The following is a 144,179-nucleotide window of genomic DNA, read 5'->3' on the forward strand; positions in this document are numbered from 1 at the left end:
TACTTTTCTGCCTTGCTAAATTAACTTCTTCTTATCTTTTTTATTGGCTGCACAAAATTCATTTGAAGAAATGTACTGTAATTTAGCTTTTTCCTATTATTGGACATTTATGTATGTCATATTTCTCTGCTATGTAGCTAGAACTACAACGGACTTTTCGTTTCTAAAGCTTTTTTTCTTCCTCCTTTCGAATTAGTTCCTAAGGATAAATTTCCAGGAATGATATTACTTTATCAAGAGATATAAACATAAAATAGTTAATTATTTTAAATGCATGTACATAACTTACAGAGGTTTTAGACAACTGTTAATGAAGGGATAAGAATTATTACATTCCATTCTTTCAACATCCCGCATGAGTTTTCGCTACATGCTGGGCACTGAACTAAACAGTAGGTATACAAACACACTGGAAGATCAGAATCCTGCCTTCCTGGTACTTAATCCTACTATGGTAGAAAATTACATATTTATTTTAAAAATACATTTTCTTCATAAGTTATATGATGACAAAATTCAGATTCTTCTAAGTTATTAGAAATAAAGAAGGCTAAAATAGTAGAGTTTTACATATTTTTCATTTTTAGGTATCCAGGACAATCCTAGCTCCCACACTTAGGACACATCCTTGGGCAATTTCCTTACTCTTCCAATTTCCACATGTGTGGAATGGAAATAAGGTACTGTGGGATTATCTGATATAGTACCTCTGAGCATGTGGAGTGGTGCACACCACCTAGTGAGCGCTCAGTAACTGTTAGCTAATTCAGTGACGTCCTGAAACTAGCTCAGATGACCTTGTGATTGCTAATTTTTTAGGAATTTTGAAAGACAGTCCTTAGACACAGGCATTAGTAAACACTCTTCATGGTGGGACTATTTACACCACAGAAACTGGCACAAACTTGATTAGTAATCAAGACTTTTATTCAGACAGCTGTTAATACACATTCACCAGCACACCACTATTACCATTCACGTACGTATTACCCTTTCCCTGGAGAAGGTTGTTACAGATGGTGAACTATACCCACAAGTTAAGTGAGTAGTTAAAGAAATAAGTGGTCAGCGGGGTTTCTTTCTGTATTGCTGACTAGTAAAGAATGCTTTAGGTTGGTTAAGAAGCTACAGACTGTATATTCAGTGTGTAGCTACATTTTAAATAACTCATACACAGATGACTCACTAGTAAATCACGTGGAAGTAAAATTTAAGTAAGCAATTTGTTATTTAGTTAATAAATATGGTTGTGAGGGGAAAAAGAGGAGAACTTGGAATGGGCTAATGAAGGTAGCATCCATGGTTCTGCCATTGGATCAAGCCAGTTTACTAACTTAAAACATTAGTTAACTTAACCTCTGTGAGTCTTGGTTTTCTTATCTGAAAAATGAGGATAATAACAGTTAACTCAAAAAATTGTTATGAGGATTAAATGAGATAAGTAACCAACACATAATAGGCACTAAATACAAGTTTGTATTCCTTTTACTCTTAAGATGGGAGAGTCTTATACAGATGGCCATCAGGCACATAGAAAAATGCTCAACATTGCTAATTATTAGAGAAATGCAAATGAAAACTACAATGAGGTATCACCTCACTCCAGTCAGAATAGCCATCATTCAAAAGTCCACAAATAATAAATGCTGGAGTGGGTGTGGAGAAAAGGGAACCCTCTTACACTATTAGTGGGAATATAAATTGGTGCAGCCACTATGGAAAACAGTATGGATATTCCTTTAAAAACTAAAAATAGAGTTACCCTATGATCCAGCAATCCCACTCCTGGGCATATATCCAGAGAAAACTCCAATTCAAAAAGATACATGCACTCCAATGATCATAGAAGCACTATTTACAATAGCCAAGACATGGAAGCAACTTAAATGTCCACTATGGACAGAGGACTGGGTAAAGAAGTTGTGGTGTGTATATACAATGGAATACTACTCAGCCATAAAAAAGAATGAGATAATGCCATTTACAGCAACATGGATTGACCTAGAGATTATCATACTAAGTAAAATAAACCATAAAAAGAAAGACAAATATAATATGTCACTTACATGTGGAATCTAAAAAAGACACAAATGAAATTATTTACAAAACAGAAAGAGATTCACATACATAGAAAACAAACTTATGGTTACAAAAGGGGAAAGGCAGGGGGAGGGATAAATTGGGAGTTTGGGATTAGCAGATACAAACTACTATGTACAGAATAAACAACAAGGTCCTACTGTATAGCACAGGGAATTATACTCAATAACTTATAATAACCTATAATGAAAAGAATATGAAAAGGAATATATATCTATGTATATGTATAACTGAATAACTATACTGTACACCAGAAACTAACATGACATTGTAAATCAACTATACTTCAGTAAGAAAAGAACTGTTTTAAAGTCTTGAAGGAATGGTATGAGTCAAGGTACAACAACCAGGGAGGGATAGGGGTAGGAGAGAGTCAAGCCGGGCTGGGCTGTTGTCAGAAGCTGCAAGGCAGAGGCAAGGATTTCTTAGGTGTACTCCTCTGGGTAGTAACAACAGTTTGGGTCCAGCCCAGTGCTGATCAGAGTCAAGTCCTCTAAAGCAGAGCATGATATGGCTGACGAATAAGATTTGAGGTTATAGAGAAGATACAAGCCTAATTTTTCTGGGTGACTCAGGCTGTATCTGAAGGAATGACAAAGAAGAAAACAAGTCCCAAAGTTCTAATTCATTAGAGATGCCAATGAAATGAGTAAATATTTCTCCAAGAAAATACTTTTTGCTTCTTTAAAGGAGTTAACACGCACTTGGATATGTCAGCACGCGTACGTTTGTGTGAGAAATGAATCTTGATGTTTCACAGCCACATGGCGGCCAAAGAAAGACAATATATAAAACCCACATGAGAACTAGTGAGACTGCGGGAAAAAATGGAAGAATGAGGATGTTGTTCAAGATTCATTTATGAAAGGAAAACACTGGAAACTTGAGTATCAACAAAGTATAATCGTTAAGAGAATTGTGGAATATACCTATGATAGAATATTATCTGGTTGTTAAACTGATGGTTATTAAGACTACACAATAGCATGGGAAATGCAATAAGTAAAAATCAAATATAGGATTCAGATTATACAGGTATGTCATGATTCCAAATGTGTTAAAAACAAACAAGAAGAAGACTTAAACTTGCAGTGGTTTTTATGGAGATTTCCTTTTTCTATTTTCTAGAATTTTTTTTACAATATGGCTATGTTAAAATTTAAAATTATTAATGTTCAATTTCAGCTCCTTCCTGCTGCTTAGGAATCCTCTTGTTGGACATCTGTGGGCTTCCTGAAACGGCTCCCTTCTTCCAGGCTCAGTCCCACCTCCTCTGCCCAGTCGGTGACCTTGCCTTTGACCAGAGGGGCTAAATCTCTCCAGGGAAAACTACTTGCTTTCTGTCATCCCCTCTTTCTGTCTTTGCATTCAATTGTCTATAATATCAGACAGAGGGCTCCACCCCCTTCCCCAGGCTAACTCCCTCCTGTCTGGAGAAACAAGACCCTGCCTGTTCGTTACTCTACACCATTGCCTGCCTTTTTAAGGAAACTGACATCCCTTCTTCCTAACTCTCTTAACCCTGTTCCCCTGAGCCCAGGTGTAGTCATCCAGCTCCTGAGATGCTCCTGCCTCTACCGATCTTTCCTCCCAGAGAACTTTCCGGTACAGTACTTATTGCTATGTGGTATGTGCTCTAAAGCCAGACTTCCCAGGTTTAAATTCTTGCTCCTCCACCGAGTAGGCTGCTTACCCTTGCTGTGTCTCAGTTCACTCATCTTTAAAATGGGGACAGTAATAGAACTCACTTCACAAGCGCTCAATGAACACAAGTGGTTTATTACTTGTGTTCCTTGATTGATTGAGTTTCAACTTGTCTTCCTAGCCACAGTGAAAAATGCTGAAGGATATTTTACTCTTACTCGTTTTCCCTTCGTGTGAGAAGCACTGTCTCTGTTTGCCCAGGACTTAGGGGTTTCCCAGGTCATGAGATTTTCAGTGCTAGAACGGAAAATCCCAGGCAAACTGAGACGGTTGGTCACCCTGCCTTCATGTGTAAGAGAATGGCTCACATGTAGTAGGTATTTAAGGAATTCTTATTGAACGAGTCCATATGTAAAATACAGGCAAAATCATGATACACACAGACATTTCCTGCATAAACATAAATCTACAAATCTGCATTCAGTCTAAAACAGTGAATTCTCTTTTCCTGTGTTGATATGGCCGCTGGCATATTTAAACAAACCCTTTTTAACCCAGATAACATATCCCATACTAAAGGTAGCTTTTCCTTTTTACCATTTTAAAACACTGACATTAGCCTTCTAGAGTGGTTTATATCATCCTTTGGTGAGATGTAAACTTTTAAAAACTTTTGTTCAAAATTGGAATCTGTGTTAACAGCCAGATTTCCTTCTGCCCTTGGAATATAACTAGATGGTGGTGAATTCTCTCTGTAGGTTAAATTATTTCTGCAAGTTGAAGCACACTACTTCTCTAATTGCTTAGGGTTGAGGATTCCTCATTCCAGAAAATCCCAGCCAATAGAATGCGGGGTAGAAGCAACTTCCCATCTTGACACCCCAAGCTTCATTCTCCTCACCACCACCCCCCCAGCAGCCAACATGCAAGCATAGCAACAGCAGCTGGTGCAGCGGAACAGCACTGTTTAAAATAAACACTCTTCCCAGTCGGCATTTGCAAGTGATCTTTTTCTTTCCATCGTTTAAAATATAAGTGTGAACATAGCTTAAGAATTGTAAAACAAATGAAAATGAAAACTGCCTGGAAAGGTATGCAGAAGAAGAAAAATCATGAGAAAATGCTAACTGCCAAGAGGGATTTATGCTTCACCCTTTACCACCAGAAATTCCATTCCCGCGTATATTGAAAGCTCTTCCTAAGGGTTCCCAAAATTTAGAATTCAAGGACCTCCTAGAAAACGTCATCCCCATATAATTCCATTTTGCAAGTGTTTGCAGGGTACCTACCACGTGCTAGGTGACGCAAGGATGCAAAGATGGAAGAACAAAGTCATAAGATAAGTACACAGATAAGTACAAACCATAAGGCGTATGAACAGTTACACAGAATAATGGTTTGGAACATGGTCTCTGAACCAGACTGACCAGGTTTGAAAGATGGCTTAGCCACTGAGCAGAGGTATGACTTCATAGATCACTTAGCATCTCTGGGTTGCGTTTCTTCATCCGTGAAATGAGGGGTACGAGCAGCACCTATTTTCAAAGGTTGATGTGAGGCTTAAGTGAATTAATTTACATAAAGTGCTTAGAGTAGGGCCTGACACATAGCAAGTGCTGTATTTGTGTTTATTATTATTACTTTTAAGATAAAATGTTACAGGGGACATAAGACAGGTTGAGAAGACATGCAATGGATATTTAAGAAAGAGCACATCTCAGGAGAGCAGGACAAACTTCAAAGGCGAAGTGAGATGGGTTTTACGTCAGGTGACAAGGACAATAAGAGATGTATAAAGCAAAAGGAGAGGTGACCCAGCAGAGGGAGAGGTGAGGCTTTAGGACCTGAGGAGGAAGACAGCAGAGGGGGCAGGGAGGGAGCGATGGGGGCCACATCCAGTCAGATGGCTCCTCACTGGCTCTCTGAGGATGAGGACCACTCGGTAAGGCCTGGAGGGGAGGACAGGCCAGGTGGGCAGTGCAAAAGCTGTGTGTTTGGAAAAATGTTGTGAGAGTTCAGTTTTGGCCAAATGCTCACTGTAGGGAATTGAGGGCTAGGTGAAGGGATGCAGGAGAAAAGCAGAAGCGGAAGATGAAGAAGCCAGTGGGGGGAGGCTGGGGAAGGCCAACAAGTACACGGACACCACGCTAAGGAACCAGCTTCATTGTGTTTGTGTGGCCTCCTTGGAGTATTTCCCTTAGACTCTATTATGGTGTTAGTTTAAAAGGCAGATTCTTAGGAGGGAGGGAGGATATTGAGAGGAAGTGAGAGGGCTGCAGAGAAAGGAGGCAGGAGGTGCTCAGGGAAGAGAAAACAACCTCAGAGTCATCATCTTCTTAAGTTCCTGCTTCTGACCCCACCTCCCTGAGATCCCCCTTCACTGTAAGCTACAGGGAATGAGGCAGCGAGATCAGGGAACTGATGGCTCTCCAGCCTTCCCCCAGGGGTTTGCAATAATCACATGCACACCTGAAGGTGCTTAAACCTTCTTTGTGGTCCACTGTATAGAAGCTCACTCCCTTAAACAGGAGCCATGGTCACACCAGAGAAGGAATCACCCTCAGGTCATTGGTTGGCATCAGAAGCATGTGTGGTGAGTCAGAAGTGACCTGCAGACAATCGCGGATCCGTGCAAGGACCCCTCAGCCCACATCTCTGAGATGATACCCTCCAGAGAGGGATCACTTGGGACAGGTCACACCATGTTATGTGGAAAATAATGCAGTGGCAACAGGAACACTGACAAAGGGGTTAAGGATATGAGTTGCAGAGCCAGGAAAACGAGAAACACACCTCTCTCTTTTGTTAAGCTCCGGTAAGCAGTCTCGGGAACCTCTCTTCTTGGTGCAGTAAATGCCTACGCCAGGCCATGGCTTGATGGGTGTTTCTTCAGGTTTTATTCTCTTGCCTTCATCTTTTGTTGTATTCAAAGAGCCATCTGTATCCTTCTCTTAATTTGCTAAATTCCTTACTCAAGGCAGAAGCAGCACCTGTTCAGGCTCCCAATTCACGTTCATGTGGGTGAAAGGGAAAAACAGTCCTAGCTGAAGCTCATACTATCAGATAAAAGGGGATCTGAGTCGCTGAAATGTAAGGGGTGTGTCTTCCTGTGCAAATTAATTTGATGGTTTTGAGAGCAAAGTCCACACACACACACACACACACCCTGCAGGCAGCCAAGTAATCTTGTTTGTAAAATCAATGAAGAATTCACTAAACCATGTGTTTTAAAATTAAATAATGATTTAATGCTCTCTCTGTTAGAAAGCTCGAAAAGTTTGATTCATTATAAATCTGCTAGAATTCGTATCCTGCGAAGATAGATAGTAGCATTTTCAACAAACAGGTGATAAGGATACTCATGCACTGAACGTGTGGAAAAAAAAGAGCTGCGGGAGAGAAGAGAAGACATTCAGATTTCCTCCTTACAACAATCCCATGAAACCAATAAAAAGCATCCCATATATAGTGGTTTGTATTCCAAAGGCTCCACAAAACAACATTTCTGATATCTAGCACCTGGAAACAAGGCAAAGATAATAATAACCATAGTAACAATTGTGTCCGTAAACCGTTTTTATAATGTCATTTAATTTTTTTCCTCAAAGAAATCCTATGACAAGGAAGGAGAGGAACTACTATCTCTGCTTTTCTAAATAAAAATAATAAAAAAACAATAAAAGCTCAGAGAAGTTTACTGACTCAATCAACCAATCCCAAATACTGAAATTTCCAGGCCCACATTCTTCTGAAAGTCTCTCCTCAACAGAAACTAGCGTTGGAGGAACCAGCAGCCACCCAAGCTGGAGCCACCTCGCGCCCTCTCTTGACCTTCCATCCCCCAAACTCCCACGTCACAGACATTAATGTGTGTCTTCCTGCTCCCACCACTCTTGGGAAGGCCTTCCAGGGACATGGAAAGCTGCTGCCCCCATCTTAGCACACAAACTTAAACATTCATGATATAAAACAACATATTGTTTAAAACACACACTTTGTACAGTGGACTACCAAGCACAAGGGTGTGTATGTGTGTATATATATCATTAAAATGGGTAAATATTTAAGATAAACTAAATGAAAATAAAGCAAGTTATAGGAAAATATGTGTGATTCTAGAGACCCATACATACACACACATGTGCACAGACATGCAGGTAATGTATACACACTAAATCTGACAGCAGTTACTTCCAAGGGCTTGGAAAGGGCACGACGCTCGCAGGTATAACGAAGGGGCTATGCCTTGTGTCGGGCACTCAGGCTCTGCAGCCACATACATGGTTTTGGGTCCAACTCACATAACAGCCATGTGAGCACAGGCAAGTCACTCAGCCTGCTGTGCCTCAGTTTCCTCATCTGTAATGTGAAGATGATTATTGGGCTGATATAAGGACTAAATGGAATAGTCACATGTAAATCAGTTAGCGTCTGGTACATTTTTAAAAACGCTTTCAATACATGCTAGGTATTAACTGTTCCAATTTTTATAAAGAGAATGCATTACTTGTATGTTTTCTTAGTTTAAGCAGAGTCTGAGATAATAACAGAAGAGGGCTGGTTTTGTTTTGTAAGGTGGCCATGACAGAGAACCACAGCGTAGGGGGCTTAAACAGCAGAAACGTGTGGTTTCACAGCTCTGGAGGCTGGAAGTCTGAGAGCAAGGTGTCAGCAGGGTTGGCTGCTCCTGAGGGCCGTGAGGAAGAATCTGCTTCATGCCCGTCTCCCAGCTTCTGGTGCGTTGCAGGCAACCCACAGGGGTCCCTTGGCCTGTAGGTTCATCGCCCTGATCTCTGCCTTCATCTCTGTGTGGCCTGTGTGTGTGTTTGTCTCTGAATCCAAAGTTCCCCATTAGGTAAGGACACCAGTCATACTGGATTTGGGCCCACTCTAATGACCTCATTTTAACTTGACCATCAGCAAAGACCCTATTTCCAAATCAGGTCACATTCACAGGTAGAGGGGTGTTAGGACTTCAACATGTTTTGAAGAAGACACAACACAACCTGCAACAATGGGAGAAGACCAAATTAGAGGTTACTGCAGTAGTCTAGGTTTTTTCCTAGAGTACTGGCCAGGTAGAGTTTTAAAAATGAAAAAACACAGTAAGATTTGGTAATTGAGTGTAATGGAGAGAAGCAGAGAGCCTGGGGTTTCTGGCTGAAGCATCTGGTAGATGCTGGCAGTGACATTCACTGAGACGCAGTGAGGACTGGAGTAGATGGCCTGGGGGTAAACTCAAAAAGGTCTTCAAAATTAACTTTAACAAAATGCCCATATAGCTTAATTCTAGTAATTCTGTGGCATGGGCCAACTAGGTTTATTTTAATAAGACTGATGTTTATTTTTTAGATTTTGTTTCCTTATGCTTTGAGTCTCCTTCACGATTTCTGACACTGGTCTTTCAATGTCATGGGTCCTTTATAAACACATCTATGTTGCTCTCCATGGAGGCTTCCGCACCCTTGGTTTTGAGTGTCAAGTGTTTCAGTGGCTTTGGGTGCAGACCGCGTCCACAAGAACAGGACTGGGGCTTTGCAAGCAGGGAGAGAGCGCCCATTTCTTTATTATTCTATCTGCATCTAACTTAAAGGGCCCCTAATAAATGTTCCCAGCATAAGCTATTAGAGTATAAAGTTATACAATGAGGAGAAAATTTTTCTTGACTCTCTAAATTGTGTGATGAATTGTATGCAGTAGTACCGTTAAGGCACTGGGGAGCCCATGGGTGACACATATGATTTGCAACAAGTATTCATGTCTCTAGGTCTCTATGGGTGACTTGTGATCAAAATTACCTGTGGCCAAAACAAGAGAGAAGGAGTTATGGGAAGTAGTAGGGGGAACAGACGCAAGAAACTTCTGGACTATAAGAAAGCAAATTGGAAAAAAAATTTCCCCAGTCATTGAGAAACTGTCAGTAGCACCGATTCTGAATCAGTTAAGCAAGCTGTAGAATTACCTCTTCTGTGTTTGTTGATCTATTCAAGAAATACGTACTGGGAGCCTGCCATGTGCATGTGCCCAGGACTCATCTGGATGCTGGGGAACATCAGTGAACAAACCAGGAGAGGGTCCCTGCCCTCATGCAGCTTACACTCCAGTGAGAAGACAGGCACTCAACAAGGAAACAAATGTATCACAGTGGGTCAGATGGGAATGAATGCTGAGGAAAGCTCTGTACCAGATAGAGTTTGGTGATGGGGAGGGGGTTGCTAATTTGCAAAAGGTGGTCAGGAGGGTATTTCTGACAAGGTGAGAGGCCCTAGAGTGACAATAAGTTGATTGGAAACAACAAGTCCCACCCTTTTTGAACTTACAGTGAATTTGCAATCTCTGGAATACAGCAGCAAAATTATAAAAGAAAAGTAGGTTCTCTTTGGCAGTGGCTGTCTGCACAGTTTCTTTTCTTTGTTTCTTTCTTTTTAAAAAAAAAACATTTTAAGGTCGTTGTTTATTAAAAAATATTTTAAGGTCGTTGTTTAGGAAATGAGTAAAGTGTGATGGGAGAGCCAGGCCTTTGGCACCTGACTTCCCTGAGTTCAGATTCTGGTTCCAGCCCTTACTGACTGTGCAGGGCTGAACAGATGGCTTAACCTCCCTTAAAAATGAGAAAGGAAATCTCTGTCCTAGAGCACCAAGTAGAGTCATTGCTCTTCTGGCTCCTATCTCAGGAAAGAAATTATTGATTATTGGAAATTGAGGTTTGAGACAATGAAACATAACGGTGCAACCTGGTATAAAAAGCAAACACTGATGATACCTAAAGTTTCTACCCTCTTCACATTTAAACCTCATTTTACTCACTGGTTTTTTCTTCCCGTCATTGACATGCACAGGGACAATATGCATTAAATATTAAGAAGGACTAAATACTAGTGAATTCAATTGCAAAAAGTTATAGGATATCTTTCTGTATAAATATCTTAAGAGAAATACAAAGGTCAAAAGCAACTACATCTGCCTCTAGAAAGAAAAACATAAGCACAGATGGTCATCCCTCAGTATCCATGGGCGACTGGTTACAGGACCCCTGTGGATACCAAAATCTGGGGATGTTCAAGTTCCTTATATAAAATGGCATAGGATCTGCAAATAATCTATGTATACCCTCCAGTGTACTTTAAATCATCTCTAAATTATGTATATACCTAATACAATGAAATGCTATTAAATAGTTGCCTATGCTTTTTGGAACTTTCTACAATCTTTTTTCCTAATATTTTCAATCCACGGTTGGTTGAATCCATGGATGCAGAACCACGGATACAGAGGGCTGGCTGTATAGCTGACACAAGGCAGTGGCAACACAGCAATAGATGTGTGCAAAGCAAATGCCATAAGGGCGGGGGGGGGGTAGGGAAGGGGCTTACGTGCTACTTCTCAGAGGCTGAGAGGTGGGGACCTGAAGTGGACCTTGCCTGAGGAGAGGAAGGGCTCTCCAGGTGAATATGTCAGCAGGGATGGGAGAGGATCTCTGCTGGAGGCAGAAGGAACCAAAGGAAAAACATGAAGTGGGGCAGGTATTGAATGTGCTATTCTGAAATCCGGAATGAAACCGAATGGGAACAGGCTGGAGGCAGCTGTAAACTTCCCTATGGGACACTTCTTTTATGTGGGGCGTGACTTCTACCTTGCATCATTGAAGGTAATAGAAAGAAACTAGCTGAGGACATATGCCATTTCCAGCCCCAAAGCCTGAATTCAGGTTGCCTGGCAAAGGACTTTCTGATAAGGTAATTAAGGAGGAGAAGACTACCTTTTTCCCTCCAGGAATGGTTTGGTTCTGATCCATTCTACGATGCTTAATAAGAGAAGCCTAATTCTTATGCCCCTGCAGGACAGGGGCATGAAATACCTTTGGAGACTGGACAATTCAAGTTGCTAAACAGATTTGTTGCCACCCTAGATTCCATTAGTTTAAGATTCTAAAATCTACTTTAGGCTTCTCTGGGTAAAGACAAAAACTTGGTCTCTCTCATTCTATCTCTCATTCTCTCTCTCTCATTTTTTTTTTTCTGTGAAAAGTCCAATCCTGATTCTCTCTGAAGACTTCAAAATGTTTTGAAGGTGGTAGTCTCAGCAGCAGAAAAAATACTGTAAATACATTTTGGCAGGACTTGAATAAGTTTTCAACTTCCTGTAGCATATGCAGACAATAACCAAATAAAATGATAGATCACGGTGTGCCACTTGAGAGTTTTGTTGAAGAAAAATATCATCTCAAACCTCAGCCAAAAGGTAGGCTATAAATAAATACCTATGCATTCTCAAGTTACAACTTCCAAGGTGGTCTCACCATACAAAGGGGGATGTTTTAAAAGCATGTCATTAGCAGTGCCAGCTCGTGAGAGCTCACTGAACACTCCAAGTCAAACTGATGATACCAACGTTTGCCAGGTACTGCTGATGCAGAGATGGAAATGCACAGACATTCTGCTGCTGGTCAGATAAAAGTAATCCACGTTTATTGTGTGTCTGTGGGTTTGGGAAGCGTGCTGCTTGCCCTAGTACATGAAGCCATCAGAGCAGTACTTCCCAAAGATCCTAATGAGCAACCTCCTCATCCTGCAGACGTGGGAACCGAGTCCTAGAGTGTTCCGGTACTCGTCCACGCTGTCCAGCACCAGGTGGCCCATTCAAGATGGATGATCACACAGCCCCACAGACAGGCCATCTACAGGGTACTCTCTTTGGCATTAGGGCGAAACCAAGAACATCTTGCCCCGTAGTTTCTGACCTTGATTTCTTAGCATGTATCTAACTCTAATCTTTGTGCCATTTGGTTCTTGGAAGTCCCCTGTGTTACTTTAATTTTCCTCTAAAGAAAATAATTATCTGAAAGACATTTCTCTCTGTTTCCCTTTTACCTCTCTCCCTCTGAGAGAGAGAGAGAAGGAGACAGAGAAAAAGAATTATTTTCCATCCAATAACTACTGAGTCAAATTGTCCAAATGACATCCTGAGAATAATAGGCTTTCAAGAAAGCTCAGCAGCTAATTTGATATCCCAGACAACAGAGAAAAGGAGGTCTGGAGGGAGAAAAGACACATGCCACCTATTTGTTTGAGTTTTTTTTGCATTAACCACCTGCTCTTTGCCTCATTTATAATTCTTCCAGACAGATTCTACTTGGCATTGTCAACAATGGCCTGTCAGAACTGCAGCGTAGTTTCATATCACAAATTGGAATAGGCAAAGGCCAGAGCAAGAAACAAAACTGTGACTTCAGCAACACCTTCCCACCTCTATACCACCTTCTGGCTTCCACACAAACACTGGCATCCAACAAGGTGAACGAAGGAACAGATTTGGTTGCACAGATAAGTTCACAAAGGCCTCAGGATGCTCCTGCATGATCTCACCAGCCTTTTTTTCAGAATAGCTGTTTTCCCTTCTGACCTAGTACCCATCTACACATGGGGAGCATGGCTGGGCAGTGGATCTGAGGTCATTCTTTCTATTAAAGAGGTCATAGAAAATGGTCAAACAAGGAAGGAACTTCAAAGGTAATGCTAGGATTTGTTTTAGTTTATCTGCAAAGTGCAGCCATTCAACACAGGCCATATCTACAAAATATCAAAGCAATCAACTAAATAAGAAAAGTTATTTTAATTGTTGGCTATCATGTAGCCCTTATGAAAGACTGCTTAACAGCTATTGTTACCAATTCATACAAAGGGCTACTGATTACAAACATCATCATATAGTACTGAGAGTACCATCAGATGAGATGGTTATTGAGCGAATGCCCTTTATTGGCAATCAACTCCAGAAAGGGAAGCTACAGGAAGGATGAGAAAGTTGCACAGCCCAAGAAAGGCTGGTGCTCTTGGAACAGAGACCTTGTCTACATCCCATGATTAACCTAAAACAAAGCCAAACTGAAATAGGAGGCCAATACCCAGAAATCCCTGCACACTGTGTAATATACCACTAAGCAAATAAAAATATATTGAAAAAAGAAAACAGAAAATATGTATAATGCTTTAGAGTTAACCAAGAACATATTGAAAGATTGTCTTAGTTATTCAGCTAGCACTTATACATGTGCCAGGCTTTGCTAAAAACACTTGACAAACAGTAACCCATCAGTCCTCGTAACATTCCTACAACAAATGTACTACAGCCAATGCTGAGCTCTACCCTCTGGGTTTCCACCTTCTCTTAGATTTTGTCAAACAAATTCCTCCCTCTCTTGATAGTTATTTGATGCCCCTTTAAAAGCACTAAAGTCCTAATGTCTTTGTACTGAATGACTGGCAAACACAAAGGAGACATATTACTTATAATAAGGGCTAAGTTATTTGTCTTGGTTGACTAGCCAACTAACCAAGACTCTGTTTAACTTATCAGGTTACAAATGTACTATTATTGCCTATTTTACGAAAAATATGAACATAAAAAAGTAAAGAATATAGCAAGAAACCCCTATTATTCATCCTTAGATTTAACAAAGATCAAATATCCAGATTTCCTATACTTCATCTCTCTCTCTCCCTCCCTCCTCTCTTCCTTTACCTTTCTTCCTTTCCTTCTCCTCCCACCTCAGTTATTTTAAGGAGAATCCCAGAAATCAGCTCATTTCACCCCTAGAATTTCAATATGGGTCTCTAAAATAACATGGAGGTTTTTCTAAAATAATTATGCTCTAACTATAATGTCATCATTGCACATAAGAAAAGTAATAATTATACTTTGGTATCATCTAATACCTACCTATGCTCAAATGTTCCTGACTGTCTCAGTTAGTGTGTTCAAATCAGTGGGGTAAGAAGAGATCCTGCCACCATCCAGTGAAGCCACACTGAACAGCTGCTTCCTACCACCGAATACGAGTATGGAGCTGTGCTTCCCAAACAAATGCTTTTCCTAAAGACCCAGAAAGAAGACAGCTGACTTTGGCAATGGGGACTAAGTCATCTGGAATACTCCTCCCACTGAAGACAACTGAAAAACATGGATAACACAGTATGAAATACTATAACATCTGTAAAAAAAAAAAAAAAAAAAGAATGCAGAAGGTTTTAACTTACTTATGTGAAGTATCTCTGGGGTATAATGCTAACAAAACAAAAGAAAGGGGCAGAAAAGTATATATATATAATGTATATAATACTACTTTTTGTGTAAGAATAGCAGGAGGAGGTGGTAAAAAATAAATAAATATCTGAACTAAAATTTTTATTTACCAATGCTTGGAAACTCCAAAAGAATCAGCTAAAAAATTCTAAGTAATAATAAGAGATTTCAATAATGTGAACAAATAGAAATCAACATGAAAAAAGTCACTGCTTTCTGTATTCTAGTGACATCCATTTAGACATGGAGGAAAGAAGGAAGGAACTGATTTGCAATAAGAATAATCATAATAAGAAAAGCAGGAAATGTATATAATGAAATTTCTAACTTTTCCTGATATTTATTTCCATATCCATATCCATGCTATGCTCCTAGAGAGGAAAAAGAAATCTGTAAACATATCAACTCTTGTGATATCAGTGTATACTCTGATAAAATTCCAATTAAAGTCACCAAAGATTTCTTTTGGAAGTTTACACAATGTTAAAGTTTATATGGAATGAGTATGCCTAACAAAGAACATAAAAAGAAATGAAGTAAAGAATTTCTCTACCAAACATTAAAATCTATAATCAAAATGTAATATTTAAGACAGTCTGAATCAGGTCCTAGAATTGGTAGATGTAACCAGGAAAATAGTGCAGAAAGAGATTCTAATAGATAGATTTTAACATGTGATAAAGATCATGTCACAAACCAGTGGAGAACAAAGAACTGATCAGTAAATGGTGCTCAGGCAGTGGCTTAACTACTGGGAATAAAATAAGACTACTGTGTCTCTTCCTAGCACATGCCAAAATTCCAAGTGAACTTACAATGAAATCATAAAAAAGCTGGAAATGATATAAATAGAAAGAGACACTAAAAAGATTTCATTTTATAGAAGTAATTAAGAAAAATAATGAAACATCAATAAAACAGTAGGCAAAAACATAGCCACAAAACATGTGAAAATGTCAAATCACAATGGTTAAAAAAGAAATTTGCCTGACTTATTTCACTAAGTATAGTATTCTCTAGGTCCATCCATGTTGCTGCAAATGGCAGTATCTCATTCTTTTTTATGGCTGAGCAATATTCCATTGCAAATACGTACCACATCTTCTTAAGCCAATCATTTGTTGATGGGACTTGGGTTGTTTCCATGTTTTGACTATTGTAAATAGTGCTGCTATGAACATTGGGGTGAATATATCTTTTTGAATTAGAGTTTCTGTTTTTTCTAGAAATATACCCAGAAGTGGGACTGCTGGTCAGACAGCATAAGACAAATAAGACAGAGAAAGACAAATACTATACGATATCACTTATATTTGGAATCTAAAAAATATAATACAAATGAACCTCTATACAAAAAAAAACAGACTCACAAATGTAGAAAACAAACTTACAGTTACTGAAGGGGAGAAATGGGGGGGCAAGTTAGGAGTATGGGGTTAACAGATACAAACTATGATACATAAAATAGACAAGCAACAAGGATTTACAGTATACCACAGGGAATTATATCCAGTATCTTGTAATAATCTACAATGGAATATGCTCTGCAAAAAGAAAAAACTGAATCACTATGCTGTACACCTGAACCTCATGCAATATTGTAAATTAACTAAACTTCAATAAAAATAAAGATAAAAATACTGTGGGAAACAGAAGGTCCCAGTCATCCTAAATGGTGAAGAATCATGTATCAAATCTTTGTGGACTGAGACTCAGTGAGCTATCTGGGATACAGAAGGGAAGAATATGCATTTGAAAGACAAATTTTTGCAGAATTAAATTTTATCTGACAACTGCAATTATCTAGACATTTAGTTGACGGCAAAAATATTTATATAATGTCCACATTTAACTTTAGAGACATTAAAAAATAAAATCCATAAAATCACTTAAAAAAATAAATTTGATTTAAAACACATGCTATTTTTCAATCTATCAAATTAATACTATTGGCAGAACAGTCCCAGAAATGTGATATGTATCAAGACACTTAAACAAAACTTTATACAAATTTTTGTTCTACTTATGATAATCTCCTGGAAGGAAATAGAAATGTAAAAATATATAAACGCCCCAATGTTGATACTATTGATACTATAAATGGTATGATTCAATGAATTACAGCTCATACATCTATATGATTTAATATTATGCAAATATTCACATTAAACTATTAGACTTTGGGGAATTCTAATGACAAATTAAAACACTGAGCTTAAAAAGCAAAGTTCAAAATACTGGAAATATTTCTTAAGAGATAAATATATATATATATCATATATATATCATATAATCATATATGTATATAATTCTAAGGAAATTCACCAAAATATTAAAATTGGTGGTCTCTGAATATTGGAGTAAAGGTGAGAAATATTTTTTAAACTTTCTCTATATTTTCTAAAATGAGCATAGATACATATTATAGAAGCAAATAAATATTGCTATAAAATGAACAGCCAATTTTATATTGTATCTTAAAAACATCATTCAAAATATATTGATTTAAAAAAATAGTAACTTGCCATTATTGGTACATTTCATTTATGCAGAACCTCATTTCCTAACAGTTTTAGATGAACTAGTGGTCACTGTACATTGTCTTAAAATGCAAGTAGCTTCCTTCTGTCACTGAATAAGCCCAGGTCTGTTGGTCTTACGAAGATGCAAGACATATTTACTAAGAGTAAACAGGTTCAAAAACTGTACTTTTTAGCTCTTGGCACTGAACAATTTCAATTAACACCTTTTATTCTAATATATGGATGGCATATAATTACTTTTAAAATATACATAAATATGTATTTCAGACCCATATGTGGAAGCCCATGTATTTGTTTTTTTAAATATATATTTTTATTGAAGTATAATCAGTTTACAATGCTGTGTCAATTTCTGGTGTACAGCACAATACTTCAGTCACATAGGAACATACATATATTCATTTTCATATTCTTTTTCACCATATATTCGGAAATGATTCTGAGCCAAATAAAGGAAACCATGTAAAACCTCTCCATGTAATCATGATCAGGAAGCTTAAACTTCAGTCACATGAACAAATGTGTCCCCGGATCCCGAAAAGTTTCCTTGCCTTTCTCTTCCTTCCAAAATCATAAAAATGAAGTTCTAAAAGTATGTACTTCTCTGTACTTCTAAGTAGCCCACTTTTCAGTTTAGTTGGCAAATGTGACATTTGCATAACCAATAGCCCTCTTTCAAAGACAACTGTGATGTGGGTGATTTTGAAAAGTCTTAAAAAGGTTCTGGGACCTCCAATAGGATCCATCTGACCACTCAAATAGAAGCTGCCCAGACACAAACGACCCGCGTGTCAGACAGGGAGCGTCCATCACACACGCATGCGTGGATCACGCCTCTCCCATCCCTTCTCTGCCAGCACAGGTCAGAGGTGCTGTTCCAAGTGTGAAATGGGGGTATGAGCAGCAATGTACAGAGTGTTTATTGCTTTTTTGTGTCTGTTGGGGGCACACTGGAAAATGGGTCTGGCACAGCTCATCCCTCACAAATGCGTAATGCCATCCCCGGGGACAGGAATATCACGAGTCCGGAAAAACAGAGCTTTTAGCTGCTTGGTACTGAAAATTTAAAGCAAAATTCCAAAAGCCCTCAAAGCTAATGTCGAAATGACAAAGTGCCAAAAATCTCTCTGGCATTAAATTTCCACTCTTTATTTTCTCCCTTCAGGTGAACAGCTTGTGAAAATAATAATGTGATAATGCCACCCTGTGTTCCAAATATCTTGAAGCACCATCTTGTTAAGCCTCTAGGCGTCCCTTTGAGACTAATGGGAATTGAGCCGACTTATTCATTTTACAGATGAGAAAACCCCACAGGAGATGGGTCAAATGTCTGGGCGACAGCCATGCAGACTTAGCACATAGGTCACAGATCTGAATTTAGTTCTCAAAACAATGCCAAGCGCTGTAGGAGAGGACCTGAAAAGCTAGCTCCAAAAGGGCAAAAGCAAGTTTCACACAGGATGCTAAGTGGGCTTGGGTAGTAAACTGGTAAAAGCAATCAAAACACATCCCAGGAGGGACAACGAGGTCTAGTCTAGGCACAGCAATAAGGCACAGCCTAGGCACGTGGCCAGCTGGAATCAGTGAGAACTGGCGTGGGTCATCAGTAGATCTAACGTGGCACTAGGGGCATCTTACAACAGCAAGCACAGTAGATTTTTCGTCGTTTTTTGTTTTTTTTTTTTAGTGCAACTGAGCCACCTATTATGGGAATTACAGCAACGAACAGGGCTCTACCCACTGCTACACAAGAAACTTCCCTTCTCCGCATCCTAGCAATCTGGCTTTGAACTCATGATCTAAACCAGTCAATAGGATGGCCCCGTTAAGGACTCTGAATCTGGAGGAAGTGTGTCAGAGAAGCAAGGCACATTTTAGAGCTCCTTATGACCACTGCATCCAGTGGCCTGTGAGGCCAGCAGCACTCCAAAAATGTTGTCCCTCAGGTGCGCAATTTCCCTTAGTGCCTTTGTTTCCTGAGCCTGATTCTCTAATCTTCCTGTTAATTCAAGGAGATAGCTGATATCTTTCTAATAAATTCATTTTTAGCTGAAATTAACTAGGGTCAGATTCTGTAGTTTGCAACCTGGAAGACCGAAATAGGCGATGGCCAAGGCTGTGGAGAAATTAACATTAAGCAGATCTGGAGGTGTATGTTAACTTTGCAGCAGCAGGAACTATAGGTTCAGAGGAAGAATTCCTCCCAGGTATGGCAGGCAATGCTAAGTTATCTAAAATCCATTTTCTTGTCTTATTTTTATGTATCCTATAGGACTGTATTTCCCAGTCTCCCTTGAAGTTAGGTACGTCATGTGACTGAGTTTAATAAAAATAATACGAGTTGAGTGACGTGTGTCTCTTTAGGCCTGGCCCATTAAATGCTTCGTTCTATGTGTGCTGCTCCATTTCCTTTTCCCTCTCTGGCTTGCTTTAAGTTTTGACTCTAGTGTGGCTTTGGACCCCACACATTGAAGATGGCAGAGCCTACACCATCCTGAGTTCTCTGAAAGACTGTGTGAAGAAGGGCCACCCCACTGACCTGCTCAACTATCCAGTACTGAAACCTAATCAAGAAATAAACTTCTGTTGTGTTTGAGCTGTTATACTAATGGGGATCTACTTATAACAAGAGAGCCTAAATATACAATGTGTAGTATAAACCCAGTTACTGAAGGACAGATTCAAATTCAGAGCAGGGCCAGCAGCAAGGCTGACTTGATGTTGATCCCCTGAACTGATGGTCTGCAGCTTTGGAATTCCTCCCAATAGGTAGAGGACAGATAACAACCAGGATAGAATCTCTAAGGGTCGATTATGCAGCTACAGCTACACAGGTTGAAAGGATGAAGGCCAAAAAGGCTCTTACAGATTTGGCAATCCTGAACAGAATCGTGGCATTTATTAGAGATCAATAAACCCTAAATTTTTGTTCCTTCTTCATGCATTGAAGTATCTCCATGCTAGAGATAATGAAGAGATAAGGTATAATTCTGGTTCTGTTTTTACCCCTTTAACCTAGTTTTTTCCTTCTCAAATAGATTCAAGTGATGCATCTTACTCTCCCTCCTGGGTCTTTTTGTCCCCATCCTTTTAATTTTAATTCATTTCCCAATATCCCCCCTTCTCACGCCTTCTCAAATGGGTGGTTTCCTGGTGGCTCAGTCCGACTTGGGTAATCAGTTCTTAGAATTGCACAGTACCTTGCACATGAACCTAATGTTTGCTGAACAAAGAAATCATTATTGTTTCCTCTTTATAATGGGACAATACTGCACAGTCTCCTCTTGATGTTCAAGTTGAAAGGGACTTTGGAGGTCATCTAGTCCAATCACCACACATACACACACTCACACTCACCCTCCCACAACACAGAATTCCCTTTACAGCATCTCTGATTTGGCCCATCCAGTCTGTGCATGCATACTTCTGGTGACGAGAAGCTTACTGATTTACAAGAAAGCCTATGTCACTGAATGACAGCTCCAAAATTTAAAAAGTTGGTCTTATTTTAAATTTTAAACAAATTTCTCCATAAAACTTTCATTTATTGCTAAGTGTTGGGTTGGATACTACATATTCCAATAGAAATTTCCTTGCTTGGGAGTTAGAAAAATATGGCTTCCAGCTCCACTTTTGCAGCTGACCAGCTAGCTGACCTTAGGCAAATTGTTTCCCCTCTCCTGCATGAAATGTCCTCAACTATGAAGTAAGAGGTAGGAAAAATATTATATTTAAGATCACTGATTAAAATAATGCTTATAACAGAAACCTGCTTATCACACACCACTAGACACTTCCCACCAGGCTAGCTCTGATTCATTAGTTAACACAATTTTGGTAAGGTTATTTAACCAGTCAAGAAAATCACCAATTTGTATTATTATTCCACCCACAATTTTTTATCTTCTCCACAGAGATATCAGAAAATATCTTCATAGTTGTGCTGAAGTCCATATACAATGCCTGTATTTATATTCTTCATAGTCCCAACAAAAGTTAAATATGGGTAAATGTGTATGACTTGCTTTAAGGCATTGATACTTGACATTCTTATCTAACTATCCTCAAATCATTAGGCCGAGTCTATCTTTAACCAGTTCTAAAAATATGAAGATACTTAATCACGGATAGTCAAAGGACATGATTTCTGTGCCAATACCATGATCTGCCCAGTACAGTTCCATCAGTTCCAGTGCACCCAAGATGAAACTCCAGGTGCAGAGATGTTTCTTTCCTGCCATTGTGGTGCACAATGCATCAAGCACCAAAACAGCATCCTGGAGAAGTGTGCTTCGGGGATAACAACCGAATGTTGAATTCAAACTGGGTTTTCCATCAAGGTGGGTCTTATTAATGGACTCAGGTGCTGTGTAATGTACTGTGTCAAGTGCCTAAGTGCAGATTAGATGGTGAAAAAGACATAAGTAAGATGAGAATTAGGAGCACAGGATAAATCAGGCAAGATGGAAATGGTCTGAATCCATCCCAATGACTGGCTGCCTGGATGTGTTTTACAAGCTCTGGCTTGAGTTTGCTTACAGGAAGGAGCCAGATTCATATACAGGGACTGGAATTTGAAAGATTATGTTAAAATGAGAAAAGCATGGTACGGATTTACTTCTATTTGGAGGATATTTCTGATCTTTCAGCTTTCCTTGGAAAGTCTCTAAGCTCTGTTTAGTTTTCTGAAACAGTTCAGATTACTCCACAGTCTCTAGTAACATTTAATATAAATCTCAAATTGGTCAGGTCATATCTACTTAGGCCCACCATGTACTATAAAGTAGGAACATCCCTTGTGAGTACAAGGGGAGGAAAGGAACACTAACAATAAAGCAAAATAATGAGGACAAAAATCGTGTGATGGAAATCTCTATGCAGAAGCATCAGCCCAAGATGATGCTCTAGGAAGCTGGAGATCCGCCCTTGGGCACCTGATGTCATCTGAGCCCTACACATAATGCTAGAAACATACTGAAACAAGCCTGGAGTCCACTGGGAGCCAGTCGGGGTCCTGCTTGACTGAAATAACCCCAGGAACACCCATTTTCCTCTAAGAAGCTACCGTTTGGGAACTCCCTGTAACACATTCCACTTTCAGCTCTCCCCTACTGAAACTGGTCCCTGTTGGGACTGTAGCTAAAGAGCTGCTTCTGGTCGAAAGCCGTGATGGAGACATGCAACAGAGTGGGTCTGTGAGTACCCTGGACATAAGAACTATTTCACAAAACCAGCTTCTCTCTCTTGGTGACAAAAAAGGTTGAAATCAGCAGTAAGAACCACACCTGTCAGTCAGCTCCCTCTATGTTCAGCCACCCTGCAAAGCATCCTAACTAGGGTGGTTTTCCTTAAGTAAATACACCCTTAAATCCTTCGTAACCAAAGGTTACAAAGCCTTTGCAAGGGTGGGTGGACCACAGAAAAGAGATAACACGAGCATATTTTTACATTGGCAAGAAAAGCAAAATGTCACTCAACTAAATTTAAGATTGTTCACACACATCTGCTACCACCAGAATGTTATATTAAAAAAAGACGAAGAAGCAGCAGAAAGAAAGAAAAAGAAAGAAATGTGAATTAGCTCACAGTCTAAATAGTTCTGGACATTTTTCTGTTGTTCAGATGAGTTACGCTATTTCAACAATGATTGAAAGGCTATCAAGGCAGAAGCCAAAACACATTTGTGGTCTGTCATATAGCAACAATTTTTGGTTAAAGAAATACATAGACAACCATATCTCAACAAGAAAATGTATATGTTAGATAGCTGTTGTTATAAATACATCACTGAAATGTGTGCAAAAGAGCAAGAAATATAAAATGTCACACTTCAGAAAATATCATAAGTAAATCACATTCCTTAAAGATAGAGACAAAGATTGCTAGAAAATACATTTCTGAATCAGGTAGATTTCCTCCCATTTCAGAATATAAAGCAAATGCATCTTACGACATGAACCTCAAATCCTCTAAATTAGGATGTTACAATCTAATCAACCAGAGTGATTTGTCCAAAGTCTACCACCAGCAAAAAATGGATACAGTTTATTATAAAGGAACAATCATAGTTTTAAAATCACAGAAATGTGCTCAACAGTGTGTCAAAGGCCCTACTTATTCATCTCTAAAAATCAAAGCATAATTACCAAATTTGTGGAAATTAAATTAAAAGAATCATAAATCTACCTTTAATTCTTTTCAAAAACAGAGTTCTTTTAAATATTGACATCAATTAAAGAACTCATCAGTAGATCTATCAAGCAAGGCTGACAAAAATATATAATAAGATCTCCTTAATATAAAATTTAGTCACAGCCTCCAAAATTTTGCACAAAATATACTGTCAAAACCTAAGTGCCATTTATCCAAAAATCAAATATCCCAAAACTAAAGAGTTAAGAAGCAACATCAAATTCACTTGAAATTATATATAACGGAAAGAATTAGTTATATTTGAATTAGAAGATTAGCTAAGTAAACTGCATTTACAGTGGTTTCTACATATGAGGAGAACTACTGAGGGAAATAAATTCTGTATTAGAATAATATAAAAAGATAGTTTTATTAGACTTTAAAATAAATGGTTCAACATAAATAAATGTTCCTTAACTGGCTTGAGAAAAGATAATTATTTGTTAAATTATTTTTTTTATGACACTGTTCTCTTGGACAAATTTGAATAGTTAATCAAAATATCTGTGGAGGTCATTCTTCATAGCAATTCAAAGTATCATTTCTCCACTGGCTGTGTGATATAATATCATAGAACTACATTACACCTTTGACGATTTTAAGGAGGTGTTAAGATTTTTTTTTAAATAAACCATTTTTAAAATTTCTGGTTTGAACAGTTAAGATTGGACTACTTAGAAACTAAGTATTTCCGATGATGCCTCAAAGTATCTCTTCAGTGGCCCATATCAAATCATTTTATAAAAGGATCTGCCCTTTCAACTTGCTATAGGCTTTTATTGTATATATTTTATACCAGTAAATTTAAAATATCATAAGTCATCAAATATCCCCTATGTGTATCAACATTAGAATACCGAGACATTTGCTCATTTGTAAGTGAAGAATAATTTGCAGTTAAAAAGTTTAAAACTGTCCTTTCAATGTGCACAAATCAGAAACTACTTTCCAAAGAGAGCCCTGTTTTCACAAAAGGCAACAAACTGTACATTTGGAACTATTTAAATGAGTATATAAAAATGCTATCCAAAGCATTTTGTCTAACAGCAATGCAATTATTCTGTGGCAAATTAAAACAAAAACTTAGATGATCAACATTCAAAGCACCAAACATTCACATACCAACCGATGCAATGAGAAAATAATTTTTCAAATCAACATATTAACACTTTCTAGTATTTTTAAATGACTAATCCTTTATTTGAAATGAAGACCATATTTTTTATAGCTTAAATTTAAACTGCCTCGGTTAGAGTTTGGAGTTTCCTCTCCCGTATGTAAAAATATGATAGACCTAAAATAGATGACAGGCATTTGTAAAACTTACACTGTCAGGTTGCTTGCCCTGGTCACAGTCCCATGCCGTTGCTCGCTGCCCAGACCTCTCCATGGTGCTGAAGAGTTACTTTTGCCCATTTGAGAGGAAAGAGTTGTTTATTTGAACTGGTTTTGCAAGAAATCCATAGAGTTGTCTCTGTTAGCAAGTGAAGTTATCTGAAGAATTTCTGTAACACATACTACAAAGGAGATTCTTTGCCCTTCAGTTATCAACTACGAAGCTCACGCAGCTCAAAGAAGATTTTGGAGCAGAAATCTTCAAGTATTGACAAAAAAGAGAGAGAGCTCTTTGGAAGATGAAGTTTGCTGATTTTTTGTCGGTTTATTCAAATTCAAAAAAAGACACAGAATACAAGGCTACTCAGAGAACAGAGGATTCCAGAAAAGTTCTTGATCTTAATGCAAAAAGCAAGCTCCCATTAGTCGGAAGAAGCCAATTCACCTCATTCTATCATTGCATCTATTTTTTGATAAAAAAAAATAATAAAAAGAAATATAGCTCAGAATTCCACAAGGCACCGCACACACTGTGTAAACAGGTATGCCTCGCTTTAGCCCCAGCCCCTGTCTACTGAAGATTATCACAGCAGAAATCAGGCTCTTGTGGCTTTCACAGATTATCTCTTTCTGAGGCTGAAACGTATAAAGAGCCACATGACACCCAGTGATGTCATCTCTAAAGCAGGTCACAGTTGCTGCTGTATGTAGATGAAGTCCTTCTAGTGAAGTGTTTGGCAAAGGGATTTCCTTGAAAATCTACTTGCAATAAATAGTGTGGTCTTCTATCAATATACTTAACCCTATCAATACAGTGCAATGAAGAGGAAATCAATGTAATCCTCACATGAGAAGCAGAATTTCTCTTTAAGATCAGCTTCTGGTGCTGCTTTAGGAAATGAATAGTTGTCATTAACTCGTAGTAAATATAGTGAAGATGGGCTGTGAGGGGAACTAGAGGAATGACAGAGACATGGAATCTACGTCTAAAATGTCTCTCAGAATTTTTAGCAAGTTAAAAACATTATTGTTTAACATCAATCCATGAAGTTTACAAAATACAAATAAAGGCAACTGTCAACTGGAGACATTTTATTTAATAGAACTGAAGAATGTTTTATAGACAAAAAAATTTTACTAACACTATCTCTGAAAGATTTTGAGTATGTTTTCAAATACTGGTAGGAAACTTCTTTTACTCATTATTTCTAGATGTTTTTCAGCTCTGAATAAAGAAACAAAGTTTTAACTATAACTAATTTCTATATGTAACTGGTAATAAATAGTATACACAGATATTATTTTAAAGAATGTATAATAATAAATAGCCATTTCCATTCTGTACAATGTATTTTGCCTTTTCTCAACTATGCAGTCATATATCATAATTTAGGATTTTCAGTCATAGCTGACAGTCTCGTCAGCTAACTTTTAAATCATCTAATCTCTTTTCACACCAACTAAAAATCCTCACAGTCAAAGTGAAGAATAAGTTGAAGCTAATCTAATCAGTGCCTATTGAATATATCCTCTTTTAATAAATACCTCAATGGATCCAACAACAGAAACCTTCCTTGATGAGTACAGTATTTATATTTTTGAGAAAGAAAAGAACAATAAATCTTAAAATGAGAAAACAGCATTTTCTACACAACCAGTGCCACTGGGAAAATTCTATTAAAACAATAGTAGACATTTGATATCAGACCAGGAAAATTTTGCTTAGCCACCTTCTCAAGGCACATCATTACAACGCTAATACATAGAAGTGAAAAATCAGAAAAAATATTTATCACCTGGAGGATCATGTAAGTTTCTTAAATAAAATTGATTTTTTTTTTTACAATTTCCTTAACTCGGTGTTTTCTATACTTTAGCCATAATGAGGATTACTTGAGATATTTTTTAAAAATACAGAATCCCAGGCCTCTTCCCAGATATTCTGATTTAAAAGATCTACTGTGGTTCTAAAATCTGTATTTTTTTTTAAAAAGCTGCCCAAGTGATGCTTATTTAGAAAAAACTGCAATAATTAATATATTACAAAGTATATAATCATATAAAAATCAAAATAAGTTTAAAATATTTATGATAGCTATAATGAAAGCCCAAAAACTGTTGCTACATGAAATGTCCAATGTTGAGGGCTCCCTTCTTCCCAACTCTTCAGATTTCCATTAGGAAGCACTTTCTGAAATACTCCCAGTCTCTGATTTCCACCCTTTAATCCAGTCCATGAAGGTGGAAGGAGTTACCCTAAGTGAGGAATTAGGAAAAGGAACTAGGCATCCCAGGCTCATTCTCCCTCCAGTTTTAATGGGATCCACCTCTCTGCAAGATCCATTGGGCAAGGCCAGCAGTATTCGGTGCTTCTCATGATTGGTAAGTCCCTAAATCCAAAGTTCACTAGTAGAAAGCCCAATGGCCACAAGTCCAATTTACACCCTCAAATACAGCTTTGACAGGAAATAAGGCTGAGATTTTGATATCCCTCTGCCTAAATCTTCTGCCTTTCAAAATAAGTTTCCAAATCAAGAACAGAAAAGGAGTTATTTATTGACTCCCTAAAACACCATCTTGCAACACTGTTACGTTGTTGACTAGACAACCCTACTAGCCAGTTAATGTAACAAGTTTTATATGTAAACTCCATCAGCCAGTTAATATAACAAGTTTTATATGTGAACTAACTTAGTAAAATTTGCTTAATACAGCTGTAAATAGAGACCTATAAAAAGGAGATGTCATGTGTAAAAATTTCATTGGAAGTTTTCAAAATGCAATGTTCAAATCATATTAATTTTATTACTGAGCCACTTAGAGACTCCAGCTCTTGGGACCTTTCTTCAACAACTAACGCTAAAATAGCTAGCACTTCCCAAAGTGTTCTATGCATTAGTAAGGAGTCCAATAAGATGTGATTCTTAATGAGTCTCATGGTCAAAGAAGTCTGGGAAACAAGAAAACAGTGACCCCCGACTCCGGCAAATTCAAAATGTGCGTTATCTTAGTAAGGCTCTAAGAAGTTCTATAGTAAACAGACCGGTTTATTTCACTCTTCCCCTAATTAGCATCAATACCCTATGAGACTAGTACTCTAGGGTCCACGTTTTGGGAAATTTTGCTCTAGGAGATGTCTCAGCAGCCAGATTTTTGTTAGTAATAACACCTAAACCTTTTATATGATTAATCAGTGAAATGTTATTGAGTATCCCCTCTAAGTTGCCAGTACATCTGTTACAAGAATTGCCAACCATGACCAGGGAATTATGAAAATTCTGTAAGGACAGAGGTTACATGTATTGGGGTGATCATTTTATCTCCAAAGGCCCAGCACCAAGTAGACGCTCAGATATTTGTTGAATGAGTGAAAGAATGATGTAGATCTAATCCATGGGTGTGAATAACTCCCCTTCCCTCCAAAGATGTGTTGTTTACAAAAAGAACGTCCTAAACAGGCTGAGGCCAATGAAATTTCCAGAAACAAAAGGAGTACAATAGTAGACCTCACGCCAGTTCCGCCACATCCAATTTCTTCTCAGATCCTAAAGCATCTTTCATACTCATCCAAAGAGTGAAATGCTGATTAGCTATGGTGAAACTGGATTTTGTAGGAGAGGGTGCACTCTGGGTCTAAACTAGGGATTCAGCGCTGTATCTCACCCAAGCTGCAGAATAAGGACAGGACCTCCGTGAGGACAAATGCTGAGACTGGACTCAAGGTAAACTGCAAAGAGAACAAATTCTTTCTCTGCTCTCCTTGTGCAGAGTGAGGTGCTTCATATCTAGATCTTTGCATCTGTGCTCATAGGTCAATGACTGCGACTGCTTAGGAGGATTTAGTATATTGCTGTGGATGAATGAGTCAGTTATCAAACAAGGAACTGTCAATGTTGCATATCATTCTGAACCCAGGAAATGTTCGATGTTAGCAGTCCTTAAAAAAAATTTTTTAATTCCCAAACTGAAACAACATGCTCATTTTTTAAACCTATCAAGAAAAATGTCCTCAAATCATTATGTTAAAAGGATGATTTGGGAAGAGGAATCTTTATGATCAATCAATGTTCAAAGATGTAAAAAGGAAAATGTTTGTGGTATACAGATATTTTTATACAATTCCATTTTATTCATTTAAACTGGTTATAATTATATGGCTATATAATATACGGTAATATATTATACAATTTCTAAAACTTTGTAACAGAAAACATTTGTTCTCTAAGACCGTGGTTAGAAGAAAAGAGAAATGTATTTACTTCTATGCAAACACCAAGAAGCTTTCTCTTTTGACATATGACTATTGGTATTCTCTGAACCAAAATCTGAGACAAATAGAATGATTAAAAAAAAAAAGTGCTATTTCGAGGTCTGAAAGGCTAGATGTTAGATAGAGCCTGGGTGCTGAAACATTAGAACTCACGGGACCTAAATTTGTAACAGCTGGGCATAATACTGTAACTTGTCCCTGACCTGGAAAATCTAGGTTATTAAATTATTAAGTAGCACAAAGCTTACATTCTCTATAATTTTGCAGCTCTCAAGAGAGTATTGGAAGGGGTCCCAGAAAATCCTTTTTCAGAGCCTGAATTTCCTCCCAACACAAGTGCAACTTTACAGGAAGACTTTCTCTCTTTAGTCACTAGATTTTTCCTGATATATTGGAGGTATTAAATCTCAAAAAAGGGCAATAAAACTTGAGGATGATTAAGCATTTTGAATACCGGTGCACCTGCCGTGTTTGGCAGGCAGGCACAGTACTTGGGAAGGTCTGGGTGCTGCTGGGTGCTGACTACCCAGATACTCTTGCTAAAAGCCAGGACCACTCAAGCCAGCCTAGAAATATGAGACTCTACGGCTTTGCTCCAGGACAACTGAGGTAACAGGGTCTTCAGGGGCCCAGATCACTGCTTGGGAATCTGCTCAAGATTTTTAAGAATTACAAAAACTGCTCAAGAATTACAAGGACTGTAATTCCTCCTGACCAGGAGTGAAGAAAGGACTTGTGGCCGGGGTTGTGCAGCTGCTGGAACGGTGCTTTCTGCACTCACTCGCCTGAGAGGTGAGGCCACGGATCCCTGTTCTCCCCGACACGCTGCAGAACCTCCCATTTATTCTTTCTCAGGTAGAAGTGAGAGGACAATCTAGGCTTTCTTTCACTCTGTATGTGGGTGTGGGCTCTTAGAAGAGGGCTACTCATTTAGAGGCAAAAGTATTTGCACCTGGCTTAAACTTTGGACCTTGAAAATTAGCTTTAAAAGGAAAGACAAACACTAAAATAAATGTTTAATTTATTACTCTTGTACAGCTCCAATCTCAGAACATGTGTATGTGCACATATATACTATGAATACATGTATATATGAATACAGGTATTCTAGGACACAATCTGATTCTCATGGATTCATTTGGTGAATTGGAAACAGGCTCTGTGCCTGCACCCCTCACCCCAGTGGGAACCTAGGTAAAAATTTCACCTCTGCTCTTCACAAGTCGCCCACAGTGTTTTAAACGCATGGAGTATTTTCAAGAGCAGATTCAGAACTGACGATTTATTGAGAGCCTTCAGGGTCCAGGCTCTGTGCTGTTTTACATATGGAGTGCCATTCAGTCTTCACCGCAATAACAATCCATCTCTGAGGTGGGTGTTGTTTCCAGTTTGCAGATGAAGAAGGGCCTCTCAAGTGATTTATAACTTGGACTCACAAAAACAGTGGCAGAGCTGCTATTTTACGTCAGGTCCTCTCACCAAGCCAGGGCCTCATTCCATGAGCCACGCTGCCCCCTACAGGCCAGATCACAATAGTGTGGGAACCAATGGGAGAAAGTGGGTGTGGCCAGGAAGGCAGGCCCAGGCAGACAGAATCAATTCAAACCAAACCGGGCTGAGAATGTTCCCAAACAATCCAAAGATTTTTCTGGATTTATCTGCATGGATATGCTAATTATTTGTAAAAAAGGTATTAACCTAGTAGTTTACAATGTCCTGGTCTGTAATTTCTTTCCATGATATGCTATTAGACAAGTTACAGATTTCTTGAAGCTGGGAACTAAAAGAGTAAGTATTTGGTCACATGAAATTGATTAATAAAAAATAAACAAAGCATTTTCCAGTGTTTCCCTCTGTGCAATAACTAATATTCTTATGGTTTTTTAAAAAGAGTTATTCTCAATTGGTTATATCTCAATTTGATACCAACAAGCACCATTTCCTAATAACAGTTGCTATTCAAAATTGCTATTTCCAAAACAAATTTTTCTGTTACCACATGATACACTGCGGTATAAGGGCACTTAATATGCAAATTGCTAACATAACTTAATATCATCTTCCCTCCTGTTGCTCTTTTATTTGGTACTGAGCAGCTGAGGTTTGAGGTTTTAATCAAAGAGCATTGAATGAGGCAGTTTATAAAATCAAATGAGTATTCTTTCATTCACTGTTTGTACCTACTAAATTGTAAAATAGTCTTAGAAAGGCACTAATGCACTGATTATCTCTTTCACAGCTTGACCACATCTAAATGCAGGCTTACTTTCAAGTGTTACGATACAGCAGAATAGTGAAGCCTGCAGGCTCCAGCCCAGTGAGTAACCCAGGGCAAGTCAGTTCTCTCTTTAAGTTTCATTTTCATCATCTGTAAAATGGAGATAATAACAGTACCTCTTTCATATGGTCACAGAGAGGATTAAATGAAATAATCCACGGAAAGCATTAGCGAAGTCCCCGCCACGTAACAAGTGCTCAGCTCCTATTAAGACGATGAATTTAAGAGCTCACACTGAAACACTGCTGTTGCTATTTATTTTAGAGAAATATTCTAAGGACTTTATTAACCACCATGCTTAGCCTAAAGAGAGCAGGAGCACGCAGAAGCATCATTCTCAGCTCAGCACAGGGCTCCTCCCCCACCTCCTCCCATCAGGTTGCTGGCTTCCCGTGCGTCGCGTGCCTGGGGCAGACAGCTAGCATAGGCAGTAATTGCAGTTATTATGCGCACAGGGTTCGTGAAGCAGCTGGCAAGGCCCATGGGTTAGGCAAGGGCAGACTGGCCTCCAACTGCGGCTGCATTAGAGGTTAGTAGAGGGTTAGTACTTGGGATGAGACAGGCAGCTGATCAGATGAGAGAAGACAGACCATGGTCTAGGCAGCAACAGTGATAGATGAAGCCCAGAGAAAGAGGGCTGAGGTTCAGCAAGCTGGAGGGGATCTAGTGGGAGCCAGAGGCCCAGAGAACCCCCTAGGGAGACACCATATTGAGAACATTTGACATGGACTGAAAGCTTTTAACCCTGAAGTTCCAAATGCACTCACTGATTATTAGAGAAAGCTCATCTCTTTGTGACAGGCTTAGCCAAGGGAGACCAGGGGTCTTCCTTATCCCCTCCACAAACTTGAGGTCTACTTCACAGAGGGGTAAAAGCAAGTCTTCTATCTGGGGTTCCTTGAGAATATACATGAACCCAGTGCATCTGGCAGGCTCGTCAAGGTGGAGTAGAGTCAGTTTCCTTTCACGGGGCTGCGACCAACAAAAGATGTAAGAATGGATCTTCATCAAAGAAGTCTCAGCGAACAGATAATCATGGGAGATTAAACTAACTTAGCTAGTTACCCCAACTCCAAACAGTTAGGCATAAAGTTTTAAACAATGATGGCCTGGGTATTTTACCTGCCTGACAAACAAAAGACTTGGGAATGCCCCAACATCTTATATTTTCATATTTTATTCTGTACATTTAGTGTCACACCCACTGACATCATCAATATCAAAGTTGTCCTTATAATCAATAACCTTATTAGAATTCTGAGCAGGGTCTGCTTTCTTTCTGAAGCTAATTCCAATAATGATTTTGGAAAGTCTGTTTTGATTCTCACTGTGTGTAGACAATCAAGAGTGAGCCAAACTTTCACACACGGAATAGAGTCGCCTTTGTCCCACAAGCACAGAGACAAGACACGACGATGCGGTGGTGGAACAGGTACCACCCCCAATTCAGTTGGACGGACACACCTTATGGGAAACCAAATTGCCAGGGACACTTGAGGGAGGAAATCTCCTTACCTAAGAAACATTGGGGGACCTGGAGGCTCAGCTTAATTAAATAAGGTAAAACTATTAGCAAAGCTGAGCAAAACTATACATAAACATGAGGACCCACAAGGGGGAACTATGTGCATTTACACAGAAACACTTGAGGTGTCAGAATCCAAGTGGTGTGGCAGCATAAATATAAAGCAAAGATAGATTCATCCTGAATTCCAATAAGCCAAAAGGTTAACCACCCAAAGCAACACTGAAGCCATTAGACATCCCAGGACGGTTGACGTGGTCCACAATGGGAACTGTGAGAAGACACAAAAGCAGGAAGGAAACCCAAATCTTTCACTCACTGGCAGAGTGATTTGATATTCAGTTTCCATTATTCAAATTGAGTCTTCAAAGCCATTTAATTCGCACCTTGTATTGGCATTCACAGCGAAGGCAACCCAAACACACCATTTTCACATTCTTTTCCACTCACAAGTCATGAGTTAAATACACTTGACTAAACAAACGCAGACATTTTCCAAACTGGTTCATGAGCGTCCTCTAGTGACAGTGAGGCCACTTAAGACAATTCATTCCCCCACAAAACTGTCTTTGACAAGTGCAGATTCACTAAAGTATTCAATTTCTGCTGTCAGCTAAAAATAGATCTTCTGCCACAATTATTTGCACAGCCATAACCTTAACTTACTGCCCTCTCCTTAGAATCCGTAGCTAGATGAAGCCATTTCCTAAAGACTAGGCAACGCTATCATCTGAAAACATTTCAAAACAACCTTTGCTTGATCCCAACATGAATATGTTATTTCGGCTGTTGGGAAGCCTTTTCACCACTGAACAAACATGATTACAAAGTATTCAAGGAAGATTTTTTTGGAAATAATATACCTGTGTAGTTACTTCATTTCCTAACTTCTTTCAGTACTGCAGTGACTATGGTAAGTAATCCCAGGGGCTAAATCCACACAACTCTGCAGTACAATTGCCTCATCATTTATTTCCCATCACAGTTGCTGCGTATTGTTTTTCAAATAAAGGCTTTCAACAGGTTCTTTCATCATTCAGCCTTATACTCGAGTTCTTAAACTGGTGGCCCCCAGGACAACTGCGGTCCATGGGCATGGTCTATTTACATTTAAATTTTTCTTACTGGTTGCCAACATTTAAAAATCTGGATTTCTGGCATTATCTGAAGAAAGAAAATGACCTTTGGCAACATTTTTTCTGCTTTACCACCTGGCAACATACTTCCAGGAGGCAAGGTGGGCTGCCTCTTTAGACGACGCCTTCATTCAGTGAGCCAGTCACAACTCAGCTAGCATCAGTCACATAGATTACTTACCTGGTCTTGTAGGCATCTGAGATGCAACCCCTGAATTTGTAACCCCTTTCAATTCTTCCTATGAAAGTTCTCTTTAAAATCCTTGTAACCAAGCTAATCTTCTATCCTATTTGCACCTCAAAATGCTACCAACGACACAGACTAAAAGAAGCATACTCTATAAAGAAAGGCAGAAAGATATTCTCAGTAATAGAAGAATGCCAACACACAAATGAGTAGTTTAGGTTGATTTCAAACACAATCAATTCCCTCAGATTTGATAAAGTTCACTTTGTGTTTTTGAATTGTGTCTTGGTTTTGAGAGGACAAAACCCTCACCATGGGTTCACATATAGCAAACAAGCACCTGCAGATCCATCACAAACCACCTGCTCACATCCCAAGGTCATGAAAAGGAAACGGGCACTCACGGGTGTGCTGCTGTCTGAGAAGGTGTTCATGCTGACGGAGCTGCTCAGCTTGTCTGAGGTCACGGAGGGCGGGGACGGGCTCCTCTTCTCCAGGGGCTCCTGTCGCTGCAGGTACTCGCGCCATGCTCGCTGGATGCTGCCAAAAAAAACAAAACAAAACAAAAAACAGGGAACAGTGCATCCACTGTCATTCCCTGGTCATAGACTCAGAAAAGCACAAGGAGTCTGGGAAGCTGGATTTGGGGACAGGGAAACTGTAACACATAGAATGTGACACGGGAAATCGGAAGACTTGGACTTTCTATTTCATTAATGTGACTTTCATAGACTTGCCCAAGCTAAATCAGTCTACAAGAGTCAACTTAGTCAGAAAGAGTCATCAAAGTGAAACTAGTTTGCACCCAGGAATGTACGTACTTTGATTCATGAGACACAAAATCTTTCCATTTCTCATCCTTTTTTCAAGTGAGAATAATAAACAGGCTGATGTACAACTTATTCATTCACTCAATACATCACTGTTGGGGGACCATCCTGTGCCAAGGTCAGCCCTTGGCAATGCAGCTCTATGGGAGCCATTCACACAGACTTCAAGGGCGTCCCATGATGTCTGATAGCGCAGTCTACATGGTCAAGTGCAGGGGTCCTGCTCTGGGGACAAGACAGGCAAGAGCCCTGTGGTCACAAATTTTACACCCTGTGGAAGGAAACTGGGGTAATGTATGATAAATAAACAAAGAAGTGGATGGAGAAGACAAAATATTTGGAAGTGTTACGTGCTATTCAGAACTTTAAAGTAACCCACGATGAGGTGGCTGCTTGAGACTTCATCCAAGGAAGTTTTTTATTTCCTGTGATTAGTACCCCCCAAAAAAGCCATGTTCTGATTTGGATACAGAAACCCCTTCTTTGTGAAAGCCAAGTGACTTTTTTTTCCATTTGGACTGGCTTCTAATCTTTGAGATTAACATCTAGATTTTCACATGTGATCAGGGAACACACTCCCTTTTCTCCTGGGGGTTAGCTGGAAATGAAAACCGATTGTCAGGATTCAGCCTTTGAAAATAGTTTTAAATGACTGCACTGATTCCATCACTCTCTCCTCGACTCCTGGAAGCCTCTAATCTTCTATAATTCTTCCACATACAACCAAAGTCACTAAAGATGTTTCTGTGTAAATGAACTGATTTATTTTCATTTGGCTAGAATGGTTCAAAGACCATCAATTCTCAGCGGTCAGAGGATATAAAGAATACATAAATGCTATCACATTCTTGAATTTGTATATATTTCCTAATTCATCAAGGCGCTGTGAGTTATAATGCTCAAGGAAAAGTCCAGAAGCTGCAGTGAAATAATACCTTGGTGATGTCAGAGGCCAATTTCCCTGAATCTATGACACTGAAGCTTCTGGGGCCCTTACTTAGAGGCCAAGAGCTTCCAGACTCTTCGAGGAGCTCCTCTGGTGGCTTGTATAAAATTGCAAAAGGATGTATTTTTTAGGTTTTTCTTTAAGGGCTCTCCAAATTATATGCACACTGCAGGCCCCATTAAAGCAGGACCTGACCTTGCTTTGGGTCATATGTGGTCACTGTTTTCTTATGCAATGTCTACTCAAAACGCATCCATATTTATTTATTTTCCTTGGATTTAAAGATTTTAAACAGAACCTCAGAGAAGGTCCTGTAAGATTATGGGCCTGAGTTTGGTAATCCTGTTGTTTCCTCTGGGATCCATTTTATTAAGAAAGTATCAAACTTTTGGAGGCTGATTTCCATGTCATCTGAAGTGCCTGAAGTACCGGGCATCTCCCAGAGCCCTGCTGACAAGTCCCGGCAACTTGAGGGCACCTAAAGCCTGCAAACCTGCCCATCAAGGGCTTAGAAACATGTGACGTTTTAAATGTGATTTTAAAAACAGAAAATACTGACAACATATGGAATATGCACAAGATTACAGGACGAGGTATTTCTCCCCCCAACGCCACCTTTTTGAATCTCCTTGATTATTCAGAAAACATGAAAAGCATAGCCCCCATTTGAGATGTTACATTTTAGCTTGTTGAACACCAGGGGGCAGCATGACACCTTTAAAAAACAAAAGGATGAGCAAGTGAAAGCTTGCAAAGCCTTTAAAGCATCACCTTCCCCTTCTAGTTCTATGGGATCTTTACAGTGACATGTCAGTTTCCTTAAGTCAGAGATTAAGAAGACAATATCCTTTTCTTCCAAGTGAATGGATATCCTCTACTTTTGTTAACTGACAAGAAAATGTGAAAATATTAAATACCTTTAAAATGTGTATTAAAGCCATCTATAAGCCATTCACTTCCCTAAAGTCATTTTAATTTTTGAATAGTTATCTCACTATCCTTGCCTACACATATGAAAACAGTTTTACTTAGTTGAAAGTATATTACATTGTATTTTATTCTTTTTTTTTTAATTTAAGGGTTAAAAATGAGAGGACAGTCACGTCATATTAGGCTATTACTCTAAATTGCTACACTGTTTTCCTTAAACAGTGGAGCTGTGCTATTATTTATGACTCTCTGAATCGTAGAAAAGTGTTTATATCATATACTTACTCCCCTTTAACTACACTGATGTGACGTTCACAGATTAAATGATTCTAATATTAGCTCTCAGAATACCATCTCCACATACTATTTACTGTATGACAGAATTAAAATGTAGAAGCACCTCATCCCTCAATCAAAGGGAATCACGTGTCATCTTTTCACCCCAGCTTTACTGCAATTCCTACTCACAAGGCACCTTCACGGACGCAGGGTAAACCCTAAACACCAACAACCTTGACATTTTCACTTCTGAAACCGAGCAATGGCATCAATATAATTCTTTAAAAGCTGGTTGCAGTAAGAAGGCACATTGTGTGTGTTCCTATATTTTGAATTATAAATACGGTATTGAGGTTTATTTCAAAAGAAATGATATAAAATACTTTTCTTGATTTCTTTGCCAGGTCAATTCCAATTTATCTTCTCTCATCTCAGGGATGGCATACTCGCCTGCCTCTGCCCTTTCTAGAAGCCCTTGTCAGTTTTATGGTGCAGGTGGCTCCCTCCTGCATTCGCAGCTACTTGGGGACTCAGCCTGTGCAGTTCTGGCTGTCAGCAGACGTCCTTACACAGAGGAGCAGAAGGGAGAGCTCTCTGAGGGCTGGGATGCTTAGAGGAGGCTTGAGGGAGTCCAGGTACTTTAATTAGCTTTCAAGGATGGATGGGGTTTAGATTGCTAGGGAGGAAGAGGGAAGACCTTTGGGCAAAGGCATGAAAGTGAGGGTACCAGGCAGGATGAGGCTGTGGAGACAGGAGAAGAATCCCGATGTCGCCTGGGGCCCGGGTGGGGGAAGACTGGGCAGTACCTGCCCCTGTGAGGGGGAACCCCATCCTGGCACAACTGATGGGTGCCAGACCTTTCAGCTTTTCAAGAGTAGTCAGACATCTGGATTGTTTGTGTGAAAGTTCCTAATTCTTAAATGTTACTAAATAATTTTTTAAATTTCAAAATACATTATTTCCCAAGTAAGCTGAATTTGAGGATGGGAAAAAGAGGATGCCATCAAAGAAGACACAAGTCTGAGTATGTTGGGAAACAATAGCTAATTACATGTAGCTCCTTCTGTCTGTCTTCTCCCACTCAGTCCTGCCCACAAGTGGTCTGAGGGAAGGCACTGGTATTGTCACAGTGGTAGGCTTTGCCTGGCCAACATTAATTACTCCTTCTTTTGGTTCCAGTGCCCATTTTCCCTTGGGGACCCACCAACCCTCAACCCAGGAGCTTTGGATGGAGCAGATCCTACCCCTCCACTGTAGACAGCAGTCCGTGTGCTGGGGCTGACCAACCAGCAGGCAGTGATTGGTTCATGGATGCACACTTGGCTCAAGCCAGGCCAATGAGAAGCTACTGAGAAAGCAGCCCCCTCCTGCACCTGGAGACCTCCAATTGGTAGGTTGTAAGCCTGGACTGTTCGTGGTCACTTTGCCACAATGCTGGGAGAGAAAGAAGCAATAATGCAGAGAGCAGAGCTTACAGAAGACAAGAGACAGAGATGCCTTATGACCTTGTCTGAAGCACATTAGCCCCTGGGGGTTTCTGTTGGGTGATCTAATATCATCTCTTTTTATATGTAAGTTAGTTTGAGTTGAATTTCTGTTACTTGCAATAAAGAGTCCTGGCCAAGTTTGGTGGAACAATATGGGAACTGACCTACCCAACCCTTGGACCAGATTCCCTGTCTCCCCTATTACACTGCACTCCTTCCTCATGGTTTGGCAAATGGGAGAGATGGAGAAGGGAGCAAGATGGTGGGTTTGGCTTGAGTGATAAGTAGAACCCCTATTTGTTTAAGCCTCTGTTAGTTACATTTTCTACAAGCAACTAAAAGGTACCCTAACAGATTTGTCATGTTTGTATGATTTGGTGTCGGCTGCAACCCTGGATCTTCATACAGACCTTCCCAAATGCCAGGAAAGGGCCACTGCACGCAACAGACGGGTTTTCCATAGCAGTTGCCCGTATCTCTAGCCCGCCATCCCAGACTGAAGTTTCTGCTCAGTTTGTAACTCCTGACCTCAGCTCCCTACTCTGACTGTTGGTACGTCTTAAGCATCTTAGAGTCATGCTCTTCTGGATCTTTCTACCAGTTTCTTCACCAACATCTATGACCACCCTAACTGTCAGCAACCCCCGACTCCTTCACAGATGGGAATTTGGGCCACTGGGGTCTTGGCTCTTTTCTTTAGGAAGACTGAGAAGGCACTTCAGAAATGAGGCTCACAGAGGCAACTGAGTCTATGAAAGAGATCAGTAGCTCCGGGAGGTAATAACCACTCAAAAAGAAGAGTATCTGATTAGCCCGGTCCAGACACCTCTTTTCCAATGAGTCCTCTTCCTCCACTAGACTGTGAAGCCCTGGAAGGCAATGACCATGTGTGCCCATCATCTCTCTACCATTCTAGGAATATGGTAAGTAGGTGACCAACAATATATTCTCCTTAGATTATGTCCCAGAAATAGCTCAATAAATGCTCGAAGAAGAACAGGTTTTACCTCACAAGGAGGTGTGGTTAGACACAAGTATGTTTACTGTATTCTTCAGCTCTGTGACTTCTCCTTGGTGCCTTCTTATATTTTCCATCTCTTTGTTGAAGTTCTCACTGTGTTCACCCATTCTTCTGAACTCAGTGAGCATATTTATGACCTCTTATTTTGAACTTTTTGTCAGATAATTTGTTTATCTCCATTTCATGAAGGTTTTATCCTGTTCTTTCATTGGGAGCATATTCCTCTGTCCCTTCATTTTGCTTGATTCTCTGTGTTGGTTTCTATGTATTAGATGAAGCAGCCATCCCTCCTCAGCTTGAAGGGTTGGCCTTGGGTAGGAGGCGAAACTTATCATTCAACCTTGCCCCAGCTCTTGGTTGTCCCTCAAATCTCTGAGTATCCAAGTAACCTATTCTACTTTTAATAACTCCCAGTAGGTAAGGGTGTGCGAAGACCAGTCAGTGCCACAAAGGGGGGGATCTTCAGCAGCACCTAGATTTAGGCTGAATGGAAGCCAGACACTCAGGCAGCAGCTTTTAAAAAACACAATAGATACTGTCTTGTGGGACCACAAGCATAAGCCCTGCTGGCCTCCACAGCCAGGAGGAGATTGAGGGGGGTCTGCTGGGGGGGAGCCACAATAACCAGCGCACCGGACACGTATAAAAGGTCCTCTCCAAGAGATGCTGATGCTCTGCAGCGTGGCAGAGGGAGAGCTTGAAGACAGTGCCCACCTTCCAAGGTCTCAGGAAAGGTTTACAGTTGGCCCTTAGAAGCATTTAATTAGAAGCCTGACCCTTTCACAGAAAGACTGAGCTTCTGAGCTCCTGGTGTGTTGCTTCTTGCTGTGCCCTGGGAGTGGTAGCTGTTTAAGAACTGTTTCTCCAAAACAACAACACCACCTCTTTCTCCATTAGTTACAGTCCTATAGGACCCACAAGTGTAAGCCCTGAACCAGGCCACCCAGAGCCAGGCAGCGTAGAAGTGTCTCCTGGCAGCAGCCGCAAAAATCAGGGCATCATGCAAGGGTACATGCTCCTTTCTGGAAGATACCAGCAATCCGGAGTGAAGCAGAGGAAAAGCTCCAAGACTGCACGCACCGGCCTCTGTTCCCTGCTTTGCCAAATCAGAAGCTTGACCCTCAGGCCAAAGCTCCCGGACAAGGAAATAGGCTTCTTTCTCAGGAATACCAGGGGGTGTGCTTCAGTCTGCTATCTGTGCAGTGGTCTGGAGGCTATAGTCCCATGGGACCCAGGAATGACACTCCCCTGGACTCCAGAGCCAGGCAATCAAGAGACATCCCCTGGGTGGCAGCTGCAAAGGCCAGGGCAGCAGAGATAAGAACTGCGGCACCAGATGTGTGCAGAGCCTCCCCTGCAGGAGACACAGGTGCTGTGAAGCACAGCAGAGGGAGAGCGCGGAGACAGCACCCACCAGCCGGAGCCAGACAGAGAGTGGGACGATGGCGCCCACCAGCCCCAGGCCTGGAGGGTATGCCAGCAGGCCCCTGCCCCTCAGACCAACGCTTCAAAATCAGCAAATGAGTTTCTTTCACATAAAGTCTGGGCACTCTTTAAAGGGTTGCTTCTGCACTGGGCCCTGGAGTGGGTGAGTCTGCGTGTGGGCCCTTTAAAGGATGATCTTCAGTTCGCCACAGCCTCTAGGATCTCCTTGAGCCCCGCTGGTCTTCAAAGCCAGGGGTCTGGGGGCTCGTCTCTCGGGTACCAGCCTTGAAAGTTGGTGTGCTCAATGTGGGGTATAAACCTTTTGCTTCTCAGAGGAAAGCTCTGGGTTTGGAGTTCCCTCGGGATGGTGGGCTGTCACCCCGGGGGTGGGGCTTATGGAGAGACTGTGTCTCAGCTTTTCCGATGCACTTTGATGTGGTTTCCCTCTTGTTTGCCCAATGTGAAGGGGTCACTCCACCAGTGTTTTGGGTTTTTTTTAATATATGGAATTGTAGCTGTAGATTCAATGCATCCGTGGGAGAAAACGGTACAGGGTCTTCCTACATCCCTATCTTAAACCAGGACTTCCCCAAAACTAAATGTGTTTAGAGTGATATGGATTCTTGTTCAGTTTTACTTCTCATTAGCTGTGGCCTTGGGCAAAATACTAAACTTACCGGCCTACATTTTGCTTATGCACAAAATGGGAATAACAATAACTTCTTTGTAACTCTTGCAGAGTCAAGATAAAGTATTTAAGTCACTTAGCCCCAAACTTGACAAATAGAGGTCTGAGATAAATTATTATAATTACTTAAGGAAATCATGGAAATCATATACATTGATATGATACACTGGATTCCTAAGGATCTTTACAGACAATATTTTAGTAGCCCAATTTGACACAAAATATATTTCGAAAAGGTACAATTGCATGGAAAAGACACACTAGACTAAATGTGTTCCTTGGATTTTCTCACTGAAAGCTCACTACAATCCTTTAAGACATGATTAGTGTTCTCATTTTATAGAGAAGTGTAACTGAGGCCCAGAGAGGTAAGCAGTGCTTGCAAGGTCACACAGCTGGTAAGGAGCAGAGCTGGGATTTGAACCTAGGGTGCTCTAACTCCAAAGTCTGTGCTCTCAATCCCACTTCTCTCATATCTTTTTAATTAAACTTTTGACTACAGTTGACAGGTATTACTCTCAAACAAATGCAATTTAACAAGGCTTCATTGAAAACGAGCTTTGCAATTCTCTTGGGAATTGTCTTCCTTCTCAATAGTGTGTCTGTCTGTCTCTGTCTCTCCCTTATAGAATCTAAATGTTATTTGATCACTAAGTAAAATATGTTAATAAAAAATAAGGAGAGGAATTGAACATATTTAATGAGCAGACTTTTAAAAGATGATTCATATCCAAAAGATCGCTACGTTGTTCCATCACAAAATATACATACTGTTAAAACATAAAGAGAGGGATTGCACAGAGTCAATGAGCAACTTTTAAATGACGGTTTGTATTCGAAAGATGCGCTTTAGATCTCGCGGCAACAGGCAAGGGGTGACCCCAGCATGAAGGGCAGAGGTTTGGTGGGATTTGGAGGGTCTGTTTCCTTCCTTTGCAGTCCGGCCTCGGTGCTAAAGCCTGCACCCCTTTGATGTGTGTGCGCACTCCCAGCCTCGGCCCTTAAGCACACTCCCATCTTCAGTCTAAGGGTCGCGACGACAGCCTCCGTTGTGGTGCTTTCACTATTACTTTTGCTTGCACCAAATTTTCTGACAGAAGAGGCTTGCTTTTGTTTGATCTTCAGGAAACTTGCCTTTCACCTCCCCAAAGTGACTTTTTATTAATAGCTGTGCAATCTTGATTGTTTTCACCCCTTTGATGCAGTTCTTTGATCCTCCAAGTCTAAAACTCAAAATAACCTCTTAACGGTGGCTTTCGTGAGCCAGGGAATGCACCCTTCCCGACATGTCCTCTCGATTCCACCCTTCAACACACATGTTCTTTCCCTGTAGACCTCTGCTTCTTTCCACTGATTCCTTGCATGGCCACACACAGGTTTAGGCTTTCTTATCAAAATATTTCCTGTTTATGTTGTCCTGAGTGTGAGGGAACAACCGAGACCCTTTCCTGCCCCATCTGACCCCGACCAGGTTCGCACTAGCAGCAGGGTCACAGTGGAGGCGCCCACACCTGAGAAGAGTTCTCATCTTACCTCATCTTTGACATTCAGAGACTGACCTGCCAAGGTGCACCCCCCTTGGGGCTTGCAGGAGCTGGACTGTCCAGAAAACCTTCATTGGAACCTGCTGCTCTCCCCACATCAGGGTGGCGATTGGAGAGTTTCCAGGAAAGCAGATGTTGTGGTGTCATAACTCTCACTTCTCCCTACCCCGCCTTCTACCTGGTAAAGGTACGTGTTCAGCTGGTTCCCACTAATAGAAGACAAAAGACTCTACGAGAAAGCCTGTGAAGTTTGACAGTGACTCCAGAATGTGGGACAAGGCCCATCTTTCATACCCAGTGCTCCGCAGGCCTAAGGAAGGTTCCCTGGGAAGCAGGGATGGGGGTATGCTGAGATCCTCCCTGTTGAGGATGCCAAGGTCGGCCTGGGGGAGACAGCCCCAGCAAAGCAATGGATACATTGAGGGGTGCAGCCCACACCACTGGTGGGGGCTCAGGGGAGACCCAGTGACCCTTCCCACAGAGTCCCACTCCTTAGGTCTGTTTTTAAGGAAAGAACTGCCTGGCGGTGCAAGAGCTCACCATCAACAGGAAACCTGGGGCAGCTTCGGTGTTCAGCACTCAGAGGGTGGGAGAGGTGAGTGACAGCAGGGGAGGAAGGGAGAGGGAAGGGAGGGGAGCTGGGGAGGGTGGAAAGAGGAGATGAGGGGGAAGGCGGGGAGCTAGCTGCACAGCTGTAGGAAAGGTCTAATGGGTGGAGAGGAGATGTTCGGCCTGTCATGAGATTTAAGAATTTAATAACCAGATTAGACAAGAGTCACTGAACTGGACTAAATTCTCCAATGGGACTCAAATTCCATTATTGGACAAGATTAAGTTTTCTCTCCCTCATCCCCCTCTGGTGAGTGGAAATGGGGTTCAGAGTTATTAGGAGTGAGAAAACCATTCTGTTTGCACCTCACTGGGCTGAGACTCCCCCATCAAACCAGCTACACATAAAATCTCTGAGCTGGCTGGGCTCTCGGGCACAGAGAGTTTTCCTTTGCTTGCTCCTCCTCCTGGCACCTGTCGCTCTGCCCCTACAGCTTGGAGATGATGAAGACTAAAAAAGACCAGGGAGGGTTCTTAACTTCGTTTCAGCATTCAAATTAAACACTCCAATTTTTCACACAACCAACTTTCCTTTCCAGCGCTTTTTCAGTTAAGAGGATGTTATCTTAATGAGAAAATTCCTAGGATAAGGCAACCTATGTTTGGAAACCAACATCTTGTGTAGTAAGGCTGACACACTGCTTATATAAAGTGATTTGCGGGCCTGATTCATTATTCATTTAACTAAGTACGACGCAGAGTGACCTAGCAGGGGACCCAACTGGTTCAGAAGCCACGTTTGAATTTCACCTTGAGAGGTAGCACTATGTGCTCGCTCAGAGACAAGCTTTTTACTGATAACCAAGGTTAACGTAGACTTACAGGGGTGTGTATTAATGTTTGCTTTTATCCACCAGGATACTGTGTATCTGTGTCATGTCTGTTGCAATTCCTAAATCCAGCAACGGCTTGTCGTACACCTCCAGGTGCCTTTCTTCAAGGGGACTTCTTTTCTAAAAGATTCCTCTTTGGGCTTTTTGCACATGATCAGTGACCCTGGCCAAGCTGTCACGTTTAAATTCTCCAGATACGTGCTTCTCAGAGTGTTAAGCTCTGTGTGTGTGTGTGTGTGTTTAAGAGAGCGGGAGGAAGAGATTATACACACCCTCACTGGCAATACTTACATGCACCCCTGAAGGAAATATGAATGGGAAAGGATCACAGAGAACAAGCACAGTTTAAGAGTACATCTACAGTGATTACGTTAGGCCCCTTCCCTACTTGGTAATGGTTTTAGAAGGTCGTTATTTTGTTCTAGAATACCACATCACCTGTTTCACCTTGGGTCTTACTAGTTTCACTTTTATTAATATTGAGGTGTATTTAGCAGTATTTTTGTGCAATAGTCATTGGTAGTGGAGGAAAAGGACTCTCATTTGGCCCTATTAAGAGAGAATAAGAAAGAAAAGGATAAGAAGTGAGGAAGAAAGGGAAGAGATATTTTCCCAAAACAACTGGGTAAGAGCTGGACTGGAAGCAGGAAGAAGGAACAGGGTTGAAAAGATGTGTGTGTGTGTGCGTGCGAGTGTGTGTAAAAGAAATAACCCAGTTGTTCCAAGGTGGAACTAACAAGTTACTAAGAAGAGAGACAGTGGAAATGCTAGTAGAAGCTGAAGAACGTTACTCGAAAAGGGAAAAACCAAGAAATGATGAAGCAAATGGCTTTGCTGCCGCTTAGAACAGGGAGGAAACAATGTATAACATATAAATGTGAAACAAATGAATGTGTAATTCTTGTATCCCTACATTCTAGAATAGTTCAGAGATTAAGAAAGCAAGAACTTTAAAACAAGTGCTTTAAAGTAAACTTTGAAATAACTTACATTTTCACCTTTGATTCCAAGGGCTGTAGATTGAGATGATATTTTTCAATATTATTCTCCACATCCGTGGCCAGCGGGTGACTACAAACAGAAATAATGCCTCAATATAGCTGAACCCATAAAGTTGACATCTACATCAATAATACTGCCAATTTAGATTTAATTGAAAAGGCAAATATATATTCAATTTTATTCACTTTAATTTATTAATAGGGTCCTAAAAGTTCCTATTGATGGGTGGTGGATAAATAACTGTACATAGAAAGAAAATGTTGTTTTGTTTTTTAACATCACTGTTCTTGATTTCTGCCACTCAGCTCAACATTCATCTAAGGCATGTAAGTCATTTACTTTAAGCAAAGAGGAAAGCGGACCGTTAGGCCGTTTCGGGGGAAAGTAAGTACAGTGTTACAAATCTCCTGGTATCGTCCAACTAGCGAGTAGTAGAAAGAACTTAATTCATTCCCTACAGTGCTACCACTAGTGAACCTTTCCTCCTTTCATTCTGTAAACTTTTTCAGAGCTCCCGCTATGAACAAAGCCTGAATCTGCCCTGGAGAAAGACAGATGATGATGAATATATGGTCACTGCTCCTATGAGTTTATGTAAGACAGTCACTGGATACTACAGTGGTCAAGGAAGGCTTCACAGAGCGGATGGCAGTTGTGCTGGGTTTTGAAGAATGGACAGGAATTAGACAAGTTGAGACGTAAAAGGTAATACATATGAGGAAGATATTAAAACAAAGGAGTAGAATCCAAAGAAAACAAAAACACTGATTCAAAAAGATACATGCACCCCAATGTTCATAATAGCATTATTTACAATAGCCAAGATATGGGAGCAACCTAAATGTCCACCAACTCTGATATTTTCAATTATAGTTCAGTTTTTTTAAGTGCTAGTGGTGACCCATCAAATCGATTTAAGAAACTATCAATGGATTGTGATCTACAGTTTGAAAAACACTGCTGCAGGGAAATAAAGCATTTGAAACAGGAAAATGTGATGAATGGGATGTCTAAGAATGGTTTGTGGTGGGAGTGAGCAAGAAGAATGAAGGAAATTATTTAGGTGGGTATTCAAATTGGCCAGGTAATGAGGACCAGTATTACAGTGATGGTAAAGAAAAGGAAAAGATAAGAAAAAAAACATGCCAAAGGCATCATTAGGATAATGACTGTATTCTCTCCTCCTGAGAAAGGAATAACCAAGTGATGAGGAAAACATGATAGATCATATGTATGTGCACATGGCCACTAGGTGGTGCCATCAGCCCAAGATAGCTTTGTGGTTGCCCAGATGGGATGCTGAGAGGCAAGGGAAAAAACCGTCTCATCTGGTCTGTGCTGTTGGTGTTCAGGGTCCATTATTAATTTAACCTCATTCCCTCATTTATAGATATAGTAAATGTCTCCTATGGGCTAGGAATAATGTAAAACATGGGGATACAATGGTGAAAACACTAAACGTGGTTCCTGTTCTTACGGTCCAAGAAGATGGATATTGAACAAGTAATTTTAAATGTGATGGATGTTATTAAAGGGGAAACACAGAGAGACCTAATCCAGTGTCGGTAGGCATGGAAAGTCTCATTTTTATAGTTCTGTAGTCTTGTAGGAACAACAGCCTTAGAAAAAGGATACTTTAAGTGCTGTAAGTTATACTCCTTAATAACAAATTAGCAAATTGGGCAACAGAGATACAAGTGAGGTGTTGTGGGCCCTGCTGATATATAGCAACCAAAGACAGGGCTCAAGTCATCACAAAGAGAAATTTTTTAATAATATTAACAAATTTATTAATTTGGGATTACAATGTATAAATTCTCAACAAACTATATACTACGAATATCTGTAGGTTTCAATTGGGTAGCTTTCGTTCACTCTATCCATAATTGCCTGTGGGTAATAAAGTGACGATGTCAGAAGAATGTGTGTCGGGTACCCAGCCTGACTCAGCATTTACCAAGCATAGCAGTCAGCCTAAGGTCTTACTGAAGTTAATGATGATTACCAAAAACAACAGAGTCATAAGCAGCCTCCTAATTAATGGCCTGACTAATTACTCTTCTCTGTATGGGCACATGCCAAGCTTCACAGAGAGAGAGAACACAAATGCACCAGAGTGGCCCAGTATATGGTCTCAAATAGAACGGAGTCGCAGCCTCCCCGCCCTTCCCACTGACTGTCTACCACAAAGCCCTGTTGAGCATTCAGAATAACTGTAATGTTCCAAGGGGGAATAACCGATCAACTGTTATGACACCACTATCACTTAACTTACGGTCATTTCAAGTAGCTGAGATGATTTACATCAGCACCTAAGTCAGCTACAGCTGTAATGAAATGCCTAATCTGCTCACTCAAAGCACACCAATTTTTCAATCAAATTTGACAGCTTTGAAGGACACAGGCCTGTCCTGAAGCAGACCAGGAAGACCTTCAGAACTCCAGGCAAGTGGGTAGGGTTGTCCCAACTGGCAGCCACTGCTAGGACAAAGCATGAAAGTCCTGTGTGTTTTGAGGGAAGACTTTAAATTCCATCCCTGGAATTCCTCAATCAGGACTGGGAAAAATAAGCACACAAAGCAGACTGGCCATTTCCAGAAGCTTTGTAGCTTTCTCAGGCTTCTAGATAATCAGAGGGAAAGAACAGAGGAAGGGGGAGGAGGCAGAAGTCCACACATAGACCATTAATCTTCACATATCTTCCTGTCAGCACAGAGCTGGGAAAGATACATGTTGGTGTTAGTGAGGGACTTAATATAGAATTGTGGTCAATTAGCAAGGGAAAAAAAAAAAAACTTCTACAGTTCACTTCCTATATTAAAATCAATAATAAAAAAACAGCATAGCCAGATTTAATAAATAAATGAGCTGAGCCGAATACCGCAGAGAAAGTGTGTCTTCAGACAATTAAGCTAAATGAGGTTACTGAACAACCAAAAAAAAAAAAAATCTAAAATGCATGTAGACCACTGGTTCTCAACCCCAGATCCTCATTAGAATCACATGAAGGAAGCTTTTAAGAAATACTGATTCTAGGACCTCACCCCCAGGGATTCATACTTGAGTTGTCTGGGGTTGGGGGAGCTTAGGCCAGCGCATTTTTATTAAACTCCCTGGTGATTGTAAGTGCAGTCAAGATGATGAACCACTGATCTAATGTCATTATCACACTAATCACCATAGAACACAAAACCTTCTTTCCAGTTTCAGCCAAAAGCCTTCAGGTATTATTGTTTACATATAACTAGCGATGGTGGTAGCGAGAGGGAGGAGGAATATCAAACTATTTTATTCTTATTTATTCATATTAATGAGAACCAGGTAAATTAAACAAGGGTAAATTAACAAGGGTAAATGAAAGCCACAGGTAAGCCAGAAACTTCATTTGATCAAATGAACCTGTTCTTCAAGTGCTAACATGGCAAACTCTTAGAATCACAGACATGGGATGAACTTGAGAGTCTGCCTGGTTCAAACAGCCCCCCAGGCGGGTAGGGAAGGAGCTCCATCGAAGGCACCACGCTATCATGCGAGCCTCGTTTCATGCGCTCAAGAAGACTGTCAAGCCAGGGTGGGAAAATAGGCTCAAGGTGGTTAAGTAATTTTTCTAGACTCAGAAAGCCAGGAAAAAGCAGAAAGAGGAATCAAATCCAGGGTCTTCCATTTTCAGGAATGCTTTCCGCAGCATCTCAGATGGCTGGTCATGTGCACTCCCCTTGGGTACTTCTGGTATCAGCTCACTCCTTAACAAAGAAGTCCACTCTGGTGGGCAGGCTGAATCTTTACAAAATTTACCATATTTTTTTCTCTGAGTCACAAAGCTGTTTCTCCATAAATCCTGCTCATTGATTCCTGTTCTGCTTGCTAGAGCAAGAAGAGCAATTTAGCCCCTCTTTACAGGAAAATTCCTTCAGATGTTTAAGAACAGCTGTTATGTTTCCTCTGAGATTGCTTTTCCCCAAGCTACACATCCTCAGCTCTTTGAAGCATAGTTTCGCATGATTCCAGAACTCTCACAATTTTAAATGACCTCCTCTGGTGCTCCTGGGGAGGTCAAAGTGCGTTTTAATGGGGCGCCCAGACCCAAGCATGGTGACACTCACAGGGACTTGCCAGTGGGACTGAGTGGTTGTGAGCAGGAGCTCTGGTGGCAGTGAACCTGAGCTTCATTCTCATCCTCCCCACTCTCAGCTGAGTGTAGTGAGACAAGTGCTGAAAGCTCTCTGAGCCTCTTTCCTCATCGGTTCAATGGAAACAATAATGCCTACGTCAAAAGGCCATGATCAGAATTCGATGGGGAAACATCTGTAAGCGTTCAGTAACTGCTAGAGTGCTTTGTACATACTCAATTCATGGTAGTTCATTTTTTCTATTTCTATCTTGACAACGTATGCCTATTAGTCAGAGTAATATTGTGGTAATATTTTTAAAAGCCACATAAAACTATGGTCTCGTGTTAATATCAGATAAAACCTGTAAGCATTTATCCACGATCTGAAATCAGAATACATCTTTCACATGCTCTAATTGTACAATTTTCTTAAAAACCTACATGGAAGACTTTACTTTTACCTTTGTTCAATTTCATCTCTATTTTTCTTGCTTTTAATTCCAGCTCAGTTTCGTTCCATTCTGCAGTGCTGTTTCAAATGTTCATTCCATTAGTCTTGGTGTTACCCTTGTGCTTTCTGCAAATTTTTTGACTTCCTTCTATACACCTCACTGATTTAAAGCCAAAGACAGGGCAGGGTTAGTTGCAAGCCCTCCGACATACCATCAGGGACATCTTCTGGCATCATATTACTCTGTTAATCAGTACAGCTTGTGTATTGTAGCTCAACTAGCCATACATCCATCTCAAATGAGCCACATTCCTGGCCAAAATGATATCATAAAATAAATTTACTTCTTTATTTCTGTCTTTGTCAAGTAGTTTTTTTTTTAATGTAAGCTTTTCAGCATCAACCTTAATTTCTGTTAGTATTTTTACTTACTTTTCAAGTAAATATTTTCCATCATTAACTTGTTTTAAAGGATTCTGCAATCTTTTCAGTTCTTCCTGTGAAAAAGAAAAGAAGTGTCTTACAAATTGATTGCATGTACTTATGGGTTATAATATTTTAGGACAACTGTTAACAAAATTGAGATAATCACCATTAAGAGTTCTGGGCTCTGCAATGGATAAGTGCTTAAACATACAATTTGATTCTTGATCAAATTAAAATACAATACTGCCACTCAAATTGTGTGATTTTTTTTCCCATCACTAAAGATAATGTTTCCTGTTATTCTTCCAGAGTAAGGATGTGTTTATGTGGATCTATCCACACTCTTCCAAATTTACTCTGTTAACAGCATTTTGTTTGCCGGTTGCTGCGTGACGGACGCTAAGGGACATGAGATGGGTTTGGCCATTTAGCAAACATCCTCTCTTGTCTCTTGGTAACTCTTTTGGTAACCTCATCCCCGAGCCCCAGTGCTCAGACACATACATACACACAAACGTGCACACACTCCTGCTCTGAATGTCGGGCTTCCACAGTCCCCGTAATCCCATTGCCTCAGCTTCAGAGACATGAAAGAAGTTGGCCCAGGTTCCTGGTGAGACTGCCTGTCCCCAGTCTTGTTAGTCACAGCAGGATTTAAGGAAGATCCACAGAAGTCTGGTCCTGGGGAGACCACCATTCCTTGAGGTCACCCCACTGGTCTCACATCAGAAACTGCTGAAATGTCATGAGGAAGCCCCAATTAGCACTAATCACTCATTCGCCCCTAAAAGACCATCAGGACTGGTCTCAGCATGCTTCTAACCCACCAGACATCCACGTCTCCTAGGCCATCCCTAGGTCAATCCCCATTCCCCATTTGTTCAACTTCATACCACACTGTACATCAGCACATCCCATCCTCCCTCCAGTGACATAAGCAATAAATTCAGGTCATATAAAAGGTCAGGTTTAAAGCTACTTTTACACAGAAAGGAAATAGGGTGGATAAGAATCCTTAGATATTCTTGAAAACAAGAAGTGGATTTTTAGGTCGTGAACTTGCTCTTTCTCTCCCCCTGCATTACGATTAGGAGAGAGACTGAGCCGTCTTCTCTTACACATGCGCGTGATGTGTTTTCTTCTCCTCTTTTTCCCTGGGCATCTGGGGGGCAAGAAAGCGCGGGCTTTTGCACTCCGTGCCAGCTACTCTATTTGCCTTGGTTCCTTCATTTGCAGGGAGCTGTGGGGAGGGGGCAGGAGGGCTTTGATGCAGTACTTTATTCAATCTAACTGTCTACATTCTAGGAAATCATATTAAACATAAGGTCAATGACTAACAAGAGCTTTCTGAACAGCTGCTCTGCTGACAATTTGGAGGATTGATTTCATCATTTGGTTACTTAAGCTAACTATACAAAAGCACTTCAATTCAACTGGCCTGGAAGTTCCAAACTGCATCCTGTTTTCTGGGAAATGGATAGGAATTTGGCTTGCTCAATGGATCTTCGCCCAGAGTTTCACTCTTTGAGAAAGTTTTAATTTGCCATTAAAAACATATACAAATTGGTCTTTCTCATCATTGGTTTCTTCCCTTACTCTTCATTGTTTCTGGTTTCATATCTAAATGTGCCATTTCCCTGCTAGAAACCAACGCAGCTGCCTGGTGCTTTCAGATGGATTCCAGGACCTCAGCCACAGCCTGATTGTCTCTCCAGATGAAACTTCACCCAATCCTGAACTCCCATGCTCTCTTACTGGACATTCGAGGACAGCTGTGTCCCCAACTCTGCTACCGGCCCACTCTCATTCTTCCTTCAGAGGCCCCCCACATTTCCCTCTTCCATGGAGCCTTTCCTAACTTAGCATGAGGGCCTGGTACCTCATCCTGCTTCCTAGTGATCCCTGTTTTAGCAATGCCCCTTACCCACCCAGGCCCACCACTGAGCTCCTTGAGGTCAGAGATGGTGACTCACTCACCTTGAGGTGCTTATTCCCCCAATGAAACATTTAGTTGGTACCTAATAAATATCTGTAGAATAAATGAATTGAATGCATTGATCTGACTGAGAGGAAAAGAAATCTTAGCAGCTCAATAGCCCCCAAATCCCAAGAAACTATATGTCCTCTGGTGACTTTTCTCTGTCTCTCCAGATACACTCACTCTCTCTTTTTTTTTACTCATTCTGTAGCTTTCTTTTTTATTTAACATTATATTTTTCCAGCTTTATTGAGGTGTAATTGACAATTATAAATTGTACATAATTAAGGTGTATATTTGACATTTGTACACCTTGTTAAATACTGCCACAATCAAGCTAATTAATACATCCATCATCTCACATATTTTTTTTTTTGGTTGGAATAAACTTATTTCATCTGTCTATAAACAAGGTGTGTAATAGTTACGGCATTCTTAAAATGCATATTACATCAGGTGAGTTAGACGGTATCCCAGATGTAACAAAAAACAGAAAAAGAAATGGACAAATTAGTAACAAGACTACCATTTTCTTTTCTTTTTTCTGTGTGTGAGTATGGTGAGAACACCTAAGATCTACCCTCTTAGCGCATTTCGGGTTCCCACTGCAGTACTGTTAAATAAGTACACTGTTGCACATTACATCTCCAGAATTTACTCATCTTGCATAACTGACACTTGGTCCCCCTTGACTTCCCATTTATACTCTTTGCTCATCTCCACTCTCTTCTGTGCTCCAGGGGACTCAAAATTAGACTTTATCAAGCAAACCTCTTAGTTTTGTGGCTCTGGATAGCGTTTGAGCAGTGGAAGGCACTGGCACGAGATCAGAGGGGAACAGAAGAGAGCAGCTGGAGGATTTATTCTGTTCCCCTCTCTTTCTAGAGCACAGGTTGGCGTCACTGAAGGCCACAGCTTCCGTGGGACGGCCTCTGCCACTTGGCCATTGTTGCCACATTCCCGTAACTGCTCCCTTTTCTCACCCCTCCCAGACATTTCTTTCCCACTGTTCCCTTCCCTCCTCTTTCGCTTCCAGTTTTTGCTAGCCCCAGATGCTCCACCATCCCCCGTGGTCCTCCCTACACCCTGCCCATATCCACAGGCACATCCTTCACCCTCTTCAGTGAGTCCTCTGTCTTCTCCCTGAACTCTGGCTCATAAGTCTCAAAGATCGTAAGTTTGCTTTTGTTTGCCCTATCCTTGCAATTCATTTTCTATAATCCAACAAATTCAATTAATAGTATTAACTAATTACATTAATTAACAGAAGAACATGTTTTTCTGATGGCTGTTCCCTATCAGAGAAGTTGTCCCAACTCAAGGGCCTAACCTCAATTTTCTGGCTCAGTTTGACTCACCAGGTAAGGGGACAATTTCTACCATGCTTGATTTAACTTTTTTGACATCTGGCTAAGCCCCTCTGCAAGTACAAGTGAATTACTCAAGTATAACCCAGACAGAGAGCATTCCCTATTCCTTAATCTCATTTTTCCAAATGAAATCTGTGCTGTGAGTGCCTGTGAACTGTAGGCTGTACTATTAGCGGGAATAATTGACTGCTTGCCAAAATAAGCCCATGCTTCCCACTGTCATTAGAACTGTTCCGAAGTCACTTAGGTGTGAACCCTTACGCTGGATGGTGGATTCTGGATCTTGTTCTTTTGTGTCTGGCTTCCCCCTCCCACTTTAATCCTGCAGGTTCTTCTCCTGTCACAAACAGGAGAGTACAGCTAAGAGGCTAGACGAGCTCTGCTCTGCGGCCACTTAGCCGGCCGCGTAACCTGACCACTAACAAAACACTCTTCTTGGTTTTTTTTTTTTTTTTTTTTCCTGTTCCTGCTACTTCTACTGTCTAAACAAGCAGGGTATGTTCTTTGGACAAGATTAAAATCAGAAATCCACTCAAAATTGCTTTTTCTCTAAAGTGCACTTGCGGCTAAATGGCAAACTTTTAACTTTTCCAACTTATGTCCTGGCCATTTTATTCTCAGCATATCCCGGAGCACTTAAGGTAACTTAAAACACGTGAACACAATCTGCAATTTGCTTCATTGTGTAGCTATAGGTGACAAAGCCTGTACCACTTACACACGTCATTTTTGAGCTGGGAATAATTTCGTATTAACCTAAGGGTAAGTATTTAACAAAAGGTAAAAGCCAAAATTACTTTGACCCTTTTGACTATTCAATCATTCAGTTAAACATCACCAGGCTTCCTCAATCTCCTCCATCACCACCCCATCACCCTTTTTTTAATGGAAGTGTAACAAGGGCACTAAAAAAGGGGTTACTAATGTTTGCATAATTTGGAAAAGTAGAAGACATAAAATCTATACTAATTTTAGCCCTGCATCATTAAACATGAAATATTGATTATTGCTCTTTGCAACAGAATTTATGAAGCTAGCTAGGCTGCTGGGTCCACATAAAGTGATTCTGATGCTCTGCCCTCGGACCTCAGTGGCTGTAAATGATGTTCCTTGGTGACAGCTGGGAGACTGGCATTCTGATCCACAGCCTTAAGAGATACATTTCCCAGATTAGACCAGGAATGACCCAGCTGCACAGCCCAACTTCAGAAAATTAAATTGGAGGGAGTCCAAACCTCTGTTGAAATAACTGTGTGAATTACAGTGCTTCCCTGGGCCTTGTTATAATGTAAATGTGCTTTACAATTTACTGCATTTCCCTCCTACCCCTGCTATGAATATGGGCATTAATAGTCATCTCATATATTTAAAGGCAAAAAGGCATCAAAAATAAAAATGCAACATTCATGTTTTCTCCCTTTGGAAAGCAAAGACTAAACTCCTTTGTCTCTCTCCCTCTTTTTTTTTTTTTTTTGCCGTTTTTTGCAAAAAGAGTATATATTTTGTTTATGTATTATGCATTAATGTTTTTTATGGCTGACAGACCTGTAAATTTCAGGCAGGGCAGTTACCTTGCAGCTGAACATGAATTTCTTTGGGAGGAAAAAAAAATGGCTAATAGGACATCAACAGCTCATTTAAAGGCTTCATTCAGGTAAGTTATGGGCACATGAGGCATATATGAGGTAGTAGAGTTCAAAAGAGATTTGATTTGCCTATTTCTAGCCCTTTAAGAACATTCTGAATGTCCGATGAGATGCAGAGGTGCTGTGGTTTTATGGTGACAATCACTGAGTGAGGTGATACTGGCCTCACTATGTAAGGTCTCAGTAGCATGATTATTTATTGCCTCATACACAGTGAAAATTACAAACTTATACACATACAATATGATCATGGGAACTGCTGTAATAGCTCATTCTTTATTCTTGTTTGACCAACCAGGCTATGTTTGTAGGCATGAGGACATAAATGCCTTTGACCGCCAAATCTGAGGGTGCCAAACACCTGAGCTCATTTGAACACATGCCAAAGAGAAACATTCTACATGAAAATCCAATTATGACCATTTAAGTCATTGGTCACCTTGGATCTGAGATGATTTCAGTTGCTAAGAGTCTCCTGGAATAGATGGCGGGGGAGGGTACCAACTTGGAAGGGTACACTTACAACCTGATCACCCAAGTCCATCCCATGCCCTAATTTGAATAAGCACCTACAACTCCATCCGGCTGTACTAGAAAGCCCCAGTGGACCCAGAACTGTCAGACAGGGGAAGCCTGCCCAATGTTATGTTGAAAAATATCCGTTAGGCTTAAGTGTACCCCTTCTCCTTTCCCTAAGTGTGCATAATGTTCTCAAGAACTTTTGCTAGTTTTAAATCACAGGCATTCTAAGGTTACTGTTACAGAATGAACTCATTACAAAAAGTCTTAACCACTTCTACTAAATCTAGGAAATAAGAAAGTAAAACGCTATTAGTAATAATTTTAAATTGGTCACTCTATTGTTATTTCAGCTTGTAAATCAACTATACTTTCATGAAAAAAAAAGTTATTTCAGCTTAACACTAGGACAACCATGAAAACTCAACTGAGACTGAAATACTAGGTTCAACTACTAGGGTGTAGATATTTTTGCATCTTGTATATTTCTGCTTTTTGAAAAAAAATTCTAGATACCACATTTCAAGCAGAAAACTCAAATACACGTATACATACAAGCCAGCAAATAAACACGTGTCAGAATGCAAACCGAATAGCAAAGGTGGAAGGGTAAGCCCATACACCAACTCCAGGTGTCCTGTGCCAAAGGACACAAAAACAAAGTGCAAGCAATCAGAACACATAACTCCCAAATCAGTTATACCTGATTCTAGAATGCCCTTCAACGCAGTGTAGCAAATGCTGTTCAGATTAGATTTTTTGTTTAGTCCAATTGGAAAACGAGTTTGCATTTCTTATGCATTCACCAAGTGACTGTGATGAAGGAACTCAAATGCATGCTGGGAAGAGCTCTCCTATCATGCTCTGCAGCACGTCAGGCCTGCCCATCTCACCTTTTCTGCTCCCTCCACTACCAGCCGTGTTCAGGAGCATACTGACATCACCAGGACTGGGTTGCATTGGGTTGCCTAACTGCTTTTCTTTAAGTGCATTTCCAGTCATTTAACGTTCCTGTTCATAAACCCTACTGCCAGTGTGAACAAAAATAATTATTAGGGTTAAAAATACTGTTGATCTCCTAACCCCAGTATTGCTCTTTCTAAAACTTCTGAAATTCTTTAAAAAGTTCACCGCAAATGCAATTTTGTGTATTTTAATATTTCCTTCCACAGCTAATTGTGTGTCATTTCTTTGAACTACTGTTATTACTACTAACGTTTATTGAATTTTACTAGGTGCCAGGCACTTTGCGTAAATTCTCTTTTAAAAATTATGGCTGCAGTCCCATAAAAATAGCAAAAGATGCAATCGTTATTCCCATGATCTGAATAAGAAAACAGACTCCAAGAGATTAAGTAATTTGACCAAGGTCTTAAAGGAGAAATGGCATGCCAATCAAAGCAATCTGATTCCAGAATCTAAACTTCATCCTCTTCACTCTTTCCTCATGAATGACGTGGAGCCTGCAACAGCGTGAGCAGCCGCGATATAGCACGGATGGTGCCTGTAAAAAAGAAGTCGGAATGTTCTCTGCAAAGTACTCAGACTTCTTATCTGAACCAGATGTACCATCTACCCACTGTGTGACCTTAGATAACCGACTGACTCCCTGGCATCTCGCTTTCATCATTTCTGAAACGATGACAATGTCTACTACACAGTGTTTTGTGAGGATCCACGAAAATAACATATTTTAAAGTGTTTTACATACAATAAATTGCCAGCCACCCATAAAGACATTCCTTAAGTGCCTGTTTTACTATAGACTACAATTATGTCTCTCTTGTCTTGTCATTCCTGTGGTGCCCACCTCTGCTCCATTCTAGCTGCGTGATCTTGGGCTGGGTGAACCCTCTGAGCCTCAGTTTCATCACCCTTAACATGCAGACACTAATTGTACCAAATTCCAAGCGCTACTATGAGACTTGATGATTAAAAACTCATGTAAATCATTCAGTCTTGCACTGGGTACATAGTAGGTGCTCAGTATGTTTGTTATTTTCATTATTCTTAAATGTTTATTAGTGTTCTCTCTCCAGCCCCTCCAAAACATAGGTGTGCACCTCGACACCTTCTCCTGGCTCACTCTAAACCCGTTTCCCATTAGTCACCCAGCTCTGCCAATTCGACTTCCTAATCATCTCCACAGCATACCCTTTCTGTTTCCACTGCCCTTTGTTAAGGACTTATCACCTGCTGGAATAAGCAACCCCAAATGCTAACCTCGTCCTTAAGTCCATCACCTGCTTGAAACACTTCTCACCTCTCCTCTCCTAGCAGATAGAGCCCTTACCCCGGGGCCTGCCAAGATTTCACTGAGATTCTGTGTGACCGGCCCCATCTGTTCCTCCAACCCCCTTCCCTGACTACCCCACGCTCCACTCCACTTAATCCTCCTGGAGCATCAACATGTCATTAAAACCCCAACTGAAGATCGGGCATTCCAAAACTGGGAATGAGTCAGTCCATGCATTAGTTGAAATAAAACGATGAAGATATTTTTAAAAACAGAAACAAAATAGTAATAATGCATTATAGTGCATATGTTATCCTCAAATAATACAGCATCATCTCAATTATCTGGAGAGTGGTCCCTCAGAAAACACTGCACTACATGGAACACAGCTGGATGTAAGGTCCTCTGAGTTCCAAACACCCCTCCCACAGTCCCTGAACCCACCCATTTCACCTGTAAAGTCTTCATTTAGGGTTTTCTTTAGAAAACAATTCTTTAGCAAATTTAATCTTATTGTTTCCTAACTTGCAGCAAATAAAAGAATTCAAAAGGATGAGATTATCAGAAGTTGTGAGGTGAGCTGTTCTCAGACTAGATGTGGGAGGAAGAGACAGAGAAACTAAAAAGTAGATCCTGAGCTATATTTTCACTTTACATATGAAGGAAGATTCTTACTGCCTGGAATGTTGCCTTCTCTTGAAAACTTCCTGGAAGTTTCCCCCTCTCAAAGTAAATGTTGCTTCTCTGAAATCTTGTGTGAATGTGTTATGCTCAGCATCGCCCTTATATTGCCCGTATTTTATTTTTCTTAATATCACCTAAGCGTTTAAGGGTAGAATTTATTTTTTTCATTGAACTTTTAAAGTATCTTTCAAACTTGCAAATCCTACTTATGAACTTAGCAAACTGGGGTGTGCAGGCAACAGGCCAGGGGCACACAGAGCTTAAGATTAGGGCGCATTTTCCAGGGGTTCATTTTTACTTCATGGATAACAAATGCATGATTTTAGAACAAAGTCCAAAGTTTGTGTTAATTTTAAACTGAAAACAGAAGGCCTAATATAAAGGTTAGGTTTCTATATGGCTATTTCTTCCCACATCCCCTAACAATAATATCCATGCTAAGCATTTTCTGCTTTCAATACTTCTGGGTGAGAATTTGATACATACTACCCTAGTCAGGAAGGAAAGTGAGTATCATGTGTTTTTAAAATTAAGACTGCTGGCAGGTGTGCAACAGTATGATTTCTAGCAATGCTGGATGCAATTCCAAAAATTCTGTACTTGTAAGGGTAACATTGTTCTTTTTGACACCGTGGGACTTTATTTCTAGTTCTCTTAGGCACTCCTTGGTTGTGGAAGGGGGAAGGGGAACCCATGTATATCTGTCCATATGAGATCAAATGAAAAAGGCATAATATACTTAGGGAAGGGAAAACTTACTTCTATACCTGACTGCCCACCAGACCCAGTGGACGCTGAACTTTCTGGGCTTGGATTATGACTTCACGAGTACATCAAGTATGATAAATCTAGCATCCAGCATAATTCTGGACACAGCAATAACTTCGGTGTTAAGAGGAATATTCAATAAATATTCATTAAAAGATGAAAGATTCCACGTATAAGTGATATCATATGATATTTGTCTTTCTCTGTCTGGCTTACTTCACTTAGTATGATAACTTCTAGGTCCATCCATGGTGCTGAAAATGGCATTATTTCATTCTTTCTTACGGCTGAGTAGTATTCTATATACATATATAGATATAGACACACACACATACACACACACACACACACACACACACACACACATCTTTATCCAGTCATCTGTCGATGGACATTTAGGTTGCTTCCATGTCTTGGCTATTGTAAATAGTGCCGCTATGAACACTGGGGTGCATGTATCTTTTCAAATTAGAATTTTCTCCAGATATATTCCCAGGAATGGGATTGCTGGATCATATGGTAATTAAATGGAGGCCACAACACAGAAAGCATGAAACTGAAAACAGAACTTGAGAAAGAACATGAAGAAGAGGTGCTGCAAGTCAGCATGCCTCCCTTTTGCATTTATTCATGGTGTCACTCACGACTTAGTAAAAATATAATCATCTGTGTCAGGCACTGTGCTAGGGATGAGGACACAAGGGGGCCAGGGAAGAAGACAAGCAGACACAGACCTGTCCTCCTGCCCCTTGAAAGGGCCAAAACAACCAGAGGAGGAAAGATGAGTGTTAAGTAGCCAAGGAGTTGTCTAAGACTGTTTTTACTCAAAAACTGGTTCAAACATTTTGACATTCAGGACTGAAGGCAGATCAGTGAAATAAGCCTGACTCTTGTGTGTGTGACAAGAGAGCCTGAAAGCTGATGTCCCAAGAGGCCCAAGGAAAGGAGGTGAATGGCTCCATGTGCTCCTGGTGGGGCACGGGCTCCTTCTGGCCAGCTTGAATGGCGTGCCTGCCTGCAGAGAGTGGAGAGGGCGGTGGGAATGGCACCGAAGTTGAAATGCAAAGTTCCAAGGTATGGATTAGGGGCTTGCTCCATAAGGATGACCTTTATTGAGGGAGATGGAGACAAAGCAGGCAGACAGACAAGGCAACAGAAGATGGTGTGTCCACATCTGCTTTGCCATGTGATGAGCCATGACACCATTACAAATAAGAATGCCTATTTACTCCTTCCATATTATAACTACTAACAGCTGAGTACCACATATGGCTAGCAACACCAAAGGCAGATCATGCAGAAGAATAAAGCTTCCTTCCATAGACTATCCATTCTAAGACAACCGTTAATTTTCTTGAATAGAGAAAACCATATGGAAGGACAAATATTACAGAAGGGCAACTAAACAGAGCATCACTTTTCAAAACCAGAATAAATTCCCAATGAGATGACTTTATTCTGGTCGTATAAGAAATTCCCCATTATTAGATTCATACCATTACATTTCATGAATTTAGTGATTGCCCAAATTGCTTCATAACAAGCGTGTGAACAACTTGGTAAGTAATTTATTCTAAACCAAGATATGTCAGAATTGATATTTCTCCTTCAAAGAGCTACAGCAGAATGTTCAGAAGGAACACTAAAGTCCCAAAGAGGAAATTAAACTTCAGTTGAGTTCCCTGTTATTAGAACTACTGTTACATCTTTTAGACACTCAAGATATAATGACACTGTTACCTTAAAACCAAGAGGAAATAAACAGGGGAAAAAGGGGTGGTTTTCTAAAGGTGAAAGACGAGGAAGAAAAGAGGAGACAGAGTAAGAAATTATTGGAACAAAATATGGACTGGCGTCTCTGCTATTCCAGGTTATTAAACTTACAAATGTCGTCACCTCCCCTGCACAGCTCACTCCACGCCCATCCCCAACCTGGTGACGAGACCACACATCTCTCTTCTCCACTAAATTGCCTTACTGATCATCACTTAGCCCTCCCCATTCAATATGAAATCATCACTCTCAGTACCTGTAAAATCTGCAAATTGAGGACTCCACCCTGAACTCTCCAATGACTGTGTTCTTAGACTTCATACACACCTGCTCTGTAGCTTCCATATTCTCACCTGTGTTGGGAAGCTCTTTTGCAAATGCATTCCCTCTTTGATAAAACATTTATACCATACTCTTTGGGTAAATGTTTCTCCTTTACCATGTGGAAATCTGGTAGAATCTTCTTTGAGGAATGCTCCCAGCCAGAATCTTTGAGAAAAACCTGTTGCACACAATAGGTTCCATTCAGCTAGCACTTGTTTAGAGTCCATTCTGGACCTGGTCATTCTCTGCGGTCAAGCAGCTTTGAAGTACTAAGATGGGGAGACAGCCAAGGAACCCACACATCACATTTATTTATTTTTTTTAACATTTTTTTATTGAGTTACAGTCATTTTACAATGTTATGTCAAATTCTAGTGTAGAGCACAATTTTTCAGTTATACATGAACATACATATATTCATTGCCACATTTTTTTTTTGCTGTGAGCTACCATAAGATCTTGTATATATTTCCCTGTGCTATACAGTGTAATCTTGTTTATCTATTCAACAATTTTGAAATCCCATCTGTTCCTGCCCACCCTCCACCCTCCTGGCAACCACAAGTTTGTATTCTATGTCTATGAGTTTGTTTCTGTTTTGTATTTATGTTCTTTTTTTTTTTTTAGATTCCACATATGAGCAATCTCATATGGTATTTTTCTTTCTCTTTCTGGCTTACTTCACTTAGAATGACATTCTCCTGGGACATCCATGTTGCTGCAAATGGCATTACGTTGCCATTTGATGGCTGAATAGTATTCCATTGTATAAATATACCACATCTTCTTTATCCAGTCATCTGTTGATGGACATTTAGGCTCTTTCCATGTCTTGGCTATTGTAAATAGTGCTGCTATGAACATTGGGGTGCAGGTGTATTTTTGAAGTAGGATTCCTTCTGGATATATGCCCAGGAGCAGGATTCCTGGGTCATATGGTAAGTCTAGTCCTAGTCTTTTGAGGAATCTCCATACTGTTTTCCACAGTGGCTGCACCAAACTGCATTCCCACCAGCAGTGTAGGAGGGTTCCCTTTTCTCCACAGCCCTACCAAATTACCCAGGACATATTTCACAGAACTAGAACAAATCATAATAAAATTCATATGGAACCACAAAAGACCTAGAATTGCCAAAGCATTACTGAAGAAAAACAAAGAGGCTGGAGGAATAACTCTCCCAGACTTCAGACAATACTAAAGAGCTACAGTCATCAAGACAGCATGGTATTGGTACAAAAAACACACATATGGACCAATGGAACAGAATAGAGAGCCCAGAAATGAACCCACAAACTTTTGGTCAACTCATCTTCGACAAAGGAGGCAAGAATATACAATGGAATAACGACAGTCTCTTCAGCAAATGGTGTTGGGAAAACTGGACAGCAGCATGTAAATCAATGAAGCTAGAACACTCCCTTACACCATGTACAAAAATCAACTCAAAATGGATTAAAGACCTAAACATAAGGCAAGATACAATAAACCTCCTAGAAGAAAACATAGGCAAACATTATCTCACTTACATCTCAAAAATGTACTCTTCGGGCAGACTACCCAAGCAATAGAAATAAAAGCAAGAATAAACAAATGGTACCTAATTAAACTTACAAGCTTCTGCACAGCAAAGGAAACCATAAATAAAACAAAACGACAACCTACGGAATGGGAGAAAATTTTTGCAAACGACAAAACCGACAAAGGCTTGATCTCCAGACTACATAAGCAGCTCATATAATATAATAAGAAAAAAACAAACAACACAATCCAAAAATAGGCATAAGACCTAAACAAGCAATTCTCCAAGGAAGACATACAAATGATCAAAAAGCACATGAAAAAATGCTCAATATCACTAATTATCAGAGAAATGCAAATCAAAACTACAATGAGGTATCACCTCACACCACACGTCACATTTAAAGGCCATTATAATATATTGCAGCATTTCCCCAGATGCAAGGTGAGAGAGACCAAATGCATTCTGGGACACTCCCTTTAGGGAAAAGAGTCCTGACATTCCTTCCTCACCCATCCTACACACAGAATAGTCAAGATGCTCACTCTGTAAGAAGGTCTTGAAAATATCAGTGGAAATGGTTATAAGCTTTAACAGGCCTTGGAATCCAATTAGCTACAATTTTGTGGTGGCTTAATAATTTATGATCATTGCAAATTCATTAGATTATAATTCACCACAGCCCAAACTATGGATTTCCTGCTATCTTTAAAAACATGCATTCTCAAGATGAAGCATGGAATTGTCTATGTTCATTGCTACCAAAATAGTCTAATTTTAACAATTCAGAATGCATCCCATTACTTAAACCTGGATCATTTGGAGGTTTTTCCCTGTTGATGCAAAGACATAAACCTAAGAGCGTTACACCAGCTCATTAAGCCTTCCAATTTCAGCAGCTGTCTGGTATTAGGTGAAAGTAATCTACTGTGTGTGCTTAAATGGTCCCTGTTCACCTTTTCCTCTGCTCCACAAACAAAAGCACATCCAGAGAATATACACATACGTGTACATGTACACCACACACACAAACACTTTCACAAAAAATATAGTTTGGTGAATTACTATGATGCAAATTCCTAACACCATCTCCTTAGTCAAGACATACAACTTCACCAAACGTGTCAAAGCCCCTTCACACACCCATCTTGATTACAACTCCCTCCCGCAGTCCCTCCAGAACTACCTTTACCACAACTTATATAGTAACCACTTTCTTACATTTTGCTAGTTTTCTTACCCAGTTGTGCATTCTTAACTACTATTGTCTAACCTTGCCCATTTAAAAAAATTTTTGAGGGATAATTATAGATTCACAGGAAGTTGCAAAAAAATGTACAGGGTGGTTCCAAGCACCATTCACTCTTTTCCTCCAATGTTAACATCCTGTATAGCAGTTGTACTATAAGCACCAAGAAATTAATATTGATACAATTTACAGAGCTTATTCGAATTTCATCAATTATATACTCACTCATTTGTGTGTGTATGTGTTTATAGTGCTATGCAATTTTTATCATGTATGTAGCTTTGGGTAACCACCACCACAATCAAGACAGAGAACTCTTAGATCACCACAAGTTTCCCTTATACTAACCCCCTTATAGCCACAACCATCTCCGCCCCTCTCAAATCTTACCCCTGGCAACTATTAATCTGTTTTATATTTCCATAATTTATTCCAAGAATATTCCAGAGTGGATCTATAAATCATGTAACCTTTGGAGAGACTTTATCACACAACATAATTTCCTTGAGGTCTATTTACACTGTTGTATGTATTAATACACAGACTTTTTATTGTTGAGTAGTATGCCATGGTACAGATGTATTACAGTTTGTAACCAGTCACCCATTGAAGAACATTTAGGCTGTTTCCAATTTCTGGCTATTATGAATAAAGCTGCTATGAACATTCATGTATAGATGTTTGTGTAAACACAACTTTTTATTTCTCTGGGATAAATGCCAAAGAATGTGATTTCTGGGTCATATGGTTAGTGCATTTTTAATTTTAGAAAAGATTGTTGAACTACTGTCCAGAGTGACTGTGTTCTACAGTTGCACTGTGGTACATGAGTTAGCCTGTTTCTCTGCACTGTTGCCAACATTTTGTTTTTCCCATTTAAAAAAAATGTGATGTGTACTTGAATTTCTTTTCATTTACAGATTCCTGCTCCATCTCTTTCTGTTCCTAAAAATATGTTTGTTGAAAAACCCAGGCAAGTTGAACTACAGAGTTTGCTAGTCTGGATTTTACTGATTTATATGTTCATGGTGAAGTTCATGCATGCAGCTGTACCTAGAGGCTTGATCAGGTTTTAGTTCGATCCCTTTGGCAAAGATTTAGATAGTGGAGTGTTCCTTCATCAGGAGGCTCATAACGGTCTGATGGTCTCTACATCTCTGATGATAGCAACCACTGAAGCTCACAGCTTAGCCTACATCTGTTAAGTGAGAGTGGTGGGTTGCAAAATGATTGTGTGCTAATTACATGATTTTATTGTAGTTATTATATAAAATAATTCTATAAAGAGACCTTTCTTTATTTACTATTTGCTTACCCACTGGTAAATTGATATAGAAGAAGCAGGATAAATCCTGATTATTTTCTTTTAGTTTTCAAGATGAAGTGGTTCTCTGTCATCCTGCAATGTGGCAAGGTAGGAATTCATGAACGTAAACAAGTTTGATGGGGTTTTTTCCTTATTATTAAATATTAGGTATTTTAATTATTATTGTTTTTTCTTATTATTAAAACTCAAATTGTTCCATTTTGGAGCAGTGGGAACTCCTTCCAATTGACTCCTGAGTCCTGATAGTCCTCTGATAGCTTCCTGGCTACTTGCTCTGACAAAATAATCCAGGCTTATACATTTCCTGCCACAGACCAGGAATCAGCTATTTATTCAAGAAGCCCTGATTGCTTTTAGTGGGAAATGGTATTTTAATATCATAATCTGGGCAGTAGGAATGCTCATTATCACTGCACTGGTCATTATTTCAAGGACTTTTCAGCAGACAGAGCTAGGATATAAAATAAAATACCTCATGGGCTCACACTGAGATTTCCAATTCAATTTCAGGACTGCAGAGTTTTAACTTAACCTCTTTCATAAATGTCTCTATTTCCATTTCCCACACAGAAGTCCTGGTTCTCAAGGACATAGGAGGTAATAGAATTAGAATACTGCGTAATTACTCATTCCATAATTACACTATACACATAGAACTGACACTTGTAACATCGCTAAGACTGCTACCACCCACTAGGATCACTAAAAACAATAAAGATTTTTACATTTTTAAATTTTCTATCCCTCCCTTCTTTTAATTTTTTATTGTGTCTACATTGTTGCATATGGCTCTTTCCGATTGTCTCTCTTTCTGATCCTTATTTCAATCTTAATTTTTCAGTAAGTTTGTATTTAACACATCCCACCATTCCGTCAGCTCATGTCTCTCTAGTCATTTTGGTTGTCTGAAGCTTTTTCTCTAGTAAATTCCTCGTAGAAACAAAGTTCCCTAGTTCTGTAGGAGTCCGTATTGAAGGAGTTCAGCCCATCAGCTGAACATGCCACCCCAAAACATGCTGCTATGTTATACTGATTATTTTGAATTGAAAGCACTTGAAAAACAGCAAATGTAGGGAGAGGCTTTCTCTGAAGTCCCCTTGTCTGCTTGAAGACAGATTCTCCAAAAGGAACCGAACTATTATAAATCCCTTCTCTGGGAGCTTCAACAACCTGAGAAGATTGACTCTCATTATTGGAGAGAAGACTTGATGTCCACAGCACACCCAAACTTTGTCACGCATTATCCTATCTTGCACTTATTCTTCTAAGAGCCCATTCATCTTCCCTAAAAATCATCTGCCCTCCTAAGTCGCCTAAAGCTCCCCTCCCCTTCCCTTATTAAGAGGGTATATAAACTCTCAAAACTCACTGTCTTTATGAGGACTCACTTTTTTTCCCCTGTGCTGCCCCTGTGCATGTAAGATTAAAATTTAATAGATTTTTATTTATTGTATTAGTTGTCTCCTGTTAATCTGCTTATTGTCAGCTTATTTCATAGCCCCAGTTATCAAGCCTTGGAGGGCAGAGGGGACTCCTTCCTCCCCTACAGTGCTCTTTATACTTGGAAGTTTTGCTTCCAAGTATATAAAATCTTTGGAACACATTTCCTTCCTTGAGTATCTTAAATATGTTACCCTATTTTCTTTGGACTAGTAAAAAATCTGATGATGATCTTTTTTCCCTTATAAGTCTCATGTTCTTCTTGCCTAGATATCCAATGGCTGTTTTTCTTTTTCCTTTTAGTTGAAAAAGTTTGCTAGAATATGTCTGGGTATTTGTTACTTGGTATTTGTTACACAGGGTCCTCCTTCAAAGCGTAGTTTCAAAGCACTTCCAAATAAAAATTTCTTTATTTCAGGAGAGTTTTCCTGGTGAATTGTAATTTTATTATTTGGCTGCCTAGCTTTGAGTTTCTTCTTTAGGGATTGAGTATGTTGGATCTTCCTTGCATGTCTTCAGTGTTCATCATATTCTCTCAAACCTTTTTCTCTTTTCCTTCATTTCTTTTTGATTTTAAGCTTTTTTTTTTTTTTTTTTTTTTTTTTGCTTTTTCTCCCAAGGCACTATCTGTGTGCTTATTCACTTGTGTGTCTTGTTTGGTGTTCAATTTTAAAATTCTTTCTTTTATTTTTACTGCTTTCTTGGGTTCTGTCACCTCCCTGGCAGAGAGGCTGGCTCCAGCATATGCCCCCCCAGATTGGAAGAGTGGATAGAGTTAAAACTTCTTTTATGTGCTACTTTGGTCTGGTTTAAGAGATTGAGACAGCAAGGGCTTTTAACACTTGGAAGCATTTGGACCAAGCAGAAAGCTGCCAGGCATTCTACATCCATGTCTCCATGAAGTCTTTGAGATGTAGAACAGGACATTATGGGTCTTTTAAAGCCCTGGTGTTTTGCCTCTACTTAGAGGAAACTGTCATAATTTATAATGGCTTCATTCCCTGCAGGGACGATCACCTTCAGGCCCTCTCCTTCAGAATTCTAGGGCTGCTGCAGAGACCATTTTAAAAACAACTTTTCAGAAAAGCATTACTTAACCCTTGAAGGTCTCTCGTTAAGCACCTGTGGTGTTGGGGAAAGGGGTCTGGGAACTATGGGACATCTCCCCCACCTCAGGAACCTTGCATTTATGATACAATTAAACTCTCCCCTACAAGCTGATGAGACTATTTTAATCATCATAATTTTAAAGAGGAAGAAACTAATACTCTGAGAGGTTAAGCACTTGTCTGGGGTCACACAGAAGAGTTGGCATTTGAATTCAGGCCTATTTTAGCTCCAGGATCATAAATAATATTACCTTCTGTTTGAAACTTGAAAAAAACAAAAATAAAAACCAGGTGTTGTTGTTGCTGTTTCTAACAGAATTTCTAATTTACCTGCTCTCTGTTGTCTTATTTCAAATTACCTTTCAAATGCTAGCTGTTATTCTCCCCATAACAGATTTTTTTTTCCTTTGAATCATTAGGTTTCCAAATTCTGAGATCCTAAAGGGTAGCAGAATATGCTACCCAAAAATATGCCACTTTGGCATTTTGATTTTTGAGCTGAAAGCAGTCGAAATGAAGCAGATACAAGAAAAGCTCTGACCTTCCCCTATTCGCCTAAAAGCAAGACATCAATTTGTAACGCTACCTCTCCTCTCCTCTCTACCAGGAAGGACAGAATTTAATTCCCAGAGATAATTCTAGACCCTTGTCAGCCCAGAGACCACCAGAAAAATCTATATAACATGTCCTGTCCATTAGTTCTGTTTACTGCTTTCAGTTTGCTGCCCTAGAAACTCAGAGTTCTTTTCCTTCGTCTTATCACTTCTCTAAAAATGTATTGTTGTTTTGTTCAGATGCTATGTATGAAGCCCAAGTTCTAACCACCCGTTTGAGTTTCTCATCACTGATTGCTCCCATTGTGCGTTCAGTGCATGCATTAATCAATGTCTGTCTGTTCTTCTCTCGTTAATCTGTCTTTTTGTCAGTCTAACACACAGAGCCCAAGCCTGAGAACCTAAGATGAGTAGAGGGGAAAGACTTTTTCCCTTCTCTTACAAGCTAAACATGTAAATGACAGCTGTTGTAGGAGCCTTGTCCAGCAACAGAAACTTAGCTCAGGAGACAGAAGAACTTGGGCAAGTCACCTGAACCATCAGCTTCATTTTCCAATATTGAAGGTGAAAGTAACAACAACCACCATCGTCGGCAGCCAGGATACACAGCCCCCAAGTCTCAGTGTTCTGCGACTGCAAAGGTAACATTTTCGCCTACGTTCCATGTTCACAGTGGATCCATTGCTGGGCTGCTGTGTCCTTGCTGTGCTGAAGTGGGGGCCCAGGCAGTGGAGCAGTCGCCATCTGAAGTGTCTCTAGCCCCCATGACAGGAAAGAGGAGAGTGTATTTGTTTGCTAGGGCTGCCATAGCCAAATACCACAGACTGGGGGATGTAACCGACAAAAACTTACTTTCCCACAATTCTGGAGGCTGGAAGTTCAAGATCAAGGTCCTGGCAGGTTGGTTTCTCCTGAGGCTTCTCCTCTTGCTGTGTTCTCACATGTCCTCTTCTCTGTGAGCACACTTCCCTGGTGTCTCTTCCACTCTTTATAAGGACACCAGTCCTACTGGATTAGGGCCCCCACCTTATGACCTCATTTAACCGTAATCACCTCTTTAAAAGTCTTATCTCCAAATATAGTCATATTAGGGTCCAGGGCTTCAATAAGGAATTTTTTTTTTTTTTTGGCCGGGAGGAGGTGCAAAATTCAGTCCAATACAGAGAGTACAGAGAACCGTGCATGGGCTTTGATCCCATAACCTTACTCCCATTTTTAACCTGCTGCAGAGGCTGCCTTTTAAAATCTGACAATGTGAGAGTGAAAAAGAAAACATCGGGGAGCACGTGTCATGAAAATCTGAGATACAGAATGAATGGAAACAGACCCTCTGTAGACTCACTGCTTGTCCATTAGATTTTGTTCATGCCTCACTAGAGAAAAGTTTCAAAAACACAAAGGGCAAAGAGAAACCTGTCAAACGTCTCCAGAGACACTGCTGAGTGCAGAGAAAAGCATCCCATTTAACGAGGCTTTCTGCTTCACTCACCCACGGCCTCATCCAGTGGGACTGACAACAGGAGAATATTGCAGACTTGGACATGAAGTGGGAGTTATGGAGAAGCCTTTTTAGCTCCAGCCAGAAGTCACTTCTCAAATACAGACATATGAGCCACCTTACATGTATCTCCTAATGAAACCAGTTCCTCCACATCATTACAACAGGGATACAAGCCAACACAGTTAGAAGAAAAATGTTAAAATCTCTACCAAAGGAGAGTTCTTTAATGTTTTATTGGAAAGACACTGTGATCCTCTTGAAAGATTTGGAATTGTCTCTTTTTTTCAAATAAACTTTTTGAAGTTTGCTAATTGATGACAGCAAAATTTCCCTTCACCTCCTCTGCTGAGCATCAAATGGTCTTGTCTCTCCTGAATGTCAAGAGGTTGTGCTCCCTTCTGACCACACGTCACTGCTCAGAGCAGGGAGGGAGGGGGCATCCTAGGCTATTCTCATGGAGAGAAGGCAAGTAATTTCGATGTGTATGGAATTGAGATGGAGTAGTCCCAAGCTTCTGACTGAGGAAGACCTACATCCATCCTTCCTGCAACACAATTCTTATAAAAAGCAGTTTCTTTTTGAATTCTATGTTTGAAAAAAAAAAATCTGAGCCTTTGGTTTTATTTTCTACACTATCCCTCAACCAGATACAACAACATCCTTCGGCTACATACGTTTTTCTTAGAGATTATTAATGGTTTTAACAGACAGAATAATGCTCCCACCCCAAAAGATGTCCCTGGAACCTGTGAATGTGTTCCTTTACATGGCAAAAGGGACATTACAGATTTGATTAAGGTAAGGATCTTGAGATAGGGAGATTATTTTAGGTTATCCAGCTGGGCTAATGTAATCCCACAGGTCCTTACAAGAGGGAGGTGGAGAGTCAGAGTAAGAGAGAGAGATTTGATGATGCTATGTTGCTGGCATTGAAGATGGAGGACATGGCCAGAAGCCAAGGAATGCAGGCGGTCTCTAGAAGGTGGGAACATATTCTCCTCTGGAGTCTCCAGAAGGAATGCAAACTTCCATACAGTTGATTTTAGCCCAGTGAGACCCACTTATTTCAGACTTCTGACCATCAGGTCTATAAGATAATAAACTTGTGTTGTTTTAAGCCACTACATTTATAATTATTTATTACAGCAGCAATAGTAAACTAATAAAAAGGTTCAATCCATACAGCCCCCAAATAGGGTTTGAAACAGAGAATTCTGCCTGCTTTTCATTTACCCCACTGACAAGATAAACAATTCTGAGACTTCTGAACTCTCAAATCCTTTTCTCCATATGAGGTCACCTAGGGTGTTTCAAATGGTCCAGTTAAGCCACAGGTAGATAGGACACTACTGCTTGCCCCCTCTTTTTATGCAAAAGATAAAGAGAAGATGGTTCAAAAACACTACACAATCCTATGACATCATATTGCATTTTTACCTGTCTGACTTGACTCCTGGGCCCATCCCAAACATGACATTGATTGACTTATCATAATCTTGCACCTTTGTTGTGTGTTTAAACTTCTGATAATATGAATCTTTCCCTCTCACCTTCTCTCTCTCTCTCTCTCTCACACACACACACACACACACACACACACTTCTCTTTGGGGAAAATGTGATGACTACTGTCTCAATAATTCAGCATCATCACTTAGAGCGCACCGAAGTGGGAGCCATACTGACCCGACCCTAGGCCCCTATGACTCTGTACTCATTCTGCTATACTTGTTTGCTCAGCATATTCATTAAGAACTCAGACTCCAGAGCCAGACTGCCTGGGTTCAAGTCCCCACAACACCTCTTAGTAGCTGTGTGAATTTGAATATTCGAGTTAACCTTTTTTTGCTTCATTTCATCATGTTTAAAATGGGAATAATAACAATAACTACCTGATAGGATTGTTTCAGAGACTTACCGGGATAGATTATACAAAATATTAAGAACAGCAACTGCTACCAAAGTGGCGATAGTGAAGAGAACACAGCCTTTGTCAGCAAGGAGTTTTCTAGCAGGGGATCCATGTCAGAAAAGAGGCCAGTGGGACACAGGGTGAATGCTTCAAGGGACAGGCTCTGGGAGCACACAGTGGGGTGCAGAACCTGGGGTGGAAAGGCAGTCACGTTCAGGCTATTTAAGGAAGGTAATCCCTCAGCTGAGACCCGGAAAGCAAAAAGGAGTTGGCCAGGTAAACGGAGGAATTGAGGGGAGAAAGCTGTGATGTGGAGCAGGCAAAAAAGAGAAAAAGACAAGAGTGTTCTGCGCAGTGGGAATTAAGTCAAAGGATGTTTGCTGCAGGATGGACTGGACGTGTACAGGAGAGTATCCTGGCTTAGAAGTAACTCATGATTCACTGGAACCCTGCAAGTTGAATCTTGCTTTTAATACAATATGCAAATTGAAGATCATTGTTCCTAAGTAATAGAGATTGAGTAGGAATCCATGCTGCTGATTCTTACATGACAGAAATTATACATCTTACAAACTTTTAGGCGACCATGATTAAATCCAGCCAAGCATGTCGTAACTGCTCAGCAAACACAAAAGATATCATTTTATTTTTCTAAAGAAAAATGTCTTGAAGGACCACCTTGAAATCTAGATGACAACTCGGTCATCTCACAATAAGAAAAGCACAATTTAATGTTATTTATAAAAGTTCTACTGAGCAAAATTTCTAGAGATTTTCAACCCTGGTTGCACATTAGAATTACCTAGGGAGCTTCTGAAAATTACCTATTCGCAGGCCTCATTTAAAACCCATTAAAACAGAACACCTATGGATGGGACCAGTTCATCGGCATGTTTTGAAACATTCCTAAGTGATGGTAATATGCAGCCGGGGATGAAAATTATTGGCTTAGCACTATGTTGGGCTGCACCCCGCAGACCTGCAAGCCCTGTGCTTGCCCAGCCTGAAGACCATAGAAAGAGCCCAGAGTCAGCAACAGAGACATCAGTGGTTTACTGGATGCAGGATTTTACATGTCAGAAGCAAGGTCCGGGAGCCACATCTCACCTGGTGTGGTAGATGGCAGGCAGGGCAAGGCAGCCATCTCCACTCCCAGGGGCAGGGAGGAGGCTACCAGTTACAGGGGGAATTGGTGTCAGGTTGGTTCATCAGTTACCAGGGAAATCTCACCGCCCCTGGGATAAGCTATCGAGGTGGAGACGTTCTGACCACTGAGCTGGGGCCGGGGGACAAGCATGTAGGAAGGTCAGCCATGTGAGCAGGGTGTGGGTGAAGTAGGCACTGGTCGAGCAGGGAACATACAGAGAGCAAGAGGACAGCCTTCTGAGTGGCCTGATCATGCACACTCTCTGTAAGAGTTTAAAGAGTTTTGAATTACTCCTAGAGATTTCTGTTCAGTGATCTATCCCAATTTCGATTATTATTTCAACCCAAATTTGCTGGGAAAAAAGGGAGAGATAATCACATTGTTAAATTGGTAAAATGGGAACTATTATTTGAAAGACTAAATTGATTTTGTGGTTTCGATTATCTATTTACCTTCACGTATATGCACAGTCTAGTTACTGACTTTTATTTTCACAAGTCACTGTATTTTGTTTTTAAAGGCAACTTTAGGGGCTGTTTTGATAATGCCCCTCTGACACTTTATTGTATTGCCTAACTGAACACATCATTCATGGGACATGGGCTGTGTGCCTTTACGTGCTCATTTATTTTGAAGGAAAAGAAAATTCATGTTTGTCTGTCAAGAAACAAGTCACAAGCTGCAGAAAAAATGTCCTGCTGAACAGAAAATTAGGCAATAGGAAGGAAACAAAGGGCATCATGAAGGAAATCTTTCAAGCTTGAATTAGGTTACTGACTAATGAGGGTCCTGCAGGGAACAGTGATAAGGGGGCTGGATGTTTATTAAAGCACTATTCATGCAAATTACCTGACTGACGGTGCTGCTGGCAAGGCCCCTGAGATCCCCCTGATAAGGCCGGACCTAAAGGGTGGCAGCCATTAAGCAGTTCAGATGCAGAAGCATCTGAAAAGAATGTAATTAAGAATTTTCGTTACATGTATTCTAGGAGGAGAACTGGCATTACTTATCAAAAGGAAAATGCTTTGGCAGAGATGTCTTAGGAAATTAGACCCAGCTGATGGACAACTTCGATGTTCACCTATAACAAGGTGATGCACTGATGACGCAGGACCCCATGCAATGAACGTGCCCACGAAGGCCTGGACTTATGGAAAGAGTAGAGTGGAGGACAGAAGCTTCTCAGTTCCTTTTCTGAGTCACATGTATATGACACACATAAATAAATACATGCACACATACATAAATATTCTGTCTCTCAAAATTTCTCCCTCTTTAAGGCAGGGGAGAAAATCTATATGGAACACAACATTTATTCATTCCATCTGTAGTTAGTGAGTCATTTCCAAGTAACGTAAATTATTCTAGGCCCTGGATGTGTAACGCTAATTTAAACCCAACCCCTATTTCTGAGAGAAACTTGAAACAAACACAAAACAAATAATTACAGCCTCGTGTAGGGAAAAATTGTGCTTCAGTGGAAAACTGCACCTTATCTAAATCCACACACCCTCTGGGTCATCTTGTCTAGCTGTTCATTGCCTTTGAGCTGGTTTACAACTCTGCAAATTGTAGATAACTGATAACAGTGCCAGACGACCCCTGTCCACAGACTGCAGGCTCAGTCCTGTCCAGCAGAGGTTTAACTGACTTCTCTCTGCACTACGGAAGAAGTTGGTTTTACCTTCATGTGCACATTCAGTTTTCAATATTCCTGATCTGTAATGTGTGGTTTTCAGCTTCTTCGAGTTGGTGAAACATCTTTGCTGATTTTCTCATTAATGAGTTACATAAAATCTTTAACATGTGTTCACTTGTAGATTGGTCTAAGAGTTACTTTATATCCTTTTGAAATGATCTTTTAACAGCTGACTTCCCTTCAGTGTGACAGGCGAAGATGTGGTAGAAATATCCACTCTGGCTCCATACACAGGGACTTGCTGGATAAACTTCTTTTTAAGAAAATAGTAGATTCATAGTCAAGCTCAAAACTAAGAAAGGAAAAGCTCCAGCTGCCAGAAACAAAGAAGGAAACAACAGCAATAGCTATGCGCCAGAGTTGAAATCATGCTGCGCACAGAGAAACTGGGTTAGTGCCTCCCTCACGGGTGGGTTTCTGTGTTTGTGAATGCCTTGTACCTGCTGCTAAGGTGGAAAGGGTCTCTCTTCTAGGGCTGGGAGAATGAGTGAAGGGAAATCACTGCCAGCCTTCTGCCTCTGGCCACATGGAGAAATTGAGACCACTGACAGATGGGGACCCAAAGCCTGTAATAGATAGGTGACAGGCCTGAATTTGAAATACTCATTTAATTAGAAACATCAAGCCAAAAAACTAAACTTAAAAATAGTGCAGTACCAGTGAATCCTGTGAGGACCCTAATAGGAAAATCCTGGAATAGTTCAAGCAAGATATGTTGAGAGTTGAACTAGGTCAGTGGCAGTGAGGACCTGGAGAAGATGGGATGCAGCTAAGAGATCTCCAGGAGGCCAAACAGCTAGTGCTACTCCCAGATCTAATCAAAGAATGAGGGAGAACTGTCTATAGTAATTGTCAAGTTTTTGACTCATTAACAGGTGTCATTAATGAGAATGGACAAAGAGAGAGAGTGAGCGAAAGAACAGGTTGGGGATGGGGATGGGGATAAAGGTGATGACAGGTCCGGTTTTGTGTTTTGGTCATGCTGAGTCTAAGGTCTAGGTGGGTATGTCCAGAAGGCAGTTCTGCAACTCAAGGAACGGTCAAGGATAGTGACAGACTTTGGGAATCAGCGGGTAGTAACAGGAAGGATGGGGAAAGTGTGTCACGTGACAATTAAAAAGGAACAAGGATGGCTCTGAGGAACATGAACATTTAAAGAACGAGTTAAAGAGGAGAAACCTACAGAGTAGAACAAAAATCCCTAGCCAATGAAACGGGAGGAGGAAATGGAGTCACAGAAGCCAAGTTAGGAGTTTCCAATAAGAGGCAAAAGATGATCAAGAAGATTAGCATTGAAAACCGTCTCCTGGTTTTCGCAGATGGGAGGCTGTTTGTGGCAGCAGCAAGGTTTACTCCTCTGGTCTAATGGTGTGTTGAGGGCAGATGCCAGACTTCAGTCATTGAGGAGTAAATTCTTTCCAGGGCCCCCTGCCACTAAAGTTGGCTTAGTTTCTCCCTAAGAAACTAAGACTCCCTAAGAAATCTCTAAGAAATGTCTAACTCCCTAAGAAATCCCTTTCAAAGACTGAGACTTGGAGAGGTGAATTGCCAATATTCATTCCTTGATCTATTCAATAAATATTTATTGAGTAAGTACTATCATACAGAATTCTGCTAGGCAGTGGGATGTAGACATGTATTAGACCTAATCTTTAGTGGAAGGAGTTTAAACTGAGTTGGAAAGTGAAATAAATACTTACAGCATAGGACAGGCTGTGCACAGGGTCTTACGGCAGGATTCCCCATGACAGCCTGGAAGTGGAGTCAGGAAGTACTTTTAAGAGGAACTGATTTCATGAGCTGAGTTTTAAATGATAATAGCGAACACTTATGTAGTGCTTCCAGGAGCCAGGTTCCATTCCAAGTACTCAACAGGTAAGTCGTTTCAGCTTCACAAGAACTCCACAGGGTAGGCACTATCATGACTCACATTTTACAGATGAGACAGAGGCACAGACGTTGACTTGCCTAGGATCACACAGATAGAAAGTGACAGTGCTGATTGAGTTAGTGCTTAAAACCTCTCTACTGCACTGCCTTTTAAAAGACAGCTCAGCATTTGTTCAATGGATGAGACAGGAAAGGTTGTCCCTAATTTTAAAAAAGGGCATGCATTAAGACAATGAAACATGGAGGAACATGCATGATTATGCTGGCTTTCACTCACAACTACCCGGGGGAAAAATTCTCTCATGGCTTACATCATCCCAGTCTTATCTGGTATCTAATTCAGATTATGCTTTTTATTTAACTTATTCTTTCTATAGTCAGACACTCTTTTACTGAACCCCAGCTGTCTTTAACCGCAGGGTCCACCACAAGAACATCTCTACCTCCTTCAGCACTTACCATTGTCTTCCTTTTCATTCTGCCTGACTTGATCCCAGCTCCAAAAATTTCCAGATCTCACTCTAAAACCTCTCTTCTGTCTAGTCTGTGTGTCACCACTCCGGCATCCCTTCCAAAACGTTTAAGCAAACAAACAGAAGTGTGATGCCCACCTCAGTGCCTTCCTTCTAAATTCCTCATCTGCAAGCTCAACCAGTGAAGAAAGTTGAAATTTACTGTTTTGGTTTTTTTTTTGACCATATAGTCAGTTTACGATGTTTCAATTTCTGGTGTACAGGATAATGTTTCAGTCACAAACATACATACATATATTCATATTCTTTTTCATTATAGGTTACTACAAGACATTGAATATAGTTCCCTGTGCTATACAGAAGAAACTTGTTATCTATTTTATAAATACCAGTTAATATTTGCAAATCTCGAACTCTCAATTTATCCTTTCACACCCCCTTTCCTCTCCAGTAACCATAGACTGTTTACTACGTCTGTGAGTCTGTTTCTGTTTTGTAGATAAGTTCATTCATGTCTTCTTTTTTCTTTTTTTAGATTCTACATATGAGTGATATCACATGGTATTTTTCTTTCTCTTTCTAGCTTACTTCACTTAACATTGCCATTTAAACAGACTCATAATCTCCTTTCACTATTCACTGGTGATTCAATATTTATAACTCACCATTGACAGTAAAGTTGTCAATTGCCATTCTTCTTAATAGAGGATCCTTCAGGTCCATTTATTTAGGACTACAAACAGTATTTCAGATTTTAAACTCTGTTCTGTGTGGGCACACCTTGCACCTCATCTAAAGGATGACCCATGGCACACACTGGAGAGTGGAAGGGAGCTCCATTAACCATGATGTTGGGCAACAGGCTTAAACTGGAGGTGTCCAGGACATCTGCTCATCCTAATTATCTACATAAATTTCTTTGCTTTAAAATGTTTGATAAAGTAATGTTCAAATCGATGAGGGTAATTGTAAGCAAAGGATTTCAATTTGGAGGAGTGAACTTAAAACCCTTCATTCCTCAAACTCTACATCTGCTCTTCCTCATCCACATAATGACATAACTCATATATTTGACACCCATGGTGGGTCATTTTTTAATACTTCACCCAATACAATAAAATTTATTTTCAGGGAAAAAAATCTTGCTAATCAGTGATAATTGTATTTCCTTGCACTGTACTTTTGAAACAATTCAGATTTAAAAGTAAGTCATCTCAATTTTAAAGATATTTAAATTCAGTGAATTAATTCATGTATGAAATACAACTTGTACTTACCACACAAAAATAGTACACCCTGCAATTTTCACTCAATTTCACTGTTTTAAAACTCAGTTGCAAATAGAATTTCAAAGTGTTTACATAGAGTGACAGAATTAAAGTAACTCTAGTTGTTTCTCGGTCTTTAAAATCCACCTACTGTCAATGCTTCTTATGAATTTACTGCTTACAGACAGAAATATGCAGCCCCAGGTGTTGAAGATATGAACTGTCCCAAAGTTACTTCAAACAATTCCCGAGCTTATACACTGACTAACAAGTACATGTAGTTGACTTTGCCTTTCAGGGTTCAACTGCATAACCTGAATTAACTTCAGTGTTTATTAAAGAAGTGAGGGAGGGATAAATCAGTAGTTTGGGATTATCAGATATACACTACTATATATAAAATAGATAAATACTCTGCTCCCTCGAACATGGCGGAGTAGAAGGACGCTCGCAGGTCACCCTCTCCCACAAATACACCAAGACCCACATCTACAGACCCACTCAGCCAACCAGAGCACCTGTGGAACTCCGACAGAACATCGCCCTCTTCAAAAGATAAAGACGCCAAAAATCTGGTAGGAGAAAAGGAAAAAAGAAAGAACAAAAGGCAAAGCAACGTGGGACGCAGGATGGGTCCCGCGGGGAGGGAGCGGCAAAGGAGGACTGGCGCTCGCTCGCTGGGTCTCCCCTCTCCAACTGAGAGGCCAGCGGGACGGAGGGGGAGCCTCTGAGGCTTGGATCTGTACAGAGCAGCCCTTGACTGACAGAACTAAGTTAAACGGGCACAGAGTGTCCCCCCGACAACCAGCCTGAGACGCGGGCCGGCAGCGGGGGCAGGGCCAGGCTGCCCAAGCTGGGCGGAGGACGGAAGCGGCTGCACGGAGGCAGCCTCGGGGGAACGCAAGGGGCTGCGCGCGGTGGCTGTGGGTGCACAGGGCAGAACAACCTGGGCCCTCCATAAAACAGCAAGGTTGATGTGCTCTCCGGGGAAGGGTGCACACCCCCATCTCTGAAAACCCGCGGAAAGTTTTCGGGGGAAGAGAGGCGGGGCTCAGGCACAGCCGCCATATCCTCCGCGATGAGCACTCAGGCGGGGGCGGGGGCGAAACCTGCATCCGCACCGAAGGGCTTAGCAGCCTCAAAGGCCAGACTGAGACTGGCCTGCAGCCCAGGGCAGATAGGATCCTTCCATCCTGGTCCCTCAGAGAACTTGCTCCACAAAGACAAACAAGGAGCTGGGTTTTGGCTCAGAGCAGGGACAGGTCTTCCCCAAGCCCACCTGCGGAGCGCCGACCAGGGCGGAGCACGCAGCCGCACAGAGAGCGGAACTACAGGCGGCGCAGGTAGAGGGAGAGGGCCCCCCCCCCCCCGCCTTTCGGGCAGGAACACAGCCCCTGACCGAGGTGCTGGGAAGGGGCACGACCCGCCCTCCTACCCGGCCAGTCTGCAACATCTGACTGCGGCATCCGGAGGGGCAGCGACCCGCCTGCCCACAGCAGAGAGCTGCACCTGACCCCGTGTTAGGAGGAGGCGCGATCTGCTTGCCGACAGGTGCTGGGAGCAGCACAGAAGAGGGCGCCAACGGAGGGCCTCTGAAAACAGCAAGCTGAGCTTCCAAAACAGGACGAAGACAGAAAGACTTCACATTAAAAGCACACAGACTCCAGGAGAACACCGACAAACCGACCCCCCCCCCTTTTTTTTTTAATCTGTTTTTACCTGTTCTATTTTCTATTACTCTCTTAATCTTTACTTCTTAATTCATTTCTATTTCTCTTGGGTTTTGATGTCCTGCTATTGATTAGACACAGGTTTCAAATACATCTATTCATCTCCCCCCCCCTTTTTTTGTAAAGGTTTTAAAAGGATGTCTCAACCCGATTAATACTCTGCTTCAACTCACTCTTCTATTATTCATTATACACTGTTTTCAAACCCTCTTTCTCCCTTCTTTTAAAATTTTCTCTCTTATTTTTTTTTCTTTTTTTCCTAAGTTCTATTCCTAAATAGGCATCAGATAGATAAAATCCTTAAGGACCAAAATAAACAACTGATACTCCATAAACCACAGTGCCAAAGAGGTATGAGCAAGATGAAGAAGCAGAAAAACCTTTCCCAATTAAAAGAACAAGAGAAATCCCCTGAAAGAAAGATCAATGAAATAGACATCGATAGCCTACTAGATCAAGATTTCAAAAAAGGAGTGATCGAATTGCTGAAGGAATTAAAAGAGATAGTGTTTAGAGATATAAAATATGTCAAATATGAAATTGAAGCTATAAAGAAGAGCCAAGTAGAATGGGTAAACTCATTGACAGAGATGAGGAATGATCTAATAGCTGTGCAAAGCCGACTAGATAATGCAGAGGAACGAATTAGTGATCTAGAAGACAGGGCAATAGAAAGCACCCATTCAGAACAACTACAAGAGAAGCAAATAAAAAATAATGAAAATAGCACAAGGGACCTATGGGATAATATAAAGCGTCCCAATCTTCGCATAATAGGGGTCCCAGAAGGAGAAGAAAGATCAAAGGGGATTGAAAAGGTTTTTGAAGAAATCATGACTGAAAACTTCCCAAACTTAAAGAAGGAATCAGATATCCAAGTACAGGAAGCTCAGAGGGTCCCAAACAGGAAGAACCCAAATAGACCCACACCAAGACATATCATAATCAAGATGGCCAGAGTCAAGGATAAAGAAATGATTCTAAAGGCAGCAAGAGAAAAGCAAAGAGTAAGTTACAAGGGAACCCCCATAAGGCTCTCAGCTGATTTCTCTACACAAACACTACAGGCCAGAAGGGAGTGGCAAGATATATTCAAAGCCCTGAATGAAAAAAAAATGCAGTCTAGGATCCTTTATCCAGCAAGGCTATCCTTGAGGATAGAAGGAGAAATAAAGAGTTTCACAGACAAAAAAAAGCTGCAGGAGTTTAGCAACACTAAACCCATGCTAAAAGAAATATTGAAAGGGCTATTCTAAATAGAAAAGCAGCAGGATGCTACAGAAATGAGAAACACACAACTGGAAAGGTGATAACTCATGAATTACAAATAAAGTAAACATGAAATTATAAAAGAAGACATACAAATCACTGAGAGTGGGAGAGGGAGGCAGGGAAATATAGAATATTTTTTCTTTTTTAAATTTTTTTAACAGTAGGATGGGTTTGAGATCATGTTACTATCAGTTTAATAAAAACAGTTATAGTAATGGGTTGATAGATTTACAAAAAAGGGTAACCACAAGCCAAAAATTTACAAAGGAGTCACAAAAATTAAATAAAATCCATGATAATACAAAGGAAAATTACCAAACCACAAAAGGAAGAAGAAAGGAACAAAGAGGATATACCAATTCAACTGCAAAGATAAGTTCAAAATGGCAATAAACACACATCTATCATTAATTACTGTAAATGTTAATGGACTAAATGCTCCAGTCAAAAGACACAGAGTGGCAGACTGGATAATAAAGCAAGAACCTTCAATATGCTGCATACAAGAAACCCACTTTAGGGAGAAGGACACATATAGATTGAGAGTGAAAGGATGGAAAAGGATATTCCATGCAAATGGAAAAGCCAAAAAAGCAGGTGTTGCAGTACTGATTTCAGACAAAATAGACTTTAAAACAAAGGCCATAAAGAAAGATAAAGAAGGACATTTTATAATGATTAAAGGAGTGATACATGATGAGGATATTACACTCGTTAATATATATGCACCCAATATAGGAGCACCTAAGTACATACAAGAATTACTAACAGAGATAAAGGGGGATATTGATGGGAATACAATCATAGTTGGAGATTTTAACACTGCATTAACATCACTAGACAGATCTTCCAGACAAAAAATAAACAAGGCAACAGAGAAATTAAATACTACAATAGAAAAACTAGATTTGGTGGATATTTTCAGAGCATTACACCCCCAAAAAATAGGATATACATTCTTTTCAAGTGCACATGGAACATTTTCCAGGATCAGTCATTCACTTGGGCACAAAAGAAACCTCAACAATTTTAAGAAGATAGAAATTATCTCAAGCATCTTTACCGACCACAATGCCATGAAACTGGAAATCAACAACAGAGAAACAAAGGAGAAAAAAAGGAAAGCATGGAGATTAAACAATATGTTATTGAAAAAACAATGGATCAATGAGGAAATCAAAGCTGAAATTAAAAAATACCTTGAGACAAATGATAATGAAAGCACAACCACTCAAAACCTATGGGACACAGCAAAGGCAGTGCTAAGAGGGAAGTTTATAGCAATACAGGCCTTCCTCAAAAAAGAAGAACAATCTCAAATAAACAATTTAACCCACCACCTGAATGAATTAGAAAAAGAAGAACAAAAAGCCCCAAAAAGCAGCAGAAGGAAGGAAATAATAAAGATCAGAGAGGAATTAAATACAATAGAGATTAACAAGACCATAGAAAAAATCAACCAAACCAAAAGCTGGTTTTTTGAAAAAGTAAATAAAATCGACAAACCTCTGGCCAAACTCACAAAGAAGAAAAAAGAGAGAGCACAAATTAGCAAAATAAGAAAGGAAAATGGAGAAATTACAACAAACAAAATAGAAATACAGAATATCATACGAGAATATTATGAAAAACTATATGGAACCAAACTGGATAACCTAGAGGAGACGGACAAGTTTCTGGAAACATACTGTCCACCAAAACTGAATCAAGAAGAATCTGAACACTTGAACAATCCGATCACTAGAAAGGAAATAGAAATAGCAATTAAAAACCTCACTACAAATAAAAGTCCAGGACCGGACAGCTTCACCAGGGAATTCTACCAAACATACAAAGAAGAACTCATACCAGTCCTTCTCAAACTCTTCCAGACAATTGAAAAGGAGGGATTACTCCCAAACTCATTCTATGAAGCCACCATCACCCTGATACCAAAACCAGGCAAAGACACTACAAAAAAAGAGAATTATAGGCCAATATCACTGATGAACATAGACGCCAAAATCCTCACCAAAATTTTAGCAAATAGAATCCAACAACACATAAAAAAGATTATACATCATGACCAAGTGGGGTTCATCCCAGGGACACAAGGCTGGTTCAACATATGCAAATCAATCAGTGTAATACATCACATCAACAAGAGAAAGGACAAAAACCACATGATCATCTCAATCGATGCAGAAAAAGCATTTGATAAAATTCAACACACATTTATGATAAAAACTCTCGCCAAAGTGGGTATAGAGGGAACATATCTCAACATAATAAAAGCTATATATGACAAACCTACAGCCAGCATAGTACTCAATGGTGAAAAACTCAAAAGCTTCCCACTAAAATCTGGGACAAGACAAGGATGCCCACTATCACCACTCCTATTCAACATAGTCCTGGAAGTCCTAGCCACAGCAGTCAGGCAAGAGAAAGAAATAAAAGGGATCCAAATTGGAAAAGAAGAGGTAAAAGTGTCATTATATGCTGATGACATGTTACTATATATAGAAAACCCTAAAAGGTCCACACAAAAGCTACTAGAGCTGATTGAAGAATTCAGCAAGGTAGCAGGTTACAAAATTAACGTTCAAAAATCAGTTGCATTTCTTTACACTAACGATAAATCAACAGAAGAAGAAAGTAAAGAAACAATCCCCTTTAAAATAGCACCCAAAGTAATAAAATATCTGGGAATAAATCTAACCAAGGAGGTGAAAGAATTATACACAGAAAATTATAAACCATTGATGAAGGAAATTAAAGAAGACTTTAAAAAATGGAAAGATATTCCATGCTCTTGGATTGGAAGAATCAATATTGTTAAAATGGTCACACTGCCCAAGGCAATCTACAGATTTAATGCAATCCCTATCCAATTACCCAGGACATATTTCACAGAACTAGAACAAATCATAATAAAATTCATATGGAACCATCAAAGACCTAGAATTGCCAAAGCATTACTGAAGAGAAAGAAAGAGGCTGGAGGAATAACTCTCCCAGACTTCAGACAATACTATAGAGCTACAGTCATCAAGACAGCATGGTATTGGTACCAAAACAGACATATAGACCAATGGAACAGAATAGAGAGCCCAGAAATGAACCCACAAACTTTTGGTCAACTCATCTTTGACAAAGGAGGCAAGAATATACATTGGAATAAAGACAGTCTCTTCAGCAAATGGTGTTGGGAAAACTGGACAGCAGCATGTAAAACAATGAAGCTAGAACACTCCCTTACACCATATACAAAAATCAACTCAAAATGGATTAAAGACTTAAACATAAGACAAGATACAATAAACCTCCTAGAGGAAAACATAGGCAAAACATTATCTGACATACATTTCAAAAATTTTCTCCTAGAAGAAATAAAAGCAAGAATAAACAAATGGGACCTAATGAAACTTACAAGCTTCTGCACAGCAAGGGAAACCAGAAATAAAACAAGAAGAAAACCTACGGAATGGGAGAAAATTTTTGCAAGTGAAACCGACAAAGGCTTGATCTCCAGAATATATAAGCAGCTCATACGACTCAATAAGAAAAAAATAAACAACCCAATCCAAAAATGGGCAGAAGACCTAAACAAGCAATCCTCCAAGGAAGACATACAAATGATCAAAAAGCACATGAAAAAATGCTCAATATCACTAATTATCAGAGAAATGCAAATCAAAACTACAATGAGGTATCACCTCACACCAGTCAGAATGGCCGTCATTCAAAAATCCACAAATGACAAATGCTGGAGAGGCTGTGGAGAAAGGGGAACCCTCCTACACTGCTGGTGGGAATGCAGTTTGGTGCAGCCACTATGGAAAACAGTGTGGAGATTCCTCAAAAGACTAGGAATAGACTTACCATATGACCCAGGAATCCTGCTCCTGGGCTTGTATCCAGAAGGAAATCTACTTCAAGATGACACCTGCACCCCAATGTTCATAGCAGCACTATTTACAATAGCCAAAACATGGAAACAGCCTAAATGTCCATCAACAGGTGACTGGATAAAGCAGAAGTGGTATATTTATACAATGGAATACTACTCAGCCATAAAAACTGACAACATAATGCCATTTGCAGCAACATGGATGCTCCTGGAGAATGTCATTCTAAGTGAAGTAAGCCAGAAAGAGAAAGAAAAATACCATATGAGATCGCTCATATGTGGAATCTAAAAAACAAAAACAAAAACAAACAAACAGACAAAAACAAAGCGTAAATAAAGGACAGAAATAGACTCACAGACAGAGAATACAGACTTGTGGTTACCAGGGGGGTGGAGGGTGGGAAGGGATAGACTGGGATTTCAAAATTGTAGAATAGACTACACTGTATAGCACAGGGAAATATACACAAAATGTTATGATAACTCACAGAGAAAAAAATGTGACAATGAGTGTATATATGTCCATGAATAACTGAAAAATTGTGCTGAACACTGGAATTTGACACAAAATTGTAAAATGATTATAAATCAATAAAAAATGTTAAAAAAAATAGATAAATAACAAGGACCTACTACATAGCACAGGGAACTATATTCAATTCCTTGTAATAACATATAACGGAAAAGAATCTGAAAAATAAATATATGTATATAACTGAATTGCTTTGCTGTACAACTGAAACTAACATTGTAAATCAACCACACTTCAATAATTTTTTAAAAGGCAAAAAAAGGGTAATAAAAATGTGCTCATTTGAAACATATATATATACATATATATGTGTGTACATATATATATATATATATATATATATACATATATATGTGTGTACATATATATATATATATATATATATATATATATATATATAGTGTCAAATTCATCAGTATTGCAGCAATTGTTTAAAACGTATCAGTGGGGAAAAAATACCAATGGAAGATTTACGGGGAAGAGCGCTTTGTCACCGACATTATTTCTAATTGTTGGCCCATGATGATAATAAAAAGCAGATTGACTTTCAGTTGTTTTTATTATTTTTAAAAATTTCCTACAGACTATCCATCCCTTCTTGTCTGCACTGGGCAGACAGCGCTCCCTGGCCCACTCTTGGTCAGACACAGCTTCCCCAAGGCCATGGCAGCCTGCCAGCCCACTCAACCACCCCTCCCTCTGAACTCTGGACTCACTCTTCCTTAGCTTTGTCAGTTTGTTTTGTTGCGTGTCTGTCTTTACAGGTAAGATGACTCATGATGTAATAACATAACATTTTAAAAAAATGTTTAAGCCTTGTGCTGACAACTAATATATAAACTCCCCAAGGGAGAAGTAGATTAATCCTCTCCTTCTCAGAGTGAGAATTCACTTGTGTCATCTATTTTATGGTCACTGTCAAGAATCACCCTCAAACCCAGCTTTTACAGTACAAATCCAGGTTAGTATTGAGCATTTTCATCTAAGCCCATCCCTGGCTAAAGCAAAAACAGCTTATTAGTTTCCTAGGGTTGCCATAATGAATTACCATAAATTTGATGGCTTAAAACAACAGAAATTTATTCTTTCACAGTTCTGGAGACCAGAAGGCCAAAAGCAAGGTGTCAGCGGAGTCACACTCTCTCTCAAGGCTCTAGGGAAGAATCCTTCTTTGCCTCTTCCAACTTCTGATGGCTCTAGACATTCCTTGGCTTGTAACTCTGTAACCACGACCTATGGGGCCTTCCCGGGGCAGACCCCTGCCCCACATCCTCTGGTTTAACCCCTCTCTGAAGCTGAAGTACCCAGATAATAGTTTCTGATGCACATTTCCTGAGTTTACCGATGCTAAAACCCCCACCACATGGAAGAAATTAACTACTGGGTAACCACGAGCAGTAGCACCCAGACCCACTGGTGCCTAAGAAATGGACAATATTAATCCCTGTGACACTGCCCTGTTACCTGACCATCGGCCAATCAGAGAACTGTGCACAAGCTGATCAAATGCCCCAGGACTCTCCTCCCTCACCTGGCCTTTAAAATGCTTTGCAAAAACCCATCGAGGAGTTGGGGCTTTCTGAGCACTAACTGCTATTGCCTTATAGTAAACACTGCACTTTCCTTCACCACAACCGGGTGTCAGTGGGTTGGTTTTATTGCGCAGACAAGCAAATCCAGGTCTGGTTTGATAATGACTCCAACCAATCTTCCCATCTTCACATGGCCTTCTCTCTCTGTTCCTCCTCGTGTCTGTCTTATAAGGACTTCTGTCGTTGGATTTAGGGCCCTCCCTAATCCAGAATGGTCTCATCTCAAGAGACCCAGATCCTTAATTACATCTGTAATGATTCTTTTTCCAAAAAAGAACCAAAGACCTTATTTTTCCAAATAAAGTCACATTCACAGGTTTCCAGGGTTAGGACACAGACGTATCTTTTGGGGGCCATTACATCACCCACCATGGACAGTGACAGTGTTGATTAATCCAAGAACCTTCCACAAATAAGAAGTCAGAGAAAAGAGAATTCCTCCTGGCAAAGTGAGGATTGTTAGCAATTGAACAGATTCCAGTCCACTGGCCAAGAATTCTGCCCTTGGGGACAAGTGTCTTGGAAGGAGGCTGAAAAATATCAGAAACCCAAGAGACAGAGAAAAAGAGGCTTAGGTTTCTGCCTGGCCTCCCCACAGAGCAGAGCAGTGGGAGCCAAGAGTACTGCAGAGAATACTGTAGGTGGAGGACAGAGAATGGACAGGACAGTATGTGGTCCCGAAGGCTCATGAGCTGGGGCAGCTGAGTGCCGACCTGGTCCATCTCACGATGGAAGGAAGTGGGTAGAGCAGCTTGGAAGCCACAATGCATCAGTGGCACTAGCTGGGCAGGGTGAGGCGGGCACAGCACAGTTGTTCTGGTCATGGCTTGTCCTGGAGGAATAGTCTGATAGTCTTTCGTCTGTGAGGAGTTCCCCAGAAGCACTAACAAAGGCCCCTTTCACACTGAAAGGTCTCTGGACCTGATGGTGCATGAAAACTCAATGAACTCATTTTTCCTCCCTTCTCAGTTGCTCCACTCCCACACTAGCAAATGCACATTCATTATCTTGTCACAACTGTGCTAAAGGGTAAGTTTTAAAATAATGGTGCTCTGCACCACAGCCCTAATTGCCTCCGAACAACTGTGTTTGCTTTCTTAGCACGGGTACAAATGAAGTCAGAAGACCTGGCTGCATTTGTTTTTCAGCTTGTTCAGATGGGGATGCATCCTGGAGAAATCAGGGCAATTTCCAAGTGCCCGAAAGGTTCAGAATGAAGTTAGTTATTACCCCTCCCAACATCGCCCAGATGGAGCTCGGTTTCTAATAACCACCACAAATTTTCCCAAAAAGATAGATCTTTTCGAAAACAACTTCTAAGCCTTGTTTGCTATACTCCCCAAATGGTAAACTTCCCTTCTTATCATCTTGTGATGAATGATCAGAAATCTTATTTACAACTTCTGTGAGTGAGACTAGGACTCCTTTCAGCCTGCTTACCCCCAATGACACCAGAGTGGCAGTAGCTCTGAAAGTCATCAATGCCACTGTCAAGTGATTTTCAAGTCATCTCTCTACTTATTTTTTTTCCAAAATAATATACTGGACATTTATTTTTCTCTTTGATCATCTCAATGGTATCTTGAATTTCCCCATAGCTCTTCATTTTGAAATGCCATCCCTTTTAACTCCCATATTTTATTAATAAGAAGAAAATTTTGATGGAAAATAAAACAATGATACCTGAATCTACAGTTTTTCATGACTACACACAATTGAATGTGGTAACCCTTGGGTTTTAAAGTAAGGTTCTGAAACCTGCAGAAAAATCACAGAATATTATGAAATTAAATCTTTAGGTCTATTACACGAAAACAAAAAGGAGTTATAAAATAGGGCATGTAAATAGACTGTATGTATAAATGTCCTTCTAGTATTGCATGTGGAACAAAGGCTGCTGGGCTGAGGGGCTTTGTAGGGCAATCCTAGAGTTTAGTAGAAGTCTTATTATGATGGTGACCACTGATTAACGTCTTGGGATCTTAGAAGAGAGCAAGATAGAGAAATCAACTTACTAGAGTTCAAGAATTAAAAGTGGAGTCAGCAAATACAGATGTCAAGAAATTTGCAAGTGATAAAGCCACATGGGACCACTGACAAGGTGCATAACCTTTGTGAATTTAAATTACTTAAAGTAGCTAAAACTAGAAAACTTACTCGGTAAATGTTAGTTTTCCTCTTCCATGTAACTTTACAAGATTAATGGAAGGTCAAATACAAGATTCCATTGGGGTTCTTTGGTTGCTAGCAGCAGAAACTGACAGGCTAATTTTGGGGGAAAGGAAGACTTTATCAAAAAGATACAGAGTAGCTCATAGAATTAAGAGAAAAGCTTGAAGAATTAGGTTTTGGGAAAGGGCATGGACCAAGGCAGAGTTAGGGGATGCAGGTAGCAGAATCCAATGGTCTACATGTTCCATCATTCACAGGGATGAATGCACGCTATTCACTTTCAATCTTGTATTACTCAGCTAAGATTCCTGTTTCAGGGAGGGAGCACCTAACTGACTGGCCAGGGTCACACAATAACCCGTTGGCAAGAACAGAGTAGGCATCCTCACTGCCAGTCCCAGCAAGACCCAAATACGGAAATATTGTTTTACAAAACTGGGCTGTTGTTACCTAAAGAAAGGGAAACAACTACTAGGTACACAGAAACGAGGGACCTATCATGGTATGCAGTAGTGCTTGGTAAACCACACAGCACTACGTAAACGCCCACTGCAGTCATTGTGATGCTATCAGTGGAAAGATTTAGAAAAAAAGAAATGTCTTAGTTTAAAACTGGAAGGTTACCAAAACACAGAAAATGGTGGCTAGAAGGGGAGGTGGTGGGTGTGAGCATGAGAAACTGGAACTGAAAACGGGAATGACTGAGGATCAAGAATCCGGACGAGTGGGTCAGGGGTGGAATTTCCAGCGTGGAGGGACAGGCCGAGGCTAACACTCCCACCTCCAGTTGGGAAGGAGGGAACAGAGAAGATAAAGGAAACAAGGAAAACTTGAAACAGAAGAGAAGCTGAGGCATTGCCCACCCATTTATTTTCTTAATGCTTCTAACAAAAGAAAGGTGGTGCCTAGGGTTTGGGGTGGGGGCAGGGCTATAGAGAACACTGGGGGGGAGAAAAAAAGAAAACCTGAAACATTTTACAATTTGGAAGTAGAAACATTAAAGTTGCCAGAATTCATATACTGCAAAGAAGCACTGTCATCCTAATTCTTGGATGCCACTCAGAGTATTCACATGAGGGAAACCCATCCACGCCTCTGTCTGCCTTCTCTATATGAGATTGTATAGTAAAGAATTTAACTTTACTGAAAAAAGAGGTTGTCTTTGTCTACAGTTCCTGTGAGATAATCTTTGCTCAGCTGTGGTCCTTGAGCTAGCCAAATTATTAACAATATGAATAAGAGCAGGGGCGGGCCACTCTGAAAAGACCATCGATGTGATTTAGGGTGGGAGGATTTGAGCCACACAGTATTAGTTGACCTGGAAACTGAGATCAACCCCATGGGAAATTAGTCAATCATGCCAATGTAATGGAGCCTGAATGAAAACTCTCAGCACCGCGACCTGGATGCGCTTTCCTGGTTGGCAGTACTCTGTGCGTACTGTCATGCACTGGTGCCAGGAAAGTAACATGGCATGACTCCACCAGGGACAAACAGTGGAAGCTGTGCCTTTGGCACTTCCCTGTCTCTGCCCTATGTACTCCTTCCCTTGGCTGATTTTAATCGTATGTTTTCCTTGTGATAAACCATAACCCATGAATATAACAGCTTTCAGTGAGTTCTGTGAGTCCTTCTAGCAAAATTGGGAGTGGTTTGGGGAGCCCCCTGAACTTGTAGTTGGTGTCAGAAGTGAGGGCAGACTTGAAGACTATTTCCTCTAAGTTTACAGTTGGCCAAACTCCTCCACATTGTGCAGAAGTGTTTGCTACCTGCCAACCTGGAAACAAACGTGTGAGGCCAGGGTAGTCAGCCCAGAGTGGAAGCTAAGGAAGACATGCCACTTGGCAATTCTCAGTCTGAGATCCACAGAAGGACCTGCCTGGCCTGGCACCCTTCAGAGCATCAGTTTACCACCCAATGACACCAGAGGTGACAGGTGCAATCAGTAATGTCGCAAACGCAGAGGCACAGCATTTATTCAGGCCCATTCAGAAACCTCCCTGTTCCATGAGATTCTCCAACCTCCAGCACACACCCATACTGGTCGCCCCTCTCTGGAGTCTGCCCAACAGGAATCCCTTCCTCTCCACACACACACACACAGATCCTGTCCCCTCAAATCCCTGAGGACCCAGCCTGTTATGCACACAGAGGCTCATGTATCATGACAGCAGACTGAAGATGGCCACATATTTTCTGACATTCTTCCCACTGAAACATGGGTTGTTCCGTCCCCTTGATTCTGGGCAGGCTCTATGAGCCCTTTAGCCAGTATGGCAGAAATGACACTGAGCCATTTTCTGGATGGGACACACGGCTTCCACTTCCTGTCTCTTGGAGCTCTAGCTCGGTGGGAAGCCAGCCACCCCATAAGAAGCTCAAGCTAGCCACCAGGAAAGATGGCCGGCCAGCCTCAACTGTTCCAGCCATCTGAGCAAGGTGCCAGCCCTGAGAGTGAAGAAGCCTTCTTGAACTTCCAGCCACAGCAAATGTGATCTAGAGACACAAGGAAGAGCCAGAACTGAGAGGGCCCCAGGGATCCACGCTCGCCAGCTACCGTCCTTTGAGCCACCCCCGCTGAGGCCGCAGTCATGGAGGGGCAGAGAGGAGCCAACCAGCTATGTCCTCTGCAGACTTCAGACGCAGAGCTGTGAGTCAGACCTCTTAGGAGGGAGGGGGTCGTGGTGGGGTAGACTGCTGGGCAAATGAGTAGGGTTGAGTGATATTTGGGGCCATGCTGTGACAAAAGGAGCACATACTAAACCAGAAAACCCAAGACCCAGAATGTCCAGCTCTCATCACCACTGTGAAATTGACAAGTGGACTTACTTCACAGAACTGCAGGTGCCTTGTCACTATAGTGGGCAGAGTCACTACCCAGACCACATCCTCCATCACTGTCATTGACCTGCTCAAACCAGTGCCCTGAGTCCCTTCAGTACACAATCCTATATTAGACAACCAGATAAAACGGGAGAAGAATCTCCTCTTTAACTTGCTCGGTGATGTTGGAAGTTTGCATCTTGAACAAAGGAGGAAAAGCCTTCATACACTATCAGAAGTTATTTAATTTCTGAGTAAGAATAAACAACCAGCAGAAAAGGACTGAGTTAATGACACACCTCCTAGAATGCTAGATTCTCGAAGAGCTATCACATATGGGTCAAAAAGCAGTTAGAAATTTAAGAGTCAACTAAAAACCCATTGTACCTTATCAAAAAGAATCTGTGTTACTTGTCTGTGGGCTCAGCTGTAATCATCGAGCTAAAAAGAAAGCTGACTGAGGCGGCTTCCCCCTCTTCCAAACGGCACACACAGCAATCTGCACAATTATGCTCCACTGCTGCTCACACGGCCCCAGAACAAGCGTGGTGATTGGGCATTTACAATTTGCTTGGTTCGCCATCACAGATCCTCCCTCTGCTTTGGTAGTTGGGGGCCAGGAGCATCCAGAGGAACCATTAAGGGGTGGCCACCATTTTATCCTTATCTGCTTCAAGAGAGAAGCACGTTGGACCCTGTCACTGAGGTTGTGAGGGGATCCCCAAGAGGCACCTGGGAAACAGAGACAAGAGGACGGAAACTCCCTAAGGAAACAGCAACTGCTGTTAAATCACGTCTTCATATTTTGACTCACTTCTGCTTTCATAAACCATCTGGCCCTTAGTTTTCATGTTCAGAAAATGATGTTGACCCATCAAATCATTTCACCTACCCTTCTAGCTCTCAGACTGGCAAGTATTCTTGTTTTGGAACATTCCAAAAGGAAAACCAGAGTCTATAGATGAGAATAACTTTTAACCACTAGAACTTTAAACAGTCTTTCAAGTTGCAAATGGATCTTCAAGAGGCTAGTGAAGCTATGGACATTCTCCTTTGGAAAATGTGAACATGAACTTACATGTTTACACACATTTTTGAGTAACCTATAAGTCAGTGGGATCTTGGAAGTGAACTGACTTGCCCAAGGTCACACACTAATTACACAGGACTGGGGAAGAACCCGTCTCCCAGCTTCTGGTGTGGTGTATTTCATGCTCTCACATTCTATGCACTGGAAAATAGACTTGCCAAGTGAGTCAAACTGTGAGCCCCATGAGGGTAGGGATCATAGTGGTTCTGCTTTCCAACCTAGCCCATAAATGACTCACTCACTCATGGAGAAGAGTGAAAAAATTAGATTAAAAATGACTGTCAGTAGTTTTGTTCTTAATACTGGCATTTTATACTTTCAACTCTCAGCAGATTTGGTCCTCTGTTCAACTTGTTTTGAATACAATTTGAAGCAATGTTTTTTCACACACATGCACACACTGACCTCCATAAAGAATCACCTGGGCATTCTTACATAAGTGCACCAGCATTAAGTATATCATAGAATCATACTTTAATAACTTTTTTCCAAATCTTATTTTTACCCACCAGAATGTTTAACTGTACACAAAATACCTTTGGTTGGATTTTTCTAAATCATACTATTACAGAAAATCCAAATCTTCACTTTTCAAAGGAATCCTGGAGTGATTTTTACATCTATTGGATGTAAAATTATTAAATCAGGTTATAATTAATATTAACTTCTATATGTATATATATACAATAAGCCCAAGTGTACAAGTATTGAGTGTAATCAGCTTATTATTCTTCAGTTTCTATATTACTGCCTTTTCTTCTGGCAAAAACATATGTTCCCTATTTCTCTCATTTCATACCCCATAGGTCAGTTTCAAGGCCTCCCTGTGATCACTGATACACTTTTCTTAGCTTTTAATTCATTGCCTTCTTCACCTCTTTCTTACACGTATCTTTCTTTCTGCACTCAGATTCTACAACTGTCATTAAACCAAGGCAGATCCTCATCAGAGCACAGAACTCCTCCCCCGTCCTTCTTTAACCACCTCCCTCACAGGCACATTGCCATTTCACTCAATTCAGCCTAGACAGGCTCCCCCTTTCTTCCTTCATCTATCTGTAAGGCTTCTGAAAAGTCAGTAAAAAAAAAATGTGGTGGAGTCTTGAACACAGCCTTGATGTGATGGGAAGGCCAGAAGCCAGATCCTTTTCCTCTCTGCCCAGCAGAGCCAAGGAAAGGGCATGTGGATAGAGTGCAATTAATCCGGTGTTCTCTTCCAGGACTCTGAATCTTCAGCAAGGGAACAGGACAAAAGCATCAGATTCACTTAGGGATCACAACCCCACCCCGGCCCTTCCTGCTGAAGGACCACAGCTGAGGTTCCCTCTTCCCATCAGTTCTGAAAGCCCCACCATTACCAATCCTGCCCATCAGCTCCCTTTCACTTAAGTCAGCCCAAGCAGCTTCCGTGGTTGCAACCGAAGAACCCTGACTAACTCATGAGGAAACCAAGGGAGCAGGTTAACCCAGGTCACCCCACTTCCTCCCTGACGCCATAGCCCCAGCATACCACTAGGCGGTTAACTGCTTCTCCTCTCCCAGGTATTTCAGGAGGTCACCCTGTCTACTGGTAGAAAAATTCATGAACCAGGAGACAAGATATCTGGATACTGGCCCTGGCTATGCCAATAACCACCTATGAGTCTCAGTGCTATTCATTCACCCTCTAGGGAGCAAGAAATAGTACCGGCTTACATCCACTGAGCACTTACTATGTGCCAGGCAGTGTTCTAATGCTTACACAATAGTTTACAGTTGATAATAATAGTCATAGTTAATAAGTTATTATATAATAGTTTACATGTGAGCGATTTACTTCACAACAGTTTTATGCAGATATTACAGTTATTCTCCTTTTTCAGATGAAAACTGAGACATGGAGAGGCTTAGTATCCTCAAAGTCACTGGGAAGCAGCTTGAACCCGGAAAATCTGAAGGACGTGTGTTCTTAGCCACTACTCTGTGCTGCCCTCCTGGGTTCTGGTGTCTTTCCCTCTCAGCTGTGATTGGACTACTCTGAGGTTCTCAGTCTCTGCCTGAGAGAGATTCATGCTCTAACTGTGGACCACAGTGACCCAGCATCACGGGTCCAGGGCTGCTCTGCCATGACTGTCTGAAGCACTAGCTCCCTCCTGAGGGCCCTGGTCCCTCCCTCAGCTCACACTGACTGGTCAGAGTTATGCCCTCAGAGCCCGTTTAACCAAGACAGAGGAGAGCTCTCTTCTTGCCACATCCACGATCTTCAACTAAACTGTCTGCTCCTGTTGCTGCTGTAACAAACTGTCACAAATACAGCGGCTTACACCAGCACAAAGGTACTATTTTGCAGCTCTGGAGATCACAAGTGTGAAATGGGTCTCCCTAGGCTAAAGTCGAGGTGCTGCAGAGCTATGCTCCTCCTGGAAGCACAAGGAGAGAATCGGTTTCCTTGCCTTTTCCAGCTTGTAGAGGCTGCCTCCATTCCTTGGTTCATGGCCCCTTCCTCCAACATCAAAGCCAACAGTGTGCCATCTTTTCAAATCTTTCTCTGACTCTGACTCTCTGCTTTGGTCATTACAACTTCTATGCCTCTTTTAAGCATTTTTGTTGTTATAGTTAAGGCCCACCTAGATAATCTCCTGATCTCAAGGTCCTTAACTTAATCTTACGTGCAAGGTCCCTTTTGCCATGTAAGGTGACCTAGTCACAGGTTCCAGAGATTAGGATGTGGAAACCTTGAGGGCCATTATTCTACCTACCACACTGTTTCAATACACAAGAGTTAAATCTGTCGTAACAATGGGAAGTACTTTGGACATCTAAATCCAGAAATAACGGTGGGAATTCCACATTTCTTGGACTATTCTAAATGAAAATTTATTAAAGGATCTAATCCTGTGCCAGGAAATGGAGGCAGACATCCAGAAGAAGGGAAACTCACAAGTTGGGATTCCCTTTGATTAACAAAAGCAAAAATTGTGTGAGCTTTTATTTCTCAATGCTTTTTTCAGCCTACCTTTTATTGTTTAAATTCAGAAGCAGTTGGCTTTTCAAGCCCAGTGAAGCTCTAAATTTCTGGATTCTCTATATCATCTTCCTTTTTTAGTCTCAAACCAGCCAATTTTTGCTTGAATATCTTGTCTAATGTAGCAAGAAAATCCATTACCAAATATCCTGCCACCGAGTTTCCACCTTTCCAGCCTGTAATATCTATTTCCTTACTCCCTAATTGCAAATTTAGAACCATATATTTTAGGTCTCCTTATGGCAATACTCACTTCATGGTACCAATTTCTACGTTAGGGTAGTATCAGTTGTTGTAACAAATTGATCTCAAAGGGTCGCCTGCTCAACTGAAGTTTATTTCTTATACAGGCCAATGTGAGTGTTCCTGGTTGGTGAGGTAATTCACGAGGTAATTCAGGGCCCGGGGTTCTTTGTGCTCTGCCTTCAGTTCCCAGGTCCTAGTTGCCACCATTTACAACTAGCTCACTTGAAGGGGAAAAGAACAAGTGAGGACCACTGACACATCTTTAAGTTTTTGAGCCCAGAAGTGGTACACTTTTCTTCAGCTCAGGTTCCACAGGTCAAAATCATTGGCCAACCTGCAAGGGAGGCCAGAGAGTGTAGTCTACATCTGTTTCTAGAAAGTATACACTGTGGTTGGTTTAATCTCACCAAAGCGAGCATTCCGGGGTGACTGATCCATTTGCTCTACTCTGTTTTAGAAGGTAGTCAAAAATTCCTGGGAGCTATGCCTCTGAGATTCCATAATTTTCCATTTTTAATATTATTCAGATCACTGTAGTATCACCCAACTTTCAAAGTCCTTTCGTTAAAAGTAGAAAAACGGTGGAGTGGAGTGCAGTGGAAAGGACACAGATTTTCGCATTAGAGTTGTATTTAACTCCTGGATTTCTCTCTTCACTAGCTATTTCATCTTTGATTAGTTACTTCATGTCTTTGAACTCTCTCTTTTTTTTTTTTCAAGAGAAAAAGAAAACTTTACTCAAGATTACCTTTTCCATATGTCTCATAGTCTAACCACCAACATCTCAACGGTAAAGCTAACAGCTTTTCATCATTCCTTTAACATCATCAGGTCAACCTATTACTCTCATGGAGAACATGCCCAGGGGAAGTGAGTGCTCACCCAGCTACATCGCTAGGCTATCAGAAGAGTTAATACTGTATTTATTATACCCAGCAGCATGCTTTGTATATACTAGATGCTCAGTAATGTTAGATTCCATGATTTTCTCCTTTCCCCATTCCAGTTGTTTAGAATCATAGAAACTTGCCTCTGTGAGGAAACGCTGGTGCAGTGAAGTATACATGTTTTTCTACTTGATTAAAATTTCACAGTCCATCTAGTTACCCTATAACCATTGAGGAAATGTCTCCATTTCTGCCACACATTCTTCGTTTAATAGGATAAAGCTCATTTTGGAGACTGCTGGAGAGCACTTTTCATTAGGATTTACAGGACCTACTTTTACAATTCAAGGCCTTAGGGTGTTTACAATTCAACCAGAGAGTCAGAGTACACAAAGGAGAAAGCAGCCTTCCCTGGACCACTGGTTACAAGCTGGGGGCCACAGGACACACCAGCCCAGGGGCATGATTTGTCTGTAAGTACTATGCTAGTCAAAATTTTTTATTTGGTTTCCAGCATTTAAAAGATACGATATTATATTGCACGTTCTGGCTTCTGGAGAAAAACGGGAAGTACTGGCCACACCAGGCCCGGGGTACCACCAGGTAATGACGTGCTCAGTTGACAGTAGCTGTGCTTTTTGCACAGGCGAAACAATGCGGGTTTGCCTCAGCTCCCTGCCTCCCTCAGCTCCGTACTTACCAGCATTCCCTGCCTGGCCCACGTAGGCAACTGAGCTTGTGCCCCATGCTCTGGATCCTATGGTCTGTAAGGTACAACCAAGATTGTCACTTGCATAGTTCCTATCCCTTAACGAGAAAATCTGTTGGATCAAGCAAGTCACATGATTTTCAAAGTTTTCTAATAGCCTACGAAAATCATTCTCACATTTGAGAATGTACTTCTCACTAGCTGATCCCAGGTGGGCTCAGATGCCATGATCAGAGCTGTGTTTCAGCCCACTTTACCTGGGTCTAAGGTAGACTGAAGGTGGGAAAGAACAGTTAGATAACCAGGGCATTCATTTAGAAGAGAGGGAATGGTGGTTTGAACTAGGGCAATGGTAGCAGCAATGGAGAAATGCCAGATGCAGGAGATTTTGAGGAGGCAGAATCAACAGGAGCTAACAGTTGATTGGACTGTAATACTTACCTACCCTTCACCGACTCCTTGGATCTGACTGAACTTTCCACATCCCATGCTCCCCACTTGTCAGGCTCTAATTCTCACCTTCTCATTTCTGCCTAACATTCTCATAGGCCACTTGTACATGAGTGCCAAAGGAAAAGGAGGCATCAAAGTTGAGTCTGATTTGGGGGTACCTTTCATGAAGACAACAAATGCAGGAGAATGGGCAATATTTTCTTTTTCAGAGGCTGGGGCATGGGAGAAGGTTGGAGGTGGGGGAAGTTAAAAGGTTTAGTCTGGAGCATAAGAATCAAGCAATGGATGGTGACGTCCAGTAAGTAGTGGCATAAGATAATAGCCAATCACACCGACTCTAGAACCAGAATGGCTGGGTTTGGATCCTAGCTATGTGACACTGAGTAAGTAAGCTGCTTAACTTCTCAGAGCCTTAATTTCCTCTGAAAAACGGGAATTAATCATTGTGCCTGCTTCATAAGTGTAGTGCAGGAGTGAGTTTGGGATCTCAGAATGAGACATGAGCCATCTCAGGCATGGACAATGAATGTGTTCCCTTGGGAAGACACTGGAGAGGGAAGAAAGCCAAGTGTAGAGCTCTGCTGGGGGGGCAGAGAGGCAGATGGGGCCCTAGGGCAGCAGTTCTCAAATGTGGCTGCATATTATAATCACCTGGACAGCTTCCAAAAATACTAATGTCTGGTCTGACTCCCCAGAGATGCTGGTTGAACTGTTTTGGCACGTGGCCTGAGTGTTAAGAGATTTAAAAGTCACCCAGGTGATCCTAATATGAAGACAGTTTTGGGAACCACATTCCCAAGGAAAGAATTTCTCATTTTAAAATGGGCTCCATCCATCAAAATGTAGCTCTAAATGTAAATTCCAATAAAGTCCTTTCTTACAACATTACTGTATGTCAAGGGCTTGTTAGAAGATATAATAAAAATAATAGCTACCATTTACTAGCAATTAGAGTAAAATAACGTACTGATTTTGCGCATGGGCTCTGAAATTAGGCCTGGGTTCAAATCACAGCTCTGCCAGTTAACTGTGTGAATCTGAGAAAGTTACTTACCTTTCTATGCTTTAGGATAACATCACTGTCTATCCTAGAGGGTTATTTGTGGGGTAAATGCATTAATACGTGAAAAGAACTTAGAAAAGTGCCTGGCACAGAGTGGCACTTAATAACAATTTGCTATTATTATCCTTATTGCCATTATTGAGTGTTTATCCTCTACTAGGCACTTTACTATATACTCTGTACTTTACAAGCAATAGGGTGGTTTACTGAGATAGTAGCTGGTATCTAGTCTTTCTGATGCTTAGGACCCATCAGCAAAAATAAAGGTTGTTTCTTTTCCTTTCGAGAGATGATCTGATACACCACTGAGTTACGAGACTGGTGCTCACTTGCATTGTTGAGGGGGAGGGATTGTGACAGTTTTTGTGTGTCAGGCCTGATGAGAAGACTTGAGCTGGTCTATACCAGGTGTGATGGATGTTGCAGTATATTCCCTGGATGCACTTTTAGGACAATGGCACTCATTTCCCTGACGCCCAGAGAGTTGGCTATTGATGGCTCACAGCTGGGCGTTGCCCTTGGCCAAAAGAAACTGCTTTCAGGAAACGCACACACCCTCCCCTGGGGGCCATCCACATCCAATGACCACAGAGGTAGAGGTGGAAAGTCCTGGTTCCTTTGCATCAATTTAGGACATCTCTGATGGGAAATCAGCACTCCAGAGTTCTTGGTGGGATCAGCTGAAGCTCATGTTCCAGCTTTTTCACTGTTTCACTTTTCCTTTCTCCCCAATTCTGCTGCTGTGGTTCCTTCAGGGACACTGTTCCTGAAAGCATACCCAGAAAAATTTTCTGCACAAGAACCTCCATCTCACGGTTGTTTTCCAGGGCATATGAGCTAAGACAGTTGGTGCAAGAGTGACCCAACCAAGGAGATTACAAGATGGGATTTTGGAGAGAGGTCATCTGCCCACTGCAGTGATGATTCTATCACTACTAGTAGGGGAAGAATGAATAGTTTTAGCAAGTGCAACTGTTAAAATTTTCAACCAGTGGTGAACTTGGAAGAGATACCAGAGGAAGAGAATGTACTGGCAGATGCAATATATCATATGTTTGATAAATTCTGGGAAAGTAATCATTAATTAATAAGAATAATTGAATAACTGTATATGGTAATATTTCCTGAGTCCTTCCCAAAAGGGATCTATGAGCATTTATTCAGGTATCCATACAATGAAGAAAGAGAAATATTGAGGCATTTTGAGGACTCTGGACACTGATACCACTTGCCTATCAAGTAGACTGAATGACTCAAGCACTTGATGACAGTCAGCCTCTGTCACTGGACCCTACCAGTTCTGGCCAATGGCCATATGAACAGATAGCCATGGAGGCAGGGATGGAGGGTACACATGGGCCCAACAGCATGGGGTTCCTTGCACCAAGTCTTACCTAGCTTTCACTGCTGACAAATGTCCCGCCTGCCAGTAAAAAAGCCCGATGGTCCTCCATATGGCACCATCCCTTGAGAAGACCAAACATCTACTTAGGGGTAAGCTGATTACATTGAACCCCTTCTATTTAAAAGTGGCAGTGATTATCTTGATTGGAAATGACACATATTCTAGCTGTAGATTTGCTTTCTCTGCCCACAGGGTCTCAGCCTGCCCTACTGTTTAAGGGCTTATAGAATGGTTGGTCCACCAATATAGAATCACACACAGTACCACACCGAACCAAGGAAACCACTTTCGAGCAAAGGAAGTATAGCAGTGAGCGTGTAAGTGTGGGATCCAGTGCTCCTGCCATTTACTGCACAAGCCATAAGCTGCTGGACTCGCTGACCTTTGGAAGGCTTACTGAGGTTTCAGTTTGGAGACGGCAGCTCTCAAGTACTGTCTGCCACCAACAGAACACGTGGATCTGGCACCAAGGGGGGTTAAGTAGGAGTGGCCACACTATCATTACTCCCGGTGACTTACTTGGGGAAATGATGTCTCATCTTCACAACTCTACGCTCATCAGGTCCACAGGTCCTGGCCAACAGAGAGGGAGTGCTTCCCTCTGACCAGTGTCTACTGGGGTGTCCCTTGGTACTCTCATACCCAATTTTGAAGGTTAAAAGTAGAGGTCACAGACCAAGAAGGGCATGGTAACCACGGAATCAGATCCTGCAGGGATGACATTCTGGTTTGCCTCACAAAATAAGCCACTTTGACTTGCAGAAGTGCTGACTGAGGGTGAAGGGTGGATAGTAGAGGAGAGAACTGACGCATATCAGCATGGCCCTGAGACCAGCTGCTGTGAAGCGGCTGAGGTTCATCTTCTAACCTTCTACTGTAAGTCTCCCCTGGAATGAGGCTAACCAGAATTCCTGATGGCCTGTTCCCAAATGGGGAACTTAGTATTTGAAGACAGTGGATCTGAGCATGAAAGCGGTGAACTGTTGCAGATGCTGTGGTGCATGGCCCAGGTGGTCCTTCAGGAGCAAGACACCCAAGCCCCCGGATGCCAGGCGTGTCGGCCACTGGTGGCACACAGCAGAACCCTCCCAGGAACTGCTCTTGGCTGAAGAAGGCCTCCTTGCTCAAAGTTACACCACCTCCCACAGGCGGTACATATTCGATAGCTGATAATGCAGGGATACAAAAGCCAGGTGCTCTCACCTCAACTCCAGACAACTCTGATAGGCCACTCTAGTCCCCGAGTTCCCAGCTGAGGCCTTTATTACAACTCCCTCACAGTTCAACTCCTCCCTCTGCCCAACCCTACCTCCTTCGCTCCCTCATACAGGTGACTGATGAGGGAACCCTCCCAGGAGTGTCCTGACGCACGTATCTATGTCAGAGTCTTAGGGAATAAATCTACAGCACGAGAATAAAGGTTTTGCACTTAATGGATAAAAGACAAACTTCCCTCAACCCTAAATTTGCCCTTGATGAGAGTGGCAAAGCATGGATTCTAAAGGAAATTTGCCTCCAAAGCATGTAATTACTAATTAATAAAAGCAAAAGGAGAGACATGTCAGGGAGAAAGCATGCTTAAAGGAGCCAAAATTCTGATTTTTCCAAACAAGGTCACCTACCAAGATGCTTTGTAAAACAAACTCCCCCAGTGCTTTCAGCATAAGTTCACGTGTGAACTTAGCTAAGTTGGAGGATTTTCTTCTCGCCCTCTGGATTTTAACAGGACAGTGTCATTCCTCTGGGGAGGAAATGTCAGCTTCATAAGAGAAATTATTTTCTGCTAAAATATCTGAAAGGGCTTCGATGGCCCTGCTGGTCTCCTGTAGGGAGAAATGTACCAGAGATACTGACAAGAAAGTCATCATAATGATAAAACATAGACCTCCATACAGCCCCTGACGGGGAGAACAGAAAACAGAGCTTGTGCCCGACAGCCTCTGTTTCCCGAATAGACTTTATAACCTTGGCCAGGGTGTTTTCAGAAAGGCTTTATACTAACTTGTAACGGAGATAAAATCTCCCTGTTAAAATAGCTATAATATTAGTCACCTCAGGGGGATGCTGTCAGGCTTTGCAAAGTGCTTTGTAGTGCCTCAGATAAAAGCAGAGATAAGGCTACAATGTTATTATTTTTCAGCTTGGAGGGCTATGTGGCTAAGCTTCTGCATGAACTCACTCTAATAAACCAACTCAAAAACCTTATATTAGCTATAAATCCCATCGCCCACTTCATTTTGGTGATGACAGGGAAAACAAGATGACCAGTTGCTCCCTGGGCCTTGGGAAGTGTCAGACTCCCAGCCTGGGGAACAAGAGAAACTGAGCAGTGAATTTCAGGTGGTGCCTCACTGGGGAAGGCGGGGAGGTAACCACTGCTGCTCCCTCCCCCTGATCATTATGTCTTTGGACAAAATCTAGATTCTCAATCTAGAACCAAGATGCTCATGATCAGACCTCAGCCTTCTCCCCTTCCTCTTCATCCTCTTAACTTACAGAGTCAGGGAGAGCTAACTGTATACCAAAATCCACACTCCTGTCCTGAGTATAAAGTTGTTCTGGGAAGCAGCTGCCAGCCAGGTAGGGCCACAGGACCTGTTCTCACTATGCGATAGGTGTCCCTTTCGAGCCTGGGTAAGGTTAAGAGGAGTTATATTTTTCCCACTCCCATCCACTGACTACATACATGCCAGGGGCTTTGACATTCCATGGGATGGTGAAGGCACTGAATTGAAGAACTCCTGAGAATAGGAACATCCCCATAGGACTGTATGTAGATTCCTTTTCCCCATCTTCTAGAGGGTATGAAAGATACAAAATAAACAATAAAATAAAAATCACCTCTTATCCACTATAGCCCCAGCTTCCCTTTCCAAATTTCCTTTGACAGAAAGAAGCACATTAGCTGTAGTAGTTATATCTTTGACTAGTAATTTTCCCTCCCAAACATCCCACCACAGTTGCTATCTTCTGCATCCTACCCTCTATTATATAAAAGTTCTACTCGTGACATGGGACTTGACATAAGCCTGCCCCTACAATATGAATTCAGAAGTGCCAAGAAGTCCCCCATGGCTAAATTCCTTCTCCCCCAATCCCATTACCACCACCTTCCCCAACTAAACCTGTAATTTCATGCTTAGAGTATCATCCCCTCTGGCTTAAATCAAATTCCAGTTTAAAATATAAATCCTCTTACAGGGACAATTCCTGAAACTATTAAATGAACTTTATTATAAAAAGTCAGCTTTTATTAATTCAACTATCCAACAAGTAATTTCTTCAATTTCTACTATGAGCTGGATACACTGATTTAATAAAGGTGACACTTGATTTTAAATCACAGGGTGAAGGAAGGGGATACCAAGGAAGGTCTGAGAAATTGCCATAATCAAGAGGAGCCCGAGAAGGAATGAAAACTAATTGTAATATAGTATCCTGAATGGGATCCAGGAACAGATGAAGGATAATAAGTAAAAATAAGAGAATCTGAGTAAAATATGGGCCTTACTTAATAATTTATCAGTATTAGTTTATTAATTATAACAAATGCACCATAGACTGTAAGGTATTAAAAATAGGGGAAACTGGGTGTGGCGTATATGGAAACACCCTATACTCTTACCAACTTTTCTGTAAATCTAAAACCGTTCTAAAAGATTAAGCCCATTTCAAAAAAGAAAAGAAAGGAAGGCTGAAAACACTAATGACAATGGCAGAGGCATCTACAACCCCTCCTTTTCCTAACAGTGCCCAGATTTCCTTTAAATCACCTCTCCCTTAACCTCAGTGGCCAGCTCGGATGGGACTGTCCCCCTTCCAGGTCCAGTGAAGAGCTCTCCTGGTTTAAGCCAATTAGAACATCCCACCCACCCAGCCACAGTGATTGGTTCAAAAATGGGCAGGTAACCAATCAGAGCAGTAGGATTCCAGGAGCTGCTTGCCGGGGCCTTAGGAGAGAAAGCCTTTTTACTCTTCCTCTGGACCAGGCTGTGAGAATCTGAGGCTTCCATGCAGCAGTTATTTCACTACCGTGAAGAGAATGAGATTGAGGGATGCTAAGAGACAGTCACATCCAAAGGAAGCAAAGCTGAGAAGCAGGTCCTGGCGCCATTATTTGAGCTTCCTAGGCTATGACTGTTCATGAGGACACTGCATTTGGGTTTCTGCCAATTGCAGCATGAAAAATTGTAACCAAGCTCATGGACATACACGGGTCACAGTGCTACCCGTGGTGGCCACCTGTCTGAGCGGGGAAGGGTACCCCCGGAGAGAGGTTCCAGCCTTGCTGAAGTCAGCAGGCCTTGTGGAAGAGCTACGTTCACTTAAAGGGGCACACACACTCACAATTTCATGGTGCTTGTTTCTAAGTTTGAAAACAGAGGAGCAAAAAAAGTGAGGTAGTGTCAGACCATACATAGGCCCTCATAATTTTTCATAATATCTTCGTATGATATTCTGTATTTCCATGTTATTTGTTGTAATTTCTCCATTTTCCTTTCTTATTTTGCTTATTTGTGCCCTCTCTTTTTTCTTCTTTGTTAGTTTGGCCAGAAGTTTGTCAATTTTACTTACTTTTTTAAAAAAACAGCTTTTGGTTTGATTGATTTTCTGTTTTCTTTCCAAAAAATCTGTCACAATCAAGTTACCTTCCAGTTCTAGGCAAGACTAAGTACAGGTCAAAAGGTCAGGCTTTACTTGAGTCTGATACCGAGTTTTCAGTCAGGTATAAAAAGTTGGACTTCAACAGCCATGGCGGCAGGGAACACCTCTCTCTTGTTCACTTGTATCCCCAGGGCTTAGCACACCAGCGAATGTCTAATGAGAGCACAATGAATGTCTGCTAGAAAAAAAATTGCTGAAAATTGCCTTTATTTAACTGGAGACTTAAGTTTTCTAGACTGAAAGAAATATTCTGCTATAATAGCATGTCTAATCCAGTGTCTTCAAAACAGAAACCCTGGGGCAGTCACAAGACTGGATGCCTAACACCAACACTCCAAAGGGGAGCTCAGTGGACTCCTCACAACTCCTTGCCTGAACAGTGGGATACTGTCACCCTGAGGCTTGTTTTTCACTCTTCAGAAAACTAGCCATGTGATTCCAAAAAGCCCTTCAAAGATGGCCAACCTGACATTTCATTTTCTTTCTCCAACAAGACGTTCAAAAGTGCTGTGCTGGTTTAGACCTGCTAGTTCAGATTGATGAGTGAGAAATCTGCTGCTCTGCCATTAACTGCATCTTGCTAGACAGGAAGCAACTTTTCAAAAATAGCTAGCAATTCAGGCTGGTGGAAAAAAAGGAAGTAAGATAGAACAGTAACAGTCACCTTTCCTTCCACCTGAATTTGCTGAGCCAAGAGGGTGAGCACATTTTCTGCTGCTCCAAAGCAGTGGTTGCCTCCTTAAATAGTATCTACAGCGTGTGGGGCTATTGACCTGCTCTTGACTGTAGCTTCTGTTAGCTGATTACAAATCCTGAACATTGAGAAGAGCTAGGCTAAGGTATCAGTGTAAAGAAAATGATCCAGGGGCTACTTAGAATGAGTAATGAGGAAGTTTTCTCTGAAGAGGTGACATAAGCCAAAACTCAAACTACATGAAGGAACCAACCACAGGAAGGTCTGCAGACAGAGTTTTTCAGGTGCAGTGAAGAATCATTTTAAGTGGCAGACATCATGTCACTTTGCTTTTGATTTCAAGTACTTCTTTTGAGAACAAGGATATTCTGAGGAAGATAATTTAAAATATTATACTAATTATACTATGTGTGTATGTGTTCACACAATCACTAGGATTGTGAGTGTGTTGTGTGAGAGAGAGACAGAGAGAGAGAGAGAGATATACTGGGAGAGAGGAAGCGCTCTGAGTTTTGACCCATGGGTCAAGAAAGGATTTCAAATAAAACTCCAAGAGCCAGAATTTGCATGTGCTGTTCTCTGCTGATAATGCAGAATCAGTGTTTCTATTTAAGCATTGTTACAGACTACAGATAAACATCTCTGTCTGCCACAAGAGTCCTACCTTTCCTTCCAAACTTACTGCAGATGCCACATCCTCCAAGAAGCCTCTTCTGCCTTTAGTCCCTTCAACCAGTTAGAGTTTTGCTTCTTCTCAAATCTCAAAGCACATCTACAGCTCCCATCATATCTGCCAAGAGTTGCTATTTCTCCACGTGCTTAGTCTTAATCAGGATTCCCTGTTTACCTTAATCTACTTGAATAAAAAGGCTCTGTCTTGCCCATAAAGTCATAGCTGAGATAGATCTGGATTGGGATCCTGGCCCTTTCACTCATTAGTCGAACATGTTATTTTATCTCTAAGTCTCAGTCCCTCATTCAAAACCTTCTCATAAGGTTGTTGTGGGAGTAAAGGAAATACTGTGTTAAAGATGGATCTTTATTAAATACTTAATAAGTGGTAGCTATTTTATAGCCATTATCACAGTCTCTCTTCATAGAAGTATACAATTAAGTACTGTTTAATTAATACTATAACTCATTTAGCAGCTGATACTGGCCAAATATCTCACAACCCGCCCCCCTCCAACACACCCCTATAGTACATATTTTTACTCAAATGGGAAAATATGATAATTTTAATAACAGGCATAGATTCCAGTGAAAATTCATGTGAGGGTTTTTCCATCTTCCCTCAAATAACTGCATCATGGGAAATCTCACTTACAGCCGTTAAGATCGGTATTGCTACAAGTCCACCAGTTACCAGTTTATTAGATTCCTTGAAAGCCCTTTGAAAGGAGGAAGACTCATGGAGGAGGTAAAACTTCCAGGATCACTGCGGCTGGAACAGACACCTCTGTGGGAACCTCTGACCATGTAAAAACAGTTCAGAACCAATGCTACAGAACGGCCTCTCAAGTGCAGAATCCAGGCAGCTGCCATCCATTTGAGCTGATACTAACAAATCAAGCAACACAAAAGCAATTGCTATACAGTATCTGGATCGAAGAAGGAAAGCAACACAATTCCCCGACTTCACATCAGCGTTGTGTAACTTGTATTCATGGACACTGCATTACAGATGATCGTGGGCACTGTCCTCAAGAATACTACTTAACAAAACAAAACTATATTACTGCCTCTTAAACCAAAACCCAGCACAATTAGTGATGAGGCATCATGACAGAGGGAAAAGTATGCTGGGCTAGGGATCAGAAAACCCAAACTTGAGACCTGATTCCACACCTCTCTGGTCAGGCAACCTGCATAACTTACAGCTCCTCTGGGCTCTTGTTTCCTTCTACAACGGAGATACTAATACTGCCCTTCACTACTGCACAGAGCTGTTTTGAGGATTAAGGGGTTCTGTAGCTATGAAGTGCTATGCATACGTAGGGGTTATTCTCTACCTGAATGTCTTACAGGCCTGCTCCCTCCCACTGGAGCAGAATACAGTGAAAACGGGAGACAGAGTACAACACAGGGGTCCCACGTGAGGGGATGATGAAGAAAAAGAGAACTGGTATACAGCACATGTGTGTATAACCTAAGCCACTTAGAGGGTATTGCACATTGAGGTAATAACACTTTTGTCGGTCTCTGAATATCCACTTGTGCCAGGACTCCTGCTGCCTTCCCATGAAGAATGACTTTTCCGGCTGATTGCAGGATTGCAATGGCTTCAGTTCTCAGAGTGAGTCGTTTCATTACCAGGTAACAAGTCCTTCACCCAAGATTAAGTGGCTGTCAATCAAGTCGAGGCTTGGATGGAACTGTCAGTCCCAGAGACGTGTGATATACCCTAGCATGCCCTTGCTCCCTGATGGGTCCTTTTCCAACTGCTACTGAGAGTTGCAAGACACTCGCTTACTTCACATCAGCCACCTCTCAGTGAGTTCACTCTGAGGGTACTGACAACCCCACTACGAGAGGAGAGAGAAACAAAGAAATGCTTCAAAAGCTACTACTGCCTGGTGTCCCTTCTGAATAGCTTCCTTGGATTTGCTCTAAAGCACCAAACATGATTAGAGCTGAACTTCCTTCACTTAGGAGGAGCACAAATTGTAAGAATGTTCATTATACACCTGCATATATCTCACAAAAAAGAACACTGCTTCTTGCAGTCCGCAGCTGTGTCACTCACCATCTCTTCCTCTAAGTACTGTGCTCAACCCAGGCTAGGCACTCAATATGCATTGATGACGCTGAATTGAATTGAAGTAATATTGGTTTCTAGGTCAAATTCTACTACTTGTATGAACTAGTATTGTATCATCTTTATGTTCTCTTACCTCTGCACCTCTTTTGGTCCCAGCATTTAACAGTTACATAATACACTCTTCTCTTTGTAACATGTATAATAAAAGTCCTTCCTTTTTGTGCATGGCTCTATGAGTTTGGCAAATGCCTCCAGCTGTGTAACCACGGATGCTATCAAAGTAAAGAAGACTTCTATCACCTGTCCCCTGTGCTTCTTCATAACCATGGCCTCCCCCCACCTCTAGTTCCTGACAATCCCTGGTTTGTGTGAGCCTGAACTTTCGTCCAGTTTCATAAGCACCTAGGAGTGGCACTGCTGGGTCATGTAGTAAATATGTATTTAATTTTATAAGAAGCTGCCACACTGTTTTCCAGAGTGACTGCTCCAGCTTCTGTTCCCCAGCAGTGCAGGAGAGTCCCAGCTGCTCCACATCCTTGCCAGCGCTTGGTATTGTCCGTTGTTGTTTTCCATCAGGTGTTCTAAGGGCATGCAGTGATGCAGTAATTCATCACATGTGAACCGTTGAACAGGGGGAGGAAGGAAGAGGACACACCCAGACTCTTATATAGTGTAGGAATTTTGTGATAATTAAACCATTGAAGGCCCTTCAGAAGGAGCCCCATTGATACGGGTCACTGAAAAATAACATTGCTAAACTACTCATTCCTCTGCCTGGAGGAAGAAACTTGGGTGTGCAGTTTCTGACCAAAAGCTTCCCCACTGTTTTCTGTTTAATGGTAAAAGTGTTCCTGTCACTAACACAATTTTGTGACCTATATCCACTTTCCAGGATGTAATGAACAAATAGAGCTTTAATGAACTACACAATGGTGTTTCCAGGAAATCTTCAAAGCTGAAATTGCTTTTTGATATTCTCCTGGCTACACAGTTAAATCTCATCTATTTTATTATCAACATTTCATACAGTGCTATGTACACCATAGGAGATTACTCAGTTGAAATAAATGTTGCCCTTCCTCTAAAACTGCACTGGCCAATATGGTACACTCGTAGCCACGTGTGGCTGCAAAGCACTTTAAAAGTGGCTAGTGCCACATTTTAAAATTTTAAACTAAAGCAGTGTATGAAAGAAAAAATGTAAAATATCTCATTAATTTTATATTGTTTATGTGTTGAAATGATAGCATTTTTGGATATTTTGGGGTTAAAATATATTACTAAAATTAATTTTGCCTATTTTAATTTTTAATATATTATTAGGGAATTTAAAGTTTCACATGTAATTATATATGTGGCCTGCATTACATTTTTATTAGGCAACAGTACTCTAGAATATAGGACTATTGCTAAAGAGAGTTAAATTTTAGGTATATCTCCAAGATCTGTGGGGAATTTCAAAACCTAGTGTTACTTTCAAATAAATGCACACCATTATTAAGTGTAATAAGATAAGTTAGATATTTACTAATTAAATATTAGATATTTTTAAACTCATTCATTCTATATCAATATTCTTCTAAAATAGACATATCAATTTTTAAAGAAAAAAACTTACATAGACAATAAAAATCAAAATAGTAAAAATAAAAATAATAAAAAATTTAAAACAGAAAAGTTAAAAATTGAAGACAGCTTCAGCTATTTAGAAGACGTGTAAAGAAATAAAAAGGTGTTTCAAAGACTAGGAGAAAATATTTGCAAAATATATATCTTACTGAAGACTTTTATTCACAACATATAAAGAATTCCTACAACTGAATATTAAGGAATGAAGCAACTTGGTTAAAATGGGCAAAAAAGTTTGAACAGAAATTTCACCCAACGCTTACACACCAGTGTAAACAAGTCCATGAAAAGATGCTCAACAGCATTAGTCATTAGCAAAATGCACCCCCACCAAATAACTAAATTTATGAAAACACAATTTCAACTGTTGATGAAGATGTAGAGCAACTGGAACTCTTACATGCTGATGTAGGAATGATATGGTACAGCTACTCTGGAAGAACATTTTGGCAGTTTCTTACACAGTTAAACATGTACTTACCACACAACTCAGCAATTCTAATCCTAGGTATTAACCCAGTCCACACAAAGACTTGTAGGTAAATGATTTGTAGGTAAATAGTAGCTCTATTCATAATAGCCTCAACCTGGAACCAACCCAAATTTCCATCAATGTGCCATCAATATGTAGAATATCTACATGGAATATTACTCAGCAATACAAAGAAACAGACTATTGATGAAATCAAGCAGGATCCTGTGTGGCTTACCTGGATACCAAAGCCTTTCCATGCCCCCATTTCTTGTTTGTAGGAAAAAGGCTTCATCCTCCTAGACCTTCCTTGAGTTCCAAAGGGCAGATTCAAATAGTTACTAATTACAGTAGTGAAGGTATGCAGAAACTAAGGAGGCACAGTCAAGAAATAATAGTGCAGTGATAAAGCGGATTCCTAGCTCCTCCTCAAGGGATATACGTAACAATATATTTTTGAGCTCTTCTACAGGAACTAAGGCCCCACCTGGGTGGAGGATGGTAACTTCAGGCTGAGTACAAGATTCACAGAGCCCTGCCCTATTACCACCAGCCAATCAGAAGAAAGTCATACACACTACAGCCCTCACCCGAAATTTTGCCTTTAAAAACTTTTCCCTGAAAACCACGGGGGAGTTCAGGTCTTCTGAGCACAAGCCACCCGCTCTCCTTGCTTGGCTCTGCAATAAATCTTTCCTGGCTCAAAACTCTGATGTTTTGGTTGTTTGGCCTCACTGTACAGACACAGGAACTTGGACTATACAACACTGATAACATGCAACAAACTGCATAAATCTCAAACACATTATGCTAAGCAAAATTCTAGAAAAAATAAAATAATTGAAAGCAGACTAGTGGCTGTTAGGGGCTGGGGTGGGAAAGGCAATTGATCATAAAAGGACAGGAAGGAATTTTCAAGTGATGGAAGTGTTCTCGATCTTAATAACAGTGGACTGTATACAATTTGTTAAAACTCACTGAATTGTACATTAAAATTAGTAAATTTTATTGTCTACAAATTATACCTCAATAAAGTTGATGTAAAAAGTAAAACCAGCAATAAAATTATCAATTGACAATGTGAAGAAATGGAAATTTTCATACACTGCTGGTGGAAGGGAGTATGAATTGGTGCAACAACTTGGACAGCAACTTGGCACTATCTAGCAAAGTTGATAATGAGCTCAGCTCAGGATCCAGCCATTCTACTTTGAGTATATTCTCTTGAGAGATTTCCAAATAATGTACATGGTGAGATATATATAAAAATGTGGGCCCTATATGCATCAACACAGATTTAAAAAACATAGCTAAGATTAAAAAAAAAGGGACACAAAAATAGAACATACTATTTTTATAACTTTTGAAGAATATCAAACAATATTAAATATTATCATGAATAACATATGCGCATAAATATGGATAAGTATGGCTAGGTAATAATGAGACCGGACAGAAGGGGGCAGGGCACAGCCACTCAAGGAATGACAGCAATTTAACACCAAAATGGTGGAAGATTCAACTCCCAGTTGGCCTTGAGGATTAAGTTGGCAGGAGGTGTGACTTCTAGTGGACCTTGAGCTTCATTACATGCTCGTTGTAACAGCGTGATAAATAACATGCCCATAGGCGCCATGACAGCCCCAAGGCTAACCGCAAAAGCCCAAAGAATGGGCAGTGGCCCAATTCCTGGGAATCCCAGCCCCTTCCCCAGGGTAGTTGGAATGGTCCCACATGCAGGCGTATGAAGTTACTGAGCTCATAAAAACAGGCAACACCACGCCTAGCCGCCCCTTTCTCACTCCCTCCTCTTCGGAGAAGGCCCACACTCTGTCTATGGAGTGTGTACCTACTTTTACTTTAACTTGAGCACCCAATTCCCACACCTCTTTCCTCACCTTTCTCTTGCCTTATACTCTATGCAGTATGTATCTCTCTAAAGAAATCTACCTTTACTCAACTGTGGCTCACACTTGAATTCTTTCCTGTGTGAAGCCAAGGACCTACACTTGGTGAGGCATGTCCCAGGGGCCCAACGTCCTCCTCACGCCCCACATCCATTTTCCTGCATCAATATGACCCACAACTTTAGGGCAGAAGTCAGCCTTTATAAGGCAAGAGAAAAAAATTAAAGATAAATAAAGCATGTATTTTAAGCATACAGGAAACACAAATTTTAAGTATCTATAATGATTATTACTCTAAAATGATCTGAAATATTTATGATACAGTTTCAGCTTTTGTTTTTTTTTTTTTTCTGGGGTGGAAATATAGTTGTTGTGGGGCCAACTGATGTCCATCAAAATCCAACAACCCCCATTCCTGGGCTCTCTGATGTCTGCCTGTGGTCCCTCAACAGATAAAAGTACATTCTTTACTGGGTGTGTTTTCCATAACAAACTAATAGCCCTAGGTAATGCCTAATCTCACAGCTCAGGCTGGCTTGTTTCAGCCCTCTTTATCAGAGTCATAAACCTCACCGCCCTTCACGGACTCTAAACCTCTTACCTCACCTATCACCCATCAGGGACTTGTGCATAAGCCAATCAGGCACCTTGTGACCCAACCTTATGAAACACACCAACAACTGGCCCTCGGTGCTCACACAGACACCTCTCGTCTGTGTGGCCCGCTGTTGTCTATGACAGCGTACCCCTAATAAACTCCTTTACTTGTCTCCTCCTTCATCTCTGGTAAATTCTTTTACTAACCACATGTCACTGGCCCATACTGTGTCCCACAACCAGTGGTTTGTTCTAACTTCTGTGCTTACGTGTACATTGGAAATATTTCTTTCGTAAAGAATGTTTTACAGCTATCTTTATCCACAAAACATAGGTAAAAACTATAACCAAATGAGACTTTACACTCAGGAAAAGAGAAATATTTGAACAATCAGAAAATTATTTTCCTTTGAAAATCTTTAGAGGTCAAGGAGAATATAGCAACCATAAAATATGAACAGGAGCCTATGAAATAAAAACAAGAGAATATAAAACTAGAACTGGAGGATTTTTAAAAAGGAGCAATTAAAAATTTTATAAATGAAAAATATGTTAATTGAAACTTTAAAAACTTAGTAGACAAGCAGATTTAAAAAGAGAAAAATGCAATGAAAGAATTAATGAATTAGAACTTTGAGGAAATTTCAGATAATACAGCAAAGAAATACAAAGGGATGAAGATTATGAAAAAATTAAGATTATGGAGGATTTAGTGAAGAGTTGCAAGATACGTCTAATGGAACTTTCAGGAGAAGGTAAGTGATAAGTAGAACGGGAGGAAAATATGAGGCATTCGATTGAAAAGATGAACCACAAGCAGAACAAATAAAACTGAATTCACGTCAATGCGTGCTGTAGTAAAACGTTAGACCATCAGCAGAAAAAAGGCGTGGAAGGAAAAGAAAGATCATCCAGAAGGAATGACAATCATTTGACGGCAAACTCAACAGCAAAAAGAGGTGCAAAAGACAATGGAGACTATCTCCAGAGTTTGGTGGAGAAATCTAGAATTCTTTATCCTGATTAATTAGAGAGGGTGGAAATGATGCTATTTTCATGTGCATAAGAGAGAATTATTACCCACAGATCCCTGAAAGAAGAGATGTGCTTTGGCAAGAAGATAAATTATCCTGGAAGGTAATAGAGTAAAAGGAACCAAAGTGAACAAATAATTGGTTAAATGTGTTTACAGATCTAAATATATTTCTACTATAAACAACACAATAATAATAGAAAATATACCTTCCAAAAAACACTTTGGTTAAAGATATCATCTTGAGTCCCAGCATCTCATTTCTGAACATTGTGTTAATGTTAAGAGCTTAGAGAAAAAACTAAAAATGGCTAGTACAACTAAAAGAAAAATAGAAGTTAGCATTAAGAAACACTTAAAAGACCAAATGTAGAATATACTCAGTTTTGCCTATTTAAGTTCTGTGTGCCAACCTAAGGGCTGCCCACAGTCTGACCCTAAGGATGGCAGTGGTGTTTATGGCAGGTAATCTAGTCTTAATAATGTCTGCAAAGCAAGACTGCCCCTGGCTATCTGAGTCTTAGATCTATTTTAATTATAGTGAGAAATCTCCTGAAATAATACTCCCAGTCATAGGATTTGATCTGTTGTATATCAGCTTACATGGTGACTTAGGAAAATAACCCTGAACATCTCTGATGAACCAGCACAGAACCAAAGAGTATAATTGGAGTTTCTTATAAAGCCTTTAGATATTGCAGGCATAGTGAATAGAGATGAGTTTCACTTGAATGCTTTATCATTCATCGTGAGAAGGAAACATCAGCATGCCCCCTGCCTCTTTCTCTGGCTGCTCTCCGCCTAATAGGAATCCTTAAGCTCTTTCTGTGTCACCTCTGAGGTAATTAGCATCACTCAGAAAATATCTGAACAGGAGCTGTAGGAGAGAGAGCAAGCGCTGTCAGTCAGGAAAAGTTGCAATTAGGATCTGCAGGCAAATGCAGAATTCTTAGAAATTTTATTTCAAACCGAGATGAAACCACATTATCATAAAGAGAAGTGGTAATGAGTAATCTGATGCAATATGTATGTATATTACATGTGGTGTAGTTATAATTATAGTTATAAAACTGATAAACAGTCATAGAAAATTTGGAAATGAAAGAAAAAAAAAACCATCATCCTGACATGACATATATTGTTTTGGTTTATTTCCTTCTGGTATTTTCTTCCTATGTGTACTTTTTCATGGTTGTAATCACAGCATTTATACATTTTTATGAGGATTTAAATCATAACACTTTTCCATGTTGCCAACTTTCACAGCTATCATTTTTAATGACTATTGTATTATGGGGATGTATCATGACTTATTAAACCAATCATCTTCTCTTGGACATTTTTAGCTAGATAATATTTGACAATTATAAAAATCAGTTTTGTGAACTTATGGCCGTTTTCCGTATCTAGTCTATCTTCTTAGGATAGATTCCCCAAAGTGGAATTACCCATTCAAAAGGCATGAAGGTGTTTATAATTCTTAATATATATTGCTTCAATATTTTACAAAAATGTTGCAATTTGCAGTGACAATCAGTGAAAGTGTTACAGTTCAGTCTGCCAGCACCCATCATGAGAGTCTATTCTTTAAAGCAGTGTCTCTCCATGGATGGTCCCTGGACAAGCAGCATCAGCATTACCTGGGAACTTGTTAGAAATGAAAGTTCTCTGGTCAGAAACTAACTGAATCAGAAACTCTGGGGGTGGGGCCAAACAATCTGTGGTTTAACAAGGCCTCTAGGTGACTCTATTATACTCCCAAGACTGAGAACCAGTGGTCTAAAAGCAACAGCCCTCAACTTTAGCTGCACATAAGAATCATCTATGGAGCTTCTAAAACCTGCTGTGAGCCCTGGGACACAGTCCCAGAAGTTCTGATTTGTCCGGAGTGGAACAAAGGCATCTTTATTTTTGAAAAGGTCCCCTCAAGTGATACGTAGCCTCAGCTGAGAACCACCTACCTCAAGCAATGCTGACTGACCTGTATCAACATCACCTGGAAGCTTGTTAGACATACAAATCCTCAGGCTCCACCCCGGAATCCTCAGGATGGGGTCCAGGAATCTGTGTTTAACAAGCCCCCTAGATGAAACTGACAGATACTAAAGTTTGAGAACCACCTGTCTAACAATCTGTTTGAATAAGAGCAGTGTCCAGTATCTCCAGTGCACAAATGCCTCGATAGTCATATATATATATATATATATATATATATATATATATATATATATATATATATATATGTAATATACATACATATATTATTACATATTCATATATTACTTATACAGCCATTATATATATATGTATGTAAGTGTATATATATATATATATATATATATATATCTTCAGCCTATAATATATATTATATATATTCATGGTTGGAATCATAGCATTTATACATTTTTTATTTGGATTTAAATCACATACTTTTCCATGATGCCAACTTTCACAGCTATCATTTCTAATAACTGTTCCACTATGGGGATGATATATTAAACCAATCACTTTCTCTTGGAGATACATATATACACACACAAACACGGTCATGTATGTAAACAAAGTGGAAAGTACATAGATACATGGATATGGACAGACAGATACAGATTTACAGAGATGGAGATGTTGGTTGACTTCAAGGTGGGGGAGTGCTAAATGGCAGCTCATTGCTGGTTTTATCATGTTTCTTTAATTACTAGTAAGACTAATCATGATCTATATTTGTTCACCTACTGATTTCCAAGAATAATGACTTTAAACATAGATAAAGTTTGGATGTTTTGATCTGTAGAAAAAAGTTTTAAAGAATCAGTGCATTACTAATGACTGACTAATTTATAAAGAAGGAGGCAAAACTTTCCACAAGCATAAGGAGAGACCAGAAAAGTTATTTAAATACAATCATGCCAAGGAGAATGACTAAGGGAAACATTGCACCTTAATTAACTGGGAAGGGAAAGCTAATATTAGATGATACTAAAATGACAGATGACTTCACTTTCACTGCTCTTTTTCTGAAGTTGAGCTTTGAGAGAACACTGGTGAGGAATCTACAGCTGAGGCCTTGGGGCCAGGCTGCCACCAGGCAAAGGATGTCTGAGGAGCTGAGGTTCACAACCTGGCCAAGCTTCCCCTGATGGCCACAGCATCTCCCCAAAGCTGGAGCAACCTCTGATTCAGACCATCAGTCAAGTCAAAACAGGAAAGGAAAGAGCAAGGATCTGGGAGCGTGAAAGAACATTAGGCCAAGACTCCTATAGGGAGGTACTAGCTCAAACTCAGTTTTACAGTGAAAACTGCATAAACTTCAAACTGGCTCACCTTCAAGATTTATACATTCTTTGACATGTTCTTTAGCCACCTGAGCCTTGGTTTCCTCAACTATAAGAAAGGAACACCCAAAGTATCTCCTTTATATGAGGACTCAATACAGTGCATGAAAAAAGATTGGTACAGTGCCACCGTGCCCTTGAGACATGTGGTAGGAGTATGTGCCAAAATAAATGGCAAATATTACACCATAATCACCATCATTATTATCAGGATTGTTGGGAGAGTCTGCTGGGCAGTGAGACCAGTTCCCATGCAAGAGTAACTTCAGCTGTTCCAATCCACTGGCTCAAACTACATTTTGGGGGTGTCTTTTGCTTTGGTTTTGCTTTGTTTGTTTCTTTGGTTTGGTTTTAGTTTGTTTGTTTGTTTGTTTGTTTGTTTGTTTGTTTGTTTTTAACACATGACTGCAAAATATTTTGTGTAAAGAGTAGTAACCAATGGGAATAAATGTGGAGTATTCCATGAAGATGAATCAAACTATTTGCTACACCAGTACCCGTCTCAGTGTTAGAAATAAGCTGTTTGATGCAAGAATGAGAAGCAGACAGGCTGAGTAACTATTATTAATCTCATGGATGAAATAACGAATACACTTAAACGTAATGAAAAAGTCAGTTACTTACATCCCCTCTCAAAATACAGTGATTTTGAAAAACTGATGTGTAAGCAGCTACGACCAATGAAACCATTTCTAAGATCACTTCACAGCAGTGGTTGTGGGAAAGGGGCAACCACAGTCATATTTCCCTGAGTTTTTAATATAAAAATTTACATGACGAGTACAATTGAAAAAAAGGTTTTAAAACCACTTATCACTAGTACTTTTACACAGTACGTATATTGTGGAAGGATTGTGCGAAAGGAGTCGTTGCGCTCCACAGATTCCTGTTTTTAGAAAGACTTCCTTCAAGAAATGTCCTCAAGTTCACTCCCACTCTATTCCTTTTGTCTGGGGCCTCTCCACTCAAACTCACAGTGCACACTGGAAGGTAAGAGGTAAATCAAAGATCCAAAATAGCAGATCACTTCTACCCATGGGCCTCGATGCAGGATTGGTCAGGGGTAGGGAATAGCTCAGTGATAGGGTGTGTGCTTAGCATGCACGAGGTCCTGGGCTCAATCCCCAGTACTTCCATTAAATATAAATAAATAAACCTAATTACCACCCCTGGAAAAAATATTAAATAAAAGTTTGAATGTAGATGATCATTAAAAAAAAAAAAAAAATCAGGGTTGGTTGTTGGTCTCAGAGCCAGCATGGACACCCTCCAGCTATTCCCTGCAACCATCTGCAATCATCCTCCTTTCTGAAGCCATGCATAGTCCCAGAATGAAAAAATAAAAGGCCAGTTCTCTGCCTCCACCCAAGGATTTTACTGCCAGTATCTACTCATCTTCCTCACCCTTCCTGTCCATGCTTTCACATCAGAAGTAGTTTTAGCTACAGACAAAATACACCGATTCCGTGGATACAAGTGAGCTGCCTGAGCTGTAAGACCCATGAGAGTAGGGAATCACGTCTGTTTGGTTTCCTGTTGTAACGCCAAGAATGGTAGAAACTCAATTAGTATTGACTTATGAATTGGTTAATTCAAAAATTCTGCCTGGAAATACCATCTTTCATCTTCTAAACAATTCATGACACCTGAAATCCTCACCTTATTTGTTTTTTTAAAGTATGGAATTATATTCCACAATTGAGATTCAAATGTTCCCTATAAAGGACACTTTAAGCTAAGAAGACCCAATGGGAACTTTAACTCAGTTTATTTTAATGTATCAATTAATCAAGCACTTAGCAGAGCCCACTGAAAAAGAGAAGCAAATCAGAGAAATTATAAATTACAATTTTGTGGCAAGAGCCCTAAGCTGAAAGTAGGAAGTTCTGGGTTCCAATTTCAGCTCCAAGTTGGTGGTTTTCATTATTGGAAATGTAAATAAAGGATTTGGCCTTCTCTTGTCGACCTGGTTGCTGTGGGAAGCAAACGAGATGAAGAATGTGAAAACTCCTTTTATAAAGAGCTATGGAAATATGAGAATCCCTTACAAGCTGAATCCAGTGGATTCATATGTTTTGATGGTAAGAGATACCTGTGCTAGGATTTTAGGTAACTATGTCAGTTAAGGACATTCGAGAAGGGGACACGGCAGAGGAAATAAACAGGGGTCAAAGACAAACTCTGTCACTTCCCAGGATTTTACTGCCAGTATCTACATCATCATTTGATCAAAGGCAGCGAGACCACCAGCCAGACTAGAAAATGCCCAGGTCGCCTCCTATGGAATTTAATTATATGGCATGGCTGGGGGTAAGTTTCCATCACCCCTAGCATGTCCACATGTATTAGACACATGTCCCTTTGCACTCAGATCTGTCCCAGCCTGCCAGGGGTCACTCCCAGTGACCTCTAGGAAGGCATGCCAGGGGAGCACAACTCAGATACCAAAATATTCTTCTATCTTTCCTCCAGGAAGAATTCTGATCCTCTGTGGGTCTTGAAATCAACTAGACTGGTTAGATGGGGCCATTCAACTCTCCCTTTGCACACAAAATACACCTGCAACCCTATGAAATCATCCTCCAGCCTTCACATAGAAGCAGGTCAGATAAATATATATAAATGTCCCCAATGATGTCTTTGTACTTGGTGTGGGGAAGGGCAGTATTTCCAAATCCCTGAAATAATTCTCTTATACCAGATCACTTGACTTATTTTGGGAAGTAAGGGAGCTAGTGGTAAAGTTTAGTTACAATCCAGTGCCCACAAATAACCCACTTTTCCAAAGCACCCAAGACCTGTGCTAACATAATTTTAACTCAAAGGACATCAAAAACAAATTATGAGAATCCTCATGTCGATGGATGTCAGAGTGGCAAAGCCACAATTGAAAGTGGAGCAGGAATTCCAACTGTATTTGCTATGTTCCACAGTTAGCTTGACCCAGATCTAAAACTGCATCTTTGAAGACTGTGGCATTGTGGATGAAAGTTACAAGAGTAGGAACAAAGAGGGATGATGTAATCTTTGTAAGTTGTATCAGTTCATTTAAAGTTGGATTGAGAGTTATCTAATTTTTCACATGCTGCAGACATTTAAAAGAAAGGTTTGTTTGGACTTTTTTTAACACTGAAAATGGTTGCTTAGCAACTGCATCCTGCATGCATGATGCTGTTATGATTTCCACCTGCTGGAAAAAAACATCAATAAAATTATTTCTTTGCAAATCAGAAAAGTGGGAAAATGAGCCAGTAACTCAAATGAATGCACAATACATTTTCAAGATTCCAAAGACTTCCAAAGACATATATGCATTTCCTTTTTAAAAAATGTATTTTACAAAATGTACCTTAATAAAATTTAACAATAGCCCAGGCTTACCAAAATAAGGCTTGTTTCAGTATAGTTTCTGTTGTAACTGAACATACAGAAACAGCTTTAGATTCAGACAGAATATGCAGTTGCATATAATCTGATGTGATATAATCTGAAGGTTAACCCCAAAAAACTTACATCCTCCAAACTTCCCACTGTCACGCAGTACCTGAAGTTATCACCCTTGGAGGCAGTCTCTGAGCTGAGAATTTGTATTCAGAAGAGTCTGTTAGCATGGTGTGTCATCTGGGAGGGCCACCACTTTAACACCTTGTGATATGTGCTATTGTCACACTGTGTATTTGGGCTTGCACATATAACGTCCAGGAGATTTATTTATCTCATAAGGCAATTGAGCTTAATGGTATGCTGCCCTAGTGATGCTTAAATCATACTGAAGTTTTCCAAATAGTATATATGACAAAGGCTTCTAACTGCATGCCTACGTCCATTTTCTCCTTCTTCCATAACTATAAAACCTCCAATTTTTAGTTTGGTACATTTCTCAGTCTCCCTTGTCTCGATGTGACCTTGTGCCTAATTTTGCCCAATCAGATGTAAGCACAAGTTATTGTGTGGCAATACACTTCCTTTAAAACACTACTGCAAGACACTTTTTGCTCTCTTCTCTTTTTCCATCCAACTTCCTGGAATAAAGATGTTATTGCTGGAGCTCCGACAGCCACATTAGACCATGAGGTACACCTTCCAAAACCTCTCAGGAATGACTAGAGGATAATAAGACTCTCTTGTATTTAATGCACTATTATTCTGGGTTTCAGTTTCATGTAGCTGAGCCTAAGGCTAATTGCAGTAGGCTTACACAATAAGGCAAAGCTTGACTGAGACAGTGTTAATTTATTTTTCCCTTATACTTTTAAAAACAATAATAGGAAGCAATATACCTGAACTTCAGTAGCAAAGAAGATACCGCCACGCCTTACTTTATGAACACCTGATCTATATATACCCAGGACTATAAAAGGCAGGTCAGTAGGGAAGCAAAAAGTCTAACCTGAGACCTAGGTTCCTTTCTTATGGTAGGGAAAAAAAAAAAAAAAAAAAAAAAAAAGCTAGTGGTGATCATGGCTCTGGCAGAGAAACCAGAAACAAGCTTTTGCTACGACTCAGTCACTTTGGGATTTTATGGCCCCTCACATAAAGTAAGTTTCAAAGAGGTTACCTCTTGGGTGAATTTAACTTGCCAATTAATTTATTGACAAACATAGTTTAATCACATGTTGAATTCATTTCCAGATTTTTTTCCTAAATCACTTGAATAATTATCATAGACCTAGAACCTTCTGGGCCCAAGAATTAAGTACTCCCAGAAATGCACTCAGATTGCCTTTCAACCTTTCGTAAGTTCAGACAGTTAATCACTATGAAGTCTTGGTTAGAGAAAATGCCCTCTTCCTGGTACACATACTCGGAGCGCAGATCCCAATCATGCTCATACCGCAAGCACAGTGTATGGCGGCAGTGTTCAGGGCGTGGGGCCTGGAGCCACACCACCCAACCTCAACGTGACTCCACCATGGTGTGGTATCTGGGGCAAGTTATAAGCACTCCATACCTTGGTTTCCTCTCCAAGGGAAAATGAGGGTGGTAACCACACCTACTTCAAAGAATTGTCATAAGAGTCAATTGAGATGACACGTTAAAAACGTAGAGAATGGTGTCAGGCATGCGCACAGCCATCATGAACACCTCCTCCATTCAGTGTAAGGAGCAATGTGGGAAGGTCGGGGCAAGAACAGGTGAAGGTGTGGGTGGTGGTGGTGGGCTGGGCCAGCATCTCTCGCAATAATTTGTTCTGGTCCTAAATTTGGCTAAACTTAGGTCCACAAGAAAGAAAGGTGGAAAATGAAGGACAGTTAGTAAGGCAAGAAACTGAATCACTCTTCAGAGCTTAATATCTCTGAGCCATGGATCTCATGGTAGGTAGTCCACTGAAGACCATGGTCTCCTTCTCAGAACAGTGTTCATATATATAGAAAATAAAGTACATAGGGTTACATAGGAATCTGATTACTGAAATATAGTAATTAAAATGTTTTTAAGCGTAACTGTGATTATGTAGTACCTGTGCTTTCTTATTAACACATTAAATAAATAGCTAGCTGTACCGAGTATATTCACTTTCTGTATTTTTGATGCTGTGGCATTTGGAGCCTTGACCCTGGAGGGCCTGCCCCTCCCAGGGCTAGCTAATTCCTAGAGATAGCAAATTATTCCCCTGTAGGCACATCTCTGATACACAAACCAACCAATCCAGAGCTCACACCCCAACCATCTGCTTTAACAAATTCTCACATACCGAGCCAATATTCCCCTTATCCAAAATCACCCCAGGGCCAGGTACAGGTTAACTAGGAACCACCTGCATAGCCCAGAGCCTGCTGAAATTACTCAAACTATCAAATACCAGACTTACTCAGCATACCTACCCCATCTCATTTATTCCTTCCCTTGAAAATCCCAATGAAGGCTCTGAGCCCCACTCTTCCCTCTCTTGCTTCTGCCACCTAATCGATCCAGGACTGTCTCCACATGGCCCTGCATGGTGTGGTATGCCTTCTATTTCTAGAGATCTGGGTATAAACTTCTTCCTTTATGAATACTTCCACATCTGTATGTCTCATCACACCTAATTAAGATAAACCCTGGCTACACATTTTAGAACACGAGCAGAGGATCAATAAATTCACTATTTCAACATAATAATAAGTATCAATGACATTTGGGAATATTTACAATGGTTATAATGTGATATGGTCGTATCTGTGACTTATTCAGTGACAAAGTCACAGGTCCTGCCAATTCTACTGTAGCTCTGCCTATATTCATCATTAAAGAAAATGTTTCATTTCAGACAGAGGTTAGTCAAAAAAAAATGTGATTTTTCTCATCCACATTCACAGGTCCCTGAATTCTGTGACCTGTGGATCCTACGGCAAGAACCTCTGTAAACAGATATAACTTGTTCTGCACTGATTTTGAGGCCAGCATCTTTCCAAACCTCAGGTCACATTAGGGTGTCAAGACTTCCTGACCCCTCCCTTCTAGACAAGCACCAGGGAAGGAGGGCTGCTGACACCACTAAGAAGTTTCACAACCCTGAACAAAAAGACTTCCTGTGAGTACCTGTTCAGAATCAGAAGGACACACAGGAACCTAAGAACAGCGGTTATCTGTATGTGGGGCCATGGGACTCACGTGGCGGCAGACCACGGTGAGAGGGGAATTCTTCCCTTTTACATTTATACGTGCTTCTATCTATACTGAGAGACATATACTCAAGCTAAAACCATATGAATATAACACCTATTCAAAGAACCTTTAAATGAATGTCCCCATGGTTTGACCTCACACCTGCTAATAGGCTCGAATGAGTTCATTGCTCACACTGTATAAAGATAAATGTTCACTCACAAGACAACATCGCCTGAGGCTTCCTCCGAGCAGACATTATTTAATGTTTGTTTTCACTGAAGAAGAAAAAGACAATCACCAGAAATAAGCACAGGCAGGACAGAGGCAAGAGATATAAACCTTATATTCTTGAATTTTCAAGGGAGTCACTTAACAAACACATTTATTTTGAGAAGACTACCACAATTTGTAAAACGACCCTGGTCGGTTGACCCTACCACAGTTGATTGTAATGACCTGTGAGGGGATTGTCCACAGAGCAAATGCTGTGTGATAAATTCCACATCCTGAGCCAGCTTCCCTGGACAACAATCCTTGCCCCTTCATTTCTTATCCTCAGTCTCCTCCCCTTCTCTCCAAAGGTCCAACCATTGCATGCTCAAGGAATGCAAATTAAGTTTAACATTAGACTAAGTAAAACACAATCAGAAAAGTTAATCTGCCACTGAAATGATCAGGCCTCACAGTACAAAACCAAATATAGCTGACTGCTAGATTATCAGCTGCTTTGAAATGCCAAGTCCACTGGTAAAAATAGTCAAGTGTAGGTTGTAAAGACTTAAAGAGAATGGAGAACAGCCATTGGCTGGCCTCCTTCTGGTAGCAGGGCGGGGAGGTGAGTCTTTGTGTGCTGCTAGTCTCTCTGAATGGGCTTATACTTTCTAAATGTCTTTTCATTGACTGTGGCAATGGTTTTCACACTTTTATTTTAGTGTTAGAACTCTTCACTGCCTTGTAAGCCCAGCCCAGGGCCTCTATCAATGCCCACTTCCTTCAGGAAGTCTTCACACCTCCGCAGCACTCACTTGAACTGGCCATTTTATTCATCTCTTATAAACCTATTCAATCTTCCCAATAAAATTAGAAGCTCCTCCAGAATAGAATCCGGCTTTGGCTTAGATTTCTCTCATCTCCAAGATCTAGCGCATAGCAGGGCTTAAGAAATACTTGATGAAAACAGATAGGGAATTAGATAAAATCCAAGGCTGTTGAAATGCATCAAGAGTGCTAAACGTGTGTATATACTTAGAAGTGAGACAGCACGTGTTCAGTGTCTCCAGCATTCCTTTCAGGTATATTATGGCTACAGTTCAATTTTCAAAATAGGTTGGGTAATTTTAACACTAGCCAAAAAAGCCAAATTTCACCATCTCAGAGATGAACTACAATTACTTAGTAAATAAATGTTCACTGAGTGCCAGTCTGGTGCCTGTCTATTGATAGTTTGGTTAAATGAGTAATAGATGACTCTATAAGGCTAGAAGTTAGTGATTATTTTATTTTGCCTAAAATATCAGCTGTTTTCTAGAATTTCAAATGATTTGTATATTTTTAAAGGCTTATGTCATTCAGTCTCTCCAATGATCCTTAAAAAGGGCAAATTAAAATTGACATTTTAAAATTAGGCCTAATTCAGTATTTATTTTTTCATATCAAAAGTTGAGATAAAAACTATCTTGTTTAAAAATGTCCTGTATCCAAATCTTTTTTTCTGTAATACCATGAAAGACTACATGAAAACAGGGTTACGATCTCAGAGGCAGTACATGTAGTCTTCTGTAAAGTTCCTGGGGTTGTACAGGTGGGATCTATGTTACCTAAGTGTCTGGCAGGAAGAAATGACAGATTGGTTGCTGTTCTTCATTGAAGACCAGCCAGCAACACTAGCTAGCTAGGACCACTACAGAAACTGCCCTCTCGTACTCCTTACAGGGAATTTCTCCTTCATTTCTTACCGAGATCTCGGTCTCATTGACCTGGAGGAAGAAGTGTGGAAATGGAGAGAGGGTTTGTAATGCTTGGGGTTCTTGGTTGCAAGCAACAGGATTCATTATGGCTGATTCATTAAGAAAAGGAATTTATTAAGAAATATTTGGAGACATACAGAATTTGGGGAGGGAGGAGATGTAAAAGTAGGCTCAAACTAAACTTTCTGGAATTACATCACAGAACTGATCTGAGCAACTGACACCACAGCCAATCCTAGAACCATACACAATGCAAAACAGATGCCCCATATCCAGTCTCATGTCCTTTATTTACAGGAGCATCTGACTGGTAGATCCCAGGTGGCAAGAGAAATGGAAACTTTAGACACAGAAATTTTAAAGATCTTGTGTGGTCATAAAGGACAGATGTCCACTATAACTGCTCATTTTCATAAAAGCCAGCATTCTCCTTTCACACTTATTTTTCATTAGTTGATGAAATAGTTAACTAAATTACATAATTACAAAAATAAATACAACTAGAATACAATGAGCATTGGTCCCTGCCATATCTCTAATACTTAAAACAATATCTAGCACAGAGCAGATGATCTAGAAATACATGCTGAATAAAAGAATAAACTGGAATAAACAGATACAGTAATCAGCACTCTTGACAAGCAAACAACTCAATTGGTTGTAGCAGACATTCATAGGTATAGTAATTCCGAACATTCACTGTGCTGTGTGCATCTATCAGAATATTTTATAGAGGGAGTGGAGAGTTTCAGTTATTGGGGAGTTGTTAAAAGGAAAGCTGGTTAAGAGATCATCCACAGAAAATTTTCTTAATCTACTATTAAAAGGGCACCGTAAGATTTTGGTACAGGATGCATTTAGGATACATGGTAAGATTTTGATTTTGTTTCTCCCTGAAAGTTTTATCTAATTCTATATACTTTTCATAACTCCATCAAAATATTATTGTATCTAACATACACAACAGTCCTGTGATAAAGCAACAGACATCCTATTTTACATCTGACTAAACCATGTGGCTCATTGCCTGCAATATTTATGTAACTAAAAACTGGCAGAGCCAACTAGCTCCCAGACCCATGCATTCCGTGGTTGGTATTCTTTCTACCTCACTGTCTAGTAGATTACCCAAACTCAGCTTTTAAATTATCTACCTTGAAGCCTTTATTCACTTTTTTGCTTCATTCACTGATCCATCTAATATTTCCTAAGCACCTGTCTTGTGCCCAGAACTGTGCCAGCCCTAGGGATACAGAACTAAAAAAGAAGTCCACATTCCCAAACTAGGGGGTGGAGGAAGGGGGATGTGCCAAATATTCTCTAAAAAATTAAAAATTAAAAAATTATTTTGAATGTTTGGAGACAGAACATGTTCTAAAATATACTCTATACTTCTCTGACACTTAAACATGAATATAACCTTTTCATAATGACTCAAGGTTATTAATCTGACTTCCTATTATAGGATACAACATAATTCCTTCAGCTGTAAGGTATGGATTACACTTGCCTTTGCACAGAACAACGCTGACAACTCTCCAGAGGTCGGTGTCCTGTGGCGTACTGCCTCATCTCACCTCTTTGCAGTAGACCCTTTTCTACTTAGGAGGAGAAAAATAAATCTTACAGAAACTTCCAAGCAAATTATTAATTCACTTTATCCACTGGTGCATTTATCAGACTATGGTGTCATTATTTGTCCCCATTTCTACCTTCCTTAGTAGAATGTAAACTGGGGATGCGGACAAAGATTGTGTCTAATTTTTCTGTGCACTCCTCCCCTCAAGCTTAACACAGCAACCTGGACCGCAGTAAGTACGCAATAACTGTATGTAGAATTAGTTCTCACGTGACACTGAAAAGCAGTCTTTCGTCCCATGTTACAGGTGAGGAAATCAAGGTCTGAAGAGGAAAAATCACACAATGAATGGCTGAGCTAGTATTTAACCCCAGGTTTTCAGTCTGCCTTTAATTACCCGTGGTCTCCCCTAGTCCAGACACATGGTAACTGGTTTTAGAGGGACCTGAAGAGTCCCCTACAGCCTCCCTTACAACCCAGCAGGATGCCGAGAGAACCCGACTGTGGAGGTTGGGCTCTTCAGAAAAGGGAGACCAGGGCCTCAGGGAGCCAGAATTAGCAGCCTTTTTCAGCTCAGCACTTACTTCCCAGCACAACAAAATCCCCCCTACAGCCACTTTGCCCTGATTTCACAGACATCGTGACTGCACAATGTCTAGGAATAGGTCTTCACATCCTCTTCTGCCAGCAGGGCCAGTTGGTGGCCATCTCCCTAAACAGACAGTGGGTCCTGGAGGCAGGAATCATTTTTGCCTTCCCAACCCCCTTATGCACCAGAGGACTTTGAACCCTTCAGAGTTCACCAAGGTGAGCTCAGATTGCAAACTTAGAAATGGTGCATCCGTGGCTGGGAGGGGTGGCGGGAGACAGCCTCAGGTCACAGAATTTGAATCTGAGATTTGGAAGGAGTCCCTCTGTTTTTTGGGGTTTTTGTTAAGTGACTTGATGGGAGTTTGCTCAGGGCTGTGGCCCCAGGAGAGGCAGCTCCACAGAGGACAGACTGGGGATACAGGAATCAGGTAAAAGAGCAGCCAGCACAGCAGGTGGAAGGTGGGGAAACAAAGACAGGCTGGCCGCCCTGGGGGGATGAGCTCTGAGAGAAAACGACTGGGTGGCTGCAGCAATTCTAAGGACAGAGCCCAGCCAGTCAGACCCAATTAGAAGGCACAGGCCCAGTAGGCTGGATCTAGGACCTGTGGCCCAAAGCACAGGGCAGGCGGCATTTAGGGAGGGCACAGAGGATGTGAGTGGGCTCCCCACACCACCAGGCTAAGATCACTGTTTCCAGTAAAGGGGTCCCTGCCCATTGCTTTGGTGGAAGACAGGTTGTGTTCCTTACAAAGAGCAGGGCTCTGGGGGTATCTGCCATCCAATTCCAGTGTGTTTGAAGTGGAAGGTAGAAAGCAGCACAGGGACTAAAACCCTGGCACCAATTCCATGTCCACCCCACCACAGAGCTCCCCCAGCACTTTCCCACCTCACTCGGCCTGACAGAGCCGGCACACTGGAGAGTGCGGGTGGGACTGGCTGCAGCATTCCTCTAAAAGTAGAAATAAGAAAGCACCAGGGTAGTCTCTGGGACACTGGACGTGACTCTCTCCGAACCATGAGAACCGGGGACAGAGGAAAGAGGGGAAGGTGCTTTGAGAATGGACAGAGTGTGCCCATGAGGCAGGTCAGAAATCAAAACTGCAGGTGCATCTGCCTGATAGAATCACCCCGTTGTTCCACACTCACTGCTTCCACACGTGTTCACTGCAGAGTTACTGTGTCCTGGGCATTGTGCAGGATACAGAGGATGCAGAGGCAAGAAGCAGTTTCTTACTCTCAATGCACAGAAGCACAGCACTGTGAGTGTGTGTGTGTGTGTGTGTGTGTGTGTGTGTGTAAGGCAGGGGCAATGCAACATATGCTCTGGTGCCCACATATAGCTCCTTGGCTCTCACGCTCCAGGATATGCTATGTGTCCTACTGAACACACCTGCAATCCCCTACCAGTCTTCTTCCCATGACCTGCACAGGCCAGAACTGGCAGGGGTTCAGTGCCTCCATGAGTGGCCCTCAGCCAGTGATGGATGGGAACTGGAGGATGTACTTCAACCTGCTTCTCCCCATGTGGCTCCGAGTTCCCCAGCAGGCCCATGGGAAACTGCTGATAACACACCTCGCACTGGCTTCCTTCACTTCCCTCTCTCTCCCACTTGCCTACCAGTCCTTCTTGGAATCACTTCCCAAAAGGCTACTTGCACTCAAATCCCTGGCTTAGGGTTTGCTCATGGGGAACCTCTCCACCCCAGGCAATCATCAACCAGTTCTGGGGAAGAGGAGATGAGCTCTAACCTAAGTCTAAAGGAGCAGGAAGGAGGTTACCACAGGGAGAATGGGGTGTCAGGGGTGGGGTAGGCTGGCATCCTAAGCAAATGTGATGAGTGTGAAAAAAAAGAGGCCAAGAATCTTCCTGGTGGATGGAGAACTTCAAGGACCCGGGAATGGCTGACCTATAAAGGGAGGGGAGAGGTGGGCAGAGATGACCTAGGAGGAGTACAGGGTAGCTGTGTCTCCTTGCCCTGGGAGGCCTCCATAAAGAGCCTTGTTTTTCTTTTGAAGGCTGCAAACAGACTCAAAGCTTGATGCCAAATGGGGCATAAGAACAATAGGATCAGCAGAGTAAATCCCTTCAATCCAACTGACCTGAGTTAAGACTGCAATGAATGTTAACGCTAGTCTCCTGAACAATGCTCACACTGGAGACTACGCTGAGATGTTCAAAAGTTAAGTCCAAACAAAGGACACTTTCTCAAGAATATTACTTTCCTCTCATAGTTCTCTCCTCTTTTACCTAGAGAAGTCTTAGAATCGGCCCCATACAGCCTCTTAATGTTTAATGTTTTACTAGTACAACCCCACCCGGAAGCACCCGAGTGCAATCTGGAATAGGAAAAAAATTCTATTTTTAAAACGCCAGCAAAAAAAGACACTGCCTATGAAACTGTACGATAGAAGCCGTTCACATGCAATATTTGAAAGAGCTACCGTTGGTATGAATAATTCAAAAACAGCTCCAGACAAATGATCCTGGGATTATATGGAAATAGAAAAAACCTCCGGAGTCTGCTGCTCCTTTTATTAAAGCCTGGTTCACATTGAACACTGTTTTCTCTGGGGTTATTTCTACTACAAATGAACAGTCAATAAGGCAGAATCTCTGCGATCCTGCCAGTGTGGGAGCTGGAAGAGAAGTCATTTTGATCTTCTATTCATTTTTACCTTGTAAATTATTAACTAATGTGGATTGGGTAAAAATTAAAAGCAAATTAGTCTTCATTTGTTTATTTTAATTATTTAGTGGGCTCACAAGCTTCATTACAAAACATACAGGAGGATGAATCCTCCCCTAAATATTTGTGTTTGCTGCACAGATCTGACACAATTAAGAACTGTTAGAGGTGTCATCCCTAAGTTAAATAAAACAGGGCTTTGGTGCCCCAGATTACATGGCCAACATCAGACTCCACCCTGACTTTGTTAACGACGGCGCTGCTGTCAGAACGTGTCAGACCACCTGAAGGAGCGGGCGCGGTGCGTCCGAATTTCCCTGAAAGCTGAAAATTTTATGATATTCTCCATCTTAAATAAAAGCGCTTGCAAGAAAAATCCCTCTTTTACATCAATTTGGTTCTCAACGGGTTAATAAAGCCATTAGGTAGAGGTGATTTTGCAATGTCAAAAAGAATGACTTTGAAGGCAAGGGAATCTTTGATGAAAAATTTCACTGCCATTAGGGAAAGACAGTGCCTATAAGAGGTAAATAGGACTTCTCAGTTTCAATGTATTTAAGTTAATGGATCACTTTGTACTAGAAAGATGAGTACGTGGGAGTTATCAGATAAAAATGAGCCTAGATATTTAAGCATATGTTTTACAGGTTCTCTCAAGTACATCCCAAATGAAGTTTTCACTTTGTACATAAAGTAAATAAATTGAGAACTAACACAAGGAAATGGTATCAGGGATATTCATATACAACTCATGCCAACGAACAAGTCTGTTTATTTAATATCTGACCTTTCAAAATATTAAAAATGATAACATCATTGTGTGGGGAAATTGGGGCAAAGGGAAAATAAAGGTGGAAAATTAAAAGAGAACTAGGAAGGAGACCATTAGATCTTGAGATTTGGCTGTGAGATCCCTAGCAGCCAAAAATAAAGAGAAAACATTCATTTTTAAGGTTAGTTATATTCCTGCTAAGACACAGATAGAGTCTATGCCACATAATTGTTACATAATTGTTTCTAATCACTTTTGACTACCATCTTCTTTTATCCTTGAATAAGTGTCCACCATTCAAATTAAAATTTAATGAATTTTTTCTTAAAGATTAGTTATAAGAGTCACAGAATCATGGGAAACAAGAATAGGAAGTAAAGAATAAAATAAATATAATGATATAGCCAGGTAATCTCACTTTCCTATAGTCACATGCCATTCAATTTTAGTTCAAGTGAACGTATCAGAATGCGTCGAATGCTGTAAATCTGTGGCTCTCAAGCTGTACCTTGTGCGTATCTGAATCACCTGGGAGGCTGGATAGGTACAAAGATTCTGATTCAGTAGGTCTGGACTGGGGCCCAAGAATTTGCATTTTGAGCAAGTTTCCAAGTTCTATGGGTGCTGCTGGTTCGGAGGCCACATTTTGAAAACCACTGGTACAAACGAATTTTGCATTTCTACAGTTCTCTCACTATTGTCAGCATCCTTAGAAACTTTACGTCATTTCTTTTTTAGTAAGTTTCAGAGAGAGATGCAGATGTAAAAACTAAGTAGACAAAACACCATGCAGAATTCATATATTGCTTATCTTGGAATAAACTGAGACAGTTGACAAAAAAATCCAATCATGGTGATTATTTCCTAGCAATAATTATTATGCTACTTCCCTCCTTAATTCCCCACCCCTAATTTAACCTTCACCAAAATGGAAGAAAAGCTGGGGAAGTTTTGGCTGAGATTTGTCTAAGGTCACAAAGTCAAGCTCAGTCCCCTAACAAGAGTGTTAAGTTCTGAGAGAGGGCAGATAACGTTAATGAAACTGACACTTGTTCTTGGAGATCTTGTACTTTCTGTTATGTGGGAACATAACCTATTGTTCTGGCTCGGCATACCATGAGGAAGGGGAGGGACAAAGGCAGTGATTAAAAAGTAAAGCCCTTGGGTTCAGCAGATCACATGCTTTACAACCTGCTGGAAATGATAGTCTTTATGCCTTAATGAATATTTTAAATTCAGTCCGAATTCCTGGAGCAAATAAATAAATCACACCCCTTTCACTGAAACAAGCACTTCTGTCCGCTCCCCCATCCTTAAATTAAAGGAGTGCAAGTGAAACCTCATTTTGCTATGAATGTTTGACTCCAGTAAAAATTAGCATAAATTCTACATTGACATATTAAAGGGAAATTATACAAACGTGAAAAATGAATCGAATTTTCTCAAGGCTAAATCCTGGCGTTGAGTGAGGAATGTTACTGAATTCATAAATGTGAAAAACAGGGATGCAGCCTTTGTTTGTTTAATGGCTGACACTGATTTTAATTATTTATAACAATTCTTCAAAGTGTATTTTTAATAGTAATGAAGTCCTGAGACGCTAAGCCCACCTGACAGCCCTTGACTGTTTAATCCTGGGTGAGAAATATGATGAAATCACAAAGTGCTCAGAATTACACAGCTTTTGAATTAATGAAGCGAGAATTAACATACTTCCTTTATGTCTGAGGCTTTTATTTATGTACCTGAAAATATATTTTAAACCATTACAGTCCTTTCTGATTCTAACGTCGTGCTTCTGTGTAATGTTTTGGCTAAGACATTATATTATCCTAATAAATGAGAAACCTGAAGTCTTGAGAAGTTCACAGAATTGTCTGAGGTTAAATACAGAGTAAGTGTCAGAACCAGGCTTGGAACCTGAATGTACTCTGGATTTTTGCCCCTCGCTGTCTATGGCATCAGTACTGTGAGGGCAGGGTTACGGGAAGACTGTCTTACGAAGTGAAGGAGTAGAACTCACCTCTCTTAATTTATTCCTAAGGCTGCCATCTAAAGTCGCAAGAGCCCCAAGAGGGAAGGAAGGCGGGAAAACAGTGCCTAGGGGTGTGAAAGGACTGGCTGTACCCTGCTTGGTATTCGACTTTATTGCACTGACACTGCCTCCTCCTTTTTTCCACACTCTGTGAGCTGCTCCAAATGTTTACTTCCAAAGCCTTCTCAACCGCACCTCCACCCAAACCAAGGGCATCAATTTGCCATATCTTCAAGCTAGAGCTAGTACCTAGTTCTTTTTTTATTTTGCACCTTTGTTTTCGTTTTGCCCCAGTCTTCCCACATTTCAAGTTGAGATCATACCTTCCAAAGGCCAGTAATGTAAGTGGATAGTGAAGAGTGTTTCTACAAACATCATCAATATCCAAGGCTAGAGGAAGCCAACGTAACTGACCCTTTCCCATCACAATTGTACGCATTTCCCTCCAGTTATTCTTCTACCCTTCCCACCACCACACACCTATCAAGATCCTACTTGCCCTTAATTTTCTCCCAAGTATCTCCTTCATGTAGCCTTCCTTGAGGCAGCTACTCAACCGCTCTGTTGACTATATACTCTGCATTATGGTGGTTGTGGGTCTAAAATCTCCACCCTGTCCCAGGATATAATCACTTTGAGGGCAAACTGCTCAGCTGTGCATTCTACTTCAACCTGTATATTGACATTGTCTTGCATGTAGTTAAAGCCCAATAAATACCTGCTACATTTATTAACATTTATTGAATTTATTCATATATATCTGGAACCTGGTATAGAGGATCAATAAATATTTGTTGAATGAAAGAATGGATAGAAAGTTGGAGACATGAATGAATAAACACAGTAAAAATGGACTGATTCACCTACTTTTTCTCCAGATGAAAGTCTTTCCCTTATGATTGCAAAAAACATACTTAATAAAGCATAACCTTGAGAGTTATTTCAAGAATCAAAATGCTTCCTGTCTCAAAAAAAGAGGGAAAAAACTGAGGGGGAAATTTTAAGGCTGCTGATGGATACATTTTTTTACCCAGGTAACAAAAACACTTCACTGCTCCTTCTCAAAAGCAAATGGGCTGTAGGTGATCACTCTGGATGAAGTAACAGTCAACTAAAGAGACATGACTCTACCCATGAATAGACGGGCTGGCCACCCATGCTGCCACAGCCCTGCAAGGCTTCTCTGCAGTCCGACCAGCTTCTCCACTGTTCTCTTCAACACACTATTTTCCCTTCTTCATTTTCTGTCTATACTGGTAGGGAATCACCATAGCAACAATATGAAATAAATCCATTCAGCTACTATATCCTGGATGTTACAGCCTTGTTCAGAGGTCAGATTTCAAAGAGAGCAAAAGACTGAAGCTCCTGACACACAGAGGAGGCAGAACTTTCTGCTGACCTGAGTAACACCAATGAAAGGTGCCAGAGGGTGATCTCATCGCTTCAAGCTCAGAGTGAGACAGCTGCAAAAAGGAAAAAAAGAAAAAGGAAAGAAGAAGAATATGATCACTCAGATTTCCTACTGCAGAGACTTTTAACTATCTGTGAGCAGTGCTGGAAGAAAAGGTAGAAATAATTTAAGCAAGTTAAAAGAGTACAAACATTTTCCTTATGTGAAATGAAGCTATTCATTTCTTCATATCCAATTATCTTAAAATAAAGAAATTTCTTTTAATGATAAGAGCCACTGATTTATTTTCTCCTATAGGTAGTAAGATTGTCTTTTCTACCCAAAGAAGATAGCAAGATCCTGCAGAGTTAGACCCATTACACACAATGGTACGAGAGACAACAGGAATTGTGTGTGTCCACAGATAGAATATAGCAGAAAGGCTGAAAACAGACCAGAGGTCAAAAGAGCTTGGAGTGAGTTGTGGCTCAGTGACCCACCCAGCAGTGTGACCAGGAACAGGTCATGTAGCATCTCTGATCCTCAATATTTCACTGGTGAAATAAGGCTCATACTATCTGTCAGCTTACCTGACAGGGTTATTGTGAAGACACATGAGATAATGTGCATTGAAGGATTTGTCCAACACAACATTGTTCTGCCTATGGTCAGTATCAGAGATCTTTGATTCCCAAATCGTGCCAAAGTTTTGCTAGCTATCCTGCACTTGCATACACAAAACCTCACGTCTAATGTGTGCTTGCACATAACTGAAAACTCTTCAAATAACTATTTTGCATAATCACAGTAATAGTGAAGGGTCAAGAGGCTTGGGTTCTGGTCCTGGATCTGCGAATAAATAAATGTACAAGCTGGTGTGGTTCACTTCACCTATGACAGCATCTATTTCGTCCCGGATGTCTGTTATACCTCCTGGCTCCAATATTCCTATAGAACACATTAAGAATTGACTGATTAGAATTTTGAAGCAAACACCTGTTCCTACTTATTTTGAAGGTAATCATTTACATGTGGAGTTTCACAGCCTTCTCTTCCCTCAACTTGTGAAGACCACTTAGGCATCTATGCATAGGTTAGCTTCCCCTCCTAACCTTCACCCTGCTTCTCTGAGAACAATGACAATTGTCTGTGGAGGGTGTACAATACGATATGAGGTAGCATGCAGGAAAGCGCAGTGAAAGCAAGGGGAATTGAGTGATGAAGACAAAAGTCAGCACAGATGAGAAAGGAGGTTCTTCTGGGATGGCAGGGAGCAGGGGGAGGTCAGAAGCCATCAGAAGGTTCAGACTACTGAAGAATAGAAAGAACCTTAGGAATCTGTGTGGACAAGTCCTTGGATTTCTTTAAATGGGAGAAATACCAATAAAGACTTCATTTCGGCCCTTATTTTTAAATGCAGCCTGCTCTGGGCCACATGACTCGGCTTTATAAGCATTGCATACCAAATGCCATGAGTGACTTCTTCACATCTTACCATGGGCGATGTGACACCAGGATGGTGACTTCAGTGTTTTGTTCCAAAACACAGGTTTTCTTTCCCAAGAGCTGATGTATGGGTATGACTGTACAAGTCTGCTGGTTAATATAAGCAATAGCAGAGCCAAAGCAGTTTGTTCAACTATGACTGAATCTTGTATTTTCACAGAAATCATTTTGGGCACAATGATGACAAACACATGGCCCCTTAAACTACCAAAAACTAATATGTATCAGTTATAGAAATAGATATTGAAGGTGTGTGTGTATATATATATATATATATATATATATATATATATATACAGACATACAGTCTGAGAGGATCCAATTATTGAGATATCCAATAATTGGATCCTCTCAGACTGTATGTCTGTAGCTTAAAAAATCACTTATAAGGATCAAATCATTAAGAGTATAAAAAGGCTCACTGGGATGTGACAAAGCCAATACTACAAATTTTGAGCCATCACTTGGCAATAAAGTCCTAAAATAAAAGTTCTGTGTCCCTAGTACATGGCCTCTAGGTGACAACCAGCTCTTCAAGCATTTACCATCATCAATATCTAAACAACACAGCCTTCTCACTGATAGTTATTGGGGCCGTGGGTACCTGCTGTGAAGAACACTAGATCCCATGTTCTCTTGGGGGTACCAATAACAAGCAGTTTTCACCTCTGAATGATCCCTGGGAACCCTCAGGAAATGGACTGAACCATGATCAGTTCAACTGGCAGTCGCTGGTTTTTGACTAAGACTGAAAACTGAAAAACAAAATTGAGTCAAATAATTACCCTCCATTTCAAGGAACTGTGACAACCAGCTGTTCAATGGAGGAAACAGAATAATAACATAGTTAGACTGCAGAGACATGACTGGTGAGGACTCTGCAAAATGCAATATAGTCAATTACTCCATGCCTCGAGTTACTCCAACCAAATGAACAGACAGGATAGACAGACTAAAGGAGGACCTTAATCCTTCATTTTTATTTCCTTTAGCAACAACAAAAAGGTACAACTGGACCTGATTAAACTGCACACATTCAAAGTAATAAAAGGGCAATGGAACATGTTCTAATATGTCATCATAAATAATTTATTTCATAAAAGTAGACAAATTCATGACTTAACATATAATTAAAATCTGAGTGTATGAGATATCTAAATAATTCTAGCAGGGTCTATCACTGTGCTTTGCATATAGCTGATCTGGAAGAAAAATACGACTTTGGCTGGTAATTTATTTATCAAAATCTTATCTCTAACTTGTAAAGAGAATTTATTCAAATATCAACTTTCAATTTTAATTACCTGAAAATATTTACTATATTTTAACAATATTTGTTCTACTCTCTTGGCTAATCAGAAATTTCTCAAAGTAAATATGGGCTCTAATGCAAATGATGTAAGCTACTTCATTATTTATAGTCCTAATTACAGATAGAAAATTCTTCTTGATTGTCAACATTTTAAAGAGGAGTTTTATTATTCTAATAAACAGTTCCATTTTCTACCACTTAGAGCTCTCTGATGGTTTCCCATCAGTCTTGTATGCAGATCAAAATCCTTAATATGTCCTACCAGGTTCTGTGGGATCTGCCCTGCCCAGCTCTCCAATCTCACTGTCCGTCCCCAGCTCCTCATTTGATGCCCCTCAGCCTCCCTGGACTTCCAAATATCACAACCCGACTGCTCAGGCTCTCCTCTCTGCACAGGGTCTTCTCACCCACATTCTCCTTTGCCTGATTAACACCCTGATCTTTTTTTTCCAATCCCATTCTTAAATATAATTTCCTTACAGAAGCCTTCCTAGAATCCCCAGGTGAGATCTTGTCCCTGTTGGAAAGCAGTCCTCTCTGGACCTCTGGCACTCCTATGTATCATCCTGAATGGACCAAGTCTGCAAAGCGCTTGACCATGCTTTCACCCAGACCATTTCTCAGGATTGTTTATGCAGCTGGCTATCTTAGACAGATGAGGTAGCACGTCCCTCTAGACAAACAGCAGGCTTGCTTACTGCTTGCTGTAAAAAGTGCTGGGCCTTTGACCATGGGTTTCTCAGCTGTGACACAAATCTACTGGGTGCTTAGCATTCATCTGGGCCCACCATCACCACCTGGGACTTGGGAACAATGCAATTCTACTGAAATTTATGCTGTTTAATGTGCCATGATTAATAAGCTGTTTTGCTCTTATCCATTAAGGTTCATGATCTACTTTCGTCACTTATGGGGGTGATAGCAGGTTTATGCCTTGCCATCCTCTACAAGGTTGTGTTATTCTTTGACATTTCTCTATTATTCTTCCCCAAGGCACCTGGTGTCTCTTCTTCACATGTAGTAAAATAGTCACTTGATGTCTACATTTCTAAGTAGACTCTAAGATGAGGTCAGGGACTCTGTTTTATTTGTAATTTTATCTTCCACCTCTGGTACCATATCTGGCACTTCTTGGGCCCTCAATATGTATTTGCTGATTGAATGGATGGATTTGATGATGATGATGGAAAATACGTACAGTTTCATGCACATTATTTCATCACATCAGATCTATGAGGGAGTATTATGGGTTGAATTATGTACCCCCTCAAAATGTTGAAGTCCTAACTCCTAGAACCTATGACTTAGACTTTATTTGGAAATAGGGTTTTTGAAGTGTAATCAAGTTGAAATGAGGTTATAATTAATTAGGATGGGCCCTAATCCAATATGATTTTTTTATAAGAGGAGGAGAAGAAAAGAGACAGAAATACATGAGGGGAGAATGCCAAGTGATGACAAAGGCAAAGTTTGAAGTGGTACAGTGGCAAGCCATGAGATGGTAACGAGTTCCAGCAAACCACTGGAAGCCAGGAAGAAGGAAGGAAGGATTTTCCCCGACAGGTTTCGGAGGGAACATAGCCATGCTGATGCCTTGATTTCAGATTTCTAACCTCCAGAAGCATGAGAGAATAAATTCCTATTGTTTTAAGCCTCCCAGTTTGTGGTACTTTGTTGTGGCAGCTGTAGGAAACTGGCACAGGTGGGCACCACCACTCTCATTTTACAGATGAAAAAAGTGAGGCACAGGACAGCAGAACAATATGTCTAATGTTTCCCAGTTAGTGTGTGGCAGAAGCAAGAGAGAAACTCAAGCCCTTTCATTCCACAGCCTGCACTGAGAACCCCTATATAACCCTGCCGGTGTTGAACACTTTCTTTCACATCCCATACTTTGCTCTGAGGTGTCTCTATGGAAACCACCTAATGATTTAGCACTATAGACATGGGACAGAATTTTTAAAGTGTGATCATATCTTACATACAGTGTTATTCAAAATCTGGAAGATGCTAGAGGTTTGTAGCAACCCAGTGAGCGACCCACAGACCTCTGCACGCGGCCTCTCTATTGCAGCCCAGCCACAGCTTTCCATCTCTGGGCCTGCCTTTGCTGGTTCCTGATGTTGCTGGCGCAGCTGCGGTCCATGGAAGAGTCGCTAGACTTAGAATCAGAAGACCTTTTTCATTACTCTTTAAAAAATTCACAACTATTCTGTGTGGTACCACAAATGGAGGATTCTTCTCATTATACATTTGTCAGAACCCACAGAATGCCCAACACCATGAATGAGCTCTAATGTAAACTGTCACTCCAGGTGATGATGTGTCAATGCAGGCTCACTGGCTGCAGCAAGTGCACCACTCCGGTGGGCCATGCACACTGAGCGAGGCCGCGTGTGTGAACAGGGGCAGGGGAAGCTATACTTCCATTCAATTTTGCTGTGAATCTAAAACTGCTCTAAAAATAAAGTCTACTAAAAATGTTTAATTTATATCCTACCATTCTCTAACAATGACTTTAGGGGGCTCAGTCAGAAGACCTGAGTTTTGATCCTGGCCCTGTCCACCACTGGATGTGGAACTTAGGCAACATGTCTGATATGATACGATATAATATACAATATGATATGATAATGATATGATGTGTTCATTAGTAAAATGGGCATAATGCTGCCTCCAAATCTAATCCACACAGTCTGTGACACAGCTATAGGAAAACAATGCATGCAGAGCCAAGTGAGACTGAGTTTCAGCAAGTGTTGTTTAAGACCTGCCTCGTTGGCAGTAGCTTCAAGGGGATGTATGTGTAAAGAGGACCTTTCTGCTGAGCTGACCCGCAACAGGTATCCCCACCCACTGCTACTGGGTTCCTGGGTTCCTTAGCAAGCTCACAGGGCATTTCTCCTGCTGGTCTTGGTAGCAATTGCCCCAACATTTGGCAACCTGTTATCCCTCAGCTGCTGAGTAGGGTCAGGCATCCAAGCAGGACTTTGGCAAGTAGACTTCAGCCTGGGGGGAACAGCAGTGAGCCAGACCTCATGAAATGGGATCATTTAGCAGCTTGATAGGGAAGATATAATTAGTAACACCAGGGAAAAAGAAACAGTCCATGACACCAGAGTGAGAAGTTGGGATACATTCAAGGCACACATCACACAGTAAAAGGGCCAACAATATGCCATCATACAAAATACATTTTTGTGATGTTTTCAAATATAGTTCTATAAAGAAGGAAATTAAGACAAAAATAGTTAATTCATTTATTTTTTTAATTATGTTACTTCAGGACCAAAATGTTAACAGAACTAACAGAATTCACTTTTCCATCAATATGTCAGTACAAATAAAAGTAAGCATAAATGTAAATAAAAACCCAACATTCTTACTAAGCAGAACACAAAGAAGAAAAAAAAATGCTCCTTGATTTCATATTCTTCCCTTACTCAGGGAAATCCATTTTATAAAGATATAAATGCAAATGTATAGATTTACTTAAATGTTAGTTTGGCTTCTTAAGTAAATAAAGGCATTGTTTCAAGATCTCAAAGAAAAGATAATTGTTCAATTCTAGGCCAAGTGACAAATAAGTCCTAGGTCTTGTTTTCAGGATCTCATTGTTGGAAGCAAATAACTGCTTCTCATATAAAAATCAATCACTATTTTATAAAGAAACCCTGCAATTACTTTTCTTAACACACACTACAAATAAATATATACACAAAATCAACTATGGAGTATCAGGTCAAGAGTATCAATTCCATATCTGACACAGATCTCAGCAATGTTCTCCTAGGGCAGTCTACCCAGGCAATAGGAATAAGAGCAAAAATAAACAAATGGGACCTAATTATACTTACAAGCTTTTGCACAGCTAAGGAAACCATAAGCAAAACAAAACAACAACCTATGGAATGGGAGAAAATATTTGCAAAAGATGAGACTAACAAGGGCTTAATTTCCATAATATACAAATAGCTCATACAACTTAATAACAAACAAACAACCCAATCCAAAAATGGGCAGAAGACCTAAGCAAGCAACTCCCCAATGGAGACATACAAATGGTTAATAGGCACATGATAAAATGCTCAATATCGCTAATTATCAGAGAAATGCAAATCATAACTACAGTGAAGTATCACCTCAAACCAGTCAGAATGGCCATCATTCAGAAGTCCACAAATGATAAATGCTGGAGAGGCTGTGGGAAAAAGGGAACCCTCCTACACTGCTGGTGGGAATGTAGTTTGGTGCAGCTCTTAAAGAATACAGTATGGAGATTCCTCAAAAGACTAAAAACAGACTTACCATATGATCCAGCAATCCCACTCCTGGGCATATGTCCAGAGGGAATCTTAACTCAAAAAGATACATGCACCCCAGTGTTCACAGCAGCACTATTTACAATAGCTAAGACATGAAAACAACCTAAATGTCCATCAACAGATGACTGGATAAAGAAGCCATAGTATATTTATACAATGGAGTATTACTCAGCTATAAAAAATTATGAAATAATGCCATTT

The 144,179-nt window shown here is 40.6% G+C and overlaps 1 protein-coding gene across 1 annotated transcript; it reads right to left on the minus strand.

Annotated features, from left to right (window-relative positions):
• Nucleotides 1–32,137: 32,137 nt before the first annotated feature.
• Nucleotides 32,138–112,857, minus strand: IQCJ (IQ motif containing J). Its single transcript, XM_074371954.1, has 5 exons — nucleotides 112,590–112,857; nucleotides 50,881–50,945; nucleotides 45,875–45,955; nucleotides 34,698–34,832; nucleotides 32,138–32,471 (listed from the first exon to the last, which is right to left on the minus strand). Exons 1-5 carry the CDS (start codon nucleotides 112,644–112,646, stop codon nucleotides 32,138–32,140), a joined length of 672 nt encoding a protein of 223 aa, XP_074228055.1. The 5' UTR covers nucleotides 112,647–112,857.
• Between the last annotated feature and the right edge of the window lie 31,322 nt (nucleotides 112,858–144,179).

This window comes from Camelus bactrianus, chromosome 1 (assembly GCF_048773025.1).
Source record: "Camelus bactrianus isolate YW-2024 breed Bactrian camel chromosome 1, ASM4877302v1, whole genome shotgun sequence".
Taxonomy (NCBI): Eukaryota; Metazoa; Chordata; class Mammalia; order Artiodactyla; family Camelidae; genus Camelus; species Camelus bactrianus.

Excerpts from the sequence above, each read along its gene's own strand:
- IQCJ (XM_074371954.1), bottom strand. The coding sequence starts at position 112,646 with ATGAAGCCTTTTTCCTACAAACAAGAAATGGGGGCATGGAAAGGCTTT. Across the intron at positions 34,833-45,874 it reads TTGGAATCAAAGGTGAAAAT|CATCCAGCGAGCATGGCGCG; the intron begins GTAAGTTATTTC and ends TTTTTTTGGCAG. Across the intron at positions 32,472-34,697 it reads TTCTCAGACAGCAGCACACC|GTTCGCTGAGACTTCTTTGA; the intron begins CGTGAGTGCCCG and ends CCATGATTATCT.